Below are 144,179 nucleotides of genomic sequence, written 5' to 3'. Positions count from 1 at the left end.
GTGCATGTATAATGTGGTGCACATTTGAACTAAAGTAGTTAATTTGCTCTATTTTCTCCCTTGTGCATACATCTTCCAATGTTCCTTGTGCCCTTGCCTTCTTTTCTTTGCCTCTTTTTAGGACTATGTCAACATAGCACCTAAACCTGCCTTGCTCATATGGTAAAGTTCTCATGAAGTGCATCAAGCTACCACCGTTAAAATATGGTGTGGTAGTCCAAAAGGGCTGTTCTGGAGTTGCTACAATAACACTAACAAGCACAGGATGCCAATAACACTAACAAGCACAGGATGCCAAATTTGCATTTGTCCCTCCTTCCTTGCCTCTCGTGTATGATCCCCTATGTCACCCTTATATTGCTTTCCTTTTTAGCATATATGCTATAATAATCCTTGAGCACCTATGAGTTGTACTTTGTAGACAAATCCATATGTGCCAGAACCTATCTTTTCACCAACTTGGATCTCATTTTCAGTTATGTACATCATGAAGGACACATTGCTTATATGACTTGCCCTGATCTGTAGCTTTTGAGAATCACTACCTTGCACTTCTTGCATTTTTCCATTCAAAATCCTTGCACTTTCTTCTCCTTTTGCTACTTCCTCCGCCCTTCCGAAAGCAATTGCTGACTTTTTCTCCCAACTTATAGCTAGTATGGTTTTCACATCCGACCTTATAACCTTTGTCTTATTTTTAGCCCAGCAGGAATTCCATAAATGCATCTTTTCCTCATTAATATCATTTGCAAATGTTGGGTTCCTTGTGCATGATTCATTAAACCGAGCCAAGACATTCCCAATGTTGCTCTCTACCCATAGCATAACATCAGTGTCCCATTTTGTGATCCTTATAAGGTGTTTCCTGTTAGGATCCAGTTCTACTTGACGCCTTGTATTCAAAACAACTTTGCTCTTTAGAGTATGCAATCTAGAAGTGCTTTCTATGGTCATCTCCATCTCCTTTGTACTCATGTTATTTATCTCTGCAAGAAGCTCATCTCGAAGGACCTGATTGACATACTTCCGTTGACATACTTCCGTTGTCCTTTAGATAACTCAAAATCAATAGCCTTACACTTAGATCCTTCCATCCCTAAACCATATGTAGGATCAAAACAAAAGAGCATTTAAAAATAGTTCTAAATCTAAGAAATGGAACAACTTTATCATAGCCCAACATACATGAAATCAGTATCAACTTATTAAAAAAAGAAGGATCACATCACATCAGGCATACCAAACAATAATGCATATGCATATTCACAACATAAACTTTAAAAAAATAAATAAGCATATATTTCTTCAGGTTGTCAGCTAGAACTAAGGAACTTGGTCCTAAGTCATGGTGCCTCTTAGCCCCCTACCTTGTGAGCACAGGAACCAGACACCACTTCCTGAACCAATCCCTTCTTTCATGTTTGAAATCATAATACTACACTACATAAAGCATGCCAAACCAATTTTAACTTACTCTATACAATGCACCAATAAATACATTAACAAAGAAAGAGCACATCACAAAAAATGATGCATATGCATATTCACAATAGAAACTTTTACAAAATAAATAAGCATACATTCCTTTAGCTTGTCAACTAGATCTAAGAAACTTAGTCCTAGGTCATGGTGCCTCTTAGCCCCCTGCCTTGTGAGCTTAGGAACCACACACCACTTCCCGAACCAAGCCCTTCTTTTATGTTTAAAATCATAATACTACACTACATAAAGCATGCCAAACCAATTTCAACTTACTCTATACAATGCACCAATAAATACATTAACAAAGAAAGAGCACATCACAGACAATGATGCATATGCATATTCACAACAAAAACTTTTACAAAATAAATAGGCATACATTTCTTCAGCTTGTCAACTAGATCTAAGAAACTTGGTCCTAGGTCATGGTGCCTCTTAGCCCCCTACCTTGTGAGTGCAGGAACCAGACACCACTTCTCGAACCAAGCCCTTCTTTTACAAAATACATTAAAAAAGGAAGAGCACATCACAGACAATGATACATATGCATATTCACAACAGAAACCAGACACCAAGCCAGACACCACTTCCTGAATCAAGCCCTTCTTTCATGTTTGAAAGCATAATACTACACTATATAAATCATGCCAAACCAATTTCAACTTACATTATACAAAGGACCAATAAATACATTAAAAAAGAAAGAGCACATCACATCATGCATACCAGACAATGATGCATATGCATATCCACAACAAAAACTTTTAAAAAATAAATAAGCATATGTGGTACATGTGAAATTGGCCTCAAGATTCAACCCATCTCCTTATGTGGTACATGTGAAGTATCATTATCTGAAACCACAATCAGCCAAGGATGATCTAACACATCATAAGACATTTCTTGAAATTTTCCACACAATGGTAAACTTACTTAGCAGTTTTTAAGAAGTCATTAAAAACTTTGTAGTCATTCTCATTTAGCTAGTACTTATCCATTCTTGCATTATATGTGAAGTTTGCTAATGCAATAATTGTCTCGATGTCCACCATGTTTAAGTCAGTCAAATCATATGTGAACATTTGTGCCCCTTTCATCCTTTGATACCATCCAAGATGAATTTCTAAGCCTTGGGGCCTATCTATTAAATCAAACATACGTCGTATCATTTCGGTGGCCATTTTGAATGTTGGGAGGGTCCCATACAAAGATGCAAGGTCTATGCTAGAACGACGGAAGAAGAGACAAACTCAGTTGGATGGAGATTATCGTGAGGGTACCATAAGGCCACATGGTCCAACAATGTAGTTCTCCATATCGTTGATGGTTGCGAACAGACTTTTGACTAAAATGGAGATCATTTTGCAAGATTGACTCTTGACTAAAATACTGCTTCATGCGACCCTTGCATCAGAATCCAAATTTTAGCATTGAGGATGCTACTTTTATGTGCAGCAAACTCTGGTGCAATAGGTGACCCCTTCAAACAAAAAATCAAAAATCACTCAAAGGAGAGAGAGAGAGGGGTAAAAATGAACATTTCTCAGATCTAGACAAAATGTGATTGAGACATGTGGCAAGGAGAAGCTTTTGGACCTAAGGTTAGTGATGATGTTTATATACAACACGGCACATTTCATCACATCCTACGCATGAGCTTGCTTCCCAACACTAAGCAGTGAAGAAGAAGCCCAAGTTGCAGCACTATTATGCTTGTGAACATGTAATGGGAGCAACTTATGGGGAGAGGAGAACGTAGGAGCTCAAGGCTACGGAGGTAAGCTTTCGAGGTGCAATTAGAATAAGATTGGGTACGCTAGTGCTTGTTGAGACATGTAGAGAAGTAAGGGATTTGGAGGAGGATATTGGAGGTTGCATGAACGATGATGGTGGGTGAATTGAAGTAGGCATGGTGATGAGAGGAGGTGGAAGAATTAGGAGAAGGACCTCGTATTGGACAATATTGCCACTGTAGCAGCAGCATATTTTTTCATGTGCGATGGGGGATAGAGGCAATGGGTAGGTCTGTATTAGAGTGAATTTTTGGGATAGAAATCCACAGAGTGCAAGAGTTCTAAATAAAATCCTGATCGGGAATGCAAAAACAAATCAGGCCAAAAATCTCCTTTTAGACGCAACAAACCGCATGGGAAATGGAGACAGGAATCCAAAGTTCCATATTTTTTTGTATTGTCACATAGGTGCAAAGAAATCATTGATGCTAAAACCGATTGAAAAATTAATGCAATACCCAACTCCTATGAGATAAAAATATTGTGCACGCACACTCAAATCATCCCAATATATAGCACTATTTTTTATCTCAACAATATACGCACACACATAAATGGAATCACTCAAATACTACGCACACATGCAGACGGAAGAGATGGCACACAGCAAGTCTAGGGTGCTCAATGGGAGTGGAGAGAGGCGACACACAATAATGAAAAAAATCAACCAAAATAACATCACTCGAACCTTGCAAGAGACCAATGATCATCAACCAGCGTATATTTGGAGAATCTCGTTGCCAATGGTGATCGAGTTTGTTCGGCTCCTTTTATAGTTGCAACTGCTGGCCGACCACACAAGTCGGGTGTTATGGTGCTTCAGCCTTCCTTGCCACTCTTATAGCGATGGAGGTCTCATCACTCCCGTGCTGCCATTGCTGTTGGCTGACTACTGCTTCAGCTCGGGAAATAGCATGATCCTTGTAGCTTTTAGTCAGGCTGTGGAAATAAAGTTGAACTGGAAATAAAGCCAAGAAGTAGCACCTTTAGGTCGAGATTCAACTTGGGCAACACAAGCATGCACAAATCTGCACAATCTCTGGTTGGCTAAGGTGGGAGCTTGGTAGGAGGTGACAAGTACAATATGGCAGGAGCTTGAGGGAGAATAGAGGAGGCAAGTACAAACCAACAAGATCAGCTTGATGTGGATAAGGGATGAGCGGTCTCCCAAATGTCTCTCTCATTTCTCTAAAGACCTCCACCTCATTTGGGGGCAATGGATTTTCCTGCCTCCCCTTGAATTTTTTCCCCAACCATGGATTAACTAACTTGTCCATGACTCTACCTGGTGTCAAAGTGCTTGGGCCTCTATTGCTCTTTTGGATTTTGGACACAAAAAATCAACTAAATACAATAAAAAGTATAAAGAACTACTTAAAATTAACTTTAAGTATGCTTATGTGGATAAGAACATAATTGTATCATTGCTTACAAAGCTATTTCTATTTGTTATTTTACTCATTTACTCATATGCATTTCCAAAGTGTATTTAAAACTTCTTCTTCCCTTTTTTCTTTTTCTTTGCTTTATTTGAATTTATAAGATTTATTTATTTTAATTGATCTCTGTAAATGGATGGCTCTATCACCCTATTGCCCATTGTGTAATGTCAGGATGGAAAACCCCTATCACCGCTTTTGGCAGTGCGCGATTACTAGAGCTCTATGGGGCAAGGTGCGAGGATGGCTCGTAGAGGGAATATTGTTGTGCGTCTCAAACAAATGAACATGTTGGGTGATAGGGGGAAGTCAAACAATGTTCAAATTCATATGTGGAGCATAATTAGGGGTATTGTCATTCAAGACATTTGGCTTTATAGAAACATAGTTGTTTTCCATCATTGCAGGCCCCCTGAATATTTCTTCCAAATCATTCAAGTCGACATTTTAGAAGTGCTCTAGTACTTCAATTGTAGGCACCTGAACCTTAGAGTGCTTGCAAAGAAGCTCAAGGATTCTATGTTACAAAAGCTTTCCAAGCTGTCTGTAATCATCTATTTCAATTTTAATAAAACTTATCTATCTTTCACGCAAAAAACAATTAAAAATTGATCTGTGCTCTTTCAATTTGATGACATTTACTTGAGTCTTATTCCTTGGGTGATGTTCTTCCTTAGGCCCTCTTCTTTTCTCAATCAGCTAAGGGGACTATCTTTCTTGAGAAGTGGAGAGGATACTCTTTTTCTCAAATTCTAGCATAGGTTTGCTATGGCATTTTCTGCCTCACACTTCTTCTTGATGAGCAATTTTTTGACCTCATCGAGGTATTTTGTCTTTCATGCTATGTAGGATTTACTATGGCCATGAGCATTTGCTCTTAGATGTGTTTTCATTGAAAAAAGAAATTGATCTACAAGACTATCCCCATTCGAGATTTTGTATGGGACTAGCCCAAATATAAGTGCAAGATTATGGGATGAGAGAAGAGAAACAAATTGCAATAGCTTTTTGTTTTCTTAAAAAAATAGAGCTACTAGTAACATGTAGGTTAGATTGAAGGTTGCCTACATAATCTAGAAATATATTTAATCCATTCTAGTGAATTAATGTTTATATACTTATATTGCTTCTCACTTGATAAATCATTTGCATCTGCCATACATGCGACATCTGTCACACGCATAACCGCGACAAAAGGGATACTACCCTAAACCTACAAAGCATTGGAGGTCTATAATTTAATGGTAGACTTTATCTTTTATTCATTACATATGGAAATCTTCACTCTGATGGCTCTCTAATGGTAGACTTTGCAAATACCTAGATTAAGTTTTCCTTGAGAAGCTCTACAAGTGTAGTGCAACGAGAGTGTAACTAGAGATTTTTCCTCCTTTCCCCTATCTTTTTTTCCCTAGCCCATGGTTAAGAGTCCATATGCTTAAAATTTGCATTCTTGAACTACATTAAGGCATAGGATCTGCCAACTCCTATGATTGGGAGATGATTGGCAAGCAGTGCTAGATTGAACCTTTTATAAATGATTAACACCTGATCATCAAATATCATTTTACTGTATTCAATTAGTTTACATAGGTTATGGTTATTGCATTGAGATGCATTTTAGAATATCTTTCCTCATAAAATTTTATTCTCTATCACACAAGTTTGAGATGATTCATATGCAAGCATTAGAGGAGATTCGTATGTCCCCCTATGCATTGATACATATATTTAAGTATTTGCATGTGGCATTTTAGTTTAGTTAATTTCTTCTTATTTCTTATCATAAATCTGTAGAATCTTCCATTATACAAGATTGTGAGACTAGATAGATGGCTTAAGTGTACTAAATATATGAGAATGCTTGAAGGGTACATTTATATTTAAAGCCTCTATTCACTGGCAAGTTTTTTGCATTGTGATAAATTTCTAAATATATAAATGTATAAAAGTAGATGATGAAATTAAAGTTAGATTTTCACACACACACACACACACAACTAAATACATGACTTACTGCATATTCACTACTCTAGCTCTATTGATTAATTTAGTTGAATTTTTACCTAGTTTTCGCAATCATAAACTGCGACTAAAGAAATACTTAAAATATCTAACAAGACACCTTCTACCAGGCCATTATAGAAAATTTCATTCTTTAATTTAAATTTGTGTCATTTTAATCATTTAATTCTTCTTGCTAAGAATCTACTTGTTGCTTATGTTTACCTATGTATATAGTGTCCTTCCATGTCCTTGTTGAAGATAGAAGCATGGAGAGATCCCTACTATATGACTTGATGAGGGGTAGACATAGTGCTAGTGATGGGCCTACCATAGGCTTAAGTTAGCCAAATGTACATTGGATATAAGGCCACACATTAGTCTAGTTGAGGTATTGATTGAGTATTGAATTCAATTTGTACTGTCTCATATATATTGGCGACAATAGTACATTGCATTTACATTTTTTGCAATATCAAACGGCTTCATGTTCAAATAGATAAAACCTCCACATTATTATCATTCTAGCAAGCATTAAATGTTAAGTCTAGATTGTACTTGATTGCACAAGTCTTCTTTTGCTACTTAATTCTATAGATCTAGCCAAGTTTTTAAATTGTATATATAATATGTAGGTGAAAGTTTCCAAATATATTTATTTATTATATAAAACTTTGGCAAATTTTCATGGACTATTTATAATTTTATAATCTTAAAGGCTAAACCTAGCTCTTTTTTTAATTTTAGTTTCAAATTGTCGCGAATATACTAAGCTTTTATTTTTATAAAAGCATACAAACTTTCACAAGCCATATAAAACTTTCGCTTATTAATGAAACTAATGCATATATGGCACCACAACCTTGGCGGTGGATTTGCTTGTGCAGTGATCCTGGCTTTTACATGACTGGGCATTCATTTGCTGTATGATTGGCCATGTAGTGTGGGCTCTCCCCCCCCCTCGATAGCAGTCTTCTTCCTTCCTTCTCCCTATATTTATTACGCTATAGAAACTCCTCCCTGTCGGTATGCTTCTCCACCGCACTAAATAGAGACACTACACGATGGGCTTGCACTCACAAGACCCGTAGTGGAACTCGACATGCACATGCGGACCATCCACCATGCCCTCACCCCGGTGAGGAGCCCATGAATCTTGTCTGAAAGCACTCATTACAAGCCCTACTAATGTGGCAACTGAGGGCTCACATGAGCCTAGTGAAGCAATGAATGAAGACCCACAGTTAGCTAGTATGCTCTTGCACCTATAGTGTGAGGCTTTTCAAGCCATGGAGCACGTAATGAGGCTAGACCAAAACCGAATGGACATTGTCCTCCCTTGCACTCATTGTCGTCCAATCCATGCACTCGTTGTATTTCCATTGCATGGCCTTATTGATTCTTAGCTTACGTAATAGATGCTGAGGGATAACTGGTCCATGCCCATGCGCCAGTATGGAGGGCTTGATCCTATGGCATCTACCAATATTCAATAGCTTGATGCAAAAGCTTTGGTTGCATGATTTTCCTTACCCGCTACATGCTTAGGTCTCATGGTATGGTCGAGACGTATGGAGATGAACGACCTTTGGCTATAGCTATGCTTATGTGAAGCAGAGAGCGGCCAGTGTATCCATATGAGCTGTATATGCTTCTGAAAAGCTAGGCCTAAGATCGAACGTGATAACCATAGGATGTGTAACAAGAATTTTCAAGCTCCATGGGTGAAAAATACTATGAATAATGAGCCCTTATATAGTCCAAGTTGAATGTCTAATACTGATAATAGGCTATTGTCAGAATTATTTTGTAGAGAGGGATGCACATACCCTATCTGTGTAGAAGGATCTAGAGCCCTTAGGCAGAAGAAATGGGATGCCAACTACCCGTCATAACCTGAGCAGCACACAACTCCTCTACACTCACACACGATTGCCTACGAGCTCACTGTGAACTCTTGTATGGCCGCCCCAGTGTCACTTACTAACTCCCGCAGTTGAATGTGACCATTGATGAGAAAATTGTGTACCGACTGTGCTTTAACTGCATTTCCTCATCTTCTCATTAAATTTTCGTGAATCTATGCCCATATACTAGATAATGGAAGCCCTTTGCGGTCCTGAAAAAAGCTGTATGGCATGATATCTTACTGAGATTTGAATAATAGAAAGCGGATACGCTTATACACTACATGCATCTCTCCCCCCCCCTTGAGTTCTATAAGAAATCAGTATGGGAGAAGGACTTTTAATCATGACAGTAATATTGATGCCTTGCTTATGTCTCTTGGAATATCTAGTATGTAGAATGATGAGAATGGAGCATGCTGATCATAGAAGAATGCTATGACATTAGATGCAACTATTTAACACTAAGGCATGTTGATGTTTTAATGGATTTTCAAGGGTTACTGTTGTTGAGAACTTTCTGAAAATTTTTGGAGGCATATGTGATAATAGATACGCTACTCTACTTATATGATGTAGCATGGATATGAGCTTATTGCAATTTATCTGAGAATATGGTAACTATAAATAGTCATGTATTTTATGATCATGAATCCCTTTGGGCAAGAAAATCGTTATTGGTACCCCTTGCAAACAAAATTATTTCAAGTAACAGATCCTTATGATCTATAGGAATGGTCATCGTTAGTGTCTCCTCCTTGATCAAGAGAATGGTTGGGTCTGACATGGATAACAACTGTAGCAGGGCCGTGAAGCTTGTAGTACCACATTGCATTGCAATCATGTTCTAACATGCGGTGCTTGTGGATGGATGCAGGTGAGTCTGGCTACTTGTCCCAGCATTTTTGATTGATAGGAAGGAGGGTAATGAGGCACGTGATGGCAACTCAAATCAATCTGCAAATGTTCCTCAGTTCAGGAATATCCACTACAAGAAAGCTCTTTATACGACTCCAAGGAGGATTTTGACATTGTTTGGTGTCTTTTGGGAGGCTCCTTATAGGCAGTACCTAGTCAAATAATAGACTGGTTACTGTAATGAAGTTGCTATACAAGCATAGTACAATGGAAGGATAACCTATGTTATATTGTGTCTTGGACAAACTAGAAACTACGGTTTGGAAATTATATGAGAAATTGTATGACAAGACAATAGTTGAATTTTGCACTATATATAAGTGATAAACTATTTAAAAGTGACACTCTTGATCTGATCATGTTTGTGCATGAATGCATACATGAGCATTAACGTTACATGTAGGATGTAATACCTGAAATCCTGTACAATAGCATGGAATGCACTTAAAAGCATGGGAATGAGGATGAATTGGATCTGAAGGGCAACTCTCTACTTGGGAGCCAAGAGAATGTGGTAAGGGAGAATTAGATCTTGCATGCTGACAAGGCAAAAATAGATGACTCAACCTTCCACATGGGTAGCATGCACAACCCAAAGGCTTGACACTAGGATTGGTGATGCTCCTAACCTACCTCACCAAGCCTAATACCAAGCCTACCTTGCCCTAGTAAAATTTTATAATTATGATTTCATTTCCTTTAAAAGTATCTAAAAAATGGCTTGTGCTTTGAAGAGTGTGTTTTTTCTTAAATTTTATCCTAAAACTAGTCCAAAAGTACATGTAAAAATGAATTTGTACATTGACAAGTCCAAAATTAATGAAATAAGTGTTTATGTTAGTCTTTAGAGTTGCCATGATTTCTTTATTCCAGTCCCATTTGTGCAGTTCTTTTCTTCTCATAATACTTTCCTGTGTTCCATCACATCGAAGAAAACTTTCTTAGTAGGTAAATATGATTTCAAGAAATCTAAACCCCATTTGACAGTGTTATGATCCTGAAGATGAGATGTAGTATTAAGGACCTCTAGATGTGACATACTATCCATTGCATTTTGAATGACCCCTTCACTAGTCAGATTAATAACCTCCACCATACAAAGAAGATTCTAAGCATAGCCCTTAAATATGCCAAGTGCTAACACTTCTCCTGAGCAAGTAAAATTTCTCTTGATATCTTGAAAGTATATCTTTGGAACGATTTCATCTCGATCCTAAAGAGTTCTATGTGCTTGCATATTAAAAATGTCACACTGTAAGATATCACCCAGTGTTTCAAAGCCTCCATGTCAATATTTTAAGTGCACTGGATAGGTAACACACACACACACTTCCCCTTGGGGTCTCTTATAATTTTTGAGTATGCATACTCATCCCCTTGGGGGACCTGTGTAAAGTCTATGCGTGAGCACACTTAGAGGAAGAATTTGGGGTACGTTATTGGCATCACCCCCCACAAAAGAACTTGGACTTGTGAATGGGGGGTTTAATCATGTTGTAAAAGGTTATGACCAAGCATGCATGCTCATGGTCATGGGAAGATCCTTATGAGCAACCATGCATGCTCATGGTCATGTAGGGTGTTGTGAAAAGGAGAGGAATGAGCCTTAACTATGGAAAGTATTTCATCAATGTATGTCTACTATAGTATTGCTCTTTTGCAGAGGATGGATATCATTGGAAGTTTATTGAACCCGCTTGAAAGGAGTTTGGAATTTCAAATGTAGTATATAAAAGTATGAATCTTTCTTATATTTATGATAATTGGACCAGAGCTCATAGGACTTACCTTTGGTGGCCTCCCCCCCTAAGAATATATAGGGCTTACCTTTGATGGCCTTTCCACTATGGAAGTATGAGCCTACCCCTAAAGGCCTCCTTGTCCGGTTCTTACAATTTAAATGATTAGTAATGGAAGGCATACCTTGAGGACCACGCCTTTACCTCTTTCGTGACCATATACATGAGGAATTTCCTACCTTGTAAATTCGTGAAAAATACATGAATTTTTTGGATGGAATCCTATGTGTAAGGATAGATAATTACACTATATATGTCCTAGCTATGGGCAATTCAATGGTACCTGTGCAGACATGAATACTACTTGATGGGAAGTACACGGTGGGGAAATTCATGTGGAGGCTGGCATTAACGCTTGTGTGTACAAGCTGGCATTGGCTCTCTCCATCACGCTCTCCAGTACACTCTCTTGCTCCATCTGAGCCTCACCTCCTCAATGCCTTCAACCCCTTTCACTCCTCTCGTACCTCCTTCTTACTTACCTCCAATCACCTCTCCACAAAGCGATACTACAGCCACACCATGAGGGAGGAATGTGTAAGATGAACTATTACCTTCTCGCGTAGGGCTCAAGACAAACTGTGGCATGAAGAAAATGGCGAACTACATGAATGAGGCTTGCTTCAATCCAACTCACGACCATGGATGAACACCAGGCCTTCTCCCGTTTGGATTCCTTTCGTCTTTGCCTATTAACTGTGTATACTCTACTCTAAAGCTACTATTTATAATTTGATGCTCCAGAAGAAGCTCACACGAATCTACACAGTCGAGCTACACACTTTGGATCTGACTGAGATCTCTCTAGTTGGATCTTTTTCAGTAGATAGTTGTGGAGGTAGCAAGCTACATTTCCATAAACTGAGGTAGCTTAGCGTAAGCACAATGATTATGGCTAGCACATCCTTTGATCGTCCCTTAATATATATATCGCATGCCGACAAGAGGTGATGGATCGACAAGAGGAGATGCCTTGCCTTAGCAAGCCTTCTCCACTTTGTGCTAAAGCTTCCTTGCGGACGTCATAACCCGCATATCTACAAACACTGGATGGCAATTATCACGTAGCCAGTATATACTTTGTGACAATCTCATGGAATATGTTCAATGCGTTGCGTTGTGGAGCACGGGAGTTAAGCTGCAGCTAGACTCAAACAAAAACTGACGAAACTAAAGGAGCATGGATGAAGAGCTTTGCTAGCCCACAATGCTTCAACGCTATATGACTATCTGCTAGCCCGTAGGTCATAAGCTCATCGTTCCTCACAACCAAATTTATGCTCTTTACAAGGGCTCCGAGGCTACACGTCAGCCTGTGATTGTCTCCGGATATGACTCGAGCCATCTTCCTTCTGACTACTCATTAGCCTGGGATTGTTGTTAGGAACAATAGAGTAAGATATCATGTTAGGATGTCTTACTGGCATTGCGAATTCGTAACACTACACTGGTTCTCTTTAAGAATTTTGTAAAGCATGTGCACTCCTTTGGACGCTAGATGAGCATCGCACGTCTTTTTTCCAGAACATAGCGACAGCTGCGATGTTGTTCCCTTTCACCAATGTTCTAGTCGCTCACGCAAGGCATTTCATTTTATTGTGCAGCCTAAAGTCTTGCGCCGATAGAGATGTAAGTCCAAATGCGGACAGACTACATGTCCCTTATTTCACATGTAGTAGAAGAATAAAATCATTACTGTGAGGATTCTGAAGGCAGAAGGGGTTGTGAAACACATTGAACATATGCAACAATTGATGAAGGCAATAACTTTGTAGATGAATGATTACAGTTTCCCACATAGATTATCTCAGATGGTGTATTGTAACCACCAAACTTATGAGTCAAGAACTACTTCATGGCCTGATAGCAGAGAAGACTCAGCCTGATTGCTTGAAGTATCTAAAGAGCTGGAATATCGGCTCAAGAAGGGTGGAAAGAGATGTGTAGATGCTCAAAATGCGAAGGAACAAGCTTGGCAAACGCCTTCCATTTCTCATACAAAAGGCACTAACCTTCTTTTAAAAGGGACGTGTGGAGTGCTGTTACTGCCTTGAGACTGGGCACATTGTGAACCGTTGCAAGAAAGTCAAGCTGAGCTAAATATGGTGCCATGATCCATGCAAGGAGGCCATATCTTAACATATGGGGCCATCATGTGACGGCTTTTTGGGTGCTAGGCATGACCAAATATGCAATGCAATGTATCTTCTTGGTTTGCTGAGATGAACAAATCTACCTTTGCTGTTGGATGCTGATTGCATCCTCCTTTAAAAGGAACAAACCCTCTAATGTCGTCTTTGATTGTCTCACTAGATTGAACTGGCTACTCTGCCTGGTCGGAAGACCCATTGTAAAGAAAAAAATGCCAGATTGAACTCATGGGATTCATTGTCCTACCATTGGATTCTCCTTATATGGTTCCCTAGTTGATCCCCTTTCCTAAACTGATAAGTATATGCAAGTGGGGCAAGTTTATTATGTTAAGAGGGGAATTTCACTCTCAAACACTCTCTTACTACAATTTGTTACTTGGGAATCATACACTTGCACTAAGGCACCCTTCTACTTGGGATTCCTATACTTTAGACATGAAGTCCATTGCTTGGAAAGAACACTATAAAGATGGCATTTCCTTTATTGTAGAGATTGATGACTTTGTTAGGTTTAGGATTTGGGTGACTTTGGTAGGATTGTATTTTGCAAAAGTACCTTTGGAATTCCCCTTGGGAATTTATTTTATTTTCTTTGTTGAGGGACAAATCCTAAGGTTAAGGAGGCATTAAGCCTAAATATTGATAATTGGGATTTTATAACACCTCATTTTCATGGTACTTCCCATTGTTATAATTTTGATGTATGCATAAATTTTATTATGATACTGGTAATTGGAAAATGCCAATAGGAAATCAAGAAAAGGTATAAGTATACTAAGGTTATATCTGGATTTTTTGACCTTGGGAATTCCCTTGGACTCAGTTGGAACTCCCATATTTATGGTTTATTTGAGATTCCCACTTATTACTTGGATTTCACTAACATTGTATATACATTTCTTGATATCTTTAATTGCCCACCTCTGATTACTATTGAATAGTAAAATACCAAGATTTGATTATGCTAATCTAGATCGAGTGACACAGATAACAACTGTGTGCTGGCATTGAAGCGTGCAGTCCCACAATCCATAGTGTACTGTTCTAACGTGCTATGTTTGTGGATGAATGTAGGTGAGTCAGCATACCTCTCCATTAGATTTGCATTGAAAATTCTAAGGCATGAAGATGGTGTTGGCAACTTCGAAGCGTACTCTACAACGGATTATCTCCAAGTCCTAGTAAATAAGATTGAACATTCTATTGGTGGCTAGCCATCAATATTGTTGTACTTTTTGCAATGTTCTAACATGAATGTGAGTATAAAAATTGACTTTCAGTTTGTAACTTTGTCAGAAGGAACGATATGATATGAATTATTCTCACTTAGGAGCCATCAATATTGTTGTACTTTTTGCAATGTTCTAACATGAATGTGAGTATAAAAATTGACTTTCAGTTTGTAACTTTGTCAGAAGGAACAATATGATATGAATTATTCTCACTTAGGCAGTATTAAGAGATTGGTTAACAATGGATTACTCTCATTAAGTGTTTGAAAAGGGCAAGAGTGGATGTTTGCAATTGATTTATTTTGACATTGGAAACTGGTCCAGTAGTGTAGTATGATAGTTGTTTGATAGGAAACACACACACACACACACACACACGCGCATGCATGCATGCATGCACACACACACACACACACACACATCCTCCCATTGTAGGAGGTGTCATTAAATACCTCAATCTTATTGGGTTTTTCTCAATTTAGTACATTATTATGTGGTAAGGTTGGATAAATAGTACCACATTTACCAAAATATATGGAGCCTAGCTAAGATGATTGAAATATCGAGTCATTTTCTTACAGTCACTAATTGATAAGATGTATTTGTTATTAAGATCTATAGATAAAGAGATGTATCCACTTATATCCATTGCATACCGATGAAATAATATATACATATATACTATGGAGATTAATATACTTATGGACAGGATGACCTTATTATAGGGACCTTGACTCCCTATTTTAATATAGAGGTAGTATTTATATGGAGTGATTCAACTAGAGCATAATCTAATGGAAAAGCCTAGCTAAGATGATTGAAACATCCAGTCATTTTCTTACATTCACCAAGCATAATTCTTGATTTGGATTGAAAAGATATATTTATTATATATCCACTTGTGAAGGAGGGGCCGATTCAAACATATGTTTGATCTTGATAATGAGATTTTACGAGCATGCATATGTCGAGCTAATTGAGAATAATGGAGTACTTGTACATGGAGTGGTGTACGTAATAGTATAGATAACCCTCATACTTTAAATATGAGTTATACTATAAATATTTTACATTTATACATGAGGAGGGATATACATGTGGATAAATGAAAAGAATTATCAGAATTGGATCCCTTGGGAAGCGGAGTGCATGTTAAGTGTGGAGATTTAGCATTTAATATACATATAAGAGAGACCATGGATGTATACGATGGATGATACCATGGAGCCTCCATGAACCAAGAATACTAAGTGGCTCTATTAGGAGCACCCCAAGATATCCGTAACTAACGGTGGATGATTAACGTTTCCTCCATCTAACTTGTAGTCAATAACTCCATTAGAAGTTAGAATCCAACCATGGAATCGTTGGGGAACTGTTGTGGTATATAAAGATATCGTAATTGATAATAGAAAAGGGATCGAGTTTAAGTTGGAATGGCGATGGCACTGATATAGGATTCAGTGTCAGAGATTCGCACCAGCGTTCAGGCAGTAAGCCGCAGCCACGAGTTAATGCAAGAAGTACTAGAGGACCTCTTGGAGGAAGAGTCCTCACCATTACCCAAGAAATTGCAGCATCTCCAGGGAGGTAGACGCCACGATACGAGAGCTGGCAACATTGAGCAGACCTGCGTTCGCAATACGCACCTCAAGGAGAGGGCACAAGCTTCGACTAGCACGCGTGAAGACTTATGGACCTCCCTCAGGTAGCCACTCCGTAGTAAGGCACTTAAGAGGGAGCTCGAGGAGGAACAGACGGTTCAGTACCCTCCATCTATGTCATGAATATAGAGCGATTCACCGGTGTGATTAGTTTCCCCGCCATCGTCGTTCTAATGTTGGAGTTGACGTTCACGCCTGAAGGTCACTTATACGACATGTATTGCGGATGTTTGTAGATCTTGCTATTCAGTCGATTCGCACTGGAGATAAGAGGCAAGCAGACTGTATGCTTGTAGATATCTAGCGAATGATGAGATTGACGAGTCCCCCCTACGACAAGCGTTTCCATCTATGCGCAGACCCACTCCGCTTTATTTCTACGATCGAATAGATCGTGGGCTAGCCAACCCGGTTGCAAGCCTTGTACTCTATCAGGTCGATCTAATGGCCTCAGCTGGAGACATCGTAGGCACAACGTCTTAGTGGTTGTGCTCATCTAAGATAGACGTGTTCCACTACAGATCGAATAGCAGTAGCTTGTTTATATTTAGAACGGACTCCAATACGTCTATGGAAGAATTGTCTGTGTATATCTACAAGGATGGGCTACTGATAGCTCGGAGGGGATATCATAGACTTGGTTAGACGGACAGCTGGTTGTTTGTTTAACACACACGTAATGACTGTTCACGATATCGGTGCTCCACATTACATAGTGCAGAGCCTTCCGAAATACTAGATTATGGCGATATTGGTCGCCAGCTCCTATTGAGCACAGACACTTTCCACACAGTTCGCAAACGAATCCGAAAGAACTATATACGTGGTGTAGAAGCTCTCCCGGATGCTCTGCTCCCCCGAATGCAAATATCATGCTACTATATAACGCTCATACTCCCCTAATAGTCTGTTTTAAGTTCACAAGGCTGAGGGTACCTCGGAACACCCCAGGATAGCCGAGTGACCTCTTCTGAAATGAACTACGAACTATGAGCGTTAAATGTCAAAATAGAGTGCTAATTCCAGGGCCTTTGCCATGAAACCACCATTATTATATGTAAGACTGTGTGGAGACAAGACTGAGCGGAATACTACGTGGTGTAGAAGCTCTCCCGGATGCTCTGCTCCCCCGAATGCAAATATCATGCTACTATATAACGCTCATACTCCCCTAATAGTCTGTTTTAAGTTCACAAGGCTGAGGGTACCTCGGAACACCCCAGGATAGCCGAGTGACCTCTTCTGAAATGAACTACGAACTATGAGCGTTAAATGTCAAAATAGAGTGCTAATTCCAGGGCCTTTGCCATGAAACCACCATTATTATATGTAAGACTGTGTGGAGACAAGACTGAGCGGAACACTGATTTGGTGTGGCGAGACCTAGGTGCATGAAGACATCTTAGAATGCATAGAATAATAGTATGAAAATTCCATAAAGATAACTGATTATTAAGTAAGGATATAAAAAGTAGACATTCCAGAGATCATTTTGCAGTTTGTTACCATCATGAGGATTGTTATGATTGTTCTCATGTCATAGATGACTATCATGACGAGATTGGGATCTATATAAGAGGACTGATACTAAAGATTTATTCCCTCTGATGAAATGGTGTTAATGGCTGATATTCTACGTTTTATTTCTTTACCACTGCCGAGATATTGAAATGCCATATTTTCAGTCAAGGATGGACGTGCATATATATGACTTTATTTTGTTTCTAAATAGATAACAGTCATGCAGTACGTATTGATAGACTGTTTTAAAAAGTTCTTTTAAGGATCTTTGAGCGGAATTCCTATATATCAAGGGATTTATTAGAGAGAGATATATAAACCCTCATTAAGGGACTCATTAAGGGATCCCCATTAATAGATTACTATTAAAAAATGACATATTTTCATGTTTTTGCTAACAATAACTCATTACCTTTGAAGGATTCAATTGCCAAAGCATCAAATATAAAAAATTAGGATGGGTGACATGGATAGCAACTCCGTGCCAACATGGATGCTTGTAGTCCCACTGAAAAGGTTTTGGTTTTAACTTACTCTTTATGTGGATGAATGCACATGAGTTGGCGCATTTCTCAACCAGTGTTATGATTTTGTATGGTCAATATCCTAAAGAATCTGAGACCAAGCATTCCTAGAAGCTATCCACAATGATTCTGAAACTAAAAAGAGAGAGAGAGAGAGAGAGAGAGAGAGGTCTGTACCTAACTACAAAAGAACACAATTTGTAGCACTAATCTCCTTTTTTGTTTCAGAATCACTGGGGATAGCTTCTAGGAATGCTTGGTCTCAGATTCTTTAGGATATTGACCATACAAAATTATAACACATGTGGAGGGTTATATTGGCCATATGACCCACATAGACTCATTTACATAGATGATGCTTTATATGATACATTTTTGATCGAGGTGGAGTTTACTTTATGCATATTTCCTTTCTCTTTCCTTCGGCCTATTTTTTGGGTTTTATTCCCAAAGGTGAAGTATGGCCCACAACTTAATGGGTGGAAATGCACATTTATGTATAGGATTAAAAGTTGTACTCATTACGTAGTCAATGTGCTTAGACATGCACATTCTACTTTGGTTCTTTCAAGTTTTCTTTTTCAGTTTTGGATGCTATCATATGCACCAAATCAAATCCAAAAAGAGAGAGAGGAGAGAGAGAGAGAGAGAGAGAAAGAGGGGGGAGAGAGAGAGAGAGGGGAGAGGGAGGGGAGGGGAGGGGGGGGAGAGAGGGAGAGGGGAGGGGAGGGACAGAGGGGGGGGAAGAGAGAGAGAGAGAGGAGAGAGGGGGGGGAGAGAGAGAGAGAGAGAGGGGAGAGGGGGAGGGGGGAGAGAGGGGAGAGGGGGAGGGAGAGAGGAGAGGGGAGGGGAGGGGAAGGGAGAGAGAGAGAGAGAGAGAGAGGGGGAGGGGAGAGAGAGGGGGAGGGGAGAGGGAGAGAGAGAGGGGAGGGGGAGAGAGAGATATAGCTACATGTACACTATGTTGTATTGAACATAAACATGAATATATACATGAGTATCCCTTAGGGTTAGGGTTTGACCGTAATGCCCTCTCTAGAGAGAGAGGGGAGGGGAAAGGGGGAGGGGAGGGGAGGGGAGGGGAGGGGCGGGGAGGGAGAGGGAGAGGGAGAGGGAGAGAGGGGGAGGGGAGAGAGAGGAGAGAGGGAGAGGGGGGGAGAGAGAGTGAGGGGAGGGGAGAGGGGAGAGGGGGGGGGGGGAGAGAGATATATAGCTACATGTACACTATGTTGTATTGAACATAAACATGAATATATACATGAGTATCCCTTAGGGTTAGGGTTTGACCGTAATGCCCTCTCTAGATGGTGCAATTTACACCATCCTTAACACCCGCAAGTAGAGGGTGCATGTACAATATCTTTGTGGATTTGATTTGGTGCATATAATAGCATCCAAAACTGAAAAGGAAAACTCGAAAGAATTAGAGTAGAATGTGCATATCTGAGCACAGGATGGCTTGGGAGCACCTGGCGCTCTGATACCATGATAAATTGGAGAGAGAGAGAGAGAGAGAGAGAGAGAGAGAGCACAATATAGCTACCTATACACTATGTTGTATTGAACATAAACATGAATATGTACATGAGCCCCTTAGGGTTAATGGCCTATCTAAATGGTGCAATTTACACCATCCTTAACATCTCTCTCTCTCTCTCTCTCTCTCTCTCTATCTCTATCTCTACTCACAGTATCAAATTAAAAATGAAATTCAATTTCAATTTTCAAACTGAAATGATTTGAAAGTCAAACTGAAATCCCCACTTCTTAGTTGATTCTAAATTTAAATTTCAATAGATTTGAAATTTAGAAACCCTCACGAAGTGTTCACCTTGTGACTAAATCCATGGGAGATATGGCCAAAACTTTATCTTGATAGAAACAAAATCCTAATGAGTATATTTCCCTCAAGATTTTTGGCCAGATGGACAAAACTTTGTCACATCTTATTTCCAAAGGATGGGGAGACAAATTTTTTGCCTTGTGGCAAAAAATTTGTTTGATGTCACATCCCCATCCTATTTCTAAAGGATGGGGATACAAAGTTTCTGCCTTGTGGCAAAAATTTTGTTTGATGTGCATCCACATAATAAGAACGTAAATAATGTTTGACCATATGGCCAAAACTTTGGCTATAAGGTCAAAACTTTGGCCTTTCCAATTTATGACGTAATTAGTAGAGGATGTGTTTAAAAACTCTCACAAATATTTGACCTTGAGTCCAAGTTGTGGCCAAAACTTTACTTTGATAGAAACATAATCCTAATGAGTATGTTTCCCTCAGAGTTTTGAACACATGGTCAAAATTTTGTCATATCTTGTTTCCAAAGGATGAGGATACAATGTTTCCGCCTTGTGGCAAAAACTTTGTTTGATGTGCGTCCACATAACCAAGAACCATATGACCAAAAATTTGGCCACAACTTCAAAACTTTGTGAGGGTTTCTAAACCCATCCCTGAGGAATTAGCTCCCTCATGAACAAGGTGTGGAAAATTTTACATCTTGTGGCAAAACTTTAAGATAAACAAGCTCACTAAGATCTAAGAAACTTTTATGACTCATAAGATTTTAATGTGGCAACCCACCAATGATAATTTGAACACCCTATAGAGAGGCTTCAAAAATTTAGCCACTAGTTCAAAACTTATCCACACCTTATTCTCACTAATGAAAGAGAGAGGAGAGAGAGAGAGAGAGAGAGAGTCACATATATTTTATTCTAGTATCGCTTGTTAATGGAAAGTTGCATGTATCTCACAGGTTTGTATCCATGGCACAGCCTGGTAGATGATGGTGCTAGTGGTTAATGGTGTCAGTGGTTGCATTATTTATGAATAGTGTTTGCATGTCTATGAAAATTGTGCGAATATGACACCAAATGTCAACTTGTTCATCCTCAAGGATCTTGGAATGACCTTTGAGCAAGCTCGCACTGTGGGTGATGTCTCTAATGGAATTGCAAGAAAGCTTGCAATGTGGTGAAGATGAAAGAGAAGAGTATAATATACAAACTTGATCCATCGGCCTTTGATTTCACACATATTACTGGATAAGGATGAGTACTCTATGAAGATGGCGTGGAATGTGGTAGAAGAACTTGTGTGTCCTAAAACAATTTCTTTGGCATTTCAAATTGTAAAAAAGGGCAAGCTACTTGTTTCTCATCAAAAGGATGGTGGACCAGCAAAGAGGCAAAGGATAGATGAGTGCAATTCTTCAAAAGTTGATGGTGGAGGTTCTTTGAAGGGTAAAGAAGCATGTGAAAAGTCAAGAAATGATAGCATTGGTGGCACTAGTGCTGCAGAGAAGCAAGTTACACAGTTTGCAAAGCCCCTTTATTTTCATTTTGTGCGAAGAAAAGCCTAGACAATATGTAGATTGAGTCACTAGAAAAATTAAAGAAAGGAGTAAAAATGGAGGGTGGACTACATATTTATGAACAATACTTCCCATTTGGATCTAGCACTAAGTTTCCCATCCCAATTGATAGGTTTTCAAAAGCACCACCACTATATGCATACTTGACACTTTGTTGGGAATATGTAAAGAAGTTGGGTGCTTGTGGTAACACTAAGTTTTTCTTTTGTAGAGATTTGTGCAATATGTGGGAGAGAAATTTGGACAAAGAGATAGCCACATGGTGGTTATCCCGAAGGATATATAAATGGTATGGGTTGATATTATGAAAAGGCATGCTAGCCTTGAGCTCCCATTGCAAGATGACAACTTAGGAAAGAAGGGGAGACAACCATCACCATCAATATTTCGTTGTCTAATGGGCGTTGAAAAAGATGAGATAAGATCATTGCAGGATGATATTAAACAAGGAACTATCTTACTTCTAAGAAACAAGTGGGACAATGAGGATAACCTTGACATGGATACAAGGGCTAGGTTGAAACAAGATTGGGTACTTCACGATGAGCTTGTTGTCCTCTTCAATAGCATAATACCATAGATTAGAACTATAATAAAGCCTTGGGATCAATTGATAAAGGATTACGACATTGACAACAAGGTTTATTCAAAGTTGTGGTGGGCATTTGTAGTGAGTGGTTATGGAAGAAGCTCTCCCATGGTGATGTAGGTGCGTTGCCTAGCAGTGCTAGAGATATTGTGAATTTTATAGTGGGCAGAAAGAACAACCCTCGAGATGATTTCTTGGATTTGAAATGGCAAGTGCATGTGGTTGGGGAAAATTTGGAAGAATTTGATTTGATTCATAGTGTGTATAAAGAACACACGACCATTGGTGTAGCTATGTTGGATATAGCACATGGTATGGATGGGACCAAGTTTAAGATGGTGTTGAAGTCACTACTTGAGATGACAAGTGATCCAAAGCAATTCATGTGCTTGTCATTTGTGACTCACAAGAAAATTGTGGCATTGGAAGATGCTCTTGAGGAAGTCTCTAGAAAGTACAAGATGTTGAGAGGGAGTATTGACTTTATATTGAGCTCTGACACTTTTGCTAGCAGCGCATATGATTCATATGTTGTGTTGACACTTGTTAGCAAGGGTAAGAGTTTGAGTTCCCTTGAGCATAACATGAACCAATGCCAAGAAGCCAAATATTTCTGATGCTGAGGAAGTTGAGTATGATGAGCATGATGAAGGTCAAGATGAGGAGTCAAGGGTTTTCAAGGATGTTAATAAATAAGAAAAGATGTGTGATCACCAACACAATAGAGGCATACACAGAGGATCATGAAGTTCTGTTTGACATATCTGCTAATGGTGAAGCTTTAGTTGTTGCAGTGGCAAATAATAGAAAAACTATTGCAGTTGTATACGATGAAAGAGATCAGAGGAGTGTCAAAACTCATTGTTGCATATGCCTGGTCCTGATGATCCTCATCAAAATATGAATTTGACACGAGTAGATGAAAAGGAAGCGGAAGGCATGTTTGATGGGCTTATTATGCAAGAGAGGGATAAAGGTGTTTGAAGATCTATACTTTCTATACAAGAAATGACACATTCATGTTTTCTTGTGTTCTTAGCTATCTTTTATAGTTTTACATAAAAAATATGAACATATGGCCAAAACTTTCTGCAACATTTGGTAGAGGTTTTCATGAAACAATATTTCATTCTCTCTCTCTCTCTCTCTCTCTCTCCAACCCCTCCTCTCTCTTCTCCCCCTTCTCTCCTACCCAAAATTCAAATCTCTCTTTCTACCTCCCTCTTCCCATCCCCCCCTCCTCTCTCTCTCCCAATCCCTCGCATGATGGTGTCTAAAGAATCACAAAGACTAAATAAGATTGACCATTTGGCCAAATCTTTAAGAAGGGAAAGAATTGAAGACATGCTCTGCACACATAACAAAGATGTTGGAAGATTTGTACATTCTATACAAATGACATTCTCTTATGGTATCTTTAATCTTGTATAGAATTGTCATGTTTTCTTCACATTCAGAGTGTTCCTGCATTAAGTTCTAGCATAAAGAATTTGACCCTAAGGCCTAAACTTTCTACAATGTTTTGTATAGATGTTTTCATGAAAAGAACTTTTGATCTCTCTCTCTCTCTCTCTCTCTCTCTCTCTCTCTCTCTCTCTCTCTCGCCATCATTTTTCTTAAACATAATTTGCATCTGAGGTGGGGGGGGGAGGGTGGGGGGAGAAAGAGAGAGAGAGAGACTCTATTGATACTGAAGGGTGTCTACATGTGGGTGTGTAATAGATCAAACAGAAGAAGGCCATGTACACAATATATCACCGGTTAGAAACTCGACCATATTGTTTGTTGTATTAGATCTCAATCGACTTCTTTTGCAACGTTGCTTCTCAAAGTCAACAAATTGTGAAAGTGTATGCATGGGCAAATAATGGTGGGTACTTCACCCGGGTTGCATGCAATTTCTTGACACTTTATTTGATAACTTTCAAGTTGGCATTTGGTCAACATCTATGCACAAGAATTTAATGGCAATCATTGAGTGTCTACAATGTCATGTAGGAAAGAAATTACCTTTATTTATGGTGTGGAGCCAAGAACAATGCTATGTAGATCTAGGTGAAAAAGTATACATACCAGATAAGATGGGAGTAGAAGCAATGTTCAAGCCTTTAACACTTGTTTGGAAACCACGGGCTGATATTTGCAAACACAACAAAATAGTCCTTATAGATGATAGTCCATAAAAAGGGTGTCTTAGTTCTACAGGGAGCTGCATTTTTCCAACAATAGTCAATTGTGATCATAAGGATTCGGTTTTGATTAATGGGGCTACTAGCCTTCTTGTTTCATTTGGAGGTAGCAACGGATGTGCGTGAATTGATAAAATTTGAGAGATATGGTCACTCACTAGTGGAATTTAGACACCCTTTGTATCCCCATTGCATGAATGTAATTATGAATGGAATACAATCAATAGTGAGGGAGACCAACATACTTCTCCCACCAACTCCAACATTAGAGATGATGAGGATAAAAAGGGTGTGACGTACAATCTTGAAGCCCAATCCACACAAACACCATTTGTAGGTATTTCTCAAAATCCACCTATATACTTAAGTTATTAGAAGTGTCGAAGTTGAGAGGAATTACTCGTGTGACTACTTAAAAAGACATGGAGGCCATGCACATTTGGGATATAACAAACCATCACATAATGGTGCTACAGCAAAGCGATATATAGGACAACTCCAAAGCTTTTATTTACAAAAATAATTAATCGAACATATTCAAGTCTGATGTATAATGGATCTTCTAGTGGATCATTTTGATGCAATAATATATCATATTGTGTTAGTCTCTAAACTTTTAATTTTATTCTTGCATTTGTGATTTTTACAAGATTGGAAGACAGGAAAAGGAGAATTGTGTGCGCTATGCAAATATAATATTGATCACGATGAGTTCAAACCATCTACCTTACCACTCCAAGTTTGTGAGAAATTCTATGTGAGGGGGATTCCCTTCATGATTGCTGGTTCAACAATTACTGGAGCTCGCCTTGGCTTATTTGCTCTCAAAACCATCAAGGTTGGAAAAACTATTCTACGATATGGATGACCAAAGTACAAATATTCTAATTGGAGGACTTTATGCTCGTTGAATCATCGAGCACTAAAACACTCTATTCTTGAGGATCCAGGAGTTTATGGTGAAGAGAATCAAGTGTATATTGTTGGTGATGTACATGATGGGAATGTGGAAGGCTACATAAGCAGTTGTAGAGACTACATGGACTATGAAAATGTATGCTATGTGTACTCACCCACCTTAAAACCATGTTATTCTTCTGAGTTTAACAATGAGGCTTCATATGGAAATATTACTTTACAAACAACTCATGATATCGACGCAAGGGAGTGATTATTTGCAAACTATGACTTTTAATTTAAAAAATTTATGTTGTCATGAATCATTTCTACTATTCTTTCCTATTGTAAAGATTACAAAAAGATGTGACATCAATTAGGCATGAATTGAAATGTTTCTAAACACGAGTTTTCGTGTGTAAACTCATCGTACTAATAACACAATGTTGAACAAAGTAACACTTATCTAGTACCGCTTTGTGTGTGAAGTTCGATCGTGTGTGAAGGTCGCCCATGTGCGATTTTATTTAGCCATGCGGTGTAGTTTTAGCTCACATGCAAATGTAAAAGCACTACTTTCCTCCATTAAATCCATAAGATGTGGACCCTAGACTCGGTATGTGAGTGTAGGGCTATTAAGAAAATATGACCATACAAGGGACTTCCACTTAGGATAGGGTGATAATGTACAAGGGAAAAGATGGCTGCTTCAGATGATGTGTTACTAATAATTGTGGGATTTCTCTACATCAAGGGAAAAGATGGCTGCATCAGATGATGTGTTCTTAAAGAGAGACGTAGCTCCATCTTGACAAAAGCACACATTGTTAGGTCCAATGGGAGGTACCCTTTTGGAGAGGTTACATCCATGAACTTTTTGCGAGTTGTATTGTGGTGGTACAGTTTAGAATCCCAACGAGTTTGCTAAGAGATGTGAGGTACGTCCAATAATGAGTGGATCATATGCCTCTTCACAGTACTTGGGACCATGTTGCAATGGGCACATAAGAGGCTAGGTATATTGAAGCTTCAGTCTACCTCACCAAGTGTGCAAAAGAAAGAGCAATACAATTGGAGATGCGAATGTCTCTATCTCAAATATGTACCGACATATCCTCGAACACCATATTGAGAAATTTGAAAATCTCTAGAGTCCTATTTTAGAATTCCCAAACTCCCCAATATATCTTTCTCATATAGAAGATGCACTAAACTAAAGTAGTAAATCAATCAATTTCTTTCCACAATGTAAGGATAATCGTCACTTGGTCCAAATTGTATTCATATGAGCCACACAAATCGTTATCGAATAGTAGAATAATTATGTTCATCCATTCAAACCCAAACATTGATGATTTTGCACAATTGAAAAGGTTGAACCCAAGGACGATTTTACGAATGGAATCAAAATTAGAGGGTTGCATACATAAGGAACAATGACAACAATGGTAAAATGCAAAACCCTCTACTATATACATTGCACATCTACATGTGTGTCGATTTAAGTTTATATCATTACCTGCTAATAATGCAATTTAAGCACAATAAAACGAAGATGTAGATGATTGAGAGATCAATAGTAGCTTTTCAACTTAGTCCAAAGGTCCAAATACTCACTGATAGAGCAAAGAAATAAAGACCGATGTTGGGTGATGAGAATATACAATCACATTGTGGTTGACTTGCCTCTATGGCAATAAAGCATGCACACCAATCATTTGAAGATTACATCGTTCCTCCCTTGCATCAAACTATATTTGTATCACGTCATGCTTTCAAATATCCCCACCAAAGATCATGACAAAAGAGACTTCAATTTTTGTCTTTGGATGATTCCAAGGCCTTGCTAACCTTACAAAACTATCCACCTACCCTATTATGACTTACTCTTTACTAAATTTACATCCACCCCCATAAGAGCATTCAATCGCCAATAGGGCCCCCCAACGATAGAAAACGCCCTTATTAATTAATTACTTACGGTGGCAACGGGCGGGTCTTCGATTAAGCTAAGGTTGGAGTGAGAAATGTTGCGCTAGACCTGATTAATCTGGAAATCAAGAACGTTCTTAGAATGCCCGAAGTCTAGAATGTCCAAAATGTTCGCAGCGCCGCCTTGAGGGAGTATATGAGGGGGATGGGGGAGAGGGGGGGGCGGGAGCAGGGGGACGGGGACTTGAGGGGGAGACACAGAGAGAGAGTTGAGGGAGGGGGACGACTGAGTGAAGGGAGAGGCTGAGCGAGGTAGGGCGGAGGGAGGCTGAGAGGTGGAGGGGAGGGGAGGGGAGTGTGAGCGAGGTAGGATGTAAAGGGAGGTTGGGAGACGAATGCTGTAGAGGTGAGGAGGGCGAGGCTGAGAGACGTGAGGAAGGAGAGGCAGGGTGAGGAACGAGAAATTTCGCTGAGGAAGGCGAGGTTGAGAGAGGTAGGGCGGGGAGGGAGGCTGAGCGAGGTGAGGAAGGAGAGGCGGGGTGAGGAAGGAGCGGCGAGGTGAGTTTAGAAAGGGGAGAGCGGCGAGGAAGGAGAGTGGTGAGAGTAAGGAAGGAGAAAGGAGAGGCGGTGAGAGTAAGGAAGGTGAGGAAGGAGAGGCGAGGTGAGGTGAGAAGGCTAGGCGAGATGAAAGTTTGGAATTTTTCGTTTAGGTTAATTATTAGATTAAAGCTTAGATAGCTTAGCTTAATTGACCCATACCGTATACCAACGTCTTCCAGAATAGACGCTTTCAGCCATCTTCCTTGACATTCGTTAATGATCAAAATTGTCAAATACATGAGCATGTAGAACATCCCAGGGGAAAGCATCTTTTTTTCAGATAGAGGCTAAAATTTAGAGTCAAATGCTGTTATCAGTGTCTTCACTTAGCAGCTATGTTCCACAAGATCAATCACACCTTTGCAGAACTCAGCTCTTGCCTCTTTGAATTTTACTTGGCATACAGCAACTTGAAAAACTCTCCCCGAATTGTAAGAAGCCTAGATTGGCTTATGCAACAGTAGCATTAGACAATAGCTGTCTTTAGGTGACATCACTTTCCGTACGGCTTGTACCGTGTCTCTTTTCTGGAAGCTTTAATTCCACCTAAGGGCCCTCCAAAGATTGGGCCTATGCCTCCATATCCCTCCCACTGCAGACAACAATAGAAGCACAGAGTGCTAGTCAAGAATAGCCCAATGCAATCTTGTCGTAAAACCAAAAAGATTCAAGGAGCATTTTGCATTAATTACTGATTAGTTCGCAACTACTAGCAATGAGTAGGAGAAAAATAAAGCAAGAAATTCTGATAGCTATTGCTAGCCCTAACTGGTTTTAAAATTTTTCAATTAAATGACACTAAACGATATGCCTTGTGTAAATGTTTGCATAGAATCCAAATGTTTTTAGTATTGCAGGAAGAGCGGGAATCACATCCCCATACATAATTGCCTTACACCAAAGACTCAACATGAATATTTTGCAGAAGTACTTGCCCCTTGATTCTTGCTAATGGTGCCCGGCCCAAGGCCTTTGCTTTGCCTCGCTGGTCAGTTTCCCCTATCAGAGATCCAGTATTCTAATTTGCTAGTAAAAACTATTGATCTCCTCAACCACACACCCTCCTTGAGGTCCAATGTGTGATCAAATACTCGAATTAGTACCCTATTGATAGCCTTTGGGAAGTCCTCGTATGTTCTGCTATATGGAAGAGTGGCTGGCCTGGCCAACCGGCCCTAGAAGTGACCCGCAAGAAAAACCAGTCCGACCTTAGTAAAACCAAGATCACGATTCATTCACTCTAGGAGAAGCACCAATTCAGATCATCACGCCGTATGGATACTTGGGATGTACCTACAAGACCCTTGTTTAGCATGAAACCGGCTGCCCAAGCTAGAATGATGAGCGGAAAAGTTTCAGCACCAGCTGCCACCTGCAAGGCCTTCTGCTCATGTGCAACTATTTCGGGCTGTTTCCCTGCTGTGCAACTGTTTCTGGAGCACTTTTGAACAATTTCTCTGCTGTGCAGGCCTGCCTTGCCCTTTATCTCGCACATTTCCTCTCTGCGAATTAGGGCTTTTGCTTCCTCTGTCTTTGCATTAAGGCCCTCGTGCTTCAGGGTTTATTTGCAGGTTGCTTCAGTCCGCGTTTCTAGGCACGGGAATCTAAATCCTGTTGCATTTGCTGCACTTGCTGTGCAAGATTTTCTGTAAAGAAGTTGGGCCTGCCTTGCCCTTTTTCTCGCACATTTCCCCTCTGCGAATTAGGGCTTTTGCTTCCTCTGTCTTTGCATTAAGGTCCCGTGCTTCAGGGTTTATTTGCAGGCTAATGTCAGTCACAGACATTGTAAATATTTGTGTGGTCAGAATCATACATTTGCACTTGCATTAGTGCAGTCATTTGATTCACTCAAATATCTTTGGGTTCTTCGCATTTTTGCATCTTAATACCCAACTGGAATGACAATGTTTGAATGTACAAGGAATAATATCAATCGCCAACGGATATAAGTTCAAAGCTTTGTGGCACGTCTCAAAGCTTTCATAAGGTAAAGCTTTGGAGAAGAGATCTGTAAGATTCTGATGTATAGGGAAGTTGATCTCGACTACATGAAGCTGCTTCCTTAAATATTGACAATGTATCTCTATGTGTTTCATGCGTGCATGAAACACATGATTCCGTGCCCCTACGATGGCACACTGACTGCCAGGGAGGATTGGAGTGGGCTCCTCCAATGATGCATGTAAATCTGCCAACAGATATTCCACAGTGGCTGTGAAAGCTGCCCAATACTCAGCTTCACATGATGAGGTAGCAGCCATTGATTGTTTCTTACTCAACTAAGAAATGCACGGGTGTCCAAGGAAGAAACAATTACCATTGGTTGATTGCCTAGTGTCAAAATCACCAGCCTAATCATGCAAGTGGCCTCCCCTAGGAAATAGCAAACCAAAAGACCGAGTATCTTGCAGGTATCTAAAAACATGCTTCACAACCTACCAATGACAAGTCTTTGGGCTGTGCATAGATCTGCTCAGCTAGATACTACATACACGATGTGTTACATAAGTAAATTAGGCATCCTACAACCTGGCTGTAAATGGTGACATCAAACTGCTCACTCTCATCATGCATGGATAACTTAAGCCCTGACCCCATAGAAGTTGTAATAGGCTTACAATTCTGAAATTTGAGCCGTTCAAACAGTCCCAATTATCACTGCGGATCTGTAGAGGTGCTTTTGGAGGAGACTCTGGAAATCCCACAGGAATAGAAAGATCACTATCTTCTTTTGGCTTTCTATCCATGGTGGGATTGCAGTGAACCTTTGGAGGTCCAGGTTCGGAGCCAACCCTACTTGCCCTCGATGCCTCTCTGCTTCGGAGACTATTCAGCATTGCTTATGGGATTGCAGACAGGCGGGATGATTTGGATGGGGGTAGCCAGGATTTTCAGTCACTTTGCCCACTCCCCATTTTTTATGACATGGGGCTCAGTGGCTTGGCTTTCTCTTACATGGCCTCAGGTATTCTATGAGAGATTTGACTCCTCTCGGGCCATTTCGGTTCGACGTCATCGGACTGAGTCTTGTTCGTTGGATGTGGTACCACACCTTCCTTTTACAGCTGTACATGCCTCTGTGGATACTTCTTGGGAAATTCTAGCGAGCATAGCATCCTGGCATATCTGGAGAGCCAGATGCACAGAGGCTTTGGAGGGTACTCAAGTTCATCCCTCGCACACATTGGCTAGTATCTGGACAGACACCGTACATACTTTGATGGCCGTATGGACGGGTATGCAGGGAGACTTCCGTGCAGCCTCAGCTAGGAGGGCTTCTTTCTTCAGGGAATGGAAGGATTCTCCTTTCTTCTCTGAGACTACTACAGGGTTGAGGTGGCACTTTTAGCCTCAGCCTTGGTTGTTTTCCACCTCACTCTGAGGGGGTTTTTTATTTATCCTCATGATTTCATGATGTATTCCGCTTTGAGCTTGCTCTCACGGGTTTTTTCTCTTACTTAATAGAAGTCTCTTTCTTGGGAAAAAAAAAACAGTCTCCCAATGTACTTGGACTGCAACAACCCAATACCCCTGTCGTCTTGTACAAATTGAATTTCCAAGTAAAAAAGTAGCAGTCCCAAATCAAACATCTCAAATGCCTTCTACAATTCAGCCTTAAAATCTGCAACTTTTGCAGGATTAGTTACCTGTGAGTAGCATATCATCAACATACAAGGCAATCATGAGCAAGTCACCCCCTTCTTTCTTGCATAAAAAGTGTTTCATGGATTGCTTTGCATACCATGGCTGGTGAAAAAGGCATACATCTTTGCATATCAAGCTCTAGGACCCCGCTTCAAGCCATACAAGGTTACCTGCAAACTTTATCTTCCTTGCCAGGTTCAACAAAACGAATGGGTTAAGATACATAAACCTCTTCCAACAGGTCCCCATTCAAAAGTGCAGTCTTGGTATCCAACTGATGGATATGCCATCCATAGAACGCAGCCAACTGATTCAGCCTTAAAATCTGCAACTTTTGCAGGATTAGTACCTGTGAGTAGCATATCATCAACATACAAGGCAATCATGAGCAGTCACCCCCTTCTTTCTTGCATAAAAAGTGCTTTCATGGATTGCTTTGCATACCATGGCTGGTGAAAAAGGCATACATCTTTGCATATCAAGCTCTCTAGGACCCCGCTTCAAGCCATACAAGGTTACCTGCAAACTTTATCTTCCTTGCCAGGTTCAACAAAACGAATGGGTTAAGACACAAACCTCTTCCAACAGGTCCCCATTCAAAAGTGCAGTCTTGGTATCCAACTGATGGACATACCATCCATAGAACGCAGCCATGGAAATTACACACCTAATAGCAGTTATACGAGGAGTAGGATTAAAGGTCTCATCATAATCTATACCCTTTTTGTAAGCATAGCCCTTTGCGACAAGACGAGCTTTATATTTGTCAGTAGATCCATCTGATCTATGTTTCAGCTTATATACCCACTTTGTACCTATTGCTTCCTTGCCCTGATAGGCAAGCCCACCAAATCCCAAGTGTGGTTTTCTCAATGGATTCAATCTCCACTTGCATAGTCCACATCCAATGCACATTATCACGTGCATCATCTAAACAATCAGGCTCAGCCATTTCCAGCAAATTATTGGCTGAACTGTGGCATCGACGACTTATGAGTCCCACTACAAATTCTGTCTTTGAACAAGCATATCAACTCTAGTATCAAAAAAACAGGCAGCAGCCCTTCAAATGCATCCAATGAACCCTGACTTTGTCAAATACAACCAGGGGCAAATCTGATTTCTCAGCAGAAATAACATGTCTACTAGTGAAAGCCTTCTTGGTAGCCGGATTGTAGAGTCTATAACCCTTGCTTTCAATGTTGTAGCCCACAAATATGCATTTCTCAGCTTTGTCATCAATCTTGCCTCTCAATTCCTAAGGTACATGTGCATATGCTATGCATACAAATGTACGAAGTAACTGACATTGAATCTTCTTTCATACCAAGCCTAGAGAGAGAGAAAGAAAGAAAGAAATATAGATAATTTATTAAAAGTATTTAAAAGACCAGAGGGTCTATGAGACTGAAAAGAACTTGATGCAATGAGCTGAAGGGGTGCAGCCTCTAAGCGGGCGCCAACACCCATGACGAATACAAGAAAAACCATAATCATAACAATACCTATACATATAGAGCAATACCTGGACACATGAAGCGAAGGCGACATCACAATGGTCACCCGGAATTCAAGCTGGAGGGAGGGAGAGATCGTTGATTGGGTATTGATGGATGTTGGTGTGTGTGGTCCACTATGGTCTCCTAGCTATGGCTCTATGAAGAACAAGTGCCACTGTCACTCCCATTGGCTGTGCCCCCGAGCTGAAAAGCATGGAGGGAAGGTTCGCGAGTCTGATTTGTGCCACGACCTACGAACGGGTTTGCCACATCTCTCGCTCTGGTCCTCAAATCTGCTGTCTCCTAGAGCCCTGATGGTGAATGTTGTCTGGCTAGAAGAACTTAGTGATCATGCTCTTGTAGGAGTCTCATTGTACACCCTGATCTCGCCTATGTGTTTTGAGAAAACGCTCCTTGTGTCAGACCGCCTCATGGATGAAGGCCGCCAAGCATCTATGATCTGCGTAGGACAAGAGACTAGATAGGAGTCTGAAGATGTTGTTGAAAAGACAATGATAGTGACATATGATCTCATAGTATACCGGCATCTGACAACGAAATGCTCCTCCGACTCGATCCCCCGATGGTCACATAAAGTGTAGATGCGACCCTCTCTAGGTATGCCTTCTGCCCTTACCCATCTAGTGTGAATTGCTCTCTGTGCATGGCTACTCGGAATGTATTGAAGATCATGGCCTTGGTTTTACCTAGGTTGACCTTCAAGTAACGTGTCTCGTGTGTTCGAGTGTCACTGGAGCCTCTTTGATGAGGAGGATAGGAGAACCATGTCATCCGCATATAGGAGAATCCATAGTAAAGATCTGGCCACCCCCCCCCCCCCTCCCAAGTCCCCATGAAAGTCTCAATCGTCAATGTAGAGGCCAAACAAGGTTGGTGATACTAAATAACCTTGTTTGACCCCAATAGTAATCATAATCTCCTCTGTCCACCCTAAGCCTACCCAAGACTCTCTTATAAAGTGCTAGGATTGCCCAGATGATCTCCTGATCATACCCCAACTCCTGTAGATGCATGATGAGTAGAGCTCTCGGCACTGTGTCAAAAGCTTTATAGAAATCCACAAAGCAACAATAAACCATCTATCCCCGTGCTTTGGCCTCCTCAATGACCCCTCTAAGTGGGACTATGCGATCCATAATCCTGTGGTCTCTCTAGAAGCCTGCCTAGTCCTTGAAGTTCTCCAACCTAGCTAACCTCTGTATTGAGCATTGATGCATAGACCTTAGACATGACATGTCCAATAATAATGGTCCTATAGTTTTTCGAGCTCATGGGATCCTCTACCTTGTGAATGGGAGTAATGGTGTTGAGGGTCCAAGTGTGGGGAAAATCAGTGCAAACCGCTTCATTAAAAATCTTTGCTAAGATTAGGGCCAAAATATCTATTCCATTTACAACGAATTCAGTGTGTAGGCCCTCATAATGTTTCGCCCGACCATTGTGAACCTTCAAGCTGTGTGTTTTACACCACTGGCTATGAAAGGTGTGCACGAGGTGGGGCGCAGTGCGTGTGAGAGATCTGGCACTGGCTAGGGACATCATAAAGCATGTGTGCATAGAGTACCAGAGTTTCGTGCCTGTAAGAGGGGACGGGGTCCGTCGTTCAAGGAGATGTTGCTAGAAGTCTTTAGAGTTCTCGGTGAGTGTGGATGGTGTTGTGGTGTGCCTTGTAAGCCATGGGGTGGATATACTGAAAAGCAGATATGTGTGATCCGCTCTTGGCGGTGGTTGTGGAGAGAGATCAATACATTCACAGAGGCACACGAGCAGTAAGCCTTGGGACAGAGGCTAGGTTCCGAAGACAACACTCTACTCAAGCTCACATCTTCACTCTACGGACCATCATCGAGGAGGTGAGAGAGATCTCAAAAAGTCTATGCTTGCTTTGTAGACTTTCGGAAGGATTTTGACACAATTTCACGATCTCATATGAGAATTCAAGAGCTGTAGATTCTAGGAGTCATGATATGGGGGTTTATGAGTCCCTATGAGTCAATTAAAAGGAGAGTACGGCCTGCTTGATTGCATTGAGCTCCCCTTCTTGGCAACAAGCCACTTGTCGATTTCTACTTTACTTTCCTAATTACATGCCACTAAGGGCAACTCTGGAGTCTTCGAAGCACTTGGTCACGCGAACCGCCTCCTAGACTCTTGTTAGGCTCCCGTAGCGCTTAGGAAAAATAACTCTTCCTAGTACCTGCAACAATTAATTAAAGCGCACCATGGTACCCATTAATTGTTAGCGCTTTGCATGCAAATAATACACTGTGGACTAATACTAGTCACGGTGGGCGTCCCCATTGAACACATGTGCACACTTAACAAATATAAAATTATATATTTATTCTCTGGTTGACCGAAGTCAACGCTCTTGATCATAATTAAGGGGCTTTGACCAAGGGTCGAGGCGCCTTAATTATAGTCAAGTCTCTCCAACTGAAGTTGGCACATCTTGGTTAACCGTAGTTAACCCTCTTGGCGCATGCCAAGTCTCGTTGACCGAAGTCAACACGCTTTGACCGTAGTCAGCTTTGTGGTTCTTTGGTTAACCGTAGTTAATCCTCTTGGTAATAAACCAAGTCTTCTTGACCAAAGTCAGGCTTACTTGACCAGAGTCAAGTATCTTTGACCGTAGTCAAGACCATTAAAAGAACTCTTTGACCATAAGTAACACATATGAAAACTCTTTAATTATGATAAGATAAATGGTCAATTGTACTTTGACTTAGGATATTTACATTGTAGTGACACATTGTGTGCATCCCATCTTCTCAACTCTGGAGTGAAACCAACAGGTGCTTGTGCTTGTGGTGGAGCTTGTTGCTAGTTCGTTTTTTATGTGCCATTGCTAGTTTCTAGCCACCCTAATGTTCACGCCTCGACCTGGGAGTTCTTTTCTAGCAATCCAATTGTTCACGACTGGAACTGGAGCTCATTGTTGTTTGCGCCTCGACCTTGGAACTCTCTATTATTCGCACTTCGTCCTAGGTGCAATTGGCGCAGCTTTGTGCTGCTTTGTTGTTCATGAGCAACCCCTACTGGACTGTTGAGCCTATCGTCGCAAGGCTTTCTTGGTCCGTGTTAGCAATGGGCGAAGCCTTGTCTTAAATTCTCTCCTTCAAGACTTTTTGTCTCTACTGGTCTTGAGACCTTTGGCTGGTCCCTTTGTGAGGATCTAGGGTCCTTTCTTAGTCTTTCTTTCCTTTTCCCGCCCTCCCCACCCCCACCCCCCCCTTTTTCCTTTTGCAATGTAGTGTCTTTGTGTGGTCCCTTTGTGAGGATCTAGGGTCCTTTCTTAGTCTTTCTTTCCTTTTCCCGCCCTCCCCACCCCCACCCCCCCCTTTTTCCTTTTGCAATGTAGTGTCTTTGGCCAGCCCCTACAGGGGTACGGCTTCGTGAGCTTCGAAAGAGAAAATTAGTTTGTTGGGAAGTTCTAAATCCTTGTTTTTTCAGAGCTTTGCATTCATTCTTGTGCACGTATCTCCGCTGATCCTATTGGGCCTACACCTTGCTACATTCAATACCAATCCATGCAGTTTCAACCACGCACTTTCACAAGTCACCCTTTCCCCTCTCCTCTGGCGAAATTCGATGTTGCCTTGCCCACCACATTCCAAACTCACAGTTCTGGCTATTTTGTCTTCACCACCATAGGCTTTTCATCTTCAACCTTTGGGCACACCCTATGAATGTGTATTCGTTTTGTTTCTACAGGAAAAGAATCTTGGTGGTGACTGCTGGTCTGGCAAGAGGGCTCTCATGGCAGCTCCCTCTACTCCCTTAGCCATTATGGTTCTACTTCCTCTAGAGACAAACAGCTAGTGAAGAATGCAGTAAGTCCCTTCACTTTGGTCGCCAAGCTTGTTGGACTCAACCAGAAAAAGTTGAAATTGGATCCAGGAGAGTTTAGCGCTAGACAGTGACCACATTCAAGAGGTCATCATCTAGGGAAGACCAATTTTTATTCTCTAGTTGAGTTCCCCCGCCACCACCCTAGCCTTGGTGGAGCAGAGTCCTTGGCCTACACCTTGTTGAGTTGACTTCATCCCCTAGTATCATGGGTTCACAGTTGACGACATGGATTCAACGCATCATGTGCCACATTTCCCGATGACGCTCCGCTCCTGAAGGAGTCCCGACCCATCATTTCCACCATCGGGGCCTGTTTTGGCACTATGTTAAGAGTGCCCGCCGACTTCAACAGCCTCGGTTGTGGTAGATGATGGAGTTCCTCGACTCACGCTGATACTTGAATGCCCTAAGACTCTTTCGGAGGAGATCCTCCTCGAGACTCTTGACCAGGGAGAGCCCCAACACAAGGTTGAATTTTTTGGTCCACCAAGTCAGTGCCTTCGTTGCAGGTAGGTAGGACACTCGGCGGCCCCTGGGGGCTGGGCTAGCCTCCTCCCTCCTCACGTTCACCAAGGGCAGCAAAGGGATCTCGGGCGAACAAAGCCCAGTGTCCATCCTGGCAACAACAAGAGTCCCATACCTCTTCGGTGGAGCCTTCAAAGGGGCGTGGACCAGAATGAAGCCTGGTAAGAAGGCCGCAAATAATCACACGCGGCGAGTTAGACCGACACAATAGGCAATGATGGATTGGGCAGCAGTAAAAACAGCAGACGGGTGGTTCCCGCTTAGGACAGCCTTAGACTCCTGAGGGCGAGATCTTTTTCGATCTCCCAGCAAGCCCGCTGAAGTCAGTGGCCCGGAGTTCGAAGGCCCCCTACATAGGGAAGACCTCAAGAGAGCCTGTCACACCTCCCTCCCTCACCGCCTCCGCCCCCCTCTCCCCACCACCACCCTTGGATCTCCCTCCATCCCCCGAGGGCCTCTAGTCTATCTCAAACGAATCAGTCAATGTGGTGGTGACCTTGTAGGCAGTCCGATAGGCCCAAGGTGCTGCATGAAGTTTTGAAGTCCAAGTCTCTATGGTTTGCATTCACTATCTTTGTTAGGATGGACTTTATAACTTAGATGGTTGCCTCAACTACCTTGTTGCAGCAAGGATAGTAAGTGGTAGCAACCCTGTTCTTGTTCTTTTGGGTGCTCAACATCCTAGGCTCTTGATGAGCCTGCTCCACCTTGTACTAGACTACTGTTAGGCCATGAAACCAGTAATAAGAGGGTGATGTAGCATGCAGAGGTGAGGGCCGAGCTGTCCCCTGCTCATTGCCTTTAGTTGGGACTCGAACACCTTCAGTTGTTGGGACTCGAACACATTTTCAAATGTGGTGAAACCAATCCAATGCCAAGTCATTTTCTACTTCTGGAACCATCCAAGCCATATATTGCCATGGAACATAGCCCATGCTCTTCTTAATACCGATGAACTCGGAGAGGAATCTTCATACCATCCTTAAGTTTTCATTTCCTGGGTTTTTTCCATACTCAGCACCTTCGGGGCTGCTGTTTTGTATGAAGTCTTTCAAGCATTAATAGAAGGTTCCTTTCCTTGAAAAAAAAAAACAAAAAAAGCATTAACATTTCGCTTTTTCTAGTACCAGCATTCCGTGCTATCATGTATGTGCTTGACGCAAATTTCACGATATTGGTGCATCACTTAGTCTCAGTGCGACCACCTCTTATGCACTTGTTACATCATTTTTCATTAGCACCAAGCCTCCTCAGTTGCCAAGCTCCTAGAGAGCTTTCTTCAATTGGGCCTAGCCACGCTCTGATTATCTTGTCATCAGGAGGAACGGAGTTATAGAAAGAAGTATCGAGGTGGTGGCCGGTCATGAGGATGAACAGAGCAACAAATTGCAAGTCATGCACAGTACAGAGCAGATGAAGACTCTACAGAGCATATGGTAGGGATAGAAAGGAACGTGCCACCTATGGCAGCCCGGCCTTGGTCGAAATCTTCTCTGACTCCAAAGCAAAAAGGGAAAGGAAGAAAAGAAATGTGCTTCGAATGCTTTAATGGAAGGACTACCCACATAGTAAAAGTCTTCGCATAGCTAAGATGGTTATCCGATTTGCTAGCAGTGAGGGGGCCATTTTGATGTCACTATCCAAGTATATTGGACAGCTTTGGCAACGTTTTCAATTGGAGGATTGCAAGCCAGTATCCACACCATTAGAGCCTGGTTTTCACTTCTCTTCTAAGGATGGCAGCGGTGCATGTGATGCCACTCTCTATCAGCAAGCGGTTGGTTATTTATGCCATAATAGACCCGATTTTCAGTATGCTGTCTCAGAGTTGAGCAGGTATATGCACAGTCTCTCTACACACCATTGGCAGGCCGTGAAGGGTGTCTTCAAGTATCTCAAGGCACTCAGCATTTGGGGCTTCTTCATGAGGCTGATTCTTCACTTGTTATGCATGGATTCATTGATAGTGATTGGGCTGGCTGTTCGGACACCCGTGTGTCACATAGTGGCAACTGTTTCATGCTTGGTACTTCATGTATCTCTTGGTTCAGCAAGAAGCAGAAAACAGTTGCTACTTTAGTTGTTAAGCTGAGTACAGAGCAGCTTTTACACCTACAATGGAGTGTGTTTGGCTCCAGAAGTTACTTGCACCTCTTTATGCATGTCAGACTGTCACGATCTGTGACGTATTCCTTTCTCTATATCTAGACTGACACTTCCTATGAGGCACAACCCTTCACAAGAGACATTCTATGGAAGAGACACTCCTATTGTAATGTACCCTCTCATCAAGGGTCACACCCTTCACAAGGGGTACACGCCTCTTCATGCACATACACTTTGGAGTACACACCTTTTCACGTGTGACTCTTCACTCTCTATATAAGAGAGGCCCAATTGTATGGATGACACACTACAGACACTCAAGCAATACAAATATTCCTTGTTCTCTGCTATTTCAGTCTCCTTTCTGTTCCTTAGCACATTTCTAAATATAGTAAATTTAGGATTTCTTACAGTGGTATCAGAGCAAATTTCGCTCCTGCCTGTAGGAAATGCCCCCCACCTTCTAGCGCCTATCTGATACATCTCTTTCCGCTAGAAGGATTCCGTGCACATTGTGCATGGAAGAGATGGAGAGAATGAGCGTAAAAATATTTAGCGCCAACCCCACCTAAAGTCATAAATGGCCTCTCCATCTCCCCCACATCACGAGTTGGTGTGAATGGACACGACAAAAATCGTGTCTTTTGATGTGCTTGGGCTGTCCCAAAACCAAGGGACGCACCTTTTCCACCATCGGACACACCTTTTGATGAAGAGTTTTGACTCCTCACCCAAGGGACACACCCCATCGTTAAAAAAAGGACACACCTTTTCGTGTGGGGACACCCCTTTTTAAAACAGGGTCACACCCCTTCATGAAAAGGTACACCTATTCCAAGGGTCACACCCCTTTCAATAGGCACACCTTTTGGCACCAAGCACCCTACAAAAGGGTACCTAAAAGGGCTAAAAAGGAAAACCAGCCTCATCCTTAGGCCTAACCCTAGACTACCCAAGGGTTAATTAAACCCACGTTTTAATTTTCTGGTAACTACCACCCAGCACTAGGCGCCCAAATCAAAAAACGCGAAATCCAAAATTCTGTTTCGCCATATTCTGCCGTACGTGATTGCGCCATCTTCTTCCAGCCAACACGTGCCCTTCGTCAGGCCTCAATCTTGCATCGTTCAATGGCCTGCACCAGCCGGCTCTATTGCATACCTGCCTGCAAGACCTGGTGATCGAACAGACCCCCTTTGCAGCCTCTATCATCAACTTGCTGCCTCGTTTTCTGCAAACAGCGCCAAGGTGCCAGAAATTCGCCATGATTACCTGCGATCAACAGCCTTGCTGCCCCCTAATCAGCCAAGAAGCAAGTACAGCGCCAGATGCAGCGCATTTCTTCTAAGCCTCCCCTGCTTGTGACCAGCAGCCTCGCTGCCCCTCTATCGCGATTCAGACCAGCCTGGATCTTGCTGGTTCATCTCGCCATTTCAGCCTGCGAACAGGGGCCTTGCTGTCCAGCAAATCCCCTCAGCCAGCCCCTCTTGTACAAGAAAACCTCGGCTCTACACAACAGATCGAGATCCTATGTGGTTCGTGGTTTTGCTGGCAACATCTTTCTGCCCACAACCGGACTGTTTGGCTGCTGAATCACCTCCCTCTACAGCAAAACCTAATTTCGAAACTTGAAGCCTGACATCAGGACCTCCTTCAACTCGCAATTGATGCTGTACTTTTTCCAGCCTGAAGCCCACCACTGGTACACGCTTTTCAGCACAGTCGGGCAGATCTAATCTACTCCAGGTGGATTCTTTCCATTCTATTTCTAAGGATTCTCTTTCATATTGTTATTTGACGTTCAAATTTAGGTGGATTCTTTCCATTCTATTTCTAAGGATTCTCTTTCATATTGTTATTTGACGTTCAAATTACAGCAAATGAAAGCCTCCTCCTTAAAACATGGAAACCCCTGGTAATTCCCCTGTCCCTTCAAGGACACCTCAGGCATCATCTACCACACAATATAGTGTTCATATTGCACAACCAGCCCATTTCGGAGCTTTTGCATCGTGGGTCTTCTGTGTCATGTGCCCTTCCAGTGACTTGGACCACATCCTATACCTTCTGCGTGAGGCACCTCAGTTACATTACTTCCTCAGCACAGTCCAGGTTGTGTTCCACGAGACAGATTTCCAAAACACACGGAAGCAGAGTGCTAATAGAACACAGAACTCTACTATGGCCAAAGATGCTTGCCCTCAAGATAACCCCAAGTTTCGAAAAAACTCGGGTAATCAAGGTCAGCGACAGTCTCAAGATCCCCACAAGTCTCAGAAATCGTATGCTGGATTCCAACAAAAGCACTCCTCCAAGGATCGTGCCTCTTCTTCCTCACAAAGTCATCACCGTCATCCCCAACATAAAGGTGCGGCCACTGACAAGAAGAATAACTCCAGCACAAAAGGACTTTGTATCATCTGTACAGGCGACCATAGATGGTTCGATTGTCCCAAGCGACCAAAGCAAAATTCCAATATGGAACCTGGCACTTCCCAAACAGAAGATGCTACCCCAGCACAAGACAAGAAAGGCAAAGCTGTTCGAATGGCAAATACCATCCACATGAGCCTTGCCAGCAACCACGAACCTTCCCTGGCCACTCAAGTACTTTGTGTTCCAGGATCGATTCGTGGAACAATAGTCACTATCCTCATCGACAATGGCTGCTCTCATAACTTCCTAGCTAGTTCTGTGGTCGACAAACTTCAGTTGACCACCACCAGTCCTAGTCCCATGGACTATCAGATTGAGAACTCGCAAATGGAACTACCTTCTTGTGCAACACCAGGATCAAAAACTTGTCTTTTCGCATCCAACATTATACGGACAAGTTGAACTTCGACATCATGCCTCTTTCTCGGTACGATGTCATACTCGGACAACAGTGGCTCTACGACTATGATCCATCAATCAGTGTTCGTCCTCGTTTACCTCGATGACATCCTCGTTTTCAGCAGATCCCTACATGAGCACAAACAACATCTTCACCAAGTTTTTGAAGTTCTCTGCGCAAATTCTCTCTACATCAACATTGAGAAGAGTGAGTTCTTCAAGACCCAACTCGAATATTTGGGACATGTTATTTCAGCTCAAGGCATCTCTGTGGATCCCAAGAAGGTAGAGGTAATCCGAAACTTGCCTACTCCTAAGAATGTTCATGATGTCCGCTCTTTTCTCGGATTGGCAAACTTCTATCATACAAAGGTCTATCAATTTTCCGAAATCGCAGCTCCTATGTCCAAATTATTGAAAAGCACAGCAATTTTTCAATGGCTTCCCGAAACAGAGTATAGTTTCCAACAACTCAAGCAAGCACTCACTACCACACTAGTTATGGCTATTGCTGACCCAAACCTTCCATTTGAGGTAATGACCAACGCTTCCGACATCGCTACAGGAGCAGTCTTGATGCAAGAAGGCAGAGTTATTGCTTTTGACAGCCATAAACATTCCGATATCCAAACCCGATACCCGGTTTATGATAAGGAGTTTCTTGCTGTTGTACATGCTTATCGCTCTTGGAAACATTATCTCATGGAAGCCAACTCGGTGGTCAAGACAAACCATCACTCTCTAAAGTATATCTTTACTCAGCCAGTCATGAACGCTCGACAAGCACGCTGGGTTGAGTTTCTGGCCAACTTTCACATGACCATTGAGTACATTCCAGGACTACGCAATGTAGTTGCCAATGCTCTCAACAGGTTAACTCTAGCATCAGCTATGGTAATCTATACATTATCTGTGGATGTTCCGAATTCATTCAAAGGGAAGTATTTCAATGATAAAGACTTCGGCACAACAGTACAAGTTCTTTCAAAAGATCAACCTTCGACTTCCGAACAAAAGATTTTCTCATCCTATTCTTATGCGGACGACCTTCTGTATTATCAAGATCGCATCTGTGTACCACATGACAAGGATGTTCGACGTCTTTTGTTAAAAGAGCATCATGTAGTTCCTTATGCTGCCCATCCAGGCATCAACAAGACTTATAGGTTACTCAGTGCAACATACTACTGGCCTCAGATGAAAAGCGATGTTATCAAAATGGTTACATCTTGCTTATCTTGTCAACAAATGAAAGCAAGCTGACGACTTCCAGCAGGACTTCTTCAGCCTCTTCCAGTTCCAACTGAAAGGTGGGAAAGTATTTCCATTGATTTCATTACGACACTACCACGATCCTCCCGAGGTAACACTCAGATTATGGTAATTGTTGATCGACTGTCCAAAATGGCACACTTTGTTGCTTGCAAAAGCAGTGCACAGGCTCCGACATCGCCAAACTCTTCATACAACACATCTTCCGACACCATGGATTGCCCAAGAATATCATATCCGACAGAGATCCTACGTTTACCAGTCACTTTTGGATTTCACTGTTCGAATCTTTGGGTACAACTCCCCTGTTCAGTTCAGCCTACCACCCAGAATCAGATGGCCAGACTGAAAGAGTCAACCAAGTTCTGGAAGAAATTCTTCGACATTATATTCAGTCACGCCTAGCAGCTTAGAAAGAGTATCTACCACTCCTTGAGTTTGCTTATAATAACTCTTTCCATAGTGCCATCAGCATGACTCCATTCCAAGCAGCTTATGGACACACTCCGATTGTACCAATGAATTTTGTACTTCAACATCGAGTGGCCCTAGCTGATCAACTGGTTCAAGAAATGCAAGACATTCTACTCCAAGTCAGGGATCATATGCGAAAAGCGCAAGAGCAGTGTCTGCCAACAAACATAGACGTCACCTGGAATTTGACACTGGTGACATGGTGCTATTATTTGTAGCCCCACATCGCTATAAGACGGTTAAGTCTGTGTTTCCTAAGTTGCGACCAAGATACTATGGACCTTTTCGGATCGTCAAGAAAAATTCACCTTTGAGTTACAAATTGGAATTACCACCATCATGGGGTAAAATCCATCCGACATTTCATATTTCTTGGCTAAAGACATACATTCCAGGCGATGAAGCAGTTCCTCCTGCAGGTGATTATGTCCTAGAAATCGAAGACGATTATGTTCTCCTTATTCCTAAGTGTATTCTAGACCATCGACAACGAGAGACTCGACATCGACTTATCACAGAATTCCTTGTTCTTTGGCGAGATCTGGACGACTCCGATGCTACTTGGCACTCTGATGCAGACTTACAGCAGTACCCTGACATTTTACAGCAGTATTTTCAGAATTTACCGTGATATTTTCTACATCAGTTCATTATCTCCACCAGGGTCTTATTTTGAGTGGGAGGGGATGTCACGATCTATGACGTATTCCTTTCTCTATATCTAGACTTATGGATGGTTTGATGAATGGACACTTATGGAAGGGTATGCCCTTTCAACGGGACACTTCCTATGAGGCACAATCCTTCACAAGAGACATTCTATGGAAGAGACACTCCTATTGTAATGTACCCTCTCATCAAGGGTCACACCCTTCACAAGGGGTACACGCCTCTTCATGCACATACACTTTGGAGTACACACCTTTTCATGTGTGACTCTTCACTCTCTATATAAGAGAGGCCCAATTGTATGGATGACACACTACAGACACTACAAACACTCAAGCAATACAAATATTCCTTGTTCTCTGCTAATTCACTCTCCTTTCTGTTCCTTAGCACATTTCTAAATATAGTAAATCTAGGATTTCTTACACAGACTGCTCCTACCGTCATCTTCACTGATAGTGAGAGTGCTTTGGCTGTTGCACCGAATCCAGTTTTCCATGCTCAGAAAAAGTATATTGAGGTTCACTATCACTATGTCAGACAGAGATTATCAGCAAGTGATATTAAGTTGTCTTATGTTCCCACTGAAGACAACTTGGCAAATCTTTTTACAAAGGCTCCACCTCAACCTAAGTTTGAAGCTTTTCGGCAAGCTTTAAACTTAGTACCTTTTGTGACTTGATCTATTGTACTATTGACACGACCCCGCAGATCTGACCCTATCACTGACCTAGAATCTCGTCCTCAATACAACCAGAATCATAGAGCAGGTGCCTTGATCCTCCCGACCACCCCCGAGCACATGGGCTACAGCTCGACTCATCCATAGACTAACCCAGGCGTCCCATACCACTTGAGCCCGTCCAGAGGATCTTCGATACAACACCTATGATCCGCCATGTAGATGGCCAGAGTCCCGGCCTGGGTCCAAGCTCCATCCATCAGTTGAGGAGCGCTCAACTGATCTACACAATAGCACTGGCCCTCCCTCTATATAGAAGGAAGCCCGCTATAGATAGCACAATGCTATGAATAGCTCCCTCCATATAAAGCGAGCACTATATATGAATCAATCTCTATATATAGCAATCTCGGCTAAAACTAGCCATCCAGTCCTATGCTATCCCGTAACCCATGTTCACCTGATAACTCTCTGTGAAGATGAGTCCATGCCAATAACTATACTTTGACTATCAGTTTGAGTGTGCTATACTTTCCATGAGATTCAAATCAAAGAAAATCTAAGGCCAAAGCCACAATCTTTGATAACTAACCCAAGGAAAGTAAATCTCTCAATCTAAACAAGGTTACATATCGTCGAGTAATCTTCTCGAGAAATCAAGTACCGCCTGAATCCACAGAGTTAATTCCGTTGACATATCCGTACACAAGCATGGTAAAATCCGTACCTGAAGGTAAATGATTCTATCAACCTTATCTATTAAGTATCCTTGAACTCAAAATCTTAGGTTGAGATTGAGGAATCATTGTTTGAACATCCCCATCAATTGAACCCCTCGAGGCCAATTTTTGGGTTGCAATTTCTATCAACCCTAATTCTAAAATTACTTAGTCTTCTGAAAATCCCTCAATGGAATACCCTTGTAATTCAAATTCGTGGGTTGAAATACATGACAGACTTTCCATCGCAGAACAATTAGGTATCCGTTCATAACTCATGATGGAAGAATCTTCATGGAAGTATCAATGGGCAAAATATTGACCAAAGATATGGTCCCCTTGATCTATCCTCGAAATGCCCCTACATGAGGATAATCAGTGAAAATTCAGGTACTGTTCTAGACATGTATATAGTCAATTATCATAGGAATAGCATCCTATGTGATCCAAAGACTACGGAAATATACAATCCAAAATCTCTAAAAATAGCCATCCACTACCGAATATCCTGTATAAACTTGTGCATAAAAAACTGCTCCGAACACGTTCTTAGGATCTCTTATCTAGGAACATCAAGTTCCAAACAAGGCACTGACATACCATCATCAGAAGATATGTGATAACCCTCCCTGAGATTGAGTCTAGACTATGGAGCTCCAAGGTTGAACCCAAAAAATACATGGCTTCTCTCAGGGTAAAGAATCTTAGTCAGGCCTCATAAAAAAAAATCTAATCAGGTTGCCCCAAATTCAATTCAGCCTACTTGTACTTCACCCTAGAGGTCCTTGGGTATTATTTCACGCTGGATTATACCACCACATCAGAGAATCTTAAATGTAACATACCTTAGTGTCCCATACCACCAAAGTATACTGCAAATAAAAAACTCGGTGGACAATATGAGTGAATCAGTTAGCCAATCCCTCTTTAACTCAGATGATCCCAGATTGAGTCAGGGTGGCAAATCCGTACTCAATCCTTTTCTTAATGTGATTATATCACCCCCTAATAGGTCAAAGAAGAAAACAGCAGGTAGCATCCCTAACAACTCTTGAATCCTGACTATCCACAACCTCGGACTAAAAGAGTGAGAATCAGAATGACCCCGCCTTTGGACATGATTCAAAGAAGGTATCCAACAAGACTCATCCTGGTCTAATCAATAAGAACCTTCATATGCCCAAACGGTAACTCGAAGAAACGCCATAACTCACAATCATATCGAGATCAAAACTTCAAATAGAAACCAAACAGGAATCTACGCATCAAGATTCGAGAAAGGGAAATCCAATTGTCTTAGTTAAGTCCAGTTTAAGATGTAACAAAGTCTCAGGCATCCTCAATGTACCATATATCTAAAAAATTGCAAGATATATGGAACAAAAGTACACGTTATATAATTTGAAAAAACCAAGCAAATTATAAATGCCACTTAGTTACAAATCAAATCCAAATTAACCAAAACTTGGTCAATTTAATAACAAGACAATTTAGAACATAATTCATACAAAATTGGGGAGCTTCTTGAACCAAGAGTGGTTCAAAAGATTCAGTCGAGCAAAAAATAATTAGGTGTCGGTCAAAAGGATTTCAACTTCTTCATCGCTTCTCAATAACTCGGAAGCGGTATAAAGACTCTAAAACAAGCTGTCTACATCTAGAACAGCATGAGCCTTCTTCAATATATTTCTAGTACTGAGGGGTTTTATAGTAGTGAAGAGCTGCCCAGAGTTTATCCATCAAGGAATCCATCTCTCGTAGCAGGTCATGAGGTCTACGAGGATTAATCTCCGATGTAGCCTCATCCTCCATCTCAATAAAACAGTAATCCAACATAGGTGTCTCATTACTTTGATGTCCTTCCATGGCTGGAAAATATCTCGCACGGGAGAGGGACTAGAAGATAAAAAACTGCGTCCAAACGCGTGCTCTTCGCACTAACAAAAAGAGAATCTGGGGCTGCGTGGAATCAAGGAAGAAGGCGAGTAGAGGACAGCAAGAAAGATGGCGGAATCTGATAGGCTGATCTCAGACGGAAAGAGGGTGGGAAATTCGCCTTCATGCGCTGAAGTGCTGAAGTGAGAAAGAGAGAGAAATCCCGGGTATATAAATAGCCAAGGAGGGCCATCAAAAGCTAGGCGAATTTAGGGTGGGGGCTTGATTTAGAGCAAGTGCTTTCCTTGCTAGAGAAAAACGAAAAAGCAACCTGCCCTTTTTTACCAAAAAACAGTCTCGCTTTTAATAGATCTGGTCCCGCTTTTCTCCAGCCAGCCAAAAATAGCCAAAACGCACTAGATTTAGAGCAAGTGCTTTCCTTGCTAGAGAAAAACAAAAAAGCAACCTGCTTTTTAACCAAAAAATAGTCTCGCTTTTAATAGATCCTGTCCTGCTTTTCTCCAGCCAGCCAAAAATAGCCAAAACGTGCTAAAATCAGGCCATACGCTCCTTCCCAAAGCCAAGCGCCTACCCCCAATCATATCGCCCCTATCTCTGATGCCCAAATCTCCTAGACAAACCGCTTTCTAGGCTTATGAACGCTCTCTCTTTCCTCCTACTTCTCAACTGCAGCAAATCTAGGTCTCTAGGGTAGGAATCTCATCCTTGAGAACCTAGAGCGAATTCTTTCCCTAACCGGCCTACTGTCACGCGTCCCCACACAGCCAATCACATCAACAACCCAAGCATGGGTAGTTATAGATCAGAAACGATCTATCCTCATATCTCTTGCTGAAAGCATCAAGTCTTCTCATCACCTACCCTTCTCAGGGAATCACGATTTCCAAACACGTAGCAACCGAGAGAGAGCACACAGCCTATGGACTTCTATTTCTTCCACAACTCTCCCAATCATGAGCGCACATCATCAGCCAACGATTCAGCCCATCACCTATGATGGTACATAGTTGTCATGTGCATGGTGTACCTAGGGTTGGATATCAGGTGAACATGGGTTACGGGATAGCATAGGGCTGGATGGCTATTTTTAGCCGAGATTGATTCATATATAGTGCTCGCTTTATATGGAGGGAGCTATTCATAGATTGTGCTATCTATAGCGGGCTTCCTTCTATATAGAGGGAGGGCCAATGCTATTGTGTAGATCAGTTGAGCGCTCCTCAACTGATGGATGGAGCTTGGACCCAGGCCCAGGACTCTGGCCATCTACATGGCGAATCATAGGTGTTGTATCGAAGGTCCTCTGGACAGGCTCAGGTGATATGGGACGCCTGGGTTAGATACGGGTCTATGGATGAGTCGAGCTGTAGCCCACGTGCTCAGGGGTGGTCGGGAGGATCGAGGCACCTGCTCTATGATTCTGGTTGTATTGAGGACGAGATTCTAGGTCAGTGATAGGGTCAGATCCTGCGGGGTCGTGTCATCTGGTATCATACAGGATGAACATGTGCAGCCATGACATTAGATATTCAGGTATCCTGAGCCATGTTCAGGATACTTCAACCCTTACCATGGAGGGGGGTTTGTTGGCCATTCTATGGGCTATCCATAGGTGCCACTCATTCCTTGGTATGTGCCTTGTAGGCTTAGTTACAATCAATTCGGTCAGTTGGTACAATTAGTACATGTACCACTTAGGACAATTAGGACACTTTGTGCAATTACGACTTTTAGCCCTAAGGTTTTGTTATGTTGGCTCTCTCTTGAGCTTCCATTCATTGTGTAGCATTTCTCATTACAGCAAGTACTCTTTGAGCTTGAGCTTCCATCTCCTTGCTTCATGGGTGCATTTCTTCCTACATAAGCCACAACCGTCCTTTCAGCAAGTACTCTTTGAGCTTGAGCTTCCATCTCCTTGCTTCCTGTGTGCATTTCTTCCTACATAAGCCACAACCGTCCTTTCTACATCAGGACCGCCCCGATACCATTTTTGCCACATGCATTTGCCTGAATATGAAAAACCTTTCATAAATCAAGCAAAATCAGCACCGGATCTAAAGTGAGCTTTTCCTTTAGTGTCTCAAAAGAGGCATTTTGCTTCTCAATTCAGACAAACGGTGTTTCCTTCTTCTACAAAGCATGTAGTGGACCGGCAACCTCAGCAAAGTGACGAATGAAACAACGATAATATGAACATAGCCCGAGGAAGCTCTGTAATTCATGCAAATAACTAGGTTAGGGCCAACTCCTAATTGCCTCGATCTTAGCTAGGTCCATCCGTACCCCATCCTTGGAAATAATATGTCCCCAAAAGTGTACCTACTGCATGAAGAATGCACTTTTCTTTGGATTAACAATCAACTTTTGTTTCCTGAGCTCGGCAAATACAATAGCCAAATGCTTCCTATGCTTAGCCTCATTCTTGGAGAACACAATCATATCATCAAAGAATGTACCAACAAAAGACAACGCTTCCGAAAAAGCATGTCCATCATACGATTGAATGTGGACGAAGCATTTGTAAGCACAAAGGGCATCACCAAAAAATCATATAAGACAAAAGTAGTCTTGAATGCTATCTTATGGACATCCTCAAGGCATATCCGATTCTGATGGTAACCACTTTTCAAATCGATCAGCTGAATACCGTCGAGCCCTCAAGCCTATCCAAAATAGCATCAATCCTGGGAATCAAGAAGCGATTCTTAATGGTGATCTTGTTCAAGGCACGGTAAATCAATATACATACGCCAAGAACCATCTTTCTTCTAAACAAGCAGTACCGGTGAGCAATACGGAGATGTACTGGGCTGAATCAGCCCCTTCTCTAAAAGATCATTGACTTGTCTCATGATTTCTTCCTGCTACACCGCACTGACCGGGTATGGCAGCTTATTAGGCGGGTCTCTCACTTTACCCCAAGTACGGCATAACTCTGTACCCTCTCCCTATGGCTTCTCAATTATCACATCCAGCAATAACCTAGAGGGCTTCAACCTTTTGCCTCTATCATCCTTATCACCCTTGTTGGCTCTGTTATCATTAGATTCTTTCCTTTTTGTGTTAGGACAATCACGAGCCACATGCCCTTCTTCCTTACAGTGAAAGCATTGTTGCATCCCTGAGAGCCTGTCTCTCTTCCGGACTCATCAACTTGATCTTTGGACCACTGCCCTTGCCTGTACTTTTACCTACAACAAAATTAGGCTTAACAGGCTTTCTAGTCTTTCCAGACTTTCCTACATCATCTTTCTTAGAACCCTTCCAACCACTGGACTTCCCCCAAAATAAGGCATCAGCTGTTGTGGCATTTTCAATCAATTGTGGCATATTTGTTACCTGTGTTTTCATGCAACAGCCACGTACCTCCTTAGGCAATCCACAACAATATTTCTCAATCTGTTCAGCCAGTGGCACATGCCGATATGAACTAACAAGTAACAGTGCTTGCCAAATTGTATTCTTCGAGATTATGGCAGTTATGCCAGGCTATCATAACATCAACCTCAAAGGTAGTGGCCAACCAAGAAGCTGAAAATACTAGTTTAAACTCTACCCAATAGGTAGGTGCACTATTCTACAACAAAAGATTCAACCACCATTGTAATGCATTCCCTTTCAAGAAAGTAGCAGCCTTTCTAATCTTGAACGACTCTGTAAAGTTCCCTCCTGAGTAGGCTGCATCAAATTGCTGCAAGAAAGTTAAAACTTTTAATCTGTCCTGCACACCGTTAAAAGTTCCAAATTTGACAGCAACTGAGCCTTCCTCTTTGAAATCCTTAGCTTTTCATTTCGGAGTCAAATTATCATACGCAAGGGGATTTAACAAAGGAATCAGAGCAAGACCTTGCTTGAAACCCATTGCATAATTACCATACACATCAGGCCCTCCTCCGGCTTGAACAGCCATAGCCTGAAATATGGATCCTCCCCCAAAATATCCCATGTGAGCACCTGCATAAGGAAAAGCTTGTTGTCCCATATTTGCAAACTGAAAATTATGATTGGGCCCTACAAACCAACTCCAAAACCTGGCATAGCCTGCTGTGTGGAGGCAGTGATTCCACACCTCCTCCAAGGCCTCCAAATGCCTCTACAATCCCTCTGCTAAAGATGATATAGGACTATGTCATCCGCATATAGCAAAATCTGTATCATCAAATCAGCCAATAGTGAGCTCGTTAATGTAGAGTCTAAAGAGAGTCGGTGAAAGAGGGCATCCTTGCTTCACACTGATGGTACTATCAACCCAATTTGATAGGCCTTCCACGGCACAAACTCTCCCTCTGACGGACTCGTATAGAATCATCACTCCCAAATCCAAACCTCTAGAATACACATCTCCTAAAGCCTCTTGATCATCATGAGCGTGGGACCGTATTGAAGGCCTTTCGGAAGTATACAAAGCAGGCGTAGACTTTCCAACGCCTCGATCTCGCCTCCTCGATGATGGCTCTCAAGGTGAAGATGTGGTCAAGGAAGGAGTGTTGTCGTGGAAAACCTGCCCGCCTAGAGCCCATTGCCCATGTGCCTCTGTGTGACTGTTGATCTCCCTCTCTAGTACGACCCATAGATCTTGGCCCGAATGTGGCCAATCATAAGAGTGCGGTAAATCACAATGTCCATGGGGCCCCCTTCTTTGTGTATGGGCACAATGGTGGTAGTGCTCCAAGTAGATGGGAAGCCGTGGCATGCAACATGATTGAACATCTGCGCTAAAATCAGAGCTCGTATATTCTATGCAGTGAAAAAGCGACATGTGGTGGGCCTGGGCATGGAGGACATGTCAGGTGGAGTCTACATCGGGATGTCGTAGAGTGAGCTCGCCTAAGTGTGCCAAACCCATGAATCTGTGATGGGCAAACCCCTCAGATAGAAGCCCCCATTCAATGGTAGGATCTCCACCTCAAAATGATCGGATCACCTCCTTCATCTTGTGTGTGAGGGAGCCCACCTCTTATGACATGTCAGTCATCGTGAGATCCGCAGGCCCTCGTGTGTCGTCAGACGGCCCAAGGCTCGCTCACATGTAAGATGAGATCTCATCTCTCTGCACTCATCATCATACCAAGGATTCTCAAGCATCGTCCCAACAGGGGCATGTGTTGCAGATCAAGTCGTGGGAAAGGATCTATCGATAGCGTCCTATACCACTAAGACAAGGGTGTTCGAAGCACGGATGAGGTCTGCATCATCTCCAAGTAGATCCGAGAGCTCACGAACTAAGTGGCTCACGTAAGAGCACAAAGTGGACCTTGACATGGGTACGTGTAGGAGAGGCTCTCCTTGTGGCTGGCATGGTAGCCGAGATGCTAAAAGCCGAGTATGATTGCTCAGCACTGAGCGAGGGGGAGGGGGGTACAATAAAGTTGAAGGCCAAGGGACCCATCAAATAATCCATTGTAACAGTCCCTCCACCATGTGGGAAGCAAGTGAGTCCGCCAGATTACGGCCATCTCTAGAGGCCATTATATGTAATCAAGTCATGGACAGCTCCCAACTCAAGCAGATGTCGCCCATGCCCTGTCACATGTGGTGCATTTGCTAAGTGTCGTACTATCCCAAGCTATGCTAGATCTCGTTCCTGTAGTATGAGGTAGTTAGATTAAAAGTCTAGCAAGCCCACCTGTCTATCCCTGTGTGTGCATTAAAGCCACCGAGGAGGACATCTCCTTGCCTAGAGAACTCCGTGATGTCATCATATATCATCTCATATGGGCTGTGTCCTCTGTAGTGACCTTATGTACATAGGATGATGTATCTGGGAGAAGGTAGCACACCGCAATGAAGATCGGTCATACCTCCAGTAGCTGAACTCATATCTAGTTATGGCGTGCGCCCGTATCCCACTGTCTCTCCTCATCTCCCTCTTATGGGCTGACTCCTAGGTATATCCCATCACTGTAGGCAGCCCTCTCTCTAGGATCTCATGTGTCTCGGTATAGAAGATCATGTCTCTATCAGTGTATGTCTCCAAGAAACCCCCTGGGATGGGACCAAAGGGTACCATTGCAATTCCACACTGCCATTTTCAGTCCACTTTGCACACTCATCCCATGGACCCGACACCATCATAATTCCCCATCTTCCTTCTCCCCCTATCTACTCTCTCTCGCGGATAATCTTTGTGTGTTTCTGGGTGAAACTCCTATCAAAATTATGAATCGTTTCTATTCGAAACCTGTGAAACGTGTCTCATGAAACATTTCTCGAAACGCTGATCTTCTTGGTGTTGTGGTATTGTGGTTCCCCTAGTAAACTGATTTGGTTCCCTAAACATAACGTTCTACTGTGATATGGAGGTGCATACCATGCATAGATGACATTAACCTTTAATAGCATGTATTTTGAAAGCAAATAAGGTTGATCTCAAGTTGCAATTAAAACATCAAACATTATCTATGCATACCACACATAATAAAATTAACATTAATATGATGCATGGTGAAAGGAAATAAGGTTGATTTCAAGCTACAATGAAAACATCAAATGATGTACCCAAGTATTGTGATCAAAATTGCGCCCATAACTACTCCCTTGAAACATCATCGCATTTGGTGCATTTGGAACACTTTTCATGGGTCCCCCGTCTGACTTTGACCCTCCCGCCTCATGCAAAGGTGTTGCAGCCTCTACAGCAATCTGTAGAACAAGACTTGTCTTGTTAGTGTCTTAACAGGAATTAAGAATGCTAAGAACCTTGTAAAATCAGCTCTCATTCCATTCCAGATTTGAAAGACATAAAGAATCAATAGTATCACCTTATGTCCAAGCAACTCATGTGATCGTATGGCAACCCGTTCGGCTATACCTTCATGGGCAAACGTAACAAAACCAAACCCTTTGTGCCCTGACCTCATTGCATCCTAAAAAGGAAAGGGAATGCATCCATAAGTACGAATCCACAATGCTTTTACAACACCTCACCATTTTCAAGAATCTTCAAACCTTGGGCAGGTAGACATCTGAGATCTGACCAAAGCTGCTAAAATAGCGTTGCAAATCACTGGCCGTGATTTCAGATGGAAGCCTGCCCACAAATATCTTCTTTGTGTTTGCCCCCAGTCGACTTGGACCTTTGGGACCAGAAAAACCTCCAAAACCTGAACCCAATGTTCCTGAGTCATTGGGAAAATGGGGCCCATAAGAGTCAAGCCCATAGGGAGGGAAGCCAAATGCTCCAAAGCGTGCAGCATTTGCTGCTGCAACAATGTAGGGACTGTAGGCTCCATAGGCTCCAGCATATACTGGCTCAAAATTCTTTCTGAATCCTGTCTCAAATTGCTTCATGAATTCCTTTACATGTTCCTTCCGAGATCCTTCCTAGGACATACGACCAAACAAGCACACATAAAGTCAACTCTTTACATCAAAATCAGCAAAAGACGAGAGTACAATCTCAGAACACATTGCACATGCTTATCGAAGAACCATTAGTGCATTGAACACAAACAAACATAATACTGCTGACGGAACGTCAATATCAGTGAGATTTTGAAAACTAGGTACGTAATAGTTACTTTTGGGGTCGCCCGATCAACTGCCACTGTTGCTCCACCTAATTCATGAGACTTTGCCATGACCTTCTCCACAGAATCTACATACATGACAGGGGCAAATTGCTTCGTTCACATCAATCAGCAGACTTGAAAACAGCCAATTGCACAAGGTAATAGAACAGAAGCGCAAAATGAATCTGCTACAAATACACACAGACCTGGACTTTCGAAAGTGATGAATCCTATGCCCCGATGTGAATTTGATCCTTGATCCTGTAATGACCCAGTTCTTCCAATAAAATCTTCAAGCTTTCGAGAGTTTGACACATTGACCTTACATGTGCCAATGAAATATCACACCGTTACTGATATTTTATTGATTAACAATCTCTGGCAGATGAGAGGCCTGTTATTTGAGAGGCCCAGAATTGGTATTGCTAATTTCTACTTGGCTCTGAGGCTTTGTATGTATAGACTTTGCACTAATCGAAGAACATTGTCTTGAATCCACCCACTGAATTAGACAAGAAAAAGCCTCAAATTAAAGTTTGAAAGTTTTGAATTTGAGGTCAGAGGCTTACCTTAATGACCCTAGCCATAAACACTAGCTGACTCGAAACAACTTCCTTTTTGGTACAGAATAATCACGAGCTAAGACTTGCAAACCAAAGTAGGGAGTTAACCCTTGTCATTCATTCCGTGGGTGACAACATTTACACAAATGGGATCCATGACACTTTTTCAATGTTGAAATGCTATTTGCTTATTTCAACTCTTCCCTAATGAAAGGATTCCAGGCCAAATTTCCCCTTCATAACTTTGTTACACATAATCTGGAGTCTTTAGCTCTACTTGGGAACTCTGCTTTGTCCACAATGTCATGCAAGCAAGAGCTCGCCAAGACCTGACTTGCACGTTTAAACAAGTGGACAGGGATGAAACCGATTCCCCACAAAAAAAAACTACACTGTCAGTTTTTCACAGACTCCTCATAACATGTATCTAGGGATTTTATTTTGAGCAGTACAAGACCTACAAGCTATACCATGTAGCTTATCAATCGTTACAAACTTCCACAATAGTAGAAAATGCTAAGGTGTGTCCTGTTAGCGTCTGTATGGTCCTCTGGTGCCTGAGAAGAGATGGGGTCCAATTCAAAGTTTGTATCCGCCTGCTCTAAGAATTAGCTGCAATTTAGAGAGATCTCAGCCTTGAACAATATTAATTATGATCAAATAAATATTTTATAATCCCTCTTCCCATTGGCAACTTGGGAAGAGACTCAGAGATGAGATATACAATAAAAAGGTGAAAGAATGGACGAGAATTAAAAACAGCTTTACAATGTTTCGATTCCATGAGAATATTGTGGTTAAACATTAACTTGGGTGAAATAATACCTTTGGCATATAAATATCTGTTATCGTTCCAAACTCCTCAAAGTAACTACAAAAAATAATAATAATAATAAATTTTACAAAGACGTTATAAACACAGAAATACAGACTACTAGACTGATAAGCAAAGAGGGGCAAGATCCACTGAGACTACAGAACAAAAAGAGTCTCAAAGTAAGAAGGCATGAGCAAACAGCCTCATATCAGCTGGTCAAGCAGTAAAGAAAAAAACATGCACAGAGGCCACAATGTTTCTGGCTAGAGCTGTAAACACATTACCTTCGAAAATCTGCCTGTGAAACCTGCAATGGAATCCTTGCCACAAATATGCGAGTTATTCCCTTGATTGGCCCTTTCATGTCCTCCTAGAGTCAATATGCGCAGATATCAATATTATACATACTTCTCATGCACGTAACAAATCTGGCTTAGTCCTTTTCTTGAGACCAGCAAATGCATATTTAAACTTTAGAACTTTAAGGCCTCCAAAGTGAATAAGACAGAAAATGTATGAGACAAGGAAAAAGGACGTCAAGTCCATGGCTATACCATGCAGTCCCTCAATGCTGTCATATAGTTGATCGTAGCAGCATCAGAGGTTTTCAGAGCAAAGAATGGGTACCAATGAAACAGAATTAAACACTCATCAGTCTAATAAGACATAACACACTCGGAGACCATATGTAACTTCCATTGAACCCATTGGAGTTGCCCAACACTTCCAAACTGTGACCCTCAAAGGTTTAATTCTCTAATCTATTCAAGACATATCTAATGTTGTATTATTTCCAAACTGTGACCCTCAAAGGTTACATTCTCTTTATCTATTGAGGACATATCTCATGTTGTATTATTTGAATTCCTTACACAACTAGAAGGACGCAACTCTGAAAAGTGAATGAAGTAGATCTGTATACACAGCTCACTCTGAAAAGTGAATGATGTAGATCTGTATACACAGAGCTCAAGCAGGGTGAAAAACAATCTCCACCACAAGTATAACTCCTGGAAAGCACCACTGAACAGCCAGCCAACCAGGACGTTGACATGACTGACCTGTCACACGGCAGGCCAACATGTCCATGTGGCATTTATGCCATGTCAGCAATCTGCCACGTCAACAGACTACACCTACTGCCACATCAACAGCCTGCACATGCTGTCATGTCATTGCCTGTACAATGCCGCATGAGCAGATTGTCAACCCCTGGTCAACAAAGAACCAGACCCAAGCGCCAAGTGACCAGGCACCCTGTTGACCCATCGAGCAGCAAGTGCCAAGTGGCAGATCTCTGGGCAGCAAGGACAGGCAGCAGGTCACCAACACTGTGGTCCAATCAGATTTAGCGGTCCAGGGAGGTTTCCCGGTTAGGATTTAGCAGGTCAGTTGCTAGAACCACCTAGTAGAACGGGAACCAGTCTATAAGAGAAATGATGTATTAGAGAAACGGGCTTTTTGGCTCGCAAGCGTCTTGTATGAGTGGCAAGTCCAAGTGTGTCTTGAGTCCTCTTGAGAGTCAGTGGTCCAAAGCCTGAATGTTTGTGCAGCCATCAGCTGTTTGTACTGACCGAGGCCTTCTGATTAATACAAGATCTTTTGCAATCCGGTGGTTCTCTTGCATACTTGTTCTGGTTACCATTCCACCTGTCTCCATACGGTATTCACCCACACAACACAGAACTGCTAGTTCACGACGATGTTCTGCAACCAAGCACCGAGTAGGAACATTCGTGACAAACTACCTATGGACTGCAAGAGAGGGCATCTTCATCCAGGCACTGTCTACACACCGGTCACCAAACATTGGGCACCCGGTAACCTGAGGGATGAGTGGAACCAAGCCTCAACATTTGGCGATACCATTGGGGACAAACGTGTTGAAAGGTTTTGAGTGGGGAAATTGAGTGGATTGAGTACAGAAGGCTTAGTTTCGAGAGCATAGACAAAACTCCCAAGCAACAGTTCATGCTGACCAATGACAAGCTACAAATGTAACTTGGTCAAGCACGGTATTTCAGAAATATCTCCGATTATCTGCCATTGATTTCAGAATCTTGGGGACTTGTTTGAAGACTGGTGTCTAGACCGAGGAGTGCTCCTAGGTAACCATTCGTATCATGAAGATGTCGGATACACGGGCAGAGTGAAGACAAGGGTATGCGGCCAGGAGAGAAAGAAGAAAGAAAGAAATTTTATTAGAGTCTTCGGAAGACCGATGGGTCTATGAGACTAAAAGAAAACCTGATACAAATCACAGTTAGGGTGGAGCTACTGAAACGAGCATCATCACCCGTGCTGAACCCTAAGTCTGATCATACATAATCAAATACATCTAGATGTAACAATGAAAAGAAAAGAAAAGAAAAGAAAAGGACTGGAGCGGAATCCTCCGTATGTCATGTCGCCCTGGCTGGTGCATAGCCGGTGATGGGACGCTGGCAACCATCAAGGTGTGCCATGCATCTCGGTCACATGCACAAGGCTCGACACAAGACCAGAGCCACCGTGACTCCCATGGGACGTATCCCGGGTCTAAACAATGACAGGAGGTCCCCCAGAGTGATCTGTGTCCCCTCTCGATGTCTCATGTGTCGTGCTGCGGTCGTCGGGTCGTGGTCTCTGTCACATCTGCAGCTAGATACTGGACGATCAATGTCACTCGATGGGAAGAACTCTGTGATCCTGCTCTGAGAGGTGTCTGATGATGTGGCCAAGCCTCGTCGCCTGAGTAAGTACTCTGTGTCAGACCCCCTCGTGAATCAAGGCCGCGAGGCATCTCTGATCTGGGTAGGCGAGGAATCTGGAAAGGAGCCTGGAGCCGTCTCTAAAGAGGCAGTGGTAGCGACCTCGGATCTCGTAGTACACTGGGCACCTGAAAATAAAATGCTCCTCCAAACCTCCTGACAGTCGCACAATATGCATAAGCGATGCTCCCTAGGAATCCCCTCTGCTCTGCCGCTCTCTATGCGGAGGCGGTGTGATGATACCCGAAACTGTCCCCGATGGAGATCCGTAGTGAGTGAGGCATATGAAGCTCAGTGTACCCCTGTGGTGTGATGAATCCCTCCTCTGAAATACGACAATAGTAATCTCTATAGAAACTCAGCTTCACTGGGAGCTCCCTCGGCTCCAACCAGGTCCTAAAGGTGTGTAGCTATAGGAGATCCTCTCGAATGACCTGGTTGGTGTGTGGCCCAATCGGGATGGTGGGTGGGAGTACCGGAGGGACATCTAAACTGTACTGAAAAGGAGGTATCCTATCGATGTGGAACCCTAGTCTCACAAACCATCTATAAGTCCGTGCATACCAGCATCGCTCGTCTCCCTCTGCTGCCAACCTCATGGAGGAATCGAGAGCCAACCATGGCAACCTCTGTCTCTCTGATATGCAGTCCCCATATGGTCTAACCCGATGTAGATATGTGATGGTCTAAAAGGCTGCATCTAGCTGGAGTGGAGAAGCACCAAACTCGGCCTGAATGATGTGATTTAGTACAGACGGTTTCCCCCGGATCATCCGTGACAGCATGAGGATCTGCAGGCACTCCACCCGTGTCCACTCTATCTCTAACATGTCAGGCCTCCAAGAAAGGCTGCCATACATACCGTCTGGTCGGACCAAGGAGTCGAAGAGAAGAGCTTTGGTCCGAGGGTCCTGGAAGTGGGAGTGAAAGCATTGTCTCTCTAGCTGAGCCAGTGAGGCGTATCCTCTGCTCAGTCTGGCCTGCATCGCTGGTCTCATCGTGAAGATCGGGCCGGAGAAGATGACCCCCAAGTAAGTGTATGAGGATACGATCTCGATTGGTGACCCACCTAAAGTAAAATAACCTGCTTCTGTTGCATGTTTGCTCGAGAGGTGTTAAAGATCATGACCTTGGTCTTGCCAAGGTTGACCTCCAAATCATGGGATAAACAAAAAGCCTGCAGTGCATCCAAGTGTTGCTGGAGCCTCTCGGGTGTGGACGACAAGAGTGCCACATCATCTGCATAAAGAAGAATCCTGATGATGATCCCGGCAAGTGAGCAACCAGTCCCTCCGAACGCCCCCATGAAAGTCTCAAGCTCATCAATGTAGAGGCCAAACAGGGTCGGTGATAAGGGACAACCCTGTTTGATCCCTATGGTACTCAGGATCTCATCTGTCCAACCTGCGCCTGTCCGAACTCGGCCTAAGACTCTCATACAGTGCCATGACTGCCCAGATGATCTCTTGATCAAATCCCAGTGTCTGTAGGCGTGTGATGAGACGAGCTCGAGGTACTGTGTCAAAGGCTTTGCGGAAATCCACAAAGCAACAATATACCCTCTCCTTCCGTGATCTGGCCTCCTCAATGACACTCCTGAGTGTGAGTATGTGATCCATAGTCCCATGGTCTCGCCTGAAACCGACCTCACCCTCTACTCTGAGTCCTCTCATCTCTGCGAACAGGTTGACCGAGGCATCCAATACAGCTGCATAGATCTTGGATATCACATGTCCAATCGTGATAGTCCTGTAGTTACTCGGGTCCATGGGATCCCCTGCCTTGTGGATGGGGGTGATGGTGTTGAGTGCCCAGGTGCGGGGGAAGCCAAGGCAAACAGCGTCATTGAATAGCTTTTCTAGGATCGGGACTAACGTGTCGATCCCATATGCGATAAACTCAGTGCATAGCCCCTCGTGATCCTTCGCTCGGCCATTGTGCAGTTTCAATGTCACGTCCTTGACTCCCCCTTTGGTGAACAACGTGCAAGTGGTGGGGGCGAGGTGTGTGTATGAGATCTGGAGTGGGCTGGTGTGGGACATCATAAAGATGGTGTGCATACGTGTGCCAAACTCTCGTGCCGGTGAGGGGTGATGGGGACCTATGCTCAAGGAATCTCCGCCAAAAATCCTTAGAGTTGCTGCTATACAAGATGTGGAATAGCTCCTCCTCATTTCGATGAAGAAATGCCTGCATCTTCTGTCGTACGAGACGTCGGTACTTGCGTACCGTGTCTGGTGTGTTCGGGAGGTGACATCTGGTTTCAAATCGGAGCTGTTGGCGATAAGCCTTGCACTTCGCATCATACCAATTGTTGTAGGGTACAGAACCAAGAGGTGGTGGTCTAGTGGACCGTGTGGTGTGGGGAAAGATTTGGAGGGCAGACTCATGGAGTGTGCGACTAATCAGGGCAGCACGGTCCTCTATGAGTGGTATGTGATCGATGTAGGTTAGGAGTCTATTTAGGCGTCCAGAGTAGGCCGATGAGAGGCTGTGATCAAAGTGTATATCGTGGTAGGTGTCATGCTTCCTATGTGGTGTGGCTAAGCGTGGGGTGGCGATAGTGAAGTATAGGTATGTGTGATCAGCTCCTGGAGGAGTGGTGCTACGGTGAAGTCGGTGATACATGAAGTGAAGGTAGGGGATCCCATGATGTAATCTACTACACTAGTGCCCCCCCCCCCCCCCGTGTGGGAAGCAAGTAAAACCACCTGAGGAGGGCCATAGGTCGAGCCCGTTGTAGATGATGAGATCATGCATCCTGCCCAGATCAAGGAGCGCGTGTCCATATGGTGTAACAGGCCCGTGTCGGTCCGATGAGGTCTTGGTCATACCTGCTCCGTCTAGGTCCATGTCCGGTAGCATGATAGAGTCGTCTCGGAAGTCCAAGAGTGGTGCCTGGCACGTGCTCGTCCTGGCGTTGAAGTCCCCCACGACGAGAACTTCCCCACGGGCTGAAAGGTCTAGGATATCCTGATGTAAGGGTGCATATGGATGCGTCGGATCCGGATCCACATGAATCGGGAGTGTGTCCTTCGTCGCAATGGAGATGGCTCCAACGAGGGAAGACCTGTATAATACTGCGACCCCGCCTGATCCTCGGACTCCTCCTGTATCCCTCGTCTCATCCCTGAAGGCTGACTCCCATGTGTAGCCACTGACAATCGGTAGTGGACGCTCTGGGCTCTGGTATGTCTCCGTGTAAAAGACTATGTCTCGTCCTATATAAGACTCCGAGAAGTTCCCTAGGTCTAACCATAAGGTACCATTACAGTTCCAAATGGTGCAGTCTAGGATCTCAGAAACCTGAGTCTCATAGGCCCCGTCCCCCTAGGAGGTACGGGTGGGAGCCCGACAGGTGCTGGTCAACAACCTACCATCTCAAACCACAACCCATTTTTCCTCCTTGCGGGCAACATCCCACTGTTGCAGAAGAACTCGTCGCTCCTCAATCTGTAGTGGTGTCAAATCCTCGTGCATGGACAGCGTGGGATGCTCTCGTAGTGAGGCTTGGCATCGAAGTGTCGCTAGTCGAGCATGTGAATCTCTGAAGCGAATGACTAGGGGCTGCTCTCGGTTGGGATCTCTCCCAACACGCCATGCTCCCTCTATGCCATGGTCGGGGACTCCCATGGTGGTGGTCACAAAGGTGATCGCCTCCTCCATGGGCGTCGTAGTGGTGCTGGTGTTGTCTCGCGTGATCCCTCGTACTCAGATGTTGAGGGCCTTCGAAGCCCTCTGCTGCTGCTCTTGTATGGCAGCTGAAACGGTTGCCTTTGCAGACTCCCGTTTCGCCACGTCCACCCATCTAGTCGTCTCTACTATAGCCGACTGTATCGTGGCTATCTATGCCTCCATCTCTGTAACTGGGGTCCCTCCAGGTGCTGCTCTGAGGGTCCCGAGCTCCTCTCGAAGCTGTGTGATGTCGTGTCTGAGTCCCTGGATAAGGGTGCCCTGCTCCTGTATAATGCGGGCCTGCTCCTAGGTGTATCGGACCTGCTCCTGGGTGTAATGTGTCAGCTCTGCTTGACGGGCCCGGATGCTGTGTATCTCAGCCAATAGGGAGTCCCAAGCATCTGGCAGTGGCCTAAGATGTCCTGGTCCAAGGAATGAAGGTGGGCTGCTAAGGTTGTACTGAGGGTGGGGGCAGCATGATCTGGGCGGGGGAGTGATATGTAGAAGTAGCGAAGCCGGACGAGGTGATGAAGGGGGGCTGACTGAGAGGTGGAGGTGATACGAGGGGAAAGTACTGTGGAGCTGTGGCTAGTGGGGCCAGTGGTGAGGCTACTTGAGAGGAGACCTATGATGATGATGCAGGAGAGGGGGAGGAGAGAGGTGGCGTAGATGATGAGGCGGATGATGGTGGTGAAATAGTGGTGGTAACCATAGAGGTCAAGGATGTGGTGAGCGGCATTGGTTTTGGGTGGGCCCCTTTCTTCTGGGCCGCGGTGCTGTCCACTGTCAAACCGCTCCGGTTGCTGCGTTTGTTGAAGTCCTCCAGACTGAGTTTCTTTTGTGTTTTCGCCTTGTCACCGTTCCCCTTCCCCAGAGAGGAATACCTGTGCCGCAGAGGGTGGCAAGACTTAGGAGATTGAGAGGCTGCAATGAATTCTGAACCATGCATGGATGAGCGAGCAAATCTGAGTGTTGTAGCTGCACCCCCAGCAAGGGTCCAGCCAATCTAGACGAAGTACCAATCGTGCTCTAAGAGGAACGGGTTTTGATTACTACACCGACACCAAGAGTGAAATAATTATGGGGAGCAGTCCAAGATGATCTGAAGTCTTCAATCAGGAAGCAATCTTCAGGTAGTGGATGGAGGATTTTGAGTAGTCATCCACAAAAAGTCTCCATGTTGAAGAACTCGGGGAACCCATACTCAGGCCAAGAACGGTAACATGACCGTGGCAATAGGTGGGCTTTCGACCAACATGACCCTTCAACCAAGCCAACCTTGGGAAGCTTTCAAGCGATGGGAATTTGATTTCATGGGTCCATTGAAGACTGCTCAATATACAGAAAACAGCTGCGTCTTAGCGGCTACAGATTATGCCTCCAAGTGGGTTGAAGCCAAGGCAATGAGAGACAACTCAGCCTGAAGCACAGCAAAGTTTCCGTTTGAAAATATCATATGCAGATTTGGGTGCCCAATTGAATTTGTCAGTGACCAAGCCTGTCGCTTCATGCACGAAGTATTTGAATCTTTGGCCAAGCAGTTCATTGTGATGCACCGGGTTGCACGACTTATTACCCAAGGTGCAATGGCAAAGCCAATCTTCCAATAAAAGATTAAGCTGATCATCATGAAGTGGCGTGATTGGGACACCAAGTGTCGCCATTTGGGACTTCTCCTAAGAAAATAAAGAGTAATCTTTATTAGAATTGACTCCGGTCAAAGAATGGTAGAGTTGGTCAACCAGGAATGAGTTTTATTGTTTTACGTTTGCCCTGCATTGGTAAAAAGAGAACTGTGGGGACACCCACAAGGGACTAGAAATAGTCCAAGAACCAGGAATGCATGCATTTTGCTAACCTCTAATGGGTTAAAGTGTCGGAATGTGTTTGTGCCATCTGTAGGACCTAACAAAGTGCAAAAAGGACCCAAGAGTGGGGAGAAAAGTGTAAAAAGCAGGTCCCACAAGACTCAAAAAGTAAAGACAAGGGGGCGCCTCATTAAAAGGAGGGCCCACAAGATTAAAAGGCGCCTAAAAGCTCCAAAGCACCAGATTTAAAAGAAAAAAGATTGAAATCTTGGCTCTCTGTAAAATTAGCTTTTAGAAAGCAAGCCCTAGCTCTCTGCTAGGCCAAGACTATAAAAGAAGGACCCTAGGCCTCCGATATTCATTCAAAATTGTACTCAGTTCTATGTTCTTTCAAGAGCCAGTTGTACAAACATTATTCTGTTGCAATAAGATCTTCGGGGGGGTCCAGACCTTATTTCTGGGCCCTAGTGTTGTGTCTGGCTCCTTACCCTTCTCTCCCAGCATTCTATCGAATTGGCAATTCGACTTCCATACCTCCTGCACGTATCACGAAAAGTGTACGAAATTTTCCAACGTGGAGTTACAGTGGTATTAGAGCGTGGGTTCGCTACTTTCCTTGGTAGCAACGGTCCACAGACCTCAAGACGTTCAACAGGCGCATATCGGGAGACCTCAAAAATTGCACCGGTTTGCAGGCGCAGGCGCATATCGAAAACCCAATGGACGGAACATTCGAAGGCAATAGACACAGCGGACGGTGCAAGCGTAGGCGGACGGAACACCATCATCCGCAGGCACGAAGGCGGATGGACCAAGCAAACGATTTGCAAAAAGGACGAAGCATCATCCGCAGACGTGGGGTTTGCACAAACATGCATACAGTGCCTATAATTTTTTATATTTTGGCTGAACCTCGGACTAGTGATTGAACCATACAACCAAGAGCCACACCCACCCAAACTTCGTCGCGCATCGGGTCGGCTCCCGTCTTCCCCCGTAAGCATTTACCTTGTTGAAAGGAGTAGGGGCTTTGCAGTTGATTGCTTTAGGCCCAGTTAAGTTGATTCGGCAAGTCCAATTCTCCATCTCCCACATCATGGTTTCAGAGCACGAGAGTTCAGCTACCAAAAGGCCCAGTTCAGCTTCTAGACGATCCAGTAAGAAGCATTCTTAGGGATCTAAAGACAACCTTAGTGAAGGATTTGTGAAAGCAAAGATCAAGGAGCTTCTGTCTCTGAAGCGAAAGCCTCGATTTCAGCATCTCTTTGAGAAGATGATGACCTAGCAAGGAGATCAAGAGCATTCTCTCACCCCTCCATCAAAAGACCCCTCTAAGCATTCACATACTTCAAGGAAGTGTTCCCGGAGTCCTACATCGCACAAGGAGCATCATACTTCAAGAAAAAGAGAGAGGAGCTCAAAGCCTCACGGGAGACGAAGCCGAAAGCATGGAAGGAGATTCCTCAATTCAAGCCCATCTTCTTCTAGTTCTTCTTCTTCTTCCTCTTCCTCATCTTCTTTTGTATCCCAAGGACGCTCTCGTCATCATAAGCACAGAAGAAGGAGATCCACATAGCAAAGACTTCAAGGAAGGTGGTAGGTCGGTCAAGTTCAGTACTTTTAATGGAAAGTATGGAGCCACTCAAAATGCTTTGCAGTTCATTCGTCAGTTTGATATAGCCTTCAAAACGGGGCACTATCGCGAGAAGTCCTAATTAAATTTTGTAAGTCTTCACCTGACAAACAGTGCCAGTGCTTGGTGGGGAGCTCTTCTAGTTGGAGAAGAGGCTCCAAAGACGCGGAAAGACTTTAAGAAGCAGTTTTATGAGCAGCTTTTGCCCAAGAATTTCTTTGATGATGTTCATACAGCTTGGGAAAGTGTGTGCATGGAAGCCTCTGACACCATCGAGACATATAATCAAAAGTTTTGGACAGCTTATCTTCATATCACACCCTTCAAAGAAATTTCAAAAAGACGAAGCTTCGGAAGTATCAAGCGGGATTGCTTCCCAACATACGAACTCAAGTAAGCATTAATTCAAAGAAGACGAAGCTCCGAGATTTGATGCATTCAACTTCCGTGGTTGAACTGGTAAAGGAAGACCTCCTTCACACTATGGCACAAAAAGGGAAGGGTGTGGGTACTAGCAAGAGGGTTGTGGCACCAACCCAAGGTTCAAAGAGATTTCAGCCTCAGAAGCGGAGGGGCCCATTCAAGCCCTTCAAAGGGAAGTCAAAGTTTACTCCTGAACAGATTGAAACCTTCCGAAAGGAGGGTAAGTGTTTCCATTGTGGAAAAGAAGGCCCCGTGCCCCGAAAGGCCTGCGAGTCCAAAGGAGTCCTAGATATGTTGGGCAAAACCATAGAACCAAGAAATCGAGAACTTTGCCTCGTGTGGGGTGAAGCAAGAGATCAGAATGCCTTAATTCTTTTTAATCCAGGAGCTACCGATAATTTCATTTCAGAAGACCTAGCTTTGAGGCTAGGAATTAAGACGGAAAATTTGGGATTATCGTTGGATGCAGAGCATGTTTTTGAAGGGGATCCAGTCAAAATCACACCTTTGATTGGAAAGCTCAGTATTCATGTACAGGACTATGTAGACCAGGAAGGGTTTTATGTTTCACCACTCAAGCATTATGATGCTATTTTGGGCATGCCGTGGTTCCATAGAAAGGAGGTAGTTCTTGATTCTAAGGCTAGAACCCTCAGTTTTGTGCATCGGAATAAGCAACTCAAGATTTTGGCCAAGGGAAAAGGCGAGACCATTCCACTTGTATCAAATAATTCCATTGCTAAATCAATAAAGTCTGAAATTTCTGTGTATATGGTCTTTGTTAAAGAGAAAGAGGGTGAACCTCAAGTGGGAATAAGTCCTTTGGAAAAAGAAATTTTTCAGTTTCTAGAATCTTTCAAAGATTGTTTCTCCGATTCTCTACCAGGAGAGCTTCTTCCAGAACGACCTGAAGATCATGTTATAGAACTCCTTCCCAAATCGACCACCTTATCCTCTCAGCACAACCCAGACTGAAGAAATTATGGCACAGGTACAGAATTTGCTCTCCAAAAGACTTATCAGGCCAGTTCCTCACCCTTTTGTTCACCAATGCTCCTAGTTCAAAAGAAGCATGGCTCTTATCATATGTGTATGGATTATAAAGCTCTTAATAAAATGACAGTCAAGAACAGGTTTCCAATCCCTCGCATAGATGATATTTTGGACAGACTAAAAGGAGCCACGATTTTCAGCCGTATTGTTTTAAAAAGTGGATATCATCAGTTACAGATCCACCCACAAGATGTCCATAAGACAACTTTTCGGACCACTTTTGGACTTTATGGGTTTTTGGTGGTGCCTTTTGGGCTTACCAATGCACCAGCCACTTTCAATCATATGATTTCCAAGGAAGGGATTAGGAATCACCTCGGTACATGAAGTACACAGATTTCTTGGGCTTTGTTCCTATTACAGATGGGGAGAAAGACAGAGGACAGCCCTTAATGCTCTCAAAGAAAAGCTAACGGCTGAGCCTATACTCATTGTTCCAGATTTACAGACAACCGTTTGATGTGGACTGCGATGCATGAGAGTGTGTGGGAGCTGCCCTCCATCAAGAAGGTCGGGTTATAGCTTATGAAAGTAGGAGGCTGTGTGATGCCGAGATGCTTTTGGGTGTTAATGAGAAAGAGATGCTAGCAGTTATTCATGCTTTGAATATTTGAAAGCATTATCTTCTTGGAGCTGACTTTACAGTCAAGACCGACCACCAGAATCTCAAGTATTTATTGGCTCAAACCAAGATCTCCAAAAAGCAGATGAAGTGGGCAAATTTTCTGTCCATATTTCATTTTCAGATTGTTTATACCCCAAGAGCTCAAAACAGGGTTGCTGATGCTTTATCTAGAAGGCCTAAAGTGAACAATGTGACCATAGCATATTATCGGGGCTTGGAGGCCATGAAAGAGTTTTATTTACAGGATCTAGATTTCGGAGAGACCATGAGAAATATTCAGCAAGGGGTATCATCCAACCAGTATACACTGAAAGACAAATTTCTCATGAAAGATGATCATGGGTTTGCAGGGGTTTTTTTTAATTACAAATGATGCACATGGTTGCTGATGTCTCAGTGGCCTCCCAAATATGACTTTTTTTAAATATTATTTTATTATATTACAAAACCATAACTCTAATTGTTTAACAGTAACTTGGAATTTTAGAACGCTCCTGCGAGCTCCCTCCCCCTTCGCTCCCCGTCTACCCCCCCCTCGCTATCTGCGCGGCCCTCTCTCTCCCTCCGTTGGCTGCTGCCGCGCAGACAGCCATCCCCCTCTCCGCTACGCTCCCCCTCTCCGCCTCTCTCCCCCTCTCTCAGACTCGCCTCCCGCCATCGCTACCCCCCAGCTCCACTCCGCCCACCCGCCTCCCCATCCGCTCCGCTCACCTCCCCGCTCCACTCCGCCCACCCGCCCCCACCCCCCCGCTCCACTCCGCCCACCCGACTCGACCAACCCGCCCCACTCCGCCCACCCACCTCGACCCACCCGCTCCACTCCGCCCACCCGTCTCCCCCTCCGCTCCGCTCACCTCGCCCCTTCCCTCCGCTCCACTCCGCCCGCTCCGTTCACCGCTCCCCCCCCGCACCCCGCTCCACAACACTCACCTCTTCTCACCTCGCCTCACACCACTCAGCTCACCTCACCTCACCTCACCTCACCTCACCTTCCCGCCTCGACCCACCTCACCTCCCTTGCCCCCGCCACCCCCTTAGTCCCCGCCCACCTTCCTCCACCCTTAGTACCTTACCTCTTCCCTCCCTCTTCTTTTCCCTTCACCCGCCTCGGGAGTTCGCAGTTAGTCAAGCGATATGGCGGCTACGTGCCCGGAACCGGTGGCCCAGACGGACCCCCCCCCTCCACCAGCCTATCGCGTTACATTGACAGAGCACCAGATCTCCTTGGTGAAGCAGGCCGCCACGGACTTCTCCCAGACTTCAATTTATGGGAGGGTCATTGGCTAATCGCCTTCACGAGCAGACATCAGGGACTGGTTGCAGTCCACCCTCTACCTCGAGGACAGTCACATTGAGGAGGTTGCACTCATGGGACGTGGCATTTTCTGGCTTAAGCTCTCCTCAGCACAGGCTGCGAGCGACATAGTCAGGCGATCCCCTACTTATGTGGGTGGGAAGATCATCCTCATGGTTCCTTGGTACACGGGATTCAGTGTAGCGGACTTCGATTCCCGCTTTCGCATTCCTCGACACCCAGTCACCCTTATCTTCCCAGGTCTTGCAACCGAGCTTCGCCCGATCATCAAGGACCTGGGAGCGCACTTTGGTTGGCCTATGCAGGACACTTACGTTGATGCGGCGGCAGCCCAAGGGGTGCCACGTGTCAAAGTGGCAGTCCTTGACCCACAGAGCATCGCTTCGGAGTTCGAGATAGAGACAGAGACAGGTGTGGTGACGCAGCGCATTCTGGTCACTGGTCGCCCCAACCAATGTCTGAGATGCCATGGCTTCGGGCACCAGGCGCGCTCATGTTCTCGGTTCACGGGTACAGAATCTCAGAAGACCCCCGTTCAGGCAGCTCCGCTCCAGTCAGCGACATCCCCTCCCGAAAGGGAAGGCTGGACGGAAGTCAAACGAAAACGGAAGGGCAACAAGGCAGGCCCCAAAAAACCTTCCCAGCCACAGCAAGAGCTCCCCCCTCAGAGGATCCCTACTCATCAGCAGCCTGGTAAGGGGAAGGAGAAGGGAAAGGAGAAGGTCAACCAGCCTCCCCCTCATCCCTCACCCCGCCCTCCCCCACCTCCCCCCTCCTCCTCGATTCTCTGATCCCCACCCCCCCCTCCAGGATCCCCCCCCCGCACCAGTGGTTCCCGCTCCACCCTCTTCCTCGAGCATGATCTAGAAGGAATCCCCCCCCCACCCACCTGCAACACCTTCAGCCCCAAAGCCTGCACAGACCTCACCCTCGTCTATCCCTCCAAGCCCGACGGCGGGGATAGGCCCTTCCCCATAGGTCGCCAGCACCCCTCCCTCCGGTTCAGACTCCTCATCTTCGTCCCCAAGCCCAAGGGCTGCTCCTAGAGCTCTTCCATTGGAGTTTTACCGAGCAGGTCCTTGGGACTACTTGGATGCAGCGGGTATTGGCTCCTTTCCTGCATGCCTAGACATCAGCATCTTCTTCCTCCGCAAGGGAGCGGAGGGTAAGGTGTCCATCCTGGCTCCGCACGATGGTCCTAGCTATTCCTTCACTATCTCCAGTGAAGGGAATGAGCAATGGACGAATGAAAATGTTTGGGAGACGATACGAGACCAGACCCAGGAGCAAGTGCAGGACTGGATTGGTAGCAGAGCAGCGGAGCTTCTTCAGCAGCAGTGGCAGGTGGGAGATGTTCGTCTGCGTTGGCGCCACAGCGCCAAACGTTTCCGACTCCTGGTCATAATTAGACCACCTCTGGAGTGGGCCTACGCGGAAGGGCTTCGCCCCTGGAGGACTTCAGAGGTTGCAGGCTTCTACAGCATTTCCTTGGCAGAGGCGTCGAGCTGGTTAGAGAGAGCTTACCACCACGGGACGAAGGGCCTTTCCCCTCTGCTGAAGGTTTTAGAGGATGGGTCCGATGATCCGGCCTCTCCTTCGAAACCTTCACAGAAGCGCCTTCGTCTCCACACAGGACATCCTCCGACCACTTCGACTTCGACCGCAAGCAGACAGCTGTTTGTGGCCCACCTTCCCTCCTCATGAGTTTACGCATTATCTCTTGGAACATCAACGGGTTCCACTCATCAGGCACCCGTGGCCCCAGGAAGATGGTGCTCAGACAGGAGCTCTAGCCAGCTTTGGTGGGAAAGATAGATGTGCTCCTACTACAGGAACACAAGCTTTCGGCTTCACAGACTAGTATTTGTGGGAAGGTCCTCACAGGACGCTCCCACACCTACTGGGAACCTTCGATTGGCGAGCATGTTATGCTCTAGCTGAGATAGCATGACCTCGGATAGATCGGTGGGCATTTTCTCTTAGATGACCAACTTTTGTAATAGTTAATGTGCGTAATTGAAATGGTCAAGAGAAGTAACTGCCAAGGTCCTAGGTGAGGGTGGAATGGCATTGACTAGGTAGTTCTGAGTGCTAAGGCCTAGGTGCACCTAAATGTGCAATAATGCCAAGGGGCAAGTGGTTTTTAATGTGCCCCAAGAGAGGGGTAAAAAAAGGTGCATCAAGTGGAGAGGCTAAAATGATGACATTTGGCAAGGAGAACTATCTAGGGAAATGAGGGTCTCATGGATAAGCATGAAAAATAACGAAGGAACGAATTAATCTGATGATCTGCGATCCATGAGAGTAGGCTGGGTGGAACAAAAGATAAGCCATCGCCCGTGATTGTATTAACGCAGGAATAGAGATTCAGGCTAGAGAAAGAAGGGTCTGACAGTTGGTATCAGAGCCTTGTGGAGAGGTAAAGGACCAGAGAGGGGTAAACGTGACTAGACTTTGTGACGAAACGAGGTGGTCACGGAGATGCTGGCGACGCCTAATCGACGGCGTTCTCGACTGTCGATGTAAAAGTCTAGTGGGGGTCCCGTAACGCGCTGATACGCAAGTGGCCTATGAAGCGTGGACACTGGACTACTGCGATGGAGGTCGTCAAGGTTGACGATGTTTTTCCAAGCGGGGCTTGAGCGCAGGGGACGCAGCGCAGGTTGGCTACCGTGGCCTATGAAGGATTTAAATTAACGGACGGCTGAGCTTGGGATAGCGTGGCGGTTCGGCAGTCGACGGGAAAGAAAACCAGACAGGTTTTCTAAATTGAGACTGGAGCGCAGTTGAACGAGGATCGACGGAGAAGGGAGGCACGTGAAAATCTTGTTACGGTTTGCGAGCCCACCTACAACTACCATGCGCTGAGCTCGTTGTTGGAGCCTACCTGCACCTAAGAGCCGAGTTGAGTCGCACCTACGAATAGCTGGAGCATGAACGCTTGCTGGAGCATGTAGTCGAGCTTAGGGGATCGACGGATTAGTCAACAGGCCTGTTAGCACAAATTGAGTAAGTTGTGATCGATCAAAGCTGAGCAGCCAGGATTGTTGCGAACATCCTTCGAAGACAACCAAGGAGCATCTTTTCTCTTATATATACATATATTTCAGGTTTTCAGTTTGCAGTAGTTGTTCCTGTACAAAAAGGGGTTTGGAAGTGCTGTACTTTTGGAGTTTTCCCGTGAGAAAAGAAGAAAGAAAAATTATAAAGACTGAAAAAAAAAAAAAAAAAAACATCTTCCATTGTGAAACTATGGAGGCAGAAGGGCAGAATTCTAGGGTGAATCCTAGTGAGTCTAGAGTGCAATCTACACAACAGATGTCACATCATGCAGCACCTACTTTGATCGGTAGGATTTTGATATTAGAAGATGCTTTACAGCAGATTATGAACCAGCAGCTTCAAGTGAATGCTGGTCAAAATGAGATCAGCGAGATGGTGCAAGCCTTGTCGGCTAGACCGTCTAGAATTGATAAGGGCAAAGCTCCAGCAGAGGCAGAGCCTAGTATACATTCCTTAGAGCGCGCAAGGGTCAAAGTGCCAAATATCGCTAATTATAGACCGGAGAAGTACGCTGGTCGGATGACCGAGCGCAGCTCTGATGTGATCGAGGTTTGGTTACACAAGTGGGAAGAAGCCTTTGCCATTTGTGAAATTAGATCTGATCTAAAGAAAATCCGCGAGGCCACACACCTGTTTATTGAGGCAGCGGACAGATGGTGGATAAAGCAACAGAAGGATCAAGTTGCTCCAACCACCTGGGAAGGGTTTAAAGCTGAATTCAAGAAACACTTTCTCCCACCTGATGAAGAATCCCGAGCTTGGGATGCTTATAGAAATCTTCGTCAGAGGAGTCTGTCAGTGGCAGAGTACACTGACAAATTTAGGGAATGTGTTATGAAAATAACAGACCCTCTCCCTATGTTGGTTCAGTTAAAAGACTATATCTATGGACTGAACGACAAGATCAAAATGGAAGTTCGGGCTAAATATGTGACTACATTAGATGAATCTATTGCAGTAGCCCTGAACTATGAGGATGCCAGAGGCAGATCTGGTGGATTTGTGCAGGCAGGGACTCAGTTTGAGCACCCGAGAAAAGGGGGATTTCAGAGGAAATGGGTTTCAAAGACACGTGCTCGCAGCCAAGTGGCCAAACCAAGCAGGTGAAGCCGGTTGAGGGACCAGTAAAAACAAGTACCACCGTTGGGGTGAAAAGGAAAATAACTCCAATGGCAGCCCGGGCTTGGTCAAAGTCCTCGTTGACCCCTGAACAAAAAGAGAAAGCTAGGAAAGAAGGATTGTGCTTCGGCTGCCTTCAGCGACATCAGTGGAAGGATCGTCCACTGAATAAAGACCGTCGCACGGCTAATATGATAATATCTGAATGCGACGTGGAAATGCAGGAGAGTCCCAATGCGGAACATATGCAGATGCAGCTGGCGGGACCTTCTCAGAGGTTAGTACCTTGTTTGTTATGTGTATCTGTTGCTAAGTTAGTGACAAGTGCACCTGATAACATCCTATCTAAGCCCGCAACAACAGGGTATACGGCCTTTAATGATACGGAGTTAATTAAAATGAAAGGGCAAGTGGCCAGTCATGATGTCATTGTGTTGTTTGACTCGGCGTCAACTCACAATGTGATTAACTCCAAGCTCGTGAAGAGGCTGAAATTAAAGACAAGTCCATCTGACTATGCGTATACAGTCAGGATGGCAGATAGAAGTTCAACTGAAGTATGGGACCGAAGGGTTACCCAGTTGGAGCTTCGGATTCAGGACTATGCTGAGAAGCTTGATTTTGAAATGACCAAGCTTGCTCATGCACATGTAGCCCTGGGTATGGCGTGGCATTCTAGAAAGAATCCAGCCATTGATTGGAAAAAGCACGTATATCAATTCAAGATGAATGATGTGCTTTATGTCTTGCGAGGTGAAAAAGATATACCTCAGGGACCGTTGGTTTCCGTGATGGAAATCAGAAAAGCTCAAGTAGAGTTTTTATTCCTTTGCACGGCATCGGTAGAGCCGGTGGATGATTCTTCGGCTAGCACTGATGTTACGCAAAGTGGTGAGATGGCCAAGCTGGCTAATCTTATAACAGAGGAGTTCTCTGAATGTTTTAGGGATGAACTACCTTATGGGTTACCTCCAGAGCGAAAAGTTCAACATAAGATTGAACTGATCCCGGGGGCAGAACCTGTAAATAGACCTCCCTATAGAATGAGTTTCGCTGAGGAGGCGGAGGTGCGTAGACAACTAGAAGAATACCTCAAGTTGGGACAGATTCAACCAAGTTTCTCACCTTTTGCTTCGCCAGTGATATTAAAGAAGAAAAAGGATGATACGTTTCGCCTCTATATAGATTACAGAGCATTGAATAATATCACTGTTAAGCACAGGTATCCGATGGCTCGGATTGATGATTTGCTAGATGCATTACATGGAGCCGTGATTTTCAGCAAGATAGATCTTAAGTGCGGCTACCATCAAATCCGGATTAGAGCCGAGGATGTGCATAAAATCGCTTTCAGAAGCAGGTTTGGTCATTATGAGTTTTTGGTAATGCCCTTCGGACTTACCAATGCTCCAGCGACATTCGTCATGCTTATGAACGATTTACTACGTCCGTATATCGGAAAGTTCGTAGTACATTTTATTGACAATATCTTGATATTCAGTAAAAGTGTTACTGAGCATCGTGAACACTTAAGGATAGTGTTCAGTACTTTGAGGAAAGCCAGTCTTTATGTGAATAAGAAGAAAACTATACTATGTATGGTTAGGCTTGAGTATTTAGGGTTCATAATTACTCCACAGGGGGTAGAAATGGATCCAAAGAAAGTGGCTGCGATACTAACTTGGCCAATCCCTCAGAGTCTGACCGCGTTTTGCGATCATTCTTGGGATTTGTCCAGTTTTATAGAAGGCATATCAAAGGATATTCCGGAATAGTATCGCCATTGACTGATCTGACCTCAGATAAAGTACCTTTTATTTGGGGACAGAATCAACAAGAAAGTTTTAACACCATAAAACAAGCTGTGGTCTCAGGACCGGTGTTAAAAATAGTTGATCCCCAAAAACCGTTGTTCCTAGAAACCGATGCAAGTGGCATTGCGGTAGGAGCAGTTCTCCTTCAAGAAGGAAGGCCAATAGCCTTTGAAAGCAAGAAGCTTTCTCCCTCTCAAAGGAATTGGCCAACTCATGAATTAGAGTTGTATGCTGTCATCCATGCTTTGAAAACATGGAGGCATTATCTATATGGTTCAGAGTTTTATGTGGATGTAGATCATGATACTCTGAAACATTTTTGTAAACAGCCTGACTTGAGGGGCCGCCAAGCTAGGTGGGCAGAGCTCATGCAGGAGTTTAATCTAACGATTCGGTACCGAAGAGGAAAAGACAATAAGGTGGCTGATGCGTTGTCTCGCATTATGCACAACCTGAGTTTCACGGTATTAGAGAGTGCTCGAATGACCGAGATAAGAGAAACTCAAAAAGTGGACGAGTTTGTCCAGAGCTTATGGCCTAAGGCTCATGTGTTAAAACCCGGGGAAAGTGAAAAGGATGACCTGGCATCCAGAAAAGGTCAAACTTATGCAAGATATACCATAAGGGATGGTATGCTAGTTAGAAATGGCAAGGTTGTAGTACCTGGTCAGAATGATCTCAGGCAGAAAGTCGTTCGACAGTGCCATGATAGCTCGTGTGCGGGACATCTAGGAGTCGAGAAGACATATGATCTCGTGAAGCGAGATTTCTTTTGGCCAAAGATGAAAAAGCATATTCATGAATATGTGACACGGTGTTTCTCGTGTCAGGTAAGTAAGGCCGAGCGGGTGAAGCCACCCGGACTTTTACAGCCCTTGGAAATACCACTAAGTAAGTGGGAGAGCATTTCCATGGACTTTATTGTAGGGCTGCCTGCAACGCAAGGAGGGTATGATTCTATCCTTGTGGTGGTTGATCGTCTAACCAAGATGGCTCACTTCATTCCGACTAGAGAGTCTGTTAGTGCCCCGCAAGTGGCGGATTTATTTATTAGACATATATTTCGTCTGCATGGATTGCCTAGATCCATAGTGTCAGACCGAGATGTCAGATTTACCGGTCATTTTTGGACGGCGGTATTTGAGGCACTGAGGACTGAGTTGGGAATGAGTAGTGGGGATCATCCTGAGACGGATGGTCAGACGGAGAGAGTCAACCAAACTTTAGAGGATATGCTGAGGGCATATGTGTCATTGAGGCAACATACATGGGACAAGTGGTTGCCATTGTTGGAGTTTGCCTACAATGATAGAAAACATTCATCTACCGGGTTCAGTCCGTTTGAGCTGAACTATGGTTATAGACCAGCCAATCCGACTATAGTTGGAGTACCTCAGAAAGTGCCTAGTGCCGCGAACTTTGTAGTTCAGATGCGGGAGATGCTAGCACTTGCGAGAGCTAATATCCGTCAGGCTATGGATAGAGCCAAGGTGTATGCGGATGAAAATCGGTCTATAAGAGTATTTAAGGAAGGAGAAAAAGTTTTTCTCAGAGTTCCTTCGCACTCGAAGTCGTTGACTTCAGGAGAGTGTGCTAAATTATCACCTCGATACTGTGGGCCGTGGTTAATTCTAAAGAGAATAGGCAGTGTAGCCTATAAATTAGAATTGCCACAGGGGTGTAAGGTGCACCCGGTTTTTCATGTTTCGCGCTTAAAGAAATTTTTGCATACAGGTGACTCACTAATCGAAGGTGTGGTTTTGTTTCAGGAGAGAGAGGATATTGCAAGGCGCAAACCAACGAGAATCCTGGACCGAGGAACAATGCAAATACGAAATCGGAAGATACCCACGGTGTTGGTTGCATGGCATGGTCAGCCTCTATCGGAAGCTACCTGGGAATCCGTATACCAGTTACGAAGAGTGTTCCCAGATTTCATCATCGAGGACGCTGATGCTTGAAGAGGGAAGGAATGTTATGCTCTAGCTGAGATAGCATGACCTCGGATAGATCGGTGGGCATTTTCTCTTAGATGACCAACTTTTGTAATAGTTAATGTGCGTAATTGAAATGGTCAAGAGAAGTAGCTGCCAAGGTCCTAGGTGAGGGTGGAATGGCATTGACTAGGTAGTTCTGAGTGCTAAGGCCTAGGTGCACCTAAATGTGCAATAATGCCAAGGGGCAAGTGGTTTTTAATGTGCCCCAAGAGAGGGGTAAAAAAAGGTGCATCAAGAGGAGAGGCTAAAATGATGACATTTGGCAAGGAGAACTATCTAGGGAAATGAGGGTCTCATGGATAAGCATGAAAAATAACGAAGGAACGAATTAATCTGATGATCTGCGATCCATGAGAGTAGGCTGGGTGGAACAAAAGATAAGCCATCGCCCGTGATTGTATTAACGCAGGAATAGAGATTCAGGCTAGAGAAAGAAGGGTCTGACAGAGCAGGGGAGAAGCGGGGGCGTCCGTACCTCCATCGATGCTTCTCTAGTTCAGCATGTGTTTGGTTCTTGCACTTTGATCCCAGGACGTGCGCTTTGGGTGGGCTTGCATATTGAGGGATCCCGCATCGGCATCCTCAATATCTACGCCCCGACTGATCTCAAACGTAGATCCATTTTTTGGAGATCCTTGACAGACCTATTGCCAGAGATGGACTCTTGGATTGTAGGAGGGGACTTCAACAACCTTGAGACCTTCGATATAGCTCAAGCAGAGCAGGCAGATTGGGACTCCTGTTGGGGTAAAGGCACATTGCCTACCCTTATATTAAAGAATTAAAGTTAGGACACCTATGACTGTCTTAAGACAGTCATAGGGTAAACCTAATCCTAATAAAACTTAAGTGAGTTTGTGGTGTGGCTCACTCATCACTTCACACCCGCACTAGTGTGTCACTCTCTCTCACTCTCACTCTCTTGCTCCCTTCCTACTCTTCTTCCCCCTCTCAACTGGTATCAGAGCTATCAAGCCTTCTCCTCTCCCTAGCCTACTACTCTCTCCGTACGGGCGTACGGACAGCGCCGTACGACCGTACGTCGTCCGTACAGTCGTACGGACGGACTGCGACAGCAGCATCAGGGCGGCGCAACAGTCAACGGCGCGGAGGCGACGGCGCGGGAGCAGACCAGGGCGACGGCCGTGTCGAGGGCAGCTCCAAGGCGGCGGCGAGCAACTAGGGCACGGGCTGTGTCAAGGGCAGCTCCAAGGCGGCGGCGAGCAGCTAGGGCACGGGCTGTGTCGAGGGCAGCTCCAAGGCGGCGGCGCATTTTCTCAGCTCCTCTTAGCAGCTGGGCGAAGCTGCATCAGGCAGCCGTACAGAGCGGCGCACCTACTCCAAGGACTGCCGTACAGTTGTACGGATTTCCGTACAGCTGTACGGACGACGCCGCCACACCCACAGGCAGTTATACAGATTTTTTTTTTCTTCGATCTGTGTGCAGCAGGGAGGTACATATTCTTGGGATCTGTGTCCAAATTTTTTTTTTTTTTGGGGGAAGTGTACTTGCTGCAAGGACAGAAGTACAGCAGGACAGCCGGAGCTTCTATGCTTTTACTGAGTGAAATTCTCAGTTTTGGGTGAACTTATCAAAGGGCTTTTGCCTGGATGTGTATGCAGTATATGCCTTGAGGCAGTGTGTAGCCAGGGAGCACACATTTGCTTTATTTCCGCAGTGCATTTGGTGACATTTGTTGCAGGTCACATTCTTTGTACGCACTTTGAAAATCTCAGTTGAGCCACGCTTGGTCAGGGCGCATCGAGTTTACTCGGTCCCTAACTGCCCATCGTTGACAGTGCTCAAAAGATTTTCTTCTGGGTGTTTGTACTTTGTGGTTTGTGTTGTTACTGAGTACACAGAGGCAGTCTATGCTTTGCACATTGTCAGGTACAAGAGTCAGAGAGATTTTCATATTGCTTGCTACCTCATTGTTGAGGTGTTCTCCACTTGATTCAGGTGTCAGATCAAGGGGCTTTTGCCCAGACTTTGTTTGATTGCACTTGGGTTACCGACAGAGATCTTCAGATGCATTTTCTCCCCTTGGTATAAGGGTGATTGCTTGGGATTTATCCCATTTCCTGTTGCAGGTTTTGTGTGACAGGCTGAAGAGTCATTTACTGTTTTTGGGGTGTCAGTCAAGTATTTTCTGCAATTTGAGACAATGACATACCTCATCTGAGGTGGGAGAAGTGATCAGTACAGTCAGTACAGCAGTGTTTACAGCAGTCTGAGTGGTTTTGTCAGATAAGTATGCACTGTTAAGCTCTTGTTGAGCAGCAGCAGAGCAGCAGCAGCAGTCTGAAATCACTGTTTTTATGCCTTTTTTTGAGCTCAGAACAGTTTGTCAGAAGGTACAGTATTTGCAGGGACATTTACTGTTTTGCTGCAGATTTTACTGACAGTAAAAACAGCACCTTTGAGAGTGCTTCTGGCTCTTGAATAGAGCAGGCTTTTTCTGAGAAATCAGAACTTTTTTATTCAGTCTTTTTACTTCCAGGGAGTCAGGTACTTTCCTCATCTGATATGGCATCAAGAGGAGGTGATTCTTCAATTCTGAACATAAAGAAACTGGAAGGAGCACATAACTATGCATTATGGGCAGAACAGTGCTTGAATGTTCTTCTGTTAAAGAAGATTGCTAAGCCCATAAGGGTAAAGGGTGTCAAGCCATCTGATATGGCAGCTGATGATTGGGAAGAGCTTGATCTGTCTGCGAGGGCAGCTATCATGCTCACTATTTCAGACACTCTTGTGTTCAATGTACAGGCTGAAAAGACCTCTTATGGTCTATGGCAGAGACTAGAGGAATTGTATGCCCAAAAGAGCTCAGCCAGTAAGGTTTATTGGCTGAAGAAGCTGGTCGATCTTCGCATGAAGGAAGGTACAGCTATGACCTCACACTTGAGTGAGTTCAATGCTATCTTTACACAGCTGATTGCACAGGGGTTGAATCTTGATGAGGAGTTCAAGGCCACTTTCTTGTTGTGTACCCTCCCTGAGAGTTGGGACACTTTCAAGACCACCCTGTCTAATTCAAATATTACTCTTATGTATGCTGATGTAGAGAGCTCTCTTCTTATGGAGGAGATGAGCAGGAAGAATAATGCGGGCAGCAAGTCTTCAAATGCTTTGCAGGTACAGGATAGAGGCAGGACTCAGCAGAAGGGGAAATCTGCTAGTAAGTCCAAATCCCGCAGTCAGTCCCGTGGCAAAAAGGACATTGAATGCTTTTATTGTGGCAAGAAGGGACATGTGAAGTCGAAGTGCTTCAAGTTCATACGGGATCAGAAAGCCAAGAAGGCTGAATCACAGGATGCAGGAAATGCAAGCAAAGGCAAAGGCAAGGCCACGCTAGTTGAATTGGATGCAGTGAATGTTGCAGCAGAGGACAGTGACAGTGACATACATGATGTTTTATGCTCTTCTGCTGTAATAGCACATGCTTTGGTTATTGATGGCCATGACATGCACACCTGGCTCTTGGATTCAGGTGCCTCTTTTCATGTTACACCTCACAGGGAGTGGTTTACTTCCTACACAGGTACTCATGGAGTTGTTCATCTTGGGAACAACTATGCATGTCAAATTGCAGGGATTGGCAGTATAAAGATAGTATTTCCTAATGGACAGTCATTTATGCTTGATGGTGTTCGCCATGTGCCGGAAATCAAGAAAAATCTGATTAGCACTGGCTTATTAGATGACAGTGGTTACCACACCACATTTGGGGATTCCAAATGGGTGATTACTGATGGCCAGACAGTAGTGGCTGAGGGTTTTAAGAGTGATACCTTGTACCCTCTTTATGTTTCCAGTGTCGGTAATCATGTTGTTGCCATAACCGAGCTGCCAAAGGTTTCATTGTGGCATAGCCGGTTGGGACACATGTCTGTTAAGGGAATGCAAGAACTGTCACGTTTGGGTTATCTGCCGCCTCTCTCTTTTTCAGATTTGCCTACTTGTGATCATTGTATTTTTGGCAAGCATTCTGTGACTCCTCATAAGAGGAGAACTCCCCAGAATAGAGCACCACTTGATCTAGTGCACACTGATTTGTGTGAGATGCCACAGTTATCACTAGGGGGTGCCAAATATTTTATTACTTTCATTGATGATGCCACACGTAAGGTGTGGGTCTATTTCTTGAAGCATAAGGGAGATGCCCTAAATGCTTTCAAGAGATTTGTCGCTCAGGTGGAGAATCGGACAGGTCGTAGGCTGAAATGCCTCAGATCCGATAATGGGGGTGAGTATGTGTCACATGCTTTTGTGCAGTTTTGCCAAGCTAAGGGCATCAAACAGGAACTCACAGCCCCTCATAATGCATCTCAAAATGGTGCAAGTGAGCGGATGAATCGAACTGTTCAGGAGAAGGTTCGATGTATGTTGTCTTATGCTGCATTACCCCATGGCTTTTGGGCAGAAGCCGTGCAAACAGCAATTCACATTATTAACAGGTCACCAAATAAGGCTTTGGAGTTGAAAGTGCCAGAGGAGGTGTGGTCTGGCAAGCCACCCTCATATAAGCACTTACGGGTATTTGGCTGCGAGTGCTTTGCTCATGTACGCAAAGATCTACGCACCAAGCTGGATCCAAAGTCTATCAGATGCATCTTTATGGGATATGGTGATGAAGGTGAAATGGGGTACAGGTTATGGGATCCCGTTAAACGGAAGATTATACGCAGCAATGATGTCATCTTTAAAGAAGATAGTGTACACAAGGAACCCGTGCAACCTGTGGAATACAGGAGGGTTATTTATGATGATGTTGGACAGCCAAGCATGCCCATTTATATACAGCAGCAGCCTGCTGCAGATCACCCTGTTCAAGAGGGTATACAGGCTGAAAATCAGCCAGAAAATTTTGCCAATAATGCACCACTGGATGTGCCAACAGATGGGGCTGTAGAACAGCCAGATACGGTGGTACAGCCACCTGATATGCATGAAGAACAGGCTGGACAGCAGCCTAATCCGGAACAGTTTGTTAGGAGGAGCACCCGTGCACAACGGCCTCCTGCCAGGTTTGTTCCAGGAGCCAATAATGTGGCTGATTTTATCATGCTGACAGATTGTGGTGAGCCTTCCAGCTTCAAGGAAGCTATGGGAAGAACAGAGAAAAAGAAGTGGGAGAAAGCCATGCAGTCAGAAATGGACTCTCTACTTCAGAATGATACATGGGACTTGGTGCAGTTACCTGCAGGCAGAAAAGTTTTGCCATGTAAGTGGGTTTACAAAGTCAAAGTGGATTCAAATGCTTTACCGAGGTATAAGGCCAGATTGGTTGCCAAGGGATTTAAGCAGGAGAAGGGCATTGACTTTGATGAGATTTTTTCCCCTGTAGTCAAGATGACTACTTTGAGAGCAGTGTTGGCTCTTGTTGCTCATGCTGACATGGATTTATGTCAGATGGATGTGAAGACAGCTTTTCTTCACGGAGATCTCCATGATGAGATCTATATGAGTCAGCCAGAGGGATATGCTGTTAAAGGGAAAGAGCAGCTTGTGTGTAAGCTCAAAAGGAGCTTGTATGGACTCAAGCAGGCGCCAAGGGAATGGTACAAGAAGTTTGATGCATTCATGCAGTCCCAAGGGTATCATAGGTGTGAGACCGATCATTGCTTGTACACCAAACGGGCAAAGGATGGCAGTTTGATGCTACTCATTCTATATGTGGATGACATGCTTATTGCCAGTAAATCTCAGCATGAGATTAGTTCTTTGAAGAAACAACTGCATAAGTCTTTTGATATGAAAGACTTGGGTGATGCAAATCATATTCTTGGCATGCGTATTACTCGTGACAGGTCCAAGGGACTTTTATTTCTGTCACAGAAAGAGTACATTGACAAAGTACTGCAGAGGTTTAAAATGGAGGGGGGGAAGTCCATTAGTACCCCGTTGCCTCCACATTTAAAACTCAGCAGTAAGGACAGCCCCAGATCACATGATGATAAGGCTGAAATGGCCAAGGTTCCGTATGCATCTGCAGTTGGATCTTTGATGTATGCCATGGTTGCCACTCGTCCGGATATTGCTTTTGCGGTGGGAGTCATCAGCAGGTATATGGCAAATCCAGGCAAGCGGCATTGGGAAGCAGTGAAAGGTGTTTTGAGGTATCTCAAAGGTACCAAAGACTTGTGCATATGCTATGGTAGGCAGGATGCATTGGTGCATGGTTTTACAGATTCAGACTATGCAGGGAATGCAGATAACCGGAAGTCTACTACCGGTTATATTTTTACATTTGCAGGAGGTGCTATATCATGGGTGTCTCGGTTGCAGAAATGCGTTGCACTATCAACCACAGAAGCTGAATATGTTGCAGCCACTGAGGCTTGCAAGGAAGCAATATGGCTTACTCGGCTGGTGGGAGATTTGGGCATTACAGGAGATATGCCAGTTCTGCATTGTGATAGTCAGAGTGCTATCATGTTGGCAAAGAATCCGGTCTTTCATCAGAAGACCAAGCACATAGAAGTGAAATATCATTTCATCAGGGAGGTACTGGAAGACAAGCGTCTTGAGCTTGTGAAAGTACATACTGATGATAATCCTGCAGATTTGCTCACTAAGAGCTTGCCTACAGAGCGGTTTGCACATTGCCGCCACATCATGGGATTAGGATGAGACCATTCTTACTTTATGGTCTTGTATACAGTAACTGTATATTGCTGTATTTTTATTCTTTTCTCCCCTTTAGGCACATTGGCCTTTAGGTGGGAGGTTGTTGGGGTAAAGGCACATTGCCTACCCTTATATTAAAGAATTAAAGTTAGGACACCTATGACTGTCTTAAGACAGTCATAGGGTAAACCTAATCCTAATAAAACTTAAGTGAGTTTGTGGTGTGGCTCACTCATCACTTCACACCCGCACTAGTGTGTCACTCTCTCTCACTCTCACTCTCTTGCTCCCTTCCTACTCTTCTTCCCCCTCTCAACTCCTTCCTCTTTGCAGTGGGAGGTCGGGACAGTTGGAGGGAGCCTTCCTATCGCAGATGGCCTGGGAGTCTGGACTTCTCTTGGGGTTACAGGAGGGAGGGAGGCAGACTCTTGGAGCGACTGGACCGTTTCTATGTCAGTGATTGGGCGCTTGGCAGAGGAGGAGAGTCAGGAGTGGTTCCAGGGACGACACTTTCAGACCATGCCCCAGTCATCCTAGTCCTGGACTCGGCCTCTCAGTCTTCACCTCCACGTTCATGCCGGATCCCAAATTCCATCTACACCAGAGCAGCGGTTCACAGCAGGATAGTGGACCTATGGGAGCAGGAGTGGGACCCTACCAGGGATATGGCAGCACAAGTAGCTCAGGCACTTGCTGAGTCTAGCCGCATTTGCCAGCAAGAGGCGATTCAGGTCAGACAGCGGTGTTGGGCGCGGGAGAGGGGTCTCAGACGTGACCTCGCCTCAATTCAGAGGATGCAGCGGTCTTCTCCAGGCTCTGAGGAGCTCAGACAACAGGAGGTTCGGGCCCGGGCCATGCTAGAGGAGATCATCCAGCGTTGCTCAGAGTTTTCATTTCATGCTTCCAAGTCCTTCTGGGCTAGGAAAGGCGACAAGATGTGCAGGGAGTTCTTCAGGACTCATGGACAGAGGTCAACAGGGGAACAGCTCCGTTCTCTTAGGGCGCAGGATGGTAGTGTCAGGACAGATCCAGATGAGGTCCGGGACTTGGCGACAGACTACTACAGATCCTTATTCCAGCAGGAGCCCCCAGGCCCTCGTGGTCTCATTTGCAGGGAGGAGGTGTGGAGATCTACACCGAGACTCGTGCAGCCCAGCATGACCGATACCCTTCTCGCACCTTTCACTGTTGCGGAGATGCAGGATGCGGTGAGTGCTATTGATGGGCAGAAATGCCCAGGTGAGGATGGCCTCTCTAGAGCTTTCTTTACCACCTTTTGGGAGTAGATCCACCGGCCCTTGCTCGCAGCCTTCCAGCACATCTTCTCCAGCGGGCAGATGCCAGAGAGCCTTGCGACAGGCCTGATTTGCCTCATCCCCAAAGGGGGGGACCGCCAGGAGATCTGACAGTGGCGCCCAATCACCCTCCTCCCGACCGCCTACAAAATCCTCGCCAAGATGATCAGCAGTCGCATCCGCCCCCTGCTACACGACCTGATTCATGACACCCAGACTGGTTTTGTCCAAGATCGCAGCATCTTGGACAACATCTTCACTTTCTCAAAGGCGACGGAATGGGCCCAGCACAGTGGCCAACACCTTGCCATACTCCTTCTCGACTTTGAGAAGGCATACGACAGGGTAGACTGGTCTTTCTTGGAAGGTACACTCGCTCGGTTCGGTTTTTCGGACAAGTGGATTAGAGGTATTGCTAGCCTTTATAGATCGGCCTCCAGTCGGGTTATCATTAGCGGCAGGATGGGGGAGAGATTCACACTCGAGCGCTCGGTGCATCAGGGCTGTCCATTAGCGCCTTACCTCTTCCTATTTTTTGCAGAGGCCATGACACACTTCCTTCGAGCTCGCACCATTGGTCTTCGCGGGATGCGTCTCCCTATTCGAGAGGATGCCGAGCTGCTGGACTCCGAGTATGCAGACGACACAGCCCTATATGTGCAGGATGATGTCGAGTCACTAGAGCGAGTGAGACTGTCCCTAGAGATGTTTTGCCTTGCGGCTGGAGCGACAATCAACTGGCATAAGTCAGTTGGTTTTCTTACGGACCCGGGAGCCAGCTCACAGTGGGGTATTTTCCTGGGGTTTCGCTGGATCCCCAGAGGACAGACGACACGTTACCTGGGATTCCAGGTAGGCCTGGACATCACACCGGCTTAGCAGTTCTTGCCGGTCCTAGCCTCCATACGACGAAAGCTTGCTTTCTGGAGCACGGCTCGGCTTTCCTTGGCAGGCAAGGCCCTTGTGGTCAACCAGGTCCTTCTTGCCACTGCTTGGTATGTAGCCTCTTGCTGGTGTTTCTCGAGGTCTTGTGTAGCCCAGCTGAGGAGACTGGTGCGGAACTTCCTATGGTCTGGCTCAGACGGTTCCGGCACCACCAGAGCTAGGGTCGCATGGCAGACGGTCATTCTCCCCCAGGCAGAGGGCGGCCTCGGCATCATAGATCCAGAGCTTCAGAGTCAGGCACTTCTTGGCAAGCTAGTCATTCCCGGCCTGACCCCAGGAGGACAGACGTGGAAGCTCTTGCTACAGCATGGTCTCAGTGGGTGTACCCCCCAGTTAGGGGGTGTTTGGCAGCCTTCTATCCGATGGATCTTCACTTCAGCACCTTTGACTCAGCCCCGTTCCCCCTTCCTCCGTAGCCTCATTTCGGTCTGGAGGAAGTTGCGACACAGCCTTTCCCAGGTCCCCCCTAGCTGCAGAGGAGACAGACAGACAGCCCCTGATCTGGAGCAGCCAGGTGACAGATGATACAGGTCGTCAACTTGGAGAGAGATCCCATATCCCTTGGGCGCTCTGGGAGCGTGGGCCCGCGCGCTCGTTCCGGGTTTGGAGGGACGTCTACAATCAACTGAGCCCAGGCGAGCTGGCAGCAGTAGTAGGTATGGCACGTGGGATCCAGGCTCGGCGAGCGGAGATTGATGTTGCCATCCCTGCAAGTTGGAGGATCCCCGCAGACACCAGACAGCTCTTCCCGGGAGATGAGAGGTGGCTTGGACAGTTCACTCCACGAGGCATTCCTTTGGTGGTGGCCGGCCTCTTCTCGGACTCTTCGGTACACTTCTTCTCCATCACTGATGACAGTCGCCTACAGAGCAGAGAGGCCGTGATCGACCCCCAACTTCCCTAGCAGCGCCTTCGCATTGTAGGGCTGCAAGGGAAGACGTGGCATATAGACCCCCTAATTATGAATGATTAGGATTGGAGACTCTGGATATGGGAGGGCCGCTCCTTGTCAGAGGTGGAGTGGGACCCAGGGGAGTGGCGTTGGCCACCATCGGAGACCTCAGAGAACCTTACCCCCTTCTTTTCTTACAGTGCACGCACGGGTTGGCGTGCTCTTGGGGCTCTCCAGCGTGGGCTACCCACACAGGCACATAGATGGTATGCCTAGGGCTTGGTCTTTCTTCGCACTTTCTGGAAGACTCTTTGGGCCAGCTGGCATCCGAGGAAGATCTCCTACTTCCTTTGGATGGTGGCACACAAGGGGCTTCCAGTTGGCAGCTGGCTGAGACAGATGGGGCAGGAGGGGCACTGCCAGATGTGTTTGCAGGAGGAGTCGTCCCTGAAGCATTGCCTTTGGAGCTGCTCGCATGCGCAGACGGTTTGGAAGGGAATCATGGGGATCTTAGCTAGGGCTACACCCGAGCTAGGACCGATCACTTGGGGAGCCGTTTGTTGGTGCAGCACTGAGCCGGGGCATCACTTGGCCTATGAGTTCTCTAGACAGGATCCTGTCTTTTTCATCATGCAGGCCACTTGGGCTTACATGGACAGCTTCCCATGGCATCTGACAGAGACAGATGCAGGAGCGAGGCCTCGACACCCAGTTTGGGAGATCATAGGGAGCATCGCAGGCTCATATCTGGACTTCCAAATGCGCGCAAACTGTAGGAGCTCAGACTACTTCTACTACCCAGACCCTAGCAGATATCTGGAGCACGATTACACACGCTCAAGGGTCAGTGGGATCAGATCCAGGGAGAGTCCCGGGCAGGGAAGGAAAAGAGACGACGTTTCCTTCGCGACTGGGATCACCGGGAGTTATTCTTCCAGCACTCCACTCAGAGTCTTCAGTGGCATTACGCCCCTCCACCGTGGCTGTTTGTCCACTCTCCGATGATTATGCCCTAAGAGGCTTGTATTTAGCATTTTGACTTCTCGGGCTGAATCCGTTTTGTGATTACAGCCCGCTGGCCTTAAGGCCTTCTTGTACTCTCGCTTTCAAGTAATATAACTAGCACTACTTTTTGCGTAAAAAAATAACTCTAATTGTTTCCACAAATGGAGTGGCAGGGGCAAGTGGCAGTGGCAGGATGTCATGGGTTTAAAATCCTAAAATTTGGTTGGGTTTTGTACTCTAAACCCTAAACCCTATTTTTTATTCCCTACCAATTGATGACAAAGCAATGATTTTTGTTGCTAAAATGGAGCCTAGAATTATACTTATGATTTTGAATCACATGATGAAGTTGGCAAAGCTAACATACCTTTTCTACCTCATCGCACACTGCGTCAGCGACAGTGTCCAACTAGACCCCCTTTTGTGGTTGGTCTTGAACTTCATGTTGGCTTGAGGTGCTAGCTTCTTCATCTCTCTCCTCGAACAATTACCTCTGCAAATTCATGAACTGCTCATCGGACATGTCATACTCTGGGACGGCATCCTCGATTGCCTTCTATGTTAGTTGGATTGCCTCCAGATCGGTGAGGCTCGAGTCATCAAAGCATGCAATCTCATCGATTGCTGGATTGACTACAGCATCAAAGTCGATGACATCATCAAAGATGTCATTTGAGAGCCGACATAGCACCTCATCCTCTCAGAGATCGGTTTCGTCCATCACTTCAAGCAAACGTAGAAAATGCAATAAATAGGATAAGATCCAAAAACAATAGTGGAGGTGGTTTTGTCTAAGTGACAAAACCACACTAACCCACTAACTGTGGTTAGGGGGAAAAACCTCTAGTGAGGAAAAAGTTCCCCCAACTCACTTATGGATTACATTGGTCACTGCCTAGAGTTATGACAATACTTCTAACACCCCCCTCCAGTGCCAATGTGATGATTTAGAAGGAAATGCCGAGTTTTGCAGCGAACTGATAGCCCTCTTGAGGGACTTTTTCGATGTGTTCGCATGGGATTATGCAGATATGAAAGGTCTAGATCCGAAATTCTACCAACATCCGGTGAACCTCAAACTTGATGTAACTCCGACAAAGATACAGTGCTATCGCATGAATCCGCATGTGGCCAAGCAAGTGCGAAAAGAGCTAAAGCGCTTGCTGCTACGGGTGGGATTCATCGCACCGATCAAGAACCCAAAATGGATTTCCTCAATTTTCATTGTGCCGAAGAAGAATAAGAAATTGTGGATTTGTGTCGATTACCACAAGCTGAATGCGGCTACTATATCCGATCCATTTCTGTTGCCATACATGGATTCTATGCTGGATGAAGTGGCCAGGCATGAGGTGTACTCTTTCCTGGACCAGCCCAAAACAGCGTTCATTACATCATGGGGGGTCTATGTCTGTCTCTCTGACATAATGATAATGAACCTCAATGTGCTTCGTGCGAGCATGAAACACATGATTCTTTGCCACTGCTATAGCACTCTGACTATCAGTGAGAATTGGAGAAGGACCCTCCAATGAGAGATAAAGATCAGCAAACAAACGACACAGCCAAACACATTCAACTGTCGCTGTGAAAGTTGCCATGTACTCAGCTTCACACGAGGAAGTAGCCATAGTAATGCAAGCTTTGCCCAAAAAGAAACAATTACCACTTGTGGACTGCCTAGTGTCATAATCTCCCCAATCTGAGTCACTGTAAGCATGCATCTGCAAGTCATCCCCCCTAGGAAACATCAAGCCTGCAAGTAATGAAAGATGCATTTTACAGCCTGTCAATGTGTTGTCTTTGGGCTGTGCATATACCTGCTCACCTAAGATACTACATACTGAATATCGAGCCGTGTATTGCACAAATAAATCCAACAGCCTGGCTGTAAAGTGTGGCATCCACTGATTCACCTGCATCATACATAATCAGCTTCAACCCTCGCTCCATGGGAGTGGCTGTAGGCTTAAAATCTTGCATGTTGAATCTATCCAAGAGCTTTTGCACATACTTGGATTGAGACATAACAATGCCATACTTGTCTTGTATGAAATGGATTCCCGGATAGAAATTTAACATGCCCAAATCTGTCATGTCAAATTCAGCTTTGAATTCAGCCTTGAAATCTGCAATTATTTCCTCATTTGACCCTGTGAGCAACATGTCATCTACATAAAGAATGATGACTAAAATATCCCCCCCATCCTTCTTGATGTAGAGGGTGCTTTCAGTGGGACTATTGTGTAGCCCCTTGCTTGCCAAGAAGGCATCAATTTTGGCAAACCATGCACGTGGGGCTTGTTTCAGCCCATATAAAGCTTTATTCAGCTTGCAAACTTTGCATTGCCCAAAATTTCAAAGCTAGGAGATTGTTTGACAAAAACCTTTTCCTACAAGTCCCCATTAAGGAAAGCTGTTTTTATGTCCAACTGATGAACATTCCAAACAAAAGTTGCAACCATAGCAATAACTGATCTGATAGTTGTCATCCGAGATGTAGGAGCAAAAGTCTCCTCATAATCTATGCTCTTTTTCTGAGCATATCCTTTGGCAACCATCTGTGCCTTGTACCTATCAATGGACCCATCTGGCTTCCTTTTCACTTTGAAAACCCATTTGGTACCAATGGCATGTTTTCTCGGTGGTAAATCCACAACATCCCAAGTCCGATTTTTATCAATGGACTGCAATTCATTGTGCATGGCATTCATCCAATGCACATTATCCTTGGCTTCTTCGAATGTATCAAGTTCTTCTTCATCAGGAAGAGTACCTGCATAAGCTAATTCAACAGAAAGAGCCCTCCCTGCATGCCTTGCTGCACTACGAGTCCTACCAAGCAAAGGTGCTGCAAGTCTACTCTCCCTAAGAGTCTATAGCAACCAGTTTGGAACAGTATTTGCTGCATGTATCTCTTGAATCTCTTGCCTGACAGCATCATCCACTGCCTGTGGAGAAACAAAATCAGCAGGTGGTTGAATCAAGGCATGTGGATCAGGAGGCTGCTGCTGTAAATGCTGATTTTCAGCATGAGTATCAGCTCCGGAACCAAAAGCAATAGGAAGGAACCCCTCAAAAACATCATTTGAAGAAGCTGGAATAGTGAATTCAGCATGTGTATGAACTGAATTCTTTGAAAAAATTACATCTCTACTCACAAAAACCTTGCGTGTGGCAGAATTGTAGAGACGATAGCCTTTCCTTTCTGCACTATACCCAACAAAGATACACTTTAGTGCCTTATCTGACAACTTATGTCGAAACTCCACAAACACATCCAAAGACACGAAAATGATCCACTAAAGGCTTTCTCCCATGCCAAGCATCGTAGGGAGTGATTGTCTTCATAGCCTTTGTGGGAGCCCGATTCAAAACATAATTAGCACACATGAGCCCTTCGAGCCAGAATCTGTGAGGCAACTTCTTGCTAGTGAGCATGCATCTATCCATCTCCATGAGAGTTCTATTTTTCTTCGCAACTTTGCCATTTTACTGAGAGATAAGCCTCACTATAAGCTGATGTGTGATGCCTTTCTCCTTCAAAAATGCCTCAAAAGTCATAAGACATATACTCTCCCCCTCTGTCAATGTCCTGTCTCATTTTCAACCTTGGCCACAAAGTGTTTGAAATGCATAAACACATCTGATTTTTTCTTCAAGCCATAGACCCAAGTATAATTTGTGTAGTCATCTATAAATGTGACATAATATAGATAACCACCCAAAGCAAGTGTCCTCATCGGACCACACACATCACTATGTATGAGCTGTAATTTCCGGATAGTTCATATTGCATCATCCTTTTTAAAGGGAAATCTATGCATCTTACCGAGGATGCACCCTTCATAAGTATGAGGAGGAGGTGACTCCAAAGGAGGCAATGCATCAACCATAGCATGCTTCTAAAGTGTCATCAAGCTGCCATAGCTCATGTGTCCATATCTGACATGCCATAACTCCACATTCTGCATGGCAACAGTGGGATTGTTTACTACAAGTGCAAGATCGGATCTTTTCTCATACACATCAAGCTGAAAAAGACCCCGATACAAAGTGCCAGACAACATCAAGGGATAATCATTTTCTTCGTCTCAGACTGCACACTTGACATCTTCAAAGATGACCTGAAATCCTCCTCGATTGAGCGGGGACTCTAAAAGTAAATTCTTCTTGATACCGGGCACATAAAGAACATTGGAAATTCTGAAATCTGTGCCATCCGTGGAGGTAAGTATAATGTAACCCACTCCACACACTGAATAAGAAGAATTGTTTGCAAAAGTCACCCTCTTTCCAGCGGGTGGTGCATGCAGAGATGCAAAAAGACTCTTCCTGGAAGTGATGTGCTTGGATGCACCACTATCAAAATACCATGTGTTCAATGTCTCATTGACACTGAAAGTGCATGCATCCTTTGAAGGGTCATAGCTGCAAGTCAGAAAAGCATAAGAGTCACCCTCAAGAGTGGTTGTAGTAGCAGTAGTGACAAATACCCTTCCTCTTTGGCTTCTCTGCATCACCTTTAGCCTTGTGAGAGGGGTTGTCCGGAATCAGCTTTATGCTGATATGTAGGCTGATTAGCACATTGCTTTTGCTACCCTTTCCCTTTAAGCTTGAATTTTGAAAGCATGGCATGCTCGCCAACCTGTGTGGCCATGTTCTTCCTGGTTTGCTCCTCCTGCAGAGCAAGAGTCCTACCAACTCGTGAAAAGAGAGAGGATTGCCACCTCCCCTCAATGACAAATTCAGCATGGTATGAAAACTGAGATACGACTCAAGAAGAGAATTCAAAGTGGTGGTAATCATCTCTGAATTGGGAATGATCTCATCTATATTCAGCAATTGTTCCCTCAAATCCCGAAGCTTGGTGAGGTGAGCATTCATGGAATCACCCTCATCCATATGTGTGTGAGATAGCTCTCTCTTCAGGAAAGAGACCCGCGCATTTCTGGCCGCAAACATGCTCTTTAAAATATCCCAAGCTGCCTTCGAGGTCTTGCATGACCGAATGTGTGGAATGATAAACCTTTTTACAGAAAGGGAAATAACCGAAAGAGCTTGTGCATCACGTGAATCCCACCTTTTCTGTTCCTATGTGGGAGGCACCAAAGTAGCAGCTATTGCTCCTAACACTTGTCATGCACCTTGTGCTTCACCTCTACCTCTTCCTCCACCTTGTTGAGGAGGAGTGGTAGGTGCAACCACAGTCTCTGGCCGGGTCTCATCTCCGTTGACATAATCCCATAGGTGTTTGCCAACTAAGATATTGCGAACCATAAAGCTCCATAAGGAGTAATTTGGTGCCATCCAACTTATAATCCTATGTAAGAACACCCAAAACCTGATTGGGGTTGTTCTGAGCCATATCTACTAGATAAAACAAAAAGTGCAACAAAACTGACAAGTGAAATCCCTTCCTAGGATCAAAGATGCACAACCAAAGTCTACAAAAAATCTGCCCAAAATGACAGCTTGCTATCACTGCCTATCAAAGGCTTAAAATGCACCAGAATGCTCTGCAAATGCCCAAAATCTACCAAATCTTTCTACAAAAAATGGCAAATGTCTGCAATGTGACTCAATCTAAGTCCAAAATTGCTTGTAAAACTCCCAAAGTGAGTGTCCACTGCCAAATTGCATTCAAAATGCAAAAGCCCCAAATTCCTGCAAGAAATTGCAACTGAAATAGGGAAAATTGACTAAAAGCCCTAAATGTTGCCAAAATTGCACTTTGCCTGCAAAAGCCCCAAATTTGTCTGCAAAATTGGAATGCAAGACCAAAAGCCCCAATTTTTGGACAAATCTGCAATCTGCTTGCAATGTCTGTCCAAGAATGCACAAAAGCACTCCATAATTTGCAATGTGCCTGCAAAGGACTCGGAAGCCCCAATTTCTCTGCAAAAGAAAGCACCTGCAAGGAGACCCTGCACAAAAAACCGTACGACATACGGCTGGAGAGTGATTGCAGAGTACGGGTGCCGTACACTGTACAGATGCCTGCACAGAGTGTTGTACGGACGCTTGCACAAAGTGTTGTACGGGCGCCGTACACTTTACGAACGTCTAGCTTGTACGGCGGCGCAGGACTGACAAAACATACAGTCGAGTACGGACGGGCTTGTACGCAATGATTGCGCAGGGCGTGTACAGTCTGCCTAATGTACGGACACCTGTTGTACCGATGCCTGCAACTGTATGGTGGACTTGTACGAGAGCAGTAAGGAACAGCAATAGCAACGAACTTCGCACGTGTGGGTAGGAGTAGTACAACCAACGAGCGTTTGTACGAAACAGTAGCAGAAGCTTGAGCATCTCGACATGCGACAGGAGCTTGAACACCAGGTACCAATGCAAGAGCTTAGCAAGGCTCTGATACCAAATGTGAGAAAGAGAGAAGTAGACAAGTAGGGAGCCAAGAGTTGAAGAGCAAACATAGGAGATGCAATAGACAGGATAAGATCCAAAAACAAGAGTGGAGGTGGTTTTGTCAAAACCACACTAACCCACTAACTATGGTTAGGGGAAAAAACCTCTAGTGAGAGAAAAGAGCCCCTAACTCACTTATGGATTACATTGGTCACTACCTAGAAATATGACAATAATTCTAACACATCTTTGTGTGACCCAAGACATGCGAACCAAAGTTTTGGAAGAATGTCATCCTCCTTATACAGAGCATCGAGGTGTTCTGTCTACTACACAGGCCATTGAGAGAGATTTCTTTTGGCCAGGGCTGCGGAAAGACATTCACAAGTTTGTAACTGAATGTCTTACGTGCCAATAGGTAAAGTATGATAGGCACAAGACCTTGGGACTTCTCATGCCGCTGCCCATACCGCAGGGACCATGGGAAAGCATCGCCATGGATTTCATCTTTGATCTTCCTAGATCCACATACGGGAATGATGGGATATGGACCATCATTGACAGGTTCAGCAAGCACGCCCATTTCATTCTAGTAAGAAAAACTATTAAGGCAGATCACATGGCCCGATTGTTTTTGGCACAGATCTTTAAGCACCATGGGATGCCTAAGTCGATTGTTAGTGATCGAGACCCCTAGATGACTAGTTTATTCAGGAAAGCATTATTTGAGAATATGGAAACGAAGCTGGACTTTTCATCTTCTTTTCACCCTCAGTCAGACGAACAAGGTGAGAATGCCAATTCCATCGTATTCGATCTTCTCAAGTGTTATACATCCAAGCAGAAGGTCAAATGGGAAAAGTATCTTCCTCTTGTGGAATTTGCATACAATAACACTGTTCATAGCTCCACAGGAAAAGTCCCATTCGAGGTTATTTATGGAAAGGTGATTCTACCACCTATCCTCATAACAAAGGACAAGATATTTGCAGCCGACCAGTATGTCCAAGACTTAGATACAGCTTTCTCTGGAGTACGGACAGCAATTGAAAGATATCAACAAAAGCAAAAGAAGGCAGCAGACAAGCATCGGAGGGAGATAAATCTCCAAGAATGAGACTGGGTCTTACTAAATTTTGAAAAACCACGACTTAGAAACATAAAAGGAAAAGAGAAAGTATACCCAAAGTTGTCTCCTAGGTATTATGGACCATTCAGAATTAGTGAGGCCATTAATGAAGTCACTTTTCGACTAGAGCTTCCCGAGACTTGGAAGATTCACAATGCTTTCCTTTTTTCTTTGCGAAGAAAGGAACCTTCTATTAATGCATGAAAGACTTCATACAAGATAGCAGCCCCGAAGGAGCTGAGTATGGAAAAAACTGGAAAAGGCTGAAAGAAAAGAACCGGCCTATTCCAGAGAAACCCAACTCACTTCCTAGGGGATCTCTGGTACTGGGGCTAACAGCCAAGTGGGGGGACTATACAACTAGTGAATCCCTCGCGGAGTGAAGATGTAGAAAACTCCTACAAGCCAAGCCTTGCAGAAATGATCACGCCTCTCGATAATCGCCCTAGGGCCTAGAGTCCCACACTCCCAGGTAAATCGTAGTGTGTAGATATCTTGCTAGATGGTGACCAGGATAGCCGAGGCTGGAACCGGGTGCTCACCCATCATGAGACTGCAACGAGCCACCCAAATGTTCCACGCAGTGATGCTGACTACCACCTCCCAAACGTTGTCCTCCATAGGAGGAGGAGGAGGAGCTAGGCTGTCAGGAGGGATTGCCTCATGGAGTGCTATCTTCTGAATGCTCTGACCCTATATCCGGTAGGCTGGGGAGATCTCATCAATCTGGAAGGTGTGTCCTCCCTCTGTCAACCAAGCCACCATCCCCTAGGTGTAGTCTCTCTAAAGACTCTGCATACGTGTCATGATCCTGAGGGCTCCCATTCAAATCCTCGCTACGCGACAGCTCCATAGGCAGTGCGGGATAGTCTCCAGGAGACCATCAGAGCAACAATGGCACTGCCCCTCCACTCGCATCTTCTCCAACCACGGTCCGATGGGCAAGCCTCCGTGGACGGCCAGCCATAAGAAGTAGGATATCTTTCTCGGCCGCAAATTGGACCATAACCACGTCCAAAACCTGAAGCGGAGATACCGGTGCACTCTCTGGGTCACCGAATGCTTCTCCCTTAAGGGGGTCTACCTCGACGAGTCCATTTGAAGTCTCCTGCCAATCCGTGTGGTGTAGGAAGGGCACCTCATCCACATGCTCAGCTAGGCCGCCCCTGGAAGGCTAGAACCACTCTCTCGGATCCCACTGAACCTCCCTCAAGGGTCTACCCTCCCACAGCCAAAGGCGCCATCTAGGGGCATGTTGCTCTGAGATACTTAGAGGGTCAATGTGCCACTCCTTTCCCAAACGTCCCACCGCTCTGATCATCTGCCAATGAATCCCATCAAGGCTCCCATCCATCTCAGGGTCACTCTCATTGAGTGGCTGAAGTAGGCCTCCACGTCCTACACGGAAGAAGCCAAAGTGCGTGCTGCCTCGGTGCATCAACATCCTCAAGGGGACACCAATCCGAGAAAACTGCCCAAACCATCTAATGTCCCTCCATACGCGAAGTCCCTCCCACCAGAACTCAAGAATGGCTAGGTCAATCTCTCTCATCCGCTGCCCTGCCCCTCACAGATGCGCTATGGCGTCAAGCCTCGCCTCTGCCTCCATGGGTAATCTGCTCCATCGGCTAAAAGTCCTGGCCGTACCACTGTCCCACTGTGCCCAACCAATGTGAGCCCGTCGTCCGAGCATACGTCCCTCCTGATCTCTAATCTTTGGGTGCCACACAAGGGACTGACGCTCAAACTCCTCTCTGCATCTTAGCGGGAGGACGAATGATACCCCCTGCCAATCTCTGCCAAACCTTATGGAGGCTCCTCATCAAGGGGGAACCCTTCCCCGTAAGGGGGCCCTCTTAGAAGATCCATCTGTGTGAAGGCTGCCACTGTCCCCAGTGCATGGAGTGTTCCTAAGAAGCCCTCGCTGTAAGAGGAGCTTCCAAGGCTCTGCACTTGGAGTGAGGCCGCGAACAACCAACTTGCCCAGAAGGGGGCTCTGCTTTGCATCTCCGGATCAATGATACCCAAGCCTCCCAGTGCCAGCGGCATGATCACCGTCTGCCAAGCGACCCGAGCTCTAATGTTCTTCGTGCCATCCGAACCTTCCCAAAGGAAGTTCCAAACCAACCATCGGAGCTGCCCAATGCATCCTCTGTGAAAGCACCAACAGAAGGCGATATACCAAGCCATGGCAAGGACCTGGTTTGCAACTAAGGCACGACCTGCTAGGGAGAGTTTGGTCGCGCTCCAGTAGAGGAGCTTGCGCCGAACACTCTCAAGGATCAATGATACCCAAGCCTCCCAGTGCCAACCGCATGCATCTGTCAAGCGACCCGGGCTCTAATGTTCCTCATGCCGTCCGAACCTTCTCAAAGGAAGTTCCAAACCAACCATCGGAGCTGCCCAATGCATCCTCTTTGAAAGCACCAGCAGGAGGTGATATACCAGGCCGTGGCAAGAAGGACCACCTGGTTTGCCACTAAGGCATGACCTGCTAGGGAGAGTTTGACCGAGCTCCAGTAGAGAAGCTTGCATAGAACACTCTCAAGGACTGGGGCGATCTGTTGCTCTGCTGTAATGTCAATACCAACCTCGCATCCGAGGTATCTCGCTGGTCGGCCCCGCGGTATCCATCTGAAGCCAAATTCACTCCCCCACTCACGAATCGCCTGTCTCTCCTCAAAGCCTGTGAAGAAACGTATGGATTTTGTCCAGTTGATCCATGCACCCGAGGCCTCGCAGTAAATAGTCAGGGCACCCCTGACTCTCCCCAAACTCATTGTGGTGCTCTCAACAAACAAGGCCGTGTCATCTGCAAAATCCGATTCAAGCAGTTCTTCCTCCTGTCTGATTCGGAGCCTCAACCCTGTGAGGCCCACCACCTGTGATCTCAAGTAATAGCCCAAAGCCGCCGCCACGAACAAGAAGAGGAAGGGAGCTAGTGGGCAGCCCTCGCAGACCGAGCGAGAGAGAGGAAAGGCCTCGCCAGTGTGTCCTCTGCTGACTAGAGCTCCCCGCATAAAGCGCAAAAACTCTTCTGAGCCATCTGTCTGAGAAACCCCATCTCCGCATAGTAAGGACCACTCCACCCTATCATAGGCCTTCTCAAAATCCAAGAGGACGGCCAGCAGCTATGACTCCTCCCTGGACCAATCCACTGCCTCCGAGAACATGAAGATGTTGTCTAGAATGCTACGCTCTTGGACGAACCTGGTCTACATGTCGTGGATGATGTCGGTAAGATGGGGCCGTAACTGCAAACTCAAGACCTTGGCAAGGATCTTGTATGCAGTATCAAGCAGAGTGATCGGTCTCCACTGTCGAATGTCTGGCCTATCTCCCCCTTTCGGGATCAAACAAATCCACTCCCTACTCAAGGACTGAGGGAGGGAGCCTGTGTCAAATATCTCCTGGCAAGCTAATCGTAAAGGGGTGGAGATAATCTCCCAGAAGTTCTAGAAGAATGCATGAGTCAAGCCATCCTCGCCTGGACAGTTATGGGTCGGGAGAGCCTTAAGGGCTTCCCAGAGCCCCTCATCTGTGAAAGGCACCCCCAATCTGCTGCATAAATGCTATGAGACTACTGTTGGAACGTGATCCCAAACTACCTCTCCGGCCACAAGACCAGCTGGAGTCATCCTCTGCATCTGAAAGAGTTGGCTGTAAAAACCTGTGGACAGGTCTAAAACCTCCTGCGGGTCAGTGTGCACAATGCCATGTGGATCTCAGGGACGCTACAGTTGTGTGCCTGCCGATCGGGGCCCAGTGGTCTGAAAAAATTGCTTCGTCATCTTGTCCCCCTGGTGCATCCACCGGGCTCGGGAGGAGTGATAGGAGAACTCAGCCCGCCAAATCTCTGTATCCTGAAGCTCAAGGCAAGCGCTCTCAAACCTGTCGCTAAGCCACTGAGAACCTGGGTCCTGCTCCCTAAGCCGCTCTATGGAGGCAAGGTCTCTCCTCAAAGCCTGCTCGCGCTCCTAAAGAGTCCTCCTCCTCCTAAGGGCGTGAGCTTGCAACTCCTCATTGCTCCTCTGAATCGCATCGGCCACCCACGCAGCCCTACCCTCGCCCAGTGTCGTCTTTGATTGCTCCCAAATCCCTGCCATGACCTGCTGGATCTCCTCGTCCTCCAGGAGGTCCTCTGGAATGCGGACCCCCTTCTGGGAGAGACCTCGACAGGGCTGATCTAAGTGAAGTACTACTGGAGAGTGGTTTGACATCATGGTACCTGTCAGAATCTCGGTAGAGGCGCCTCTGTGCAGTGCCTAGTCCCCAACATAAAAACAGTCTAGTCTCTCAAGCAGTCCATCATGTCTCCTCTGTCCGAAGGAGAAAAGGAGGCTACCAGGTGTCCTGCTCAAATCTGGCTCTCGCCACGGGTCTTTGCCACTGATCATGAAAATGAACTACTTCCAGGTGCTATGCTCTGCTGCTAGCATCTCAGAGAAGGAGGTGTCGCCCTGCTTGTCTTCCCCAAACTCCACATTGTTGAGGTCCCCTCCAACAATCCAGGAGTCTACATCCGGAAGACACTCTAACAGCCTCCTCCAAAAGGCCGGGCGGTGGTGTCTGCATACTGGGGCATACACGTTCAGGATCCCTCCTGGACTCTCCCGTCCGAACTGCTCCCAGGTGCTACACTCTGCTGCTGGCATCTCACAGAAGGCGGCACCGCCCTGCTTGTCTTTCCCAAACTCCACGTTGTTGAAGTCCCCTCCAACAATCCAGGAGTCTACATCCGGAAGACACTCTGACAGCCTCCTCCAAAAGGCCGAGCAATGCTGTCTGCATGCTGGGGCATACACGTTCAGGATCCCATTCCTAGACTCTCCCGTCCTAACTCCCATCCAAACTACCGTCTTGGGATGAGCTCGGCCTGATCGTAGACCTCTGGAGCCAAAGTCTGAGAGACTAAGATGCAGACCCCTCCTCTCTGTCCTACTACGCGGGGCCACTCCTCTGGACCTCTCCCTGGGAGAAGGTGGTGTCGTCGTCTGATGTCTGATGCTGAAAACATGTTCTTCTGAATCAAAAGGTTGTCCATTGTCCGCCCTACCACTGCCCTCTGCAACTCCTGCTGGAGTATTAGGTACTGCAACTGGCTACGAGCACGGTCATGGAGCCCGTGCACGTTCCAACTGACTATGGTCCAGCTCATGAGGACGGGGGTGCCGAGAACAAGGCTCTCCTGTGGGTGGGTGTCTATTCCAAAAAGACTGCCTTATGTGACTTTGCCAGGGGTTTGGAGGGTGAATAGTCCGTGTCTATGCGATGACGTACTAGGTGGACACTGGCTCATCAATGCCGATCTTCCGTGCCCACTTCATCATGAAGCAGACTTCCACCCCAAACAGCTCTGCGCACTTCTGGAGGGGCCAGTAGTATGCCTGCTCCACCTTTGCCTCCAGCGGCAATCTGATAACTCCTACCGCCAAACCACACATCAGCTCCTCTCACGTGAAGCTCAGCTGAAAATTCACCTCCGCACCATGGGTGAAGGTCTAGTCCTTGTGGTCCCATCCACTCGTCCATCATGCATGAGATCTGATCTCCCATAATAGCATCAAACACCTCTAGGGACCACTTCTCCAACCTTGTGGAGGCAAACTGGAATCTCCAAATGGGGTGTGTCTGAGAGCCCACTGTGCTAATCAAACCCTCCTTCCGGGGCTGTAGGACCATGAGCATTACCTCCAGTGGCAGAGGATAAGAGTCCGGAATCTCCAAATAGTTCCAAGGTCCTAACCTCCAAAAGTCCCGTGGTAAGGGACACCCAGGCTAGAGGTTGGGAGCTGCTGACTGGGAGGACGAGCCCCGGATGGACCAACTACTGCGATGAGGAATCAGAAGGGGGCGTCGTCTTACCCTTGCCTCTTGGCAAGGGTGTCGAGGCAGGGGAGGGGAGGGAGGCTGAAGAACCTGTTGCGGAGGTGGAGAGGGGGGCGGTGGGGGAGGGAGGAGGGCAGGAGACAGAGGGAGGGGGGCGGGTGGTGAGAGTGATCATAGCAGGAGGGGCGAAGGGGGGGGGGGAGCGGGGGGTGGGGGGAACCTAGGAGGAGGGGGGGAAAGTTGGAAAGGAAGAGGGGGAGGAATCTGGAGGGGAAGGAGAAGGGATAGGGGCGACCACAGGCCGCCCCTGCTGATCAGGCTCGTCGGGGCTCTGGATCCGCTCCTCCACAGCCGCTGTCGAGCTAGCATCCGCAGCTTCCGCCATCACCGCATCTGGAGCTCTTGGGGCTCGCTGCTGATGCAAGGGTGAATGCAGACACTGAACCTCTAAAACGGGAGGATCATCTGGCTGGGCGGTGGCCCCTTCCGCTGGGGGAGGTGGCTCCTGCTGTTGTTCCTTCTCAGGTGCCTCTCGGTCAACCCTGTCCCTCTCTCTGCGTCTGGCCCGTTGCCTGTGGCACTTGCGAGCTTGTTTGCTTGGTTTCTTTTTTTTTTTTTACATGGGTCCAGTCCCATTCTAAGGGAGTAACACAGGGGGTCTAAGACTCCTGTTGCTCCTACCTGAGAGGGTGCTGGACTCGGGCCTGTTGACTTTGCCTGCTCTATGGGGGTAGGGGGGGAGGCACTCGGCCATGGCCACGAGGGCAATCTCTGGCTAAGTGACCCATCAGTCTGCAACAGAGACACTGGCCCGGCAGAGAGGAGGCGGAAGCAGAGGTGAGGCGGAGAGGAGGCTAGGGGCGGACGGGCAACGGTGGGCTGTGCGGGCAGCGGGAGCCGATTCACAATGCTTTCCATGTGAGTCTTCTAAAGAAGTATCAAGGACCAGAACCCACATAACCAGTTCAAGAAGAGCCACCTGAGGTGGAAGAAACGGAGGAGATGCTCCAACCATAATAAATTGTCTATCATACACAGAAGAAAGGACCTAGAGGCAATGTTATCCGTAGATACCTTGTAAAGTTTAAGAATTATTCGGCACTTGATGCCAAGTGGGTAGATGAGGAATTCTTCTTAGAGTATCGTCAAGTTTTACAGTTGTATCAAGAAGCTTTTCAATTGAATACAACTGTTTAGAAGCCGAGGGGATGTCACCATATGGGACTTCTCCTAAGAAAATAAAGAGTAATCTTCATTAGAATTGACTTCGGTCAAAGAATGGTAAAGTTGGTTAACCAGGAATGAGTTTTATTGTTTTAATTTTGCCTTGCATTGGTAAAAAGAGAACTATGGGGATGCCCACAAGGGACTAGAAATAGTCCAAGAACTAGGAATGCATGAATTTCGCTAACCTCTAATGAGTTAAAGTGTTGGAATAGAGTCGATAACCGATTGGGTCCCTATACCCACTGAGTTCCAACCTATAAAAACCCCTCCCTGGCTCATTTGCCAGGGATTTTTGTGGGTAGCCTTTGCAAGCTGCCTTGCCGGCTCCCCTCTGGTCCATTAGTCAGCCTTTGGGGGGCCCTCTGGGGCTCCTATCCTAGGCTATGACCTAGACCTAACCTAACCTGAGATGGAAACACTAACTACCTACTGTTCTCTAGTGGGTACCAAGGAATAAGAACAGGTCTTCTAACTTGACCTAAGGCTGAGAGACTGACTTACGTAGCTTGTGCCTGACTCTGTCCTTGGACAAGGGCTCACAAAGGGACATAGCATACAACAAAATCTCCTATTAGGGATCTCTTACGCACTTGTCGATGTAGCCAATGTGTCACATTGCACCGAAGTGCAGAGGGTGCATGTGACAACTGAAAGGGAGGAAGCCTGTCCATCTGAATCTTGTGTCTGGCAAATCATGTGGATAACGTGCATACCATGTGTCCCCCCCGCTCTTAGTTAGTCGTCTGCATGACTCCAAAGCCAGCCTCAATAGTCTCCATTGGGGTAAGTAACAGAATCTGTGAATGAATGTCACTGTTACATCTGAGTCCTTTCTGATGACTTGGGGCGCTGCTCTTTGGGGGAGAGGATCTAGAGCCTTTACTCTCTTTGAGTCAGAGCCAGGAGACCACGGTTTCTTCATGCAGCGTCGCCAGAGACGGGGTCCCACGGAGGCTAGCATCATGGAGCCGCAGGATTTACTTTTGGTACCGGTACCAGCTCAGGATTCCATGCCTACTTCAATTGCAGGGTCAGCCTGGGAGGTGATTTCCAGCATTACCCTATGGCGGATATGGTGTTCGCAATGTTCTTTTGTCCTTGGGGGCCATTTATGCACGGAGGCTGACACTCTCGCTTCCATCTGGGCGGAGATTATCTTCACTCTCAGGAGTCAGTGGGAGCGGTGTACAGGCACCTCTTTGGCAGCTCGTGGGAGACTTATATCCTTCATGAGGACATGGGACTGCTCTTTATTTTTTCATTTGACCCCTTTTGGGATGTCGTGGCATTTTAGACCACCTCCATGGCTTTTTTGCCACATTGTTGAGGCTAGGGATAGAGTACTTTCTCTCCCACCTGTTGTATGATTTGTTTTGAATGGAATATATCACTCTTTTCTTTAAATGTCACTGTTTGGAAGATGGCATCAGTCTGTAGTGGTGTCATGGCGAACTCTACCTGTACTATCTCATGCGGAACTGAGGGCTTGCTCCGAATCATCCTAGATCCCATAGTCACCTGTAGCCGCTCAAATCTCCTCCACTCTACTATCGATATGTCACATCCCTAAAAGGGTGCTGCATACATGGCAACCAGCCGCACTAGCATATCAAAGATATACCTTTGTAAGACTAGAATAAGTCCAATCATACAAATTTAGATTTTTTGTTGTTCTAAAGACTAAAAATCTACACAGAAAATAAAAGGGAAAATGAAAGAGAAGAAAAAAGAGGTAAACAAAAACTTTTATGAAAAACAAAAGGAAGACATACTTAGCAAGCAAAGCAACACTTATGTCGTCATCAGTGCCCAAGCATAAGCAGCTATACTCGATTTTTAAAGACCCGTGGAGTCTCTTGGGCAAACCCAGTGCTTACTAAAATACGTCAAATAAACAAAAGAGAAAGAAAACAAGAAATAAAGAAGAAAGGAAGAAGGTGACTAAGCAAAAAGAAACAAGCAAGTCAAGAAACAAAGAACAAAACCTTCCAAAAAACTAGCGTATCGAAGAGCCAACACTTCATCGATGGATCCTGAAAGTGTGTCTGGAAGCACTGTCTCTCCAATCGGCTAGAGCACCTCGCCCCTGTGTGAGCCGTGCATGGGCTGCATGTGTCATAGTGAAAAGGGGTCTTGTGAAGACTGTTCCTAAATAGGTGTAGGACTGCACTATCTCCACTGGCTCGTCTCGATAAGGGAAGCTGAGTCGACGGAGCATTGCATGTGAGGTCTTCAACCTTGGTCTTCCCAAGGTTGACTATCAGGTCTCTCTCTCTGCAGAACACCTCTAGGGTCTCCAAGTGTCTCTGCAGCCCCTCTGCTGAGTATGAGTGGTCCGCCTCGAGCCACGAAGCCAGTGCCTGTGCAGCCCCCCAGCTTTTTAACTGATCGAGGCCACTTGATTAATACAAGTTCTTTTGCAATCCGGTTGTTCTCTTGCATACTTGTCCTGGATACTCATTCCACCCGTCTACATACGGTTTTCACCCACACAACACAGACCCGTTAGTTCACAAAGCTGTTCTGCAACCAAGGCACCGAGTAGGAACGTTTGTGATAGGCTACTTGTGGAGTGCAACAGAGGGCATCTTCAGCCAGACGCAGTGCACACACTGGTCACAAAGCACTGGGCACCAGGGGTGAGTGGAACCAAGCGCCAACATAGACTGCATCTGCTTCCACATCATCATCCATGCATGGCTGCTGCCACTCAGCAACATCCATACGTCTGCCACATGTCCTGCAGGCCCCATAATCTTCTCGGGTGGCTGAATGCCACCTCTACATTCATCTGAAATTCATAGCGATGATCTAGGCAGCCATATGATGTCATGAACATACGGCTCATCTCATCATGCTATAGGATGGCTGCACACTGATGCTCTACATTCATCTGAAATTCATAGCCATGATCTAGGCAGCCATATGATGTCATGAACATACGGCTCATCTCATCATGCTATAGGATGGCTGCACACTAATGCTCATGCATCTCACTGACCTATCTTGACAAGCTCATGGCTTCCCCTCATTTGGGGGCCTTATACGTGAGCAATTAAGATATAGGTGAAGAGTAACAGAGAGTGCAGCATTGACCTCCAGCACCCCCCCACCCCCAATGTCCACATTCTAGACTATTGCCTTGGTTGAATGCTAGAAACAATTTAGTAATCGTCTACTCGTGGTTCCCTTGGATTCTTAGTTTCTAAGATCTCCGTAGCACACCTACCTTGGGTTCTAGATCTTTGATTAACGTGCCTACCCTTCCAGCTTCTGTAGGTACCATCTAAAAGTCTCTCTTTCCGTTGTGGTGGTGTCAACAAGGGCTGCCATACTTACGCACCTGGCGTATAAGTATGGCAGCCCTTATTAGGAGCCAGACCTATCAAAGACAGATTGGGCTCTTGTCATGTTCTCATGCTTTCACGGATGATTTGCAATAAGCCTTCAATCTGGCATCTGATAGTCCTAGCTGAGTTCATAGCATCCCCACTACAGCTTGATGCAGAGTTCCAGGTTATCATGAATCTCTACAGAATCAGGGAGTATGGCTCTTGCTACGGGGCAACACAGGCTACCATAGTTGGCCCTATCCTCATCCATGACTTTGGTGGCCAGAGGTGCTGGTATGCACGTACACGCAGATGGTTTGAGAGCCTAGGGCTCCATATAGACAAATTATCCCCCTTCCAAGATAGCATTGAGGGTGACCAGAGGTGCTGGTATGCATGTACACGCAGATGCTTTGAGAGCCTGGGGCTTCACATAAACAAATTACCCCCCTTCAAGTATAGCATTGAGGTCCCCTCCACCCCACACATAGCACGAGGTGAAACAAGTTATCCAAGACGATTTCTTACAGCTATACATATTTTGGCACTCCAGGAGCTTCCTATGAAGGTCAGCTTTTATAGAGACCATTGCTTGTGGATTGGCTTCATTGATACACCCGGATATCGTACACAAAGATCATCTTCCCCACTTCTTGAGGTATCAACAGGGTAGTTTTGCATTTCATCACACCAACTTCACATTGAGATCGAGTCCAGAGCATCTGCACTTTATGTATCATCAAGAAATTGAGTCAGGAGCATTTCGCTTTCAAATGCCCTATATACTACAAGATCAGAGGTCATTATCACTGTCTCTTCAGAGATGATTTCAGACCCCTCTCTAGTTTCTCGTCCTACCCAGATCAAAGATGCCGGGCGAATTTTATCCATGAGGCCGTCAAACACAGGAAGCATTTGCTTGGAACACATAGGTAAGATTAGAGTGTATGGCCAAACTCCACTCAAAGGATGATCACTAAGTTTTTCTTGTTGTACAGCATTGACCCATAAGGCTCAGGGAGATGGTGGATTCAAAGACCAGAGCGAGAGACACGGCAAACGCGCCAATTTTGAGGCACAGATCAGACTAGGAGACTTCCCTCCATGCTTACCAGATTGTAGCATAGCCGACAGGAGTGACAATGGCACTTGTCTGTCACAGGGCCATAGCTAGGAGACCACAGCAAACCACCCATATCGACAACCGCTAGTGCTCCATCACAGGCTTTATGCCACTGCAGCCTCATACATTGCCAACCCCCTCTTAGTCTTTCTGTGAGTCGCATGATCTAAAGGACACCCTTGGTAAAACCAAGGTTATGATGTTCAATACATCTCGAGTCATGATGCATCGGGAGAGGTTTACCTTTGACAAGTCACCAGTAGAGATTGTTTCAGCACCTAGGAATTATCTTTTCCAGACCCATTTTCACCATGAGACCGGCGATGTAGGCTCGCCTAAGTACAGGGGCATGTCTCATTAGCCAGGTTGGAGAGACAGTGCTTCCGTTCATATTTTCAGGACCCTCGGACCAAATGTCTTCTATTTGACTGCTTGGTTAGACCAACAGGGATGTATGGCAGCCCTTGTTGGGGGCCAAACCTGTCAGTTGCGGAATGGACCAAGTGTGGAGCGACTGCAGGTTCTCATGTTATCACGGATGATTCGAAGTCCCCCACCAGATCATTCAGGCTGAGTTTGGACCTTCACCATTGCAGCTTGAGTCAGGGCATACGGAGATCGTACCTCTAGTCACAGCAAACTATCGTGGTTAGCATTGTCCTCCTCATGGCGACGAGCGTTATCGGCGGCAGGTGACCAACGATGCTGGTATGCACCATGGTTGCCCTCATTCGACATACGGAACGCCCCGTACAATCCGTATGTTATGTTCGTTTTTCTTTTCTTTTCTTTTCGTTCGTTTATTTTAAATGGCTGGTTTTGTTATTGGTGGTGGTTCTGCACCTATATAGCATGTTTGTACAAGTTTTAAAGCTTGTACAAGTACCTACTCCAAAACTCTAAAATCTCTGTCTTTTTTTAAAGTATCGAACGTACATCAGACATACGCCTAAGATTTTCTAGTTCCTTTAGTAATATCGAACGGTACGCATCGAACGTGATCATACGTGTCAACGATGGTGTACGCACACAGTGAGACGGTTTGAGTGACTAGGGTTACATATGGACAGACTTCCTCCTTTCCAGTACAGTATTGATGCACCATTCTCCCCAATATCATGAGGTCAACCAAGTCATACATGAGGATCTTCTACAGCTACACACATTCCGGACCTGGATGGAACCGTTTGAGCTCGCTATGAAGCTTAGCTTCTACAGAGATCATTGCCTACATATCTCGAATGAGGGGAGGGGGTGATTCTATTGACTATTCAGAGATAGTTCCGGGGTGTTATCCTGATTTCTCTCTTATCCAGATCACAGATGCCTTGCCGTGTGCATTCATGAGGCAGTTAGTCATCGTGAGCACCTACTCCAATAACAGAGACATGAGGAGCAGACCCAATTGGACTCCTCTCAGAGCATGATCATTGAGTTCCTTAATCCGGATCACACAAAGGCCTGCTCTACAGGTCTTAGACATGATCGTAACCTAGAGCCAGTGAAAGACAGCTCAAACAGAGGGTTGATGCACAGATTACACTTGGGGACATTCCCTCCATGTTCAGAATGGGAGCCAGACCCACAGGTGTGACAGTCGCCCTTGTTAGACGCAAAGATGTGACCAGGAGACAGCGTAGGACTGCACCCACTGGGAGCCGCCAGCACTATATATCTGATTTCATGCTATCACTCCCTCACTCTTGATGAGGGGAGGGGCCACATTGTCCTGGAGCACACTTCATTCTGTTTATGACAGTAGTGGAGGATGGTTTTGCTGTAGATGACACAGTTTTCTGTTTCTGTATGGGTGTGGATGCTCTTTGTTAGTAGCTCCAGCCCTCTAGCTGGATTTGTATCAGTTTTTTTCAGTCTCATAGACCCATCAGTCTTCCGAAGACTTTAATAAACTTTTTCTTTCTTTCTTTCTTTCTTCCTTCCTCTCCTCGATCCCTCTTTCTCCAATCTGTCCCCTACCCCTTTTGTACAGTAGCCTTGGATGTGTGAACATGAAAGAGTCAAGGATAAATTAGATAGGATGAGGTGACGGTGACACACAAGCCAAAGCTAGACCAGACGAAGCACAACTACGATGTCCAATTGGCAATAGCAGTAAATGGGCTTGGGACAGGTTCAAGACCAACAATTATATTTCACTTAGCATCTTGGTAGGAGAACGGATCGTGATGTTGGGATGCTAAAGGGTTCTCCTAGAACTCATCTTAAGAAGCAGAGAGCGTCCTAGAAAAAATAAATTGTAATGGTTATCTGTCAGAGGAAACAAAGGATTCCAGCTCAATCTTCTTTTTCCTTTATTTTTGGTTGTGAACATTAGTAGTGAATGACAAAGACTATTTATCAAGTGTAAAGCATGAAAAGAAATATACAGCTTGCCAACAAGCATAGCAAGTGCACATGATACAAACCTTAGGTGTTGCAATTTTGACTTCTAATGCTCTTCCATTGAGAACATGCTGAGTCGTAAGTGCTTTCTGCAGCATAAATAAGAATTGTTAATGCTGCAATCCAATCAACAACTCTCCACCATAACAACAGTAGTAATCACAATTCAATCAAATCTAAGAGCATGTGCAAACGTATACAAGTATAAGAAAAGGTGGAGTGGTACATCTCAAAATAGTATCCACAAGGTTACAAAGCAATAACTGCATCATGCAAAGAAGGGACAAGCAGTTAGCTACATGCATCCCTATGATCCACTCGTTCAAGTCTAGATGATTGTATACACATTAGGAACATTTGTCAGAGACTTTGTACCAACTCTTTATCAAAAAACCTAGAAGAAGGTCTAACTCAGTCACAAGGATACATATGTAGGCTGTCCCCTCTCGCCAACTCTCTTTGCTTTATTCATAGATGAATTATAAAATTGGATGAGATCACACAATAGAAGAAAGAGTTTATTAAAAGTCTTAGAAAGACCGAAGGGTCTATGACACTGAAAGAACCTAATAGCTGACGGGAAGGAGCCTCTAAGTGATCATCAACACCCATGACAAATACAAAAAAATCCAAAATCATAATGATACCAATACATAAAGAGAAACCTCTGAGCTTGTGGAGAGGATGGGAACTAGCAGCACTGTGATTGTCATCTAGAAGCAGGAGGAGACATCGAGCCTATGAGGGGGTTGGCGATGTATGAGGCTGCTGAGGCATAAGGCCTATGATAGAGCGCTGACGGCTGTTGGTATCTGTGGTCTGTTGTGGTCTCCTAGCTATGGCCCTGTTTTTTGTAAAAAAAAGCAAGGCAGCACATCTATGGAGCTAGGAAATGAGGAAGTTCCTATACACAATGCTTGTTCAAACGGTGGTCCTCTATGGATATCTAACCTGGAATATTGGACAAGAATAGAAAAAAATCACAAAAGGTTTCTCATTGGAGATCTAGGGACCAAAGTGCAAACCCCCTACCCAATCATGCTAGCAAAGACAAGAACGATACTCCTCGAAGGGGAACCTCTCTATCAGTACATAACATACCTTCATAAGATAGAGAAGATGAAGATAAATAAATAAAATTTTTTTAAAAAGGATAGAGAAGATGGATGCAAGCAGACTCTCGCAGGCAACAAAAAATGCTAGATGCAAAGAGGGGCTCAACAGATGGAGCCATAGGGGCTAGATATCTAGAAGATGAAGGGGAAATCAGAGAGCTGGTCACGCAGAAATTGTTGCAGAAATTATGGCAAGGCCCAAGAACAATACAAGCAAGCAAGCGATCAATCCAATGGAGAAGTAAGAAATGCAGGAATACCTCAAGGAAGATATCTCAATGTTCAAAAGGGAATAATCTGCCGAATAAGAACCAGCTCCCACAATTCGGAGGTGCAAAAGGTAGATGGACTAGACCAAGAATTTCAAGGTAGATGAGAATCTGTAAATCCTGCCCAATAGGAGAAATACAAAATGAGAGCACACATTCCTTCAGGAAAAGCTACACAGAAAAGTACAGCGACAATACCCTCACCCTAGGAGTCCTTATGAGTCAATCAGCCAAGCCACTAGGTGCAAACCCTAGGAAAATTCTGGACATTGCCGAGCGACTAGCCAAGCACATACTGACAAGTTAGGATTGGTAGAGACGATATTAAATGGATGAGTCCCATAGATCCTACAACATTGATAAGACAAAAAAAGCAATAAAATACTAGCACTATGAATAATGTAGGGAGACACATAGGTGCACATAGTTAGCTAGTGATGGGTTTTTTTATGGCTCCAAAGACATCTTTTCCCAAAAAGAGATGATATGATGTAATATAGGCTATCTCATGGGCTATCCATAGATGCCACTTATACCTTGGTATGAGCCTTGTAGGCCTAGTTATAGTCAGTTAGGACTATTGGTACAGTTAGTTTATGTACCATCTAGGTCAGTTAGGACACTTAGTCCAGTTAGGGCAGTTAGCCCTAGGGTTTTGTTATGTTGGCTCTCCCTTGAGCCTCCACACTTCAGTTTTGCAGCATCTCGTTTTTCTCCATTGTGCTTTCATGTTTTAGCTTCCATTGCTTCCAACAGCCAGCAGTGGTATCAGAGCAGGTCGGGAATCCATTCCCTCAACCATTGACAGCTTTCCCTCTCATTCTTGCTGGTCTTGCTGGTTTTCACACTCCCACGAGTGTTTGAGACCTTTCCAAGCACTTCTGTCGTGAAAAACCTCATTTTGTCGCGAGAAGACCGCACTTTGGAGCAACTCTCGCGAAGGGAACTGTTTTTCGATATATTTTCCAGCCTGCTACAGCAAAAAATGACCACACGCGAGCATTTACAGCATCTGTACGGAATTCCGAACCTGTCTACACACACACACACAACCAAAAAAAACAAAACAAAACAAAACCACCAAAAAAAAAAACATACATGCGTCAGAAATTGTACGAAATTTTGTACATGCGTCAGAAATTGCACAGAAATCCGTACATCTGTCAAAAATTGTACAAAAATCCGTACATCTGTCAGAAAATTCCGTACTTCTGTCCAGTTTGTCAAAATTCAGTACATTCACTGCAGTACGGGCTGCCTCGAGCTGCGTGCCAATCATTTCTCAAATTTTCCAGCATTTCGAAGCTGTCTCGAGCTGCGCGCCAGCATTTCAGAGCTGCCTCGAGCTGAGCAGCTCATTTGCTCGCTTTCAAAGCCTGTCACTACTGTTCATCATTGGGTAAGCCATTGTTGCATTGGCTTTTTCCAATTTCTGCATCATTTGCATTTTGGAAAGGCCTCGGGTTGCCTTTGGGGATTTTTCTTGCAACAGGTACACCTTGGGACAGCTGAGTCTTTTGCAGACATAAGCTTTGAAGCTTGGGCAGTTTTTTTAGCACTTGAGTCTGATAGGTTTCCTTTCTCTCATTTGCTTTGCTAGCTGGTGCATTTGCCTTGTATTTCAGCACCATGTCTAGTGGCAAAGATGATTTGTTTGGGCTGATTGGGACCGATGACAAGTTTGATGGCACCAATTACCCCATGTGGTCATACATGATGGGACATGTTTTGGTTGCCAAGAATCTATGGCATATTGTTTCAAGTTCTAAGGCCAAGCCTACACGCACTGTTACTGGTGTTACACCTACAGCCTCTGCTTCTTCAGGTGATGAGTCTTTAGGTGATGGTTCTACTGCTACAGCCAGGACTCCTGCACCTCTTGCTCTAGGTGCTTTGCCTCCTTCACAAGAGCAAATTTAGTGGGATGGTCGTGATGCCAAAGCACATGCCTTGATTGCTCTTTCAGTGAAACGGGTTATTATCCCTCATATTCGGTCTTGCAAGACAGCTAAGCAAGCATGGGATCAGCTTGCATCTTTGTATCAAGTGCAGAATGAGGCGAGGGTTGCCTATCTCCGCAGGCAGTTGAAAGATTTAAAGCTTAATGAGGGTGGTAACATGGATGCCTATCTCACTAATGTAAAGGATTTGAAAGAGCAGTTGGCCAACATTGATGAGATTATGCCTGATTCTCAACTGGTTTCTAATACCCTTGATGGGTTGCCTGATTCAGGAGCAAAGTCGTGTGAATCGCAATGCTACTATGGCTAGTGATCAAGCATTTGCTGCCCATCATAAACACAAAGGTAAAGGCAAGGTTTCAGCTGGAAAGCCCTCTCATTCCCATGCTAATCATTCACATGGTGTCTCTTCTTCAGGGGATCACAAAAAGCAGAAGAGATGTAACTATTGCAGGAAACCTGGGCATGATATTTCTAAATGCAGGAAGCGCATAGCATCTGAAAAGAAAAGGAAAGAGTCTCGTCTTGTAGTTCCTGGTTCTTCTAGTGCAGAAGATCGACATGAGTCCGCTAATTTCACACAAGACCACCATTGGGTTTTCTTGGTTACATGTCAGTATAATCCTGATGTTCATGATACTTGTCTGGCAGTTTCAGATGTTCGTGATGCCTGGTTCTTTGATAGTGGTGCTAGCAAGCACATCACTTCCTGCAGGAAGTTATTCAGCTCATTGGAGCTTACATCTAAGGGGTCAATGTCACATGTGCCAATAATGCATCATATACCGTGAAAGGTGTTGGGCAAGTTGCTCTTACTTCTGTCTCTAGTGGTATTGTCACTCTAGAGCATGTGCTTTATGTTCCAGGCATTCGTAAGAACCTCATTTCTATTTCAGCCATTGCTACATGTGGCTTTCAGGTTATTTTTGATGGTGTGAGGTGTGCAGTGTATGATGTTGCACATGCCTCTACCCTAGTTTTGACTGGCACATTGTCTAGTGGTCTTTACAGACTTGATGCTTATGACAGATGTTCAGAAGATGATGCTGCACTTGCCGATGCACATGCCTTTGCTATTGATTCTACCATGGCAGATACTCATTTGTGGCATGAGAGGTTTGGACACCTCAATTTTGGAGCCCTGGTGAAGTTATATAAGGAAGATATGGTTGTGGATCTTCCCAAAATGCATATGCCTACCAAACATGTTTGTGAACCATGCTTACTTGATAAAATGCACCGTGCTGTGTTTCCCAAGGATGGGAGAGTTGGTTCTTCACGTAAGCTTTATCTAGTTCATAGTGATGTTTGTGGACCCATGAGGGTTGCAGCTCTTGGGGGGTTCTACTATTTTGTTACTTTTATTGATTTTACCAGGTACACTTGGATTTTCGCATTGAAATCCAAGTCTGATGATTCTTCATGCTTCAAGCACTTTATTGCCTTGGCTGAGAATGAGAGTGGGCTGCACATTGCTCACATTAATACAGACAAGGGGGGTGAATACATGTCAAAGGAGTTTGCTGTTTTTTTGGCTTCCCGTGGAATCCCGTGGCTGAGCGGAAGAATAGATCAACGATGGAAATGGCCAGATGCATGTTGAAAGGCAAACATTTGCCTAATAAGTTGTGGTTGGATGCGGTCATGTGTGCAAATTACATTTTGAATAGATGTCGTACAAAGGCATTGCAGATTATCACACCTTATGAGGCTTGGACGGGTCGTAAGCCTCGCATTTCCCACCTGAGGACTTTTGGATGCTTAGCTTATGCTCATGTGCCTTCACAGAGACGCACTAAGTTGGATGATAAAGCTGTTAAATGCATTTTTCTTGGGTATAGTTCAAAGAGCAGGGGCTATAAGCTATATCAGCCCCGCACGGGCAAGTATTTTGTCAATCGGGATGTTGTGTTTGATGAATCTTCCACTATGCCTTTGCTGGACTATCAAAAACAGCCCGTTGTTGATGCCCCAAACATAGGATGATGTTCCATCTGAGGTTGTCCCTGCTCCATCTGTTGGTCATTTACAGCCCCATGTGCATGCAGAAATTCAGCCTAATATGCCTATCATTGATCGGGATCATTTGCACCGGGCTCTTGACCAAGAAAGAGCAGAAATTCAGGAGCCTAAGAAAATACCCCGTTGGCTCCTTGACACATTAAAAGACAGCAAACAAGACACTCCTCTGCCAGCCCGTACAAGAGCAACTGTTCGGAAAGAGCATGCTAGTTTTGTTGCTTATGCTTTGGTTGCTACAGCATGCAATGAAGAGCCATTGTGTCATCAAGATGCCTTTCAGAATGATTGTTGGATGAAGGCCATGCAAGCTGAATTGGATTCTATCCATCAGAATGACACTTGGGAGTCGTGTGATTTGCCTAATGGCAAGAATGCCATTGGAACTAAGTGGGTTTACAAGATCAAACGGAAAGCTGATGGTTCAGTGTACCGTTACAAAGCCCGTCTTGTTGCTAAGGGCTATGCTCAGCAGCATGGCATGGACTTTGAGGAGACTTTTGCTCCCACTTCCAGGATCACTACCAACACGCTTCACGGCATGCCAATGGTGCATAGATGGGTTGTGCATATATTTGCTCAACTGTGAGACAACATACTGTAGATCAGGTCTCGTATGGCATAGGTAAATCAAACAACCAACTGCTTGCTGATAGAGAGTGACATCACATGTACCGTTGCCATCCTCAGAAGAGAAGTGAAAACTAGTCTCTAATGGTGTGGATACTGGCTTGCAATCCTCAAACTGAAAACGCTGCAAAAGCTGTCCAATGTACTTGGATTGTGACATTAAAATGCCCCCCTCACTGCTAGCAAATTGAATGCCCAGATAGTTTCAAGGAAGCCTTCTAGTGTTTCCGAGACATGATAGGCAATGATATCTGATAATCCTCAAATTTTATGATGGACACCAACCGATTTGTTATGGCGATGGATCATCTCAGTAGATAGGACTAGTCGAGCTGGATCCACTACTTCAGACAGCATCGAATTTTGACATGTGATACTTATTCTATTAATAAAAATGTGCACACATGTGTCTAGGTCCTAGGGGCAATAGGAAGGGAAGGGTACATTAAGGTGCATTGAATGGTAGATGCATGGGTCATAGGCTAAGGGTAGGTGTAAATGGGAAGATGAAACTTGAGTGATCTCAAGGGACATTAATGAAAGGGTATCACCCTTTCATTGTGAATCTCACGTAGCATTCTTCATTCACCTTGCATTCATCCACCATCTCTCACACACCTTGCATGTAGAATAGAAAAAAGTAGTCTCACGAGGGCGCTCTTCCCCATTGGAGGGCCAATTGGCATTCAAATTCTACATGCATTGCACACATTTGCATTCTTGAGAAGGCTGGTTCTTCACATTTGGTATCAAAGCAGCGACAATCCACAAAAGGGACAGCAGGAGAAGAGGAAGAGTGCAGCGAGACAAAGGGTGAAAGCGTACGAAACAAAGCCACGGACTGCAAGTGCAGCGTAGAAGAAGGCCCCGTGCTTCGAAGCAAGGGAATCTTGGAACACAATCTTTGAATCATAGAGCCTCAGAGGTAAGGGCTTTTTCTGTTTTCTTGGGTCTTTGGACGGGGAACAGGGTGACTCCCCCCCCTCTGTGCGAATAGACCCTTAAAACCCTTAAACCATGAGGAAAAGAGACCCCCCCGCGTTCTCCCCAACAGAAAGTCAGATTGGAACAAGATTTTAAGGGGGTGATCCACCCATCAAGTGCCCCCTATAACAGTATCTAGAGCTCCAATCCACTCAAAATAAGTAGCCCAAACGGAGCGCACCATTTTACAGCAGAAATACAAGAAGAAAAGCTTAAAAGAGAAGGAAGAAGAGGTCATTTCAAGTGTTTTCTCGACACAAATGAAGCGGGAATCGGATAAGTACCACCAACTCTACAACACTTGACTTGTGCTGTAAAATAAACCCCTTTTCTGAAATTACAACAAGTCATTTTCTCTCTTGTATTACTAAAAGGAAAGAATGGAAGGAGAAGAGATGTATTGACCTTGAGGAGGCAGGTATGCTACAGGTTTTGGCTGATAGACGAGGACCGTTCACATCTTATGGGCAAGCCCTATTAGACCTCGGCAGGATGCATGATCTCATTATTTATAATGGTCTTGACAGATGGCCCGCATCAGGTGGTTTCACGTGCTTTCCACATGGGGGAGGCTCCAGTGTTGTGCACTACATCATGGGATCCCCTACCTTCACATCTCGCATCACTGACTTTACCATAGCACCTCTCTCCCAAGGGGCTGATCATACCTATCTTTTCTTTAGCATTTCTACTCCCCGTCGCACAGCACTTTCCACCCCGCTGAGTTCTTACTCCACCTACCATGATATACGCTTTGATCGCGATCACTCACCTACCTACTCTGGCCATGTGTACATACTTCTCGCCTACATTGACTTCATACCCCTATTAGAGGATCGTGCTGCCCTAGTCACCCGCTCACTACACGAGACTGCTCTTCACGCTTTCCCCTACACCACCGCTCCACCTGCCCACCACGCCATGGGACCGTACCCTGTAATAGCTGGTACGATGATGAGTGTAAGGCTTTATGCAATCAGCTTAAATTCGAAACCAAAAACAGTATTCTGAGCGAACTAGAGACGCTACGCAAGTACCATCAACTGGTACACATAAAGAAACTAGACTTTGTTCGTTGGAACGAGGAGGAGCTACTCAACATTCTGTTCAGTAACAACTCTAAGGATTTTTGGCAGAGATTTCTAGAGGGACGGTCCCCCTCACCACTCACTGACACTCAGGTGTGGTTTGATTATGCACGCACACTCTATGATATCCCAAATCAGCCAGTCCCTAACCTCTCACATATGCCACGCCCCACATCCTGCACCCTCACTAGGGGGGGGGGGGGGGGGGGTAAAGGATGCCGTAATGAAACTTCATAATGGCCGAGCGAAGGATCATGAAGGACTATGCATTGAGTTCATTGCATATGGGATTAACCTCCTAACCTCGATCTTAGCAAAGCTATTTAATGAAGCTCTTTGTTTGGGGTTTCCACGCACCTAGACCATTAACACTATCTCACCCATTCACAAGGCAGGGGATCCCATGAGCCCGAAGAGCTACAGGACCATTATGATTGGACATGTCATGTCCAAGATTTATGCATCAGTACTTGATTCCGAGGTCAGCAGATTTGCAGAGTATCGAGAACTTAGAGCAGCAGACTGGTCAGATTCCGGCGTGATCATGGGACCATGGACCACATTCTCACGCTCAGATGTATCATCGAGGAGGCGAGGCCACAGAAGTAGAGAGTCTACTGTTGCTTTGTGGATTTCCCCAAGGCATTTGACACGGTTTCGAGAGCCCGCCTCGGCACCTACAGGATTTGGGTTACGACCAAGAGATCATTTGGGCTGTCATGGCGCTTTATGCGAGTTTCAAGCAGAGTCCGGACAAGATCTGGGTGGACAGACGAGATCATGAGCACTATGGGGTCAAACAAGGGTGTCCATTATCACCTACCTTGTTTGGCCTCTACATTGACGATCTTGAGACAGTGATGCAGACACAGGGGGGTAGGTTGCTCTCTTGCGGGCACGCTGATCCCGATATTGCTTTACGCAGATGACGTGGCTCTCATCTTCCTCAACAGAGGGGCTCCAAAGACACCTTGATGCACTACAGTCCTTTTGTGAGTCTCATGATTTGAAGGTCAACCTAGATAAAACCAAGGTTATGATCTTCAATACATCTCGAGCCGTCATGCGCCAGGAGCAGTTCGCATTCGATGGGTCACCTGTTGAGGTAGTTTCATCATACACTTGTCTTGGGGTCGTCTTTTCCGAACCCACCTTCACTATGAGACCCGCGAGATGCAGGCACGCTTGAGCAGAGGATATGCTTCATTGGCTAGACTAGAGAGACAGTGCTTCCGCTCTCACTTTCAGGCTCCACGGACCAAAGGATTGCTTTTTGACTCCTTGGTCCGCTGCCCAACGGGGAGTCCATGCTGGGGGCTAGACTTGTCGGATACAGAGTGGATCAGGGTGGAGCGGCTACAGGTTCTCATGTTACCACAAATGATCCGTGGTAATCCATCTGTTCCTCACCAGATCATTTGGGCAAAGTTTGGGTCACCCCCATTACAGCTAGATGCTGCATTTCAGGTCATCACGTATCTATACGGAGTCAGGGAGTATGGGGATTACACCTTAGGGCGTAGCAGGCTACCATGGCTAGCATTGTCCTCTTCTATGGCACTTGCAACAGAGGGAGACCAGAGGTGTTGGTATGCACGCACAGAGAGATGGTTTAAGGGACTAGGGCTCCACATGGACAGACTACCTCCATTCCAGAGCAGCATGGATGCTCCATTTTCTCCCCTTCTATCACACGAGGTCAACCATGTTATCGGTGAGGATCTATTACAGCTACACAGATTCCGAACCTTGTTGGGCCCGAGTAATCTTCCAGTGAAGCTGGGCTTCTACAAAGATCACTTCTTACATATCACAGCGGAGGATTTCATTGACCCACCAGGGTACACTTAGATTTACTTACCCCACTCACTAAGGATCTCACTTGGGCAGTTCCGGGTCTCTTCACATAGACTTCGTATCGAGAGAGGCATAGCAGAGTGACTACCTAGGGAGAGACACATATGCACTTTGTGTGACATGCAGGAGGTTGAGACCGAGGAGCACTTCATCTTCAGGTGTCCTTTTTACTATGAGACCCGCGGACGTTTCCACTGCCTCTTCAGAGACACCTATGGGTTTTGGCCCTTGGGTTTTGGCCCGATTCATCTCCTACCCAGACCAGCGATGTTTGGCAGGTTTCGTTCATGAGGCACTCAGACACCGCGAGAGGATACTTCGAGCACGGAGACAGCAGCAGACTTTTTCCTTGGCTGATCCCTCTTAGAGCTCTATCACGGAGTTTTTCCAGCCACATCACATGGACACCCACGGGACGAGGCCTCGACATGAACGTGACCCGGAGCCTATGACCCGACAGCTCAGACAGAGGGTTGATACACATATCACACTTGGGGACATCTCCTCCATGTTTAGAGTCAGGTCTCGCCCGATGGAAGTCACAGTGGCCCTGGTTAGACGCAAAGCTATGACAAAGAGACATGCCAAGGCTGCACCTTTTAGTGGCTGACAACACTCTATCGCCGATTTCATGCCCCCATTGCCTCATCCACCATGATGTCTTGATGGTGATGATGATGATGATGATGATGATGAGATAGTCGACTACCAACATGACATGACTATGTTGTACTTAGGATTTAGTACTGACATTCTGCATTTTTTGCATTTGCATTGGTGTGGACGCTCATTTAGTAGCTCCACCACCACAGCTCGTTTGCACCAGGTTTTTCACAGTCTCAAAGACCCATTAGTCTTCCAAAGACTTTAATAAACTTTCTTTCTTTCTCCATAGTTGAAAGCCTTTTGTTCTAAAGGTTTTACATACTTCCAAGCTACTACTGGATGCTTCCAAATTCTTCTCACAAAATGAGGGAGAGAATCCATCACTTCAAGAGACTTCAAAATTGAGTTTAAGCCTACCTTATCAAGAGAGGGAGAAGTAAAAATACAAATCAAGAGTTCCTTATTTAGATAGACTTCTTTGCTTTCAAAGGAAGATTTGACTTTTAAAAAGCGATCCAACGAAGTTTTAAGTTATATATAATGGAGCTTATTTAGATTCAAATCCTCAAAAGAGAAGTTTTTCAAGGTATATTGAAGTTTAAAAAGAACTTTGACATTATATTTTTCACAAACTTTTATTGGGAAAAGACCTAGAGACATTAATCTATCTGGGTACATGAGTCTTCTTTTATAGTCTCGAGAAGCAAAAACTCTTGGAACTGAGGAAGTTCAAGGAACTAAAGGAGGGGGAAGTGGAGGAAGAGGAAGTGAGGAAGGCAACTCACGAACAACATGTGAGATTGCAGGAGAGCTAGGACAACCCCGTAACATAACTTTAGGTTTCCATAACAAAGACAAAAAGCAATGGCACTAAAGTTGCTTTGCTTTTGGTCCAAACAAGAAATGGTAGAACACAAAATGGGTTAAAAGAAAGTGATCCTAGCTTTTTCCTAACCTTTCCTTTATTATTTAGCCCACTCAGCCTTTTTTTAAACTCTGCCCTAGTGTTCTTATTTCCACTAAGAGCGATATTTTCACCCTACGTGAAAATGAATTGCCGATTTACCTCAGCATCATCGGATGAAGAGAAGGTCACATATCCAAAGCCACGAGAGCGGCCAGAGCCACGATCCTGCACATCATGACAACTGTGGTAAATTGCGTGTAATACTTCCTTGTGAGATGCAACATGGAGGGATGTTAGTGGGAGATAGTTTTTAAAAACAACTAAAAGGCAAATACATGCACACTCACATTGATAAAATTGCCCACAAAAAAATCAAGTGGTTATGCAAAGCTAGCAAGCCATATATTGCCAACAGCATTTTTAAATTGTGCATAAGGCGAATGTACTCAAATCACTAATAAACAAACTTCAAGGATAGTGCTAATAAGATATGCCAATCCAACTCTTAGCTTGCTCCTGGTAATAGATAGCAAATGATATGATATGATATGTTTTGTACTTGATTTTGCTTGAGCTACTTAGCTCTCTTTATTTCAGCATAGTACTCAGCAAGGGCTTTAGCGCGCCCTTTGCTCCAGCCCTTTGTGGCTTGTATGAGTTTTTCCCTTTTGGTGTACTTTGCACTTTGTCCCATAGGCCCGCAAGGCCACCCGTGGACATTAATCTTTCTCTCTCTCTCTCTCTCTCTCTCTCTCTCTCTCTCTCTCTCTCTCTATCTATCTATCTATCTATCTATCTATCTATAAAGAGAAAGAAAGAAAGAAAGAAAGTTTATTAAAGTCTTCGGGAGACCGTGAAGGTCTATGAGACTAAAGATAACTGATACAATGAGCATAGCGGTGGTGGTCTCAAAACGGGCCAGCCAACCGTTTCTACAAAAAAGAGGTTATGAAGGACGGTGTGTCTAGTCCTGATACAAAAAATATGTCTCATGCACACACCATCATAATGCATAGCCCACTAGTTCAATTGAATTCAATTCAACTTATAGCCACCAAGAATAGATGCATATTTTAAAAATTTTACCCCTATGGAAAAATACTTCCTTGATTATATTGAACTATTTTTCATGGCTATTTACGACATATAGTAACTTAGCTTCGAAATGTGTGACTTATATTTTGTCAATGCCGACACCATCAGATGTTAATCATCTTCACAAACGGAATGTCACGACTTGATTTTATAGCCTACAATGTATTAGGCTAGGTAGATTGAAATGTATAAATTAGAAGGTAGGCTAGGTAGGCTTAAATGGCTAAGGCCATATGGATAATGTATTTGATATATTAATTGATATGGAATAAATGGTGCACTCACACATGTAAGTCCTAGGATAGGAATGGGTAGGAAAGCATGGGTATGCATTAATAAATGGTAGGCATAAAGTGTCATAGGCTGAGGGTAGAATAATGGGGTATGCCCAAGGGATGTGGATCCCGCATGAGAGGTTGTGACCTCTCGTATGCATGGAGTGTGTGCATGAGCCATTATGCATTCATATGTGGTATGTGGATTGCAGGAGCATTCCAACAGTGGTCAATAGCAAAAATACACTCACGTGGGCACTCCTTCCACCCCATTTGGAGGGTCAATGCTTCTCAATTTATACATCATTCTTTCACACATGTGCATCCTCCAACCGGTTCGTGACAAGTGGTATCAGAGCAGGGATCCTCTGACAGTGTGGACCTGTCATGTGGTGACTCGACCCCGCAGGATCTAACCCTATCACTAACCTAGAATCTCGTCCTCAATCCAACCAGAATCATAGCGCAGGCACCTCGATCCTCCCGACCACCCCCGAGCACGTGGGCTACAGCTCGACTCATCCATAGGCCCGTATCTAACCCAGGCGTCCCATACCACCTGAGCCCGTCCAGAGGACCTTCGATACACCACCTATGATCCGCCATGTAGATGGCCAGAGTCCTGGCTTGGATCCAAGTCCCATCCATCAGTTGAGGAGCGCTCAACTGATCTACACAATAGCACTGGCCCTCCCTCTATATAAAAGGAAACCCACTATAGATAGCACAATGCTATGAATAGCTCCCTCCATATAAAGCGAGCACTATATATGAATCAATCTCTATATATAGCAATCTCGGCTAAAAATAGCCATCCAACCCTATGCTATCCCGTAACACACGTTAACCTGCTATCCAACCCTAGGTACACCATGCACATGACATACTCCCCTTCTTTGATTTAAAAAAGGTGATTTAAATCAATTTAATCGATCTTTAAAATAAAATTCATTTATTAAAATACACAAGCATGGTAAAATCTGTACATGAAGGTAAATGATTCTATCAACCTTATCTATTGAGTATCCTTGAACTCAAAATCTTAGGTTGAGATCGAGGAATCATTGTTCGAACAACCCCATCAATTGAACCCCTCGAGGCCAATTTTTGGGTTGCAATTTCTATCAACCCTAATTCTTGAATTACTTAGTATTCAGAAAATCCCTCAACGGAATACCCTTGTAATTCAAATTCTTGGGTTGAAATACATGACAGACTTTCCATCGCAGAACAATTAGGTATCCGTTCATAACTCATGATGGAAGAATCTTCATGGAAGTATCAATGGGTAAAATCCTGACCAAAGATATGGTCCCCTTGATCTATCCTCCAAATGCCCCTACATGAGGATAATCAATAAAAGTTCAGTTGGCTATATCCAGTCAATGGTACTGTTCTAGACATGTATATAGTCAACCATCATAGGAATAACATCCTATGTGATCCAAAGACTACGGAAACATACAATCCGAAATCTCTTAAAACAAGATCCACTATCGAATATCCTGTATAAACTTGTGCACAACAAAACTGCTCCAATCACAGGATCATCCAGTTCTTAGGATCTCTTATCTAGGAACATCAAGTTCCAAACAAGGCACTGACAGACCATCATCAGAAGAGATGCGGTAACCCTTCCTGAGATTGAGTCTAGACTATGGAGCTCCAGGGTTGAACCCAAAAAATACATGGCTTCACTCAGGGTAAAGAATCTTAGTCAACCCTCATAAAAAGTCTAATTAGGTTACCCCAATTCAATGCAGCCTACTTGTACTTCACCCTAGAGGTCCTTGGGTATTATTTCACGCTGTATTATACCACCACATCAGAGAATCTTAAATGTAACATACCTTAGTGTCCCATACCACCAAAGTATACTGCAAATTAAAAACTCAGCGGACAATATGAGTGAATCAGGGTAGCCAATCCCTCTTTACTCAAACCATCCCAGATTGAGTCAGGGTGGCAAATCCGTTCTCAATCCTTTTCTTAATGTGATCATATCACCCCCTTGTGTGGTTCAAAAGATCCAATCGAGCAAAAAATAATTAGGTGTCGGTCAAAACTGAGGATTTCAACCTCTTCATCACTTCTCAACCCTCTAAGTTCCTCTAAGTCCCTCTAGTTCCTCATTTCCTTCCTTGTCCTCACATTGTAAAATGATAAGGATAAAGAAAATAAAAGACAGCATTTTTTTAAAAAAGGGAGATTATTGAGAAAATAAAGGATTGTGAAAAAAAAAAGAAGGGAAGATAATAGGGAGAATAGCATGGTAGTTAAACATTTGGAAATTGAAGTACCATAGAGAAGGTAGCGGGGGCAATTGAGTAGATGTGTACGACAAAGACACAAAAGAGATTATCATGCGAACATGTTAGAATCTAGAACGTCGTAATGGTTGGAGAATAGCGGATTGAAGCATTTTGAATGAAGCATGGTCGCTTCACAAATAGCAAGGAGGGAATGCTACAAATCAAAACTTTTGGTAAAAACCAAAGTGGTGGTTCTAGATCATAAGAAGCAACTAGGAAGTGATGGGGGTATGGCCACATAGTGAAATTTATAAGGGTATATGAGATGTTCCACGGGGATAGATATGGAGAAAACCTTGAAGCAAGTGATCGACATTGATCAAGATTAGCTAAGCCGCCCAAGCACATAGGAGGATGGAGCTTGGAAGTAGATTAGTAGAAAGAGGTAGAAACAAGATGGTGAAAGTTCCCTATTGGATTAGGCATAGGAGGACAATTATGATCAAAGACAAAGTTTGAATGGTGACAAGGGTCAAAGGATTGACCTACTTAAACTCAAGATGAGCATTTAGGACAAAGAATGAATTGATAATGCATTTGCATGTAGGATAATGAAGTAGTAGATGCATTTGCATGTAGGATCATACAGTAGAAATAGGAAAATCGCAAGAATTGAGCACGTGCACAATTATTACCTTGGAAATGTACACAATGGTGTCGTACAGAGATGTTGGGCAAGCTGGGCTTTGAAAGGCATCCATGGTGCCAAGAGTTTTGTAGTTAGAAAACCAGAGATGGTTAAGTCAGTCTCTTAGGTTGGGTTGATGAGCCAAGGTAGTACTTGGGCTCTTCCCAAGCAAGAGGGTGCTATGCATGGCCATAGGTCTTACGACCTTAATTTAGACTAGGATAGTTGAGTAGTATCTAAGATATCGAAAATAGTGATTCATTTGGAATGATCACTGAAAGGGTCCATAGTCCTATCTAGATGTTGGACTAGGTGGTGCATATGTAAGTGCTTAGTAAGGTCTGATGACCTTAGAGAGATCTCAAGTAATTGGTGAGTCATGGACGCATGACTATGAGTGGATCCACAATTAGACCCGGTGCTCTAGAATGAGTACTCAAGCAAGATCTGGTGATCTTGATCTTGTAAGTTAGGCCTATCTTGTAAGTTTTGGGTCTAATCAACCTAAAACTAATGGTTCCAAACTGGTCACTTGGAGCTTGGACCAATGCATGCATATGAGAGAGATAGATTAGAAAATGGTATCCTATTGGAAAGGAAAAGTAGAACGGAAATGGATTCCTACCATCCCTAATGGATAGAGTCGAATTAGTCTTTGTAGGAATGTCCAAAGCAAAGGAGTACATGGACAACACAACATGAAAGATAAGTACTATGTCTTTCTTATTGATTTATTTGGAAATTTGATTTAAAGGAACATACTAATGTTGGACTTGTTTGGTAGGAGTACTAGACATGAAGATGAAACATTGAAGATGTCGTATGGAAGTTTATGCAGGAACCTAATGAGTGTTAAAGACCATGAAGGCAAAGAAGAGTACCTAGTAGATGAGGACATCTATGTCCCAAGCAAGAGGGCATGTCACGACTTGATTTTATAGCCTAGAATGTATTAGGCTAGGTTGATTGAAATGTATAAATTAGAAGGTAAGGTAGGCTTAAATGGCTAAGGCCATATAGATAATGTATTTGATATATTAATTGATATGGAATAAATGGTGCACTCACACATGTAGGTCCTAGGATAGGAATGGGTAGGAATGCATGGGTATGCATTAATAAATGGTAGGCATATAGTGTCATAGGCTAAGGGTAGAATAATGGGGTACGCCCAAGGGATGGATCCCAAGAGGCATGAGAGGTGGTGACCTCTCGTATGCATGGAGTGTGTGCATGAGCCATTATGCATTCATATGTAATATGTGGATTGCAAGAGCATTCTAGCAGTGGTCAATAGCAAAAATACACTCACGTGGACACTCCTTCCACCCCATTTCGAGTGCTTATCAATTTATGCATCATTCTTTCACACATGTGCATCCTCCAACCAGTTCGTGACATGGAAAGGCAAAATCACTTTAAAGATTTCTCTCATTTCACCTTGCAAAAGGAATCTTAACCTTAGCCTTTCTTCTATATTGGTATTTTTATTTTCACATCGACAAAAGGAATCCTAACCTAAGCCTTCCTTCTACTTTGGTATTTTCATTTTCACATTGACAAAAGGAATCTTAACTTTAGCCTTCCTTCTATACTAGTATTTACAACCTCCCCACTCCCCCTCTCTCTCTCTCTCGCTCAATGACATGTCACAGATTTCTATGCATTCGAATCTGCCCCTAGACATGGAGTAGAGGAGAGGAGATAGATGACATGAGGACAACATGGGTCAATGGGATGAGACAAGGAGGAGGGATGCAGCCAAAAACACAAGAACCAAACACGATGCAGCGATGGATGCGAGCACGTACCATGGAGGTCCAGCCCATCACAACTCTACTCGGAGGAGATCATCCCGACCAAAGGTGTCACTCTTAGTATGGCTCACACGATACAGAGATCAGGGAGACCACACCCCCCACCAAAATACGAGATGACTAGGCAGACACATATACGAGATATTTTTGCAGCTCACAAGAGAGCTACCATGGCACCTGGTTATGAGTTCGGCTCTGAGATTGAGTATTGGCTTATAGCTTTGAGCTTTGAGTTTGAGCTAAGTCCACAATAATGCTCAACAAAGGGTCTTAGTGAGCCCTTTGCCTCAACCCACAGTGGCTTGTATGAGTATGAGTGACTCTGATATTGTACTTTGACTAATAGGCCCGCGAGGCCTCCTAAAGATAGTAAAACATCTTTCTTTCTCTCTCTCTCTCGTGAGCCACCAACGTAGACCTCGCCCAAGCCTCAAACACTTTCGTATCAGAGGTTCGGGATGCCACTACCAAGTCCTTTCCCATGACTCCATCTACAGCACGTTGGGAAGATGCCCCAGAACCCGTGGTTCGATGACACATGTGAACAGGCTTTGCGGCACCTCACGAGGATTGAGGCAAAGCAGATATTATGTCAACCTAATACACCAAAAGAGAGGAGCTTTCCTTTCACATAGGATGGATGAGTGATCCAATCTTTTCGAGGAGGTGATCCCACTTTTGCATGGGGGCTTCTCTCTAAGTGTAGTCACCCATCCCCATCACTGATCCGGGCATCTGTCACACATACGCGACCTCGTTGTACGACGTCCCGATACAGGTACCACTAGATATGTCTTCGCTTCCCCCCACCACATCCATCCTGTTTACTGCACAGAATGTGCAGATGGACACTAGGAACTACCAGACCCTCATGACATTCCACAAATCAGTATGAGAGAGAGAGAGAGAGATCAACTCCTACATAGAGACACACGGGCTGCGGGCTTTGGGACAAGCTGGATTCAGGAGGCAGCATTCTACACTTGATCACATCTTCACTCTATGGGCTGTCATCGAGGAGGTGAGATCAACATCCCACACAGTCCCACGATCATGCATGATTAGGAGACTCCGGGAGATGCAAATAGGAGGAGAGATGATCGAGAGGGTGATGAGCCTATATGAGTCAGTTAGAGGGAGAGTACCTGCCCCTAAAGGCATGTTAGATTGGATTGAGAGCACAATAGGAGTGAAGGAAGGACGCCTACTTTCACCAACACTCTTTGGGCTCTACATTGATGAGATCATTGACTTTCATTGATCGCCTGGGAGGTGAGGGGTCGTTGCTTGCTACTTTGAAGATATAGATATTATTGGACGCTGACATAGTCCTCATATTCTCTTCACCAGCACGCCTACAGAGAGATCTAGAGGCCCTAGAGTTGTTTTGTAGAGCAAGACACTAGACAGTCAACCTTGGCAAGACCAACGTTATCATTTTCAACACCTCACACGCAATACTTCATTGACATAGCTTCACTTACCAAGGGGTCTCCATCTAGTTTACGTGAGTCACTTAGCTCGAGAGCTTCCGACCCTACATAGAGCAGAGGTAGATCTTGCTCAAATTTCAGCCACTTTGGCTTTAGTGGTACACGAGGCTGCCATCATATCTTTCCCTACGACTCGACCCACAAATGCCCCGACTAGGAAGATCAGAACCCCGGGTACGATGATGAATGTAAGGAGATGAGAGCTCACCTCACACATGAGCAAGCCCTGGGACACCTGACCTCATCTGAGGCGCATCGCATCTCACATCGGATGACACGACGTAAGAAGCAGACTTTTCTCACTCGCAGGATTGATGAGGTGGTCGGATCCTTTCGAGGGGGCGACCCAACTATCGGCTGGGGACTCCTATCAGAGGGGAAACGGCCCATTCCCATCCCGGACCCAACGATTTGGCACAGATATGCATGCTCCTTATACAACATCCCAAGTCAAATGCCACCAAATATGTCCTCTATGCCCAAACCCACTACTTGTCACTTGTTCACTGCGCAGAACGTGAGGAATGCCCTCCTCCATCTGCATAACCGGAGAGCACCAGACCATGAGGGGCTACATACAGAGCACTTCACACATGGACAAGAGGTCTTGGCCCCGGTTCTAGCACAGCTATTCAACCATGCAATATGCCACGGTTTCCCACCTACTTGGAACACAACCACCATTGTACCGATACATAAGGCAAGGGACCCCATGGATACCAGGAACTACCGCACTCAAGATTGGCCATACTCTCACTAAGATTTATGAATCGGTGCAATCAATAGCTATACAAAGGACCATGGACAACGGGCTCGGGGGTAGGCACGCTTCCAAAGACAGCACTCCGCACTAGACCATATTTTTACCCTAAGAGCCATCATTGAGGAGACGAAGTCGAGGCGCCAGAAGGTCTACACTTGCTTCATGGACTTTTGGAAGGCTTTTGACACAATCCCTCGCTCTCGCATGATCAAGCGACTACAGGAGTTGCATCTCCCAAAGGTCATGATCTGGGGAGTGATGTGTCTATATGAGTCCGCGCTCCTGGGGGGCTATCAGAGGGTGAGTCCGCGCTGCTTGGGGGCTATCAAATTGGACCATAGGGGTGAAGCAGGGTTGCCTCCTTTCACAGACTCTCTTCGGCCTATACATTGATGAGATCACATCCTTTGTTGATCGCCTAGGAGGAGAGGGCTCCCTATTGGTTGATTTGATGGTACAGATACTATTATATGCAGATGACATAGTCCTCATTTCGTCCTAAGCCGCCGAGGGATTGCGGAAACACTTGGAGGCCTTGGAGATGTTCTGTAGAGAGAGGGACCTAACAGTCAACCAACCAAGGTTATGATCTTCAACACATCCCAAGCAGTGCTTCATCGACATCGACGTCGACATAGTTTCACTTACCGAGGGGAAACAGTGGAGATAGTGCAATCCTACACGTATTTAGGGGCAATATTCACGAGACCAGGCTTCACGATGAACCATGCTGCCAGAGCATGACTCACACGAGGGAAGGGTGCCCTATCAGAGAGGCAGTGCTTCCAAGTGCATTTCCAAATCCACCGACGAAGGGCTAGTGATTGCCATGTATGCAGCACCTTTTTGGGGGAGTGACCTTTCAGCTACTGACTGGAAGGGATTTGAGAGGCTACAAGTAGTCATGGGATCTAGGATGATTTGGAGTAAGCCTTCAGTTCCCTATCAGATCATACACACAGAGTTCGCCATGACACCTCTCCAACTAGACGCCCTCTTCCAGACCATGACTTTGCTCCACAGAGTTTGGGCCCTACCTCAGTGGAGATTACCGAGACTGACACTGGAGTCATCCCAACGACTAGCAGAGAGAGGCTTGGATACAGCATGGTATGCGCGGGTGTCCACATGGTTTGATAGCCACGGTATCCAGATGGATAGGCTACCCCCCCTTTCAGTACAGCATGGATGCACCACCGGAGCGCATTCCACATGATGAGATTAACCGTATCATACGGTTAGACCTTCTCCAACTCCACACATCTCGGGCTTGGGAGCGGGGATCAAGAGTTCCCCACCAAGACCCAGTTCTATCATAACCACTTTCTGAGGAGGTCGAGACAAAGAAGCATTTTCTATGATGATGCACGATAGGGGAGGTCGAGACAAAGGAGCAGTCTCTATGTGTTTGTCTCGCCTACTATGAGATCAGATGGCGATACCACTGTCTCTTTCAGGAGGGGCTCGGCTTCCGACCACTCACACGACAGATACATTTCCCCGACCAGATTTGCATTGGGCTCTATCTGATTGAGATGTGGAGACTCCCTTGTGCGGTAGGCCAAAGATCAGCTACAGTTGATGCCTCAAGACACCGAGCTAGACCGAGCACAAACACGCGGCACTGATTTTTATGCATCCAAGCCAGCACCAGATGAGATCGAGGGGGAGCTCGAGGAGACAAGAGCACTATGGATCAGCAGTGAGACCCGTCACCAGGATGTGGCTGGACGAGAGACGTGGGCAGAGACCACACATGACACGTGGGGTGACCAGAGCATGCACGATTGTGGCCCATCCCTCCTGAAAGGGGACCGCCAGAGACAAGGCATAACTCTCGATGTAGCCCATCAGGTACAGAGATCTAGGAGAGATCGCCCCCCGCCACCACGGGAGACAGCCTGGCAGACACAAATACGTGAGCTCTTTGCATCACATCAGAGGGCCATCAGGGAACCGGGTTATATAGAGCCTGCACATGTACTTGGAGCTCTGGTTCTGAGCAGTACTTGATTGCTCTTTTTCCTACTATATTTTGTACTAGCTTTTTGCATTTTTAGCACTTAGCACTCAGCAAGGGCTTTGCTTCAGCCCACATTGGCTTGTATGGATTACATATATTTTGTATCTTGTCTCATAGACACACGAGGTGTCCTAAAGACGTTAATACATCTCTCTCTCTCTCTCTCTCTCTCTCTCTCTCTCTCTCTCTCTCTCCCCCCCAAACACCTCTCTCTCTCACATAGCACATGATATGACATGATATGATACGACATGTTTTGTATTCAATTTTCGCTTGAGCTATTGAGCTCTTTATTTCATCATAATATAGTGCTCAGCAAGGGCCTTAGCGCGCCCTTCGCTCCAGCCCTTTGTGGCTTGTATGAGTTTTTTCCCTTTTTGGTGTTTTCCGCACTTTGTCCCATAGGCCCGCGAGGCCTCCCGCGGACGTCAATCTCTCTCTCTCTCTCTCTCCCTCCCTCCCTCCTACCCCATTCTGTCAGCTCTCATTCCTTTTTCCCCTTCTCTCTCTCCCTTCCGCTCATTCTATCCCTTCTCCAAATATGCCCCAACCCCTTTTCTACAACCTCTCTTAGGAGACCCTGCAACAACACTGTCTTCTGTTTATGTGAAGCAGAGAGTCATAGCATTCGAATCCACACAAAATTTCTCTAAAGTCTAATCAAATCGCATCCTAAGACAATGTCAATCAGTCCAATATATAGGCAAGAACGATATCTGAGTGAAACTGAGATGGCATCTTGATTATTCCCAGTCAGCAACATGTCAGTCACATACAGAATGAGCACAAAAAGAACACCCATGATCCTCTTTAAGGGATTGTTTCTGAATTTCTCGTTAACATGTATCCTCTCATACCAAGCCCTGAGGGGGAATACTACTTGTATGCAGCTCAGAAAGCTGCAGTGCATATAAAGCGCTTTGTTGGTGAGACCCTGCAACAACACTATCTTCTGTTCATGTGATGCAGAGAGTCAAAGCATTCAAATCCACACAAAAATTCCCCTAAAATATAATCAAATAGCATCCTAGGACACTGTCAATCAATCCAATATGAGGCAGTTAATCTACTGTGAATGACATGTGAGTGGAAACTGACATGGAATCTTGATTATTCCCAGTCAGCAACATGTCATCCACATGCAGAATGAGCACAGGTCCTCTTTAACGTAGAGGTTGCTCTCGGTTTGTTTCAGAATTTCCTGATGGGATATCTCAAGGTGTATGCCTCAGGCACACCTTGGTTTCTATGTGAGTGCTAGAGGCACAGTTAGGTGGTGGAGAGCCACATAGGATGATTGAGAGAATCTAGGAGCAAATTGAGGAGATGATTGTGGAGCTCTAAAGTCATTAGTGATGTCAGTGAGCATGTATGAGGTGCCTACTTCAGGACCTCACTCTTCTTCATTCCATAATGCAAGTATTCTGAGTTTGTGTCCATTCTTTCCTTTCCTTTCAGTTTACCAACATGGTATCAGAGCCCTTTGATCCCCCTTGAGCCCATTTCTGCCACATCATCTTCTTCTTCTTCTTCTTCTTCTTCACCATCTCTCCCTCTTCTTCCCAAAGTTTGCTTAAGCTTGTTCTCCTCCGGTTCTCAGCCATTTCCCACGTCCTTCCTGCTGGAGATCCACCTCGAAGGGGCGAATCCCTGGCTGAGAGGAATTGAAGAAAACCGCGCCCGTTTCGTCGCCATTACACGAATTCCGTCGACTCTTTCCTCTGTGTTTTCTCTCAGCACACTTCATCTTCCTCTAATTCCTTTCAAGGGTAGATTCTCCATGCCTTGGGCTATCCTGTGCTGAAATCTGAGCAGCAATGGCTGCATATTCAAGGAGAAATCAGTGAAAAACCAGTCGACTTTGAAGGGGCAAGCTATGGAGTTCTGACGCCTTTTTGCGCCTTTTCTTCCCAGAGGATCTTCTGTGGTATAACAGCTCTCTTTTGCCTCAGAAACCCCCTTTTCCTTTGCTCTGAAGAGTAAGCTACAAGCCCTCCAAGTTCAGCCTTTTGGTTTTGACAGTTTTGGACAAGTTTTTGAAGATGATGCTACATAAAATGCTACTCTAGCATTTCTCAGTTTTTGAAGTTTTCAATAGCATCAGTACAAGTGTGGTTTCAGTTTTTCTTTGAATTGCTAGACCTGGTTTTGATTGGAAAGTATTCATTTTTAGCCACCTCTATGAAGCATGTAAGAAGAAGCATCATTGATTGAATATTGGTCACTAGTCTTTGCTACATTAAGTGCTTATATTTTGGAAGTCTTTCAATTATTTTTTGCCTTGTAAGAGAGATAGACACTGCCCAATATCTGGGTTAGACCCTCTCATGGCTACCCTATTGAATCTAGAGAAGTTCAATGGAAAGGGCTTCCACACATGGCAGATGAAGGTGAAATTTGCATTGATGAGGGAGAACCTATGGGGACTTGTCAAACCAACTCCAACCGCTTCTTCTACAGCCTCCAATGCTGGAGAATCCTCAACTCCGACACGACCGGCAAGGGATCCCGCTAGAGAAGAAAAAGCATATGGTATCATTGCTCTTGCTTTAGGAGATGATCATATTCACCACATCTCTGACTTAGAGTCTCCTTCAGAAGCTTGGCAGAAGCTTGACATGATTTTTGGTGCTAGCTCTCACATCTCTAAATTATCACTTAAAATCTCTTTCTTTGAATTGAAGATGGTTAGTGGCACTACTTTGGCAGCTCATGTCAACTATATGCGGAGCCTTATGACTCAATTAGCTTCTATCAACTCCCCTATTACTCCAGATGATGCTATGGCAGTGTTACTTAAGAGTATGCCTGAAGATTATGATCACATAGTTACCACTTTGAAAAATCTTCCTAATCCTAATCTTGAAGGTATTATCTCTGCTCTCCAAGAAGAAGAAAGGCATATGGAGCTCAGGAAAGGCAATGACACTGTTTATGCTGTAAAAGTCCAAAAGGGCAAGTATACCCCTTGCAATCACTGTGGAAAGACAAATCACCTTTCAAAGGACTGCTTCAAAATTAATCCATGCAAGCACTGTGGCAAGAACAACCATAATGAGAAGTTTTGCAGAGGCAAAGCAAAGACAGAAAATGCAAATCTACTTTCAGTTGATGAGCCTCCACAAGATGAGGCATCCTTTGAAGATTATGCATTTTAAATCATCTCTATGTATGCTTCAGATCTCTCTTTTTATGTCAAGGTACTCAGCCTGGATAGTCCTCCAAAATGAATGAAATAAACTATTGTGTTTTGTGTGTTTTGAAAACACCTCTGGTCACCTTATGATGTAGGCCATGTGTATGTTTTGCTCCATGGTACCTCCTGCAGACATTGTGTGCATGTACATGCAGGGGAGATAACCATTGGAAGGTCTTTTTGTATCCCTTTTGTTTACCTTACACCCATGGGAACCCTTGCTAGCATGAGAACCTAGCCATAGATTTATCCTTGACCACCATGAGATGGCATGAGAAACTATGAGACTAGATGTATCCTTGACATAGCCGGAGGCATTCCCTTGAGGGGGGGTTTGATGGGATATCTCAAGGTGTATGCCTCAGGCACACCTTGGTTTCTATGTGTGAGTGCTAGAGGCACAGTTAGGTGCCCACAAGCACAGTTAGGTGGTGGAGAGCCACATAGGATGATTGAGAGAATCTAGGAGCAGATTGAGGAGATGATTGTGGAGCTCTGAAGTCATCAGTGATGTCAGTGAGCATGTATGAGGTGCCTACTTAAGGACCTCACTCTTCTTCATTCCATAATGCAAGTATTCTGAGTTTGTGTCCATTCTTTCCTTTCCTTTCAGTTTACCAACATTTCCCACTGACCAAGTAGGCACATATCCTCTCATACCAAGCTCTGGAAGCTTGTTTGAGACCATAAAGTGCTTTTCTCAGCTTATACAACTTGGTTTCTTGTCTAGTTCTTGACTAGACACAACAAAACCAATGGGTTAATTCAGAGAAACTCTTTTTTGCAATCCCCATTTATGAAGGCTGTTTTTATATCCAACTGATGCACATTCCATCCATGATGGGCAGTTAGTGCAACGACACTCTAATAGCGGATAGCCTAGAAGCACGAGCAGAAGTCTCCTGTCAATGGTACCATCTAAATTTATCTTGACCTTGAACACCCACTTAGTACTGGACTAACTAGGGCCTAACCAAGTCTAGACTGTCTAGGGTGAAGGCCAAGCTAAGCTATGATCACATTAGATCTAGGGTTAGGACATAGCCTAACCTAGGGTTGATAACCTGTAGCCATGTCTGGCCTTACTTGTCAATGGTACCATCTAAATTTCTCTCGACTTTAAATACCCACTTAGACTGTCTAGGGTGAAGGCCAAGCTTTATATATACCTTTGTGAGACAGAATATGTCCAATCATACAAATTTAGATTTTTTGTTGTTCTAAAGATCAAAAATCTACACAGAAAATAAAAGAGAAAATGAAACAGAAGAAAAATTAGAGGTAAACAAAAACTTTATGAAAAACAAAAGGAAGACATACTTAGCAAGCAAAGCAACACTTACCTAAGATCGGATTGGATCTAGGGTTAGGACGTAGCTTAACCTAGGGTTGAGACTAGAGCTAGCATGGATGATGTTTTTATCCCGTGGATTGGGCTAGTCTAAGAAAGGCATAGTTATTCCACGATTAGCCGAGCTAATTAGAGAAAAGCGTGGCTTTAAGTGCTGAAGATGGCCAATGCTAGGCCTATAGGTATGAGCCAGGGCTCCATATCTGGGGCCCGAGAAGTTGGAGCCTGTTGGCCTGGGAGTGGCTAGGGAAAGGAGCATGTTGTAAGGGACAAATGTTCCGACCTTGAGGCTGGTCGGCCTCCCACAATGGTCTAAACCTAGGCTCCGGGGTGACTCGACGTACTGAGCGTGCGGCTGATCACTTTGAGCCAATATAATTATGGAAGAAGTAAACCTTCAATTGCTTGATACTTTGTAGTATCATGGATTTCCTTGTTTTTGTTAAGAAAGTTAGTAAGAGTTTAGTAAACAGGTTTTTACTCTGCCAAGTGCATATTAGGCTGATACGTCTCTTTTACCTATGGTATTCAAATGGATTCTAAAGGTTTATAGACAGATACTACCCTCTTTAACTTTTTGTTAAGAAAGTTAGCAAGTAAACAGCTTCTTAGTCTGCCATATGGAATTCAAATGGATTCTAAAGGTTTATACACAGATACTACCCTGTACATACTACAATGAATCCCGAATTATTCCCATAACTGTACTAATTAGGGCCTAACCAAGACTAGCGTGTCTAGGGTGAAGGCTAAGCTAACTGTAAACTACTCGGTGTTTTCTATCAATTGAGACAACGGATTTTGCAGAGGCATTTGAATGAAATAATTGCGAGTTGCCAAACACATATACTTGAACTTTAGAGTTTGCAATTAAGCTGGAATTAAGACTTATACAGCTTAAACACAAAGTGACATCATTGGAAATCGCAATATGATTGAGGGGCCAAGACGCCCCCCCCCCCTAATCCAGGCTCACTTTATTCTTGAAAATGGAGATACAAGACCAAGGTGCAATGCACCTTCCAAACTGATGAACTCAGTGAAAGCCTAGGACCTAGATACAAGACTCAAGAGCATATGTACAAGGTAGACAACCAAAAAGGAGGACTCTAAGCTCAGGTTTCAACTCTTGGCTTGCCCAATCCACAAGGAAGAAGCCAGCAACAATCACCACTTATATCCAACATTAGAGGCAAGCACTAGTTTCCAGAAAGATAGTAGAAACAACATGAAATAGTGCTGTAAATGAGATAAAGTTGACAATACAGGCTCCCTTCGTGACTTGACCCTTTTGTAGATGAAGTCCTTGATGCCTCTAAAGCTACCTTGGGTGAGGAGAGTGTGGAAATGGGGCTGGAATGAGAACAGCTTAGAAAAAACAGCCTGTAGGCTAGAGAGAGAAAGCCTTTATGGAGTGATAGCTGTAGAGAGAGAGTGCCAATGCTGATCCCAACGGAGGGGATGTAAGAGAGGAGCTGCTGCTGTTCCAGAGGTGCACAGAAAGGCAGATTTTTGCAAGGGGAATGGGCTGGAACAGTAGAGAGAGAAATTCTGCAGTAGAGAGAGAGACTGCAGCAGGAGAGAGAAAGGGGCTGTGGCTGCTCTAGGCTAGGAGAAGGAGAGAGGATGCTGCTGCTGTTCCAAAATAGCTGAGAGGGGGCAGATTTCTGGAGAGAAATGAAAGAAAGAAAGAAAGAAATTTTATTAGTGTCTTCGGAAGACCGATGGGTCTATGAGACTGAAAGAAAACCTGATACAAATCACAGTAAGGATGGAGCTACTGAAACGAGCATCATCACCCGTGCTGAATCCTAAGTCTGATCATACATAAAAAACACATCTGGATGTAACAATGAAAAGAAAAGGACTGGTGAAGCGGAGCGGAATCCTCCGTATGTCATGTCCCCTTGGCTGGTGCATAGTTGGTGATGGGACGCTGGTGCCCGTCAAGGGGTGCCGTGCGTCTCGGTCTCCTGGACGAGGCTCGACGCAAGACCAGAGCCACCGTGACTCTCGTGGGACGTATCCCGGGTCTAAACAATGACGGGAGGTAGTGATCTGTGTGTCCCTCGATGTCTCGTGTGTTGTGCTGCGATCGTCGGGAGGATGTAGAGAGAATGTCGGGGCTGGAACTGTAGAGAGAGAATGTGCTGTGTAGAGAGAAAAAGTGCTGCTGAGGTGAGAGAATGGCTTGAGGAGAAGCTGGCTGCAACCAAGGAGCTGGAGAGGTTCTGCTGCATCATCCAAAAGGAGGGAGAAGAAAAGTGACGAATTTTCCATGTAGGGAATGAAGGGGAGAGGCCTTTTATAGGCTCAGCCCCCCCCCCCCCCCCGGCTTAGAGTGGAAGGTGGACACTTGTCCCAGATTTTTGGTGGGCTGCAGTCCCAAAGAGGACAGCCCACAACCTGCCCCAAATCTACCAGATTTGGGGCCAAACACTTGGCCTGCATGCCTCCTTTGGACGTAGACTTGTAAGCCTGGGAGTGGCAGCTAGGGCTGAGAGTATGTGGTATGGGATGCATGTTCTGGCCTTGAGGCTAGCCAGCCTCCCGTGGTGGTCTAAACCTCAAGCTTAGGGATAGCTCAACGTTACTGAGCCTAAAGTAGGGAGGTGAGCTGCTAGCTCGAATCCCTACAGTTTTTTGTGCCACTTGTTCCCTGCATCGTATCAAGGACTCTGGCTTGGAGTTGCACCTACCAGGGTCAGATGTTTACTTGACCTTGTTGGGGTGTTTCACACTATAGCTGTCCTCACTTCCAGCAGCCTTCAGATTCCCTTCCACAGCCCCTATAGCTCCCCGAGTCCCTCCCCTTCCATCCTTTCATTGCTACAGTCCAGAGCAGCCAGTCTAGCCTCTACAATTTCGCAAATCCAGTCCTCAACATTGAGGAACCAAGTCAAAGCCATTTAGCCTCCTTCATCGAGGGCAGCCCCATAGTTGTACTTCGAGGTTATCAGGTGACGCCAGGCCCCGACAAACAAGTTAGCATAACTCTCAGTGCAACAATGGTGTGATGTGTCCTATGCATGTCCATAGTACCTCTCTTTTTTCATCAGGTAGCATTCCAAGTTGTTAAGAGAGGCACAGTTCGTGAGAGAGTTGTCTTCTTTGCTGTTACGGCACCACTAAAGTTTAAGCCAGACAATGAGACTTTGAAATGAGAGGGAGTATCACGATTTGAAATAAAAGGGAGGGTCATGATTTCATGACTCAGCTCCCTTCAATCTGCCTTTAAGAATGCCGTGAACAGAGCTTACAGAGACAAAAAATGTGCCTACTGGAAGAGACTACAATGGGTGGTCACCATCAGGCAATGGACGTGACAGTTGAAAGTGAGGTGCGACTCCTTGCAATAGAATCTTGCCAAAAATTGTGCCCTTCATAATGGGCCGTCTCCTCAAATAGTTATTCCTTGCATCTCCTCTTTGTGGACGCGTGTGTCTTCACTTGTAATATTTGCTCACTATTAATGAGGGCTTTGGGAAATAACAAGCAATATTCTTACCACTGTCTTGTTCATCTGTTTTCCTTGCTTTAAAATGGCATTATTGAATTTCTTAACAGGGCGCACTAGCAAATCTACAGATACCCTGTCAATAATTTTGCAATATGTTTCAACCGTGACTTGTCTCTTTTCATCCTCACGAGGAAAGAAATGAGTTGAGATCTGCATTCGGTAAAAAGCAGACCCTGCCCCTTCACTTTTGTAAACATAAAGATTGCACAACATATATCGTTGCAGTTTCCACATGACACGAAGAAAGCAACCTTACAACAAGCATACTCTAATGACTTCACTGAATACATAGATGGCTGCCACATTCTCTCAGTGTCAGTAATGGTTCAATATTAGCTGACTCACCTTCATTACAACGACATCATCCAGAGTGCCAAACTTGCTCATAAATGCTTTCAATCCGCTAGTATCAACCTCCCAAGGAAGGCCTAGAACCTATTATGACAAGTAGCACAGTTTAATGAAGGATTTTTAATATAGTGAAAACTAAAACAGTCCTTGAAGGCTAGGATTGAGGCACGTACCACAAGCTTACGGTTCCCCAATGCAAGCGGTGCATCTCCCATCTGCCTTGGATGAAAGACTCGGGATAACCCTCCCCGCCCACTCTCTCTCTCTCTCTCTCTCTCTCTCTCTCTCTCTCTCTCTCTCTCTCTCAAGCTGGCTCTTCCTCACCCTCTCGCAGCCTGCAAAAAAGCACTATAGAATAACAGTGTTGTCCTGCCATTTCCTCCTTCATCAGTGAACTAGTTAAAACAACACGAGCAATCCAGTCGTATAATCTCTTATGCCCGGTAAAATAATTCACTAATCTACTCTTGAGATATGTCATTATGGCAGACCTAAGCGGTGATTAGGGGATACACTCCTCTGGTAAGCCCTCAGCGTAGCTTCTGTGGAAGTCCTTTACTACCTGGATCAAACAGAAAAAAGACATGAGCAGGGATTCAAACAAACATCACTTCCACGCAAATTCCAGTGCTTTCTACTGTTCCTAGAAAAGAATACGCACCAGTCCAATTTAAAGAAACAAAATTTGTCACTGAATTGCAGGCGCAGCTATTTAGTTATTCGAAAACCCATCTCGCAAAAAAGGCAATCTAAGAACATTGCAGGTTGGAGAGGTGGATTTACAATTTTCACCTTAATATGCTGGCTCAGCTTTCTCATTTAAAAAGAGTTGGCTAGCAAATAGTTGTATAATTAAAAAGAGTTGATGGTATTATATTATGCATACATGTTAAGAGTTGGTGGTATTCAATTCTGCATACATGTTTTAAATTATAGTATCTCCAAGGCATGAAAAGCATGTTGTATGATAAGAGTTGACTAACAAATAGTATTCTACATACATGATGTGTACAATACATGATGTGCACAATACATGCTGTGAGAAAAGCACTTCCAACTATAGTATCTCCACGCATGAAAAAGCCCAGCATGTTAATTTAGGCGTCTCATAGGAGGGAAAGAGCACTCGCGCTAGATTGTTGACTTGCTTTAGTAACATTTGGTTTGTAGCATTCACATTGAAATGTTTTTTCAACTTTTGATTTTAAGAAATTTTCTAACATTTGAGCAATAAAATTATGCCTATAAGAGAGATGATTTATGCATGTGAAAGTAAAGTTATCACTGAAATGCATGCAATCCATTTTATCAATTTGGCCAATGAGGGGATCAATTTGATGAACAAGGGAGTACATCTTACTCTTGCATCTTTATTACATGCTATCATAGTACACTTCTTTAGCTCGTTGAAATATGTTGCTAATGAGACAATCAAAATATTAAATAAAGTCAATTGAATTCCAAGAGTAAGTCGACTCAAATGGATGCACGCAAGTTGAGGCTTTAGGCATACAAGATGGTGGGCAACTCCAAACTCAGTCCCCCCATGGTGATACTCAAGAGGAGGAGATGCCTGATGCCAACCATAAAAGAGAGTGTTTGAGGAAAAGAGTCGGGAGGAAAAGCCTATGGAGGAAGCCAATTGCATTTCTAATCCTCCATCTAACCATAGCATCTCTAAGGGCACTAAGGATGCTGCCAAGTGCGCCAGTTCAGGAAAAGAAAACCAATTCAACTTCTTTAAGGATGCACACAAGGCCTTGTCTCGCAATGAGTCAAGTGTTTAAGGAAAAGAGTCAAGAGGAAAAGCCTATGGAGGAAGCCAATTGCATTTCTAATCCTCCATCAAACCATAGCATCTCTAAGCGCATTAAGGACGCTGCCAAGAGTGAGTTTGGGAAAAGAAAAGCAATTCAACTTCTTTAAGGATGCATACAAGGCCTTGTCTTGCAATGAGTCCAGGTCAAAGGGGGATACATAACACACTTAATCCAAAACAACAAATAGAACATAACAAATGGTGTATGTCCATTGTGAAAATGCTTAGTTCAAACAAAATAATTGTGCATAAATGAACTCTTAAAAGAGGAACCTTGGAAGGTGAACATGTCATCCCAAAGCCTGGGAAGTGGTCTTATTTAGTACAATCTTTATGAAATATATGTAACAATACCATCTTACATCAATGTCTAAATAAAAGCCTAAACATCGTGGCTCACTAAGAGAATGCATACCTTATCCACTCTTTTCCATGAAACTTGCTTACCTATAAATGTAAAAGGCGGTTTGACATCTCAAAAGGGCCTTGTAAGGAATGGATAGTCTTTTCATACTTAAACTTTGATTATTTATCTATACATTACTAGAGATTAATCGAACTTTGAGACAACGGAATTAAGAAAGGAAAATTCATATCACATTCAAGCCTCCACAAGCCATTTCATGTTTAGATTTATTCATCGTATCCTTCCATATCCCTCGCAAGGAGGGCTCTTTTATAAGGGTCTTAGAGTGGCCCACTTAAGGTACGAGGCAGGAGAGAGAATGAGTCGGATGGATCTATTGTCCTTCTAGAGAGTCTTAAGGGGATGTAGAGACTAAAATTAAGGTTTTATTTTTAGAATGGATTAGTACACATCTTGAGTCAGATGACCGCTGGAGCTGATGAGTTCAAGCTTTATGTTAAATGGAAGGCACCGACCACCATCGAGTAGGCAAGGGTTAATGTTGATAATTTTGATAGAATCTGTGAAGATTTAGAATTTAGGTCTCTTCCCACTTTCGCCTATGTATTAGGAGCTATGAAAACATAGTTTGTTTGCACAATGGCACATCTTGTTCTCCCTTGGTCTATTCCCATTCCACATTGTGTTTCTAGTCCCCCTATTGTTGACACTTTATTCACAATCTTGCAAAGGGGATCGATGAACTTCAACTAGAGATGATAAATTTGAAGACTAAGGGTAAGCTAAGTCTATAGGATCCACACAAGGTTAGTTGAGGACAAGCTTCATGGTTGCAATCGGTATCACTCCTCTTAGAATGCCCTAATCTTCCACATGTTTGTCTCTTTGAGAAATCAAAGACAAAATAACTAAATGTAGAAATGATGCCTTTTAAAGACCCACTAGAAGAATAATAGACAAGAGTTATGGCTCTCCTCAACCTACACAATGAAATGCATATTTCAATTGGGAAGAGTCATTTCATGATTTATACGACCCATTGGTACCTTGTGGATTAAACATACACCTTCATGGCTTGGATCCTCATTGGCTCAATGAATAATTTTAAACCATATTTCAAGGACATACACATGGCTACATGAAATATATATTAGAGAATGTAGTAT

General features: G+C 44.7%; 1 protein-coding gene across 2 annotated transcripts; it reads right to left on the bottom strand.

The window, feature by feature from the left end:
* Positions 1 to 28,333: 28,333 nt before the first annotated feature.
* On the bottom strand, positions 28,334 to 141,668 carry LOC147887264 (uncharacterized). 2 transcript variants are annotated; one of them, XM_087394196.1, is made up of 14 exons: positions 141,620 to 141,668; positions 141,319 to 141,389; positions 141,001 to 141,162; positions 140,822 to 140,911; positions 122,163 to 122,228; positions 110,591 to 110,656; positions 57,394 to 57,479; positions 57,118 to 57,163; positions 55,936 to 55,990; positions 55,739 to 55,815; positions 55,167 to 55,541; positions 54,980 to 55,084; positions 54,717 to 54,860; positions 28,334 to 28,615 (listed from the first exon to the last, which is right to left on the bottom strand). In XM_087394196.1, exons 3-14 carry the CDS (start codon positions 141,040 to 141,042, stop codon positions 28,517 to 28,519), a joined length of 1,251 nt encoding a protein of 416 aa, XP_087250322.1. In that variant the 5' UTR covers positions 141,043 to 141,162; positions 141,319 to 141,389; positions 141,620 to 141,668; the 3' UTR covers positions 28,334 to 28,516. The 2 variants fall into 2 exon arrangements, with proteins under 2 accessions (XP_087250322.1, XP_087250321.1); XM_087394195.1 differs by lacking the exon at positions 141,620 to 141,668 and adding an exon at positions 141,489 to 141,611.
* Between the last annotated feature and the right edge of the window lie 2,511 nt (positions 141,669 to 144,179).

This window comes from Dipteris shenzhenensis, chromosome 23, assembly GCF_047967505.1.
Source record: "Dipteris shenzhenensis isolate YYH24624 ecotype China chromosome 23, Dip_SZ_1.0, whole genome shotgun sequence".
In the NCBI taxonomy this organism is placed as follows: domain Eukaryota; kingdom Viridiplantae; phylum Streptophyta; class Polypodiopsida; order Gleicheniales; family Dipteridaceae; genus Dipteris; species Dipteris shenzhenensis.
Note: the sequence above shows the minus strand (reverse complement) of the source record. Positions and strands in the feature narration are given on the sequence as shown.

Bases quoted from the DNA above. Each gene is read 5' to 3' on its own strand.
- LOC147887264 (XM_087394196.1), bottom strand. From the start codon at position 141,042: ATGGGAGATGCACCGCTTGCATTGGGGAACCGTAAGCTTGTG. The intron at 55,816-55,935 runs GTCTGTGTGTAT...TCATGTATGTAG, and splicing joins CATCACTTTCGAAAGTCCAG to ATTCTGTGGAGAAGGTCATG. The intron at 54,861-54,979 runs GTGATACTATTG...CTTGTTCTACAG, and splicing joins ATGAGTTGCTTGGACATAAG to ATTGCTGTAGAGGCTGCAAC.